Source organism: Ranitomeya imitator, chromosome 2, assembly GCF_032444005.1.
Source record: "Ranitomeya imitator isolate aRanImi1 chromosome 2, aRanImi1.pri, whole genome shotgun sequence".
NCBI lineage: Eukaryota > Metazoa > Chordata > Amphibia > Anura > Dendrobatidae > Ranitomeya > Ranitomeya imitator.
Genome location: NC_091283.1, coordinates 291,080,324 through 291,224,502, shown reverse-complemented (window position 1 = coordinate 291,224,502; position 144,179 = coordinate 291,080,324). Strand labels below are relative to the sequence as shown.

Here is a 144,179-nt window from a genome sequence, read left to right as displayed (position 1 = left end):
CAAGTCCTGGCTGGAAGAAATGATGGCGGTCTCTGCTGGATGAAAGATGAAGGACTTCACCTAGAGACGTCACTGGTGAGTCAGTGTTAACTATACACTGACACTATAAACTGTATACTATATACAGAGCTCCTGTGTATAATGTCACCGGTGATCACTGTATTACCTGTACACAGACACTGCTTACTAATTACAGATCTCCTGTGTATAATGGCACTGATGGTGATAGTATTGTGGGGGGTTTTTTATTATTGATCAGTATTGTAGTATTCAGTCATTGGTGGTAATATGCGGTCTGGTCATGGTGTAGCGGTATTCCTTGTATTTTATATTATTCGATCACTGTGGTGGTAATATGTCATCTGGTCATAGTGCTGTGGTATTTGTTCCTTGTATGTAGTATTATAGGTCATTTTAAAAATTGAAAAATAAATAAAAAATATACCTAAATTGTATTGCATATTTTAACAAATATTTAATAGGTTACAGCAGAGTAGGGCCCGGCCAAAAGTGTCTACCGTGTTATGGTGGCGGCTTAAAAAATCTTTTGCCCAAAACAAAAGCTGCTGGCTATATGTGTGATCTGGTTATGAGAACTGTTAATGTGTGATAGGTGAGAAGTTGACATTTTCCAAGAGAGAGCGGTGGGACTGTGGACAGTTCGAGGGGTGGAGCCTGGAGGCGGGGCTGGGGTGGAGCCTGGGCGGAGTCTCAAGGGGGCCCCGAAAATTTTGCCAGTATGGGGCCCCGAAATTTCTAGTGGCAGCCCTGACTATATGGCACAGCTATGGGGCAATAATGAACGGTGCAGAGCACTATATGGCACAGCTATGGGGCAATAATGAACGGTACAGAGCACTATATGGCACAGCTATGGAGCAATAATGAACAGTGCAAGCACTATATGGCACAGCTATGGGGCAAGAATGAACAGTGCAGAGCACTATATAGCACAGCCATGGGGCAATAATGAACGGTGCAGAGCACTATATGGCACAGCTATGGGGAAATATGAACGGTGCAGAGCACTATATAGCACAGCCATGGGGCAATAATGAACGGTGCAGAGCACTATATGGCACAGCTATAGGGCAATAATGAACGGTGCAGAGCACTATATGGCACAGCTATGGGGCAATAATGAACGGCGCAGAGCACTATATGGCACAGCTATGGGGAAATATGAATGGTGCAGAGCACTATATGGCACAGGTATGGGGCAATAATGAACGGTGCAGAGCACTATATGGCACAGCCATGGGGCAATAATGAACGGCGCAGAGCACTATATGGCACAGCTATGGGGAAATATGAACGGTGCAGAGCACTATATGGCACAGCTATGGGGAAATAATGAACGGTGCAGAGCACTATATAGCACAGCTATGGGGAAATATGAATGGTGCAGAGTACTATATGGGGCACAGCTATGGGGAAATAATGAATGGTGCAGAGCACTATATGGCACAGCTATGGGGAAATATGAATGGTGCAGAGCACTATATGGCACAGGTATGGGGCAATAATGAACGGCGCAGAGCACTATATGGCACAGCCATGGGGCAATAATGAACGGCGCAGAGCACTATATGGCACAGCTATGGGGAAATATGAACGGTGCAGAGCACTATATGGCACAGCTATGGGGCAATAATGAATGGTGCAGAGCACTATATGGCACAGCTATGGGGAAATATGAACGGTGCAGAGCACTATATGGCACAGCTATGGGGAAATAATGAACGGTGCAGAGCACTATATGGCACAGCTATGGGGAAATATGAATGGTGCAGAGTACTATATGGGGCACAGCTATGGGGAAATAATGAATGGTGCAGAGCACTATATGGCACAGCTATGGGGCAATAATGAACGGTGCAGAGCACTATATGGCACAGCTATGGGGAAATATGAACGGTGCAGGGCACTATATGGCACAGCTATGGGGAAATATGAACGGTGCAGAGCACTATATGGCACAGCTATGGGGCAATAATGAACGGTGAAGAGCACTATATGCTACAGCTATGGGGGAATAATGAATGGTGCAGAGCACTATATGGCACAGCTATGGGGCAATAATGAACGGTGCAGAGCACTATATGGCACAGCCATGGGGCAATAATGAACGGCGCAGAGCACTATATGGCACAGCTATGGGGAAATATGAACGGTGCAGAGCACTATATGGCACAGCTATGGGGCAATAATGAACGGCGCAGAGCACTATATGGCACAGCTATGGGGAAATATGAACGGTGCAGAGCACTATATGGCACAGCTATGGGGAAATAATGAACGGTGCAGAGCACTATATAGCACAGCCATGGGACAATAATGAACGGTGCAGAGCACTATATGGCACAGCTATGGGGCAATAATGAACGGTGCAGAGCACTATATGGCACAGCTATGGGGCAATAATGAACGGTGCAGAGCACTGTATGGCACAGCTATGGGGAAATATGAACGGTGCAGAGCACTATATGGCACAGCTATGGGGAAATAATGAACGGTGCAGAGCACTATATGGCACAGCTATGGGACAATAATGAACGGTGCAGAGCACTGTATGGGGCACAGCTATGGGTCAAAAATAAACGGTGCAGAGCACTATATGGCACAGCTATGGGGCAATAATGAACGGTGCAGAGCACTATATGGCACAGCTATGGGGTAATAATGAACGGCGCAGAGCACTATATGGCACAGCTATGGGGCAATAATGAACGGCGCAGAGCACTATATGGCACAGCTATGGGGAAATATGAACGGTGCAGAGCACTATATGGCACAGCTATGGGGAAATAATGAACGGTGCAGAGCACTATATTGCACAGCTATGGGGCAATAATGAACGGTGCAGAGCACTATATGGCACAGCTATGGGGCAATAATGAACGGTGCAGAGCACTATATGGCACAGCTATGGGGCAATGAACGGTGCAGAGCACTATATGGCACAGCTATGGGGAAATAATGAACGGTGCAGAGCACTATATGGCACAGCTATGGGGAAATAATGAACGGTGCAGAGCACTAAATGGCACAGCTATGGGGCAATAATGAACGGTGCAGAGCACTATATGGCACAGCTATGGGGCAATAATGAACGGTGCAGAGCACTATATGGCACAGCTATGGGGCAATAATGAACTGTGCAGAGCACTATATGGCACAGTTATGGGGCAATAATGAACGGTGCAGAGCACTATATGGCACAGCTATGGGGCAATAATGAATGATGCAGAGCACTATATGGCACAGCTATGGGGCAATAATGAAAAGTGCAGAGCACTATATGGCACAGCTATGGGGCAATAATGAACGGTGCAGAGCACTATATGGCACAGCTATGGGGCAAGAATGAACGATGCAGAGCACTATATGGCACAGCTATGGGGCAATAATGAACGGTGCAGAGCACTATATGGCACAGCTATGGGGCAATAATTGATGGTGCAGAGCACTATATGGCACATCTATGGGGCAATAATGAACGGTGCAGAGCACTATATGGCACAGCTATGGGGAAATAATGAACTTTGCAGAGCACTATATGGCACAGCTATGGGTTAATAATGAACAGTGCAGAGCACTATATGGCACAGCTATGGGGCAATAATGAACAGTGCAGATCACTATATGGCACAGCTATGGGGCAATAATGAACAGTGCAGAGCACTATATGGCACAGCTATGGGGCAATAATGAACAGTGCAGAGCACTATATGGCACAGCTATGGGGCAATAATGAACGGTGCAGAGCACTATATGGCACAGCTATGGGGCAATAATGAACAGTGCAGAACACTATATGGCACAGCTATGGGGCAATAATGAACGGTGCAGAGGACTATATGGCACAGCTATGGGGCAATTATGAACGGTGCAGAACACTATATGGCACAGCTATGGGGCAAGAATGAACAGTGCAGAGCACTATATGGCACATCTATGGGGTAATAATTAACAGTGCAGAGCACAATATGGCACAGCTATGGGGCAATAATGAACGGCGCAGAGCACTATATGGCACATCTATGGGGCAATAATTAACAGTGCAGAGCACTATATGGCACAGCTATGGGGCAATAATGAACGGTGCAGAGCACTATATGGCACAGCTATGGGTCAATAATGAACGGTGCAGAGCACTATATGGCACAGCTATGGGACAAAAATGAACGGTGCAGAGCATTGTATATGGGGCACAGCTTTCTATGGCACAGCTATGGGGCAATAATGAACGGCGCAGAGCACTATATGGCACATCTATGGGGCAATAATGAATGGTGCAGAGCACTATATAGCACAGCTATGGGGCAATAATGAACGGTGCAGAGCACTATATGGCACAGCTATGGGTCAATAATGAACGGTGCAGAGCACTATATGGCACAGCTATGGGGCAATAATGAACGGTGCAGAGCATTACATATATAATTTTACTTTTATTGGTATCTATTTTTATTTTTGAAATTCACGCGTAGCTGCTGCATTTCCTACCCTAGGCTTATACTCGAGTCAATAAGTTTTCCCAGTTTTTTGTGGCAAAATTAGGGGGGTCGGCTTATACTCGGGTCGGCTTATACTCGAGTATATATGGTAACTATTTCATGATGAGGACGACATCTTCATCTTCTACTATGGGTCTAGAAACAGATTTGTCCAGAATCCATCACTGACTCCATCACCACCAGCCGTCTATATGAGGGCATGTGCACACATCAGGATTTCTGGCAGAAATTTTCCTGACATTTCTGCCAGAAATCCGCATGCGTTTTTTTCACATGTTTTTGACGCGTTTTTTCCCAAATGCATAGAATAGCGGGAAAAACGCAAAAAAAATGCAAAATTAATGAACATGCTGCTTTTTTTACCGCGATGCATTTTTTTCGCGGTAAAAAACGCATCATGTGCACAAAAATTGCAGAATGCATTCTAAATGATAGGATGCATATGTCTGCTGTTTCATCGCGTATTTATCGCAAAAAACGCAAAAAAACAAGAACGTGTGCACATACCCTGAAGGTTCCCCGTCTTCCCTGCACTGTAATCTTCTATCACTTTAGATCTCAGCTCTGATTCACACACAGAAGTTTGAGGCTTTTAGAAAAGATTTTGTTGTTTGCACAAACACCGTGGACAGAAATGATCTGATCCCAAAGTCTCCATGTACAGTGATTTATGGGGTTTATTTCTGGCCTTAAGCTTTCCTATATTACAGGAAAAACACCAGGAAAAAACCAAACAGATATTAAAATGTTTGTAAAAAAAAAAATGGCTCCAACAATTCTTGTAAAAAGAAAATACACATTTTATTTTTTCATACAATAAACAATTGTTTAAAAAAATTAACTCTTTTGGGCCCCAGAACATTGATGTACACCGCAGGTATGGCGCAGGGGAAGCTGCAACAAGAAACCTGGCAGTTTAACCACTTGCTACAAACATGGCATCGAAGAAGGTTTGAGAGTCCGGCTGATTGCCCTCCTCCCCAAAGTACTGGATAGAATGGGGCAGCCTAGTCTACGATACTTACATGCAGGGCCGTATTTAGAGTTTCTGCTGCCCTAGGCACTTTTAGTGCTGCCTCCCCCATTGGTGAGTATGACATTATCGGCAGTGACTTTGGCAAAAATCGCTGATGTGAAAGTCGCCTTTTGCAGCAGATACGACAGTTTTTCCGCATCTGCCGCGTAATGGATCACTTACGGCAACACTGCGTTCGGCCTCATTCATTCCCTATGGAACTTGCAGACATGTGCGGCACTTGCGGTTTTGCCGCCATCCGGCAAATGCGGTACTTGCAGCAATGCAATAGGAAAAAACACTGCTAGCAGTGTTTTATGTCCAGAAAAAAAGAGAAAAGGAGCCACTATATATATATGCACACCACGGACATATGAAACAACAATAACTCATATAAAGTAACAAGAATTTTATTGGCAAACCACACAAAGAAAATTTAAAACATAATTAAAAACAATGCATATAAACAACTTGGTCCCTCCGTTATTATAAACATATAGTGTTAAAGTATACAATCATATGCCTGCAAAACAATGTAAAGGGAAAAACCTATCCCCTGGCTCATGAGGTCAAAATGGGGACATACCCAAAACCTGGACACAAATACTGACTGCCCTGAGCCACCAAACCGATGGAAAAGTGCATGCAAAAGAGCGGAAAACAGTAGCTAACTGCACAATAACATAGTGACCTACAAGCGATCACTCATAACGGACGCATGGGGGAAAAACCCCAAACAAGAAATAGGCAGTAAGACAGTGCCCAGTACGATTAGCGGGATAAATAACTCATAATAGAGCCAAGAGGTGCAGTATTACCCAGAGGAGTAACAGAGGACAAAATCCCCATGTGCAGGCACACCGGAACCAAGGCAACGCGACCCCACGCGTATCGCCCTCTGAATAGGGCTTCGTCAGGGGAAGATGTGGTGTGGATACCAAGTCCTGTTAATATAGCAACTAATGATACAGACCTGATGAAGATCAGGTGAGCAGGAGCATGGAGTGGACGGCAATAAGCTGTGTTCACCATTGCACATGCGGCATATAGAACAGACGTACCTCCCTGCAGAGCAGAGAGAGAGCCTGGCAATAACAGTGCGCAGGCGCAGTGTGGCAAGAGGCGCCAATGAGCATGGAGCGGGCAATAGTAAAATGCAGTACTTGTTGTGCCTGAGGACATAAAGTCAAAGACAAATGACAAGCTACCGTCATTTGAAGGAGCACAGAAAGACTCAGGATGTGGGCAAGCTTGTGCAGCCTAATCAGGGGTGCATATACAAAATATAAACCCAAAGGGAGAAAGAAAAAAAAAAAAAATAATAATAATAATACACACATAGGGCAAAAGAAGTCAAATGACATGAAAAATGTCTAAATCATAAGGGCAAACCCCCCCACTGATGAAAATATATGGGGGAAAAGGCAAGATAGTGTGAATAGGAAACCGGGAAAAAGGGACAAATTGTCAATCCCTAACCCATGTATACACCAACACATAAAGCCAGATTTATCATTCATAAACATACAAGCCACATTCAGCCCCCGGGGGTACTAAACACATACAGCATATATAATTCACATATACGCATCATAAAAAAATTTTTTTTTTTTTTTTTTTTTATTTTTTTTTTTTTTTTTTTTTTTTTTTATAGAGACCCAAATGCGTGCATATATCAAAATAATTTTATTAAACAGCACAACATCCGGAATATATAACAATCAGGTTTTACTTAATAAAATATTATATAATATATATTTGCACATGACCCGTAATACGGCCTATAAATATGCCTTTCCTTCTTTCTTTCCTCCTTTTTCCTCCTCCTTCTACTATTTCTTCTTTGCACATCCCCTTTTAGAACCTACAAGGTCAAACAGTAGTCAAATAGACGCCCAATGATGAAAACATTCCCAAAATGGGAAGAGATGAATCCCGTGTCCGAGTCCTGCCCCAAAGTAGCATTGTTGAAAGAAAAATATATGCCAAGAAACGTACAAGCAAAATGGTTTAGAGTAGGGCGCCCACTACACCAACTAACCATGATCATCAAGCAAGAGAGAAAAACCCCATGAGCCAGGTGTGGAGGCAGTAATGCGCGATATGCAAGAATAGAACAATACGACAGTAATCTGTCCGGTCAGGAGCACCTGAATAGCCACCACATATAAGAATAAAACAAATATACAGAATACACCATATACGGGCAGGGCCAGCACATCGGTATGTACAAACCACCATAATACCAAAGCCATACAGAGAATGAATACAAATCACGTATATTCATCGTCCAAGTGGTAACGGATATGAAGAGTGAAGAGTGTAACCATGCACCCAGGTGTGCTGAAGAGTTGGTGGAAGGCAACGAATGCGTGATTTTCTTAAAAAGTTTTAATCCCAGATCAACATCGGCATATTCCTCCATAATAGATTCCAAGTAGATTCACCCAGGTAGGTCCTATATAACACCTAGAGAATGGGAAGAAGAGAGAACACAGGCAATTAGCCCAGAAAACCTGTAAACAACAACTCCTCATTGAGACCCGCTGGGGCCACCGACCCCAGATCAAAGATCCATCGGGCCTCGGATCTGAGGAGACGGGGCTTAATAGGACCACCCCTGTTGGAACAGTTGATCCTTTCCAGCCCCACCACTTGTGTATGGGACACACGACCTGAGTGATGGGCCAAAAAATGGGCCGCCACAGGAGTGAGGGTCCTGCCTTTGGCCAGATCAGCTGCGGCCAAGCTGATCGTGGAGAAGTGCTTCTGCACCCTGCGTCGCAACTCCTGCGAAGTCTGACCCACATATACCAGCCGGCAGGGGCAGACTAACGCATAAATAACACAGGTGGTCTTACAGTTTATGTAGGACCGTAATCTGTGCCGACTCCCATCCCGGGGGTTGGTAAAAAAATCCCTCGTCACCCCTACATGGGCACAGACATTACAACTCCCACATGCAAAGGAGCCATTGAGCCTAATCCCCTGGTTTGTCCTGATGGACTGTCTCACGTAATGACTTCTGGTCAGGAGATCCCTAAAATTTGGGGCCCTTCTGGCAGTAAGCAAAGGACGCTCCCCCACTATTTTGGACGTGCTCAGGTCAGTAGTTAGAATCCCCCAGTGTCTCCGTAGAATGGCACCCAGACTATCCCAACTGTTATTAAAGGCCGTAATAAATCTGGGCTTGTTATCACATACCCTAGTCCTTGGTTCCAGAAGAGAGTCCTGCGTATGGGCACTGGCCCGCTGATATGCCCTGGAGATGCTTCCACGGGGATAATGCCGATTCTTGAAACGAGTCGTGAGCTCCCTTGCTTCCCTTTGGAAATCCGAGTCGTCCGTACAATTCCTTCTGACCCGCAGGAATTGGCCCGTTGGGACCCCCATCCTGGTGTGTACTGGGTGGAAGCTCCTATAATCAAGCAGGCTATTTGTAGCTGTAGGCTTCCGGAATAGTTTTGTAACAATTGATCCATTCTCCAGGATGACTTGCAGGTCCAAAAACGTCACTGTCGATGATGACATGGAGTGCGTAAGAAAGATGTTGTGGGTGTTGGTATTCAGGAAGTCAATAAATTGACAACACTCCTCCGTAGACCCTGTCCAAACGAAAAACAAGTCATCAATATATCGTGACCAGTGACACACATTACTCCTGAAGGCCAACGATGTAAAAACCTGCGTGGCCTCCCACCAACCTAAAAACAGGTTAGCCAGGGCCGGGGCACATCTCGCCCCCATGGCCACCCCGGATACCTGTAGATAGTAAACTCTATCAAATAGAAAAAAGTTGTGCCTAAGGATGAAGTCCAAGAGGTCTACAACTAAGGAGTCATGCATTCTGTCTGAATGGCCCAATTGATCCAGAAAATATAAGACTGCCGTAATCCCATCTTGATGACTAATGTTTGAGTAAAGTGACTCTACGTCACACGTCACTAGAAGGGCCCCTGAAGGCAGTGAGAGGCCCCGGCAGATCTTGATAAAGTGGGCTGAATCCTTGACAAATGAAGGCAAGGTTTTAACAAGGGGTTGTAGAAAAAAGTCCACATAGACACATGCCTTCTCGCAAAGGCTACCAATACTGGCCACAATGGGCCTACCTGGGGGCTTGAGGAGGCATTTATGCACTTTTGGTAACATGTAAAAAGTGGCCGTGACCGGGCACTCGACCCACAGAAACTTAAATTCATGATGGTCAATAATGCCCAGATCTCTAGCCTTCTCCAGGAGTTTTCTATATCTAACCGAAAATACCTGAGTGGGGTCAGAGGGCAACTTTTTGTAGAACCTGGTATCTTCCAATTGGCGTGATGCTTCTTCCAGATAGAGGGCATGTGGCCATAAGACCACATTGCCCCCCTTATCCGCCTCCTTGATAAGAAACGTCTTGTTTTGACGCAACCCAGAAAGGGCCCGTTTCTCCTCTTTACTAAGATTATTGGGGACCAAGGCTCGTGATGATAAGGTCATGATATCCTTTTTAACAAGCTCAAAGAACACCCGGACGGCTGGTACCAAGGAAAATGGAGGTGTCACACTGGACCGATTCCTGTGAGGGAAGCGGTTCCTACCTGTGTCGGGTTCATTCTCCTGGAGCAGCTGGATTAAATCTTGCAGTGTCTGTTGATCAGTTTGGTCAGAATTTCCCAATAGATGAGGCCGATTATGTAGTACCCGGAGAACAAGATTTCTACAAAACAGGTATAAATCTTTAATTAAAGTGAACTTATCGGCCGTCTGAGCAGGAGAAAAAGTAAGACCCCTCTGTAAAACAGAGAGCTCAGTCGCCGAAAGCTCATAGTCAGTGAGATTAATAACCTGCAGAGTGTTACCTGATGCCATGATTCCTCCAGAGGCTGTTTCCGAAGCTGTAAGTGCTAATATTTGCGGTGATTCCTGTAGTGTTTCTGCGCCGGTGGCCGACGCCCTCCGAACCTGGTGGTCCTCATAGATACCAGAGCGGCGCCTGCGCCCCCTTCGGGTACGGCGTCTGGCTCGCTCTCTGCTGAAGATAAAAAATCACTTCCAGAGGTATAGCCCATGCCCCTGGGGGTCTCTTGTGTCATGTTCCTCATTTTTTGAACAGGCGGGACCTGCCTCTGGTTACCTTGATGCTTCCATTTGAAGGCCCTAGAGGACTCAAAATCAGTTCTATCTCTAAGAAATTTAGACTTTTTCTTATTCATGATATCCCGATCATATTTATCCAAATTCTCCTTCAGTCTAATTTTAAAGGGTTGCACTTCCTTGATCTCATCAAATTTTGATAGTTTAGTATCCAAATCCCTGATATTAGCCCTTGTAACGGCCAACAATTCCCTATCATGCTCCAACAGCATGTTGATAATAATGTTGGAGCATTTCAGCAGCCCTTGTTCCCAGGTGGTCCGAAAGGTTGAGGAGGGCTCCCATGCAGGATAGATGGAAACCCTTAGACCCCGGGGTACAATATTAGCTTTGACATATTCCTCTAGGCTACGGATATTCCACCATAGCCTTATACCAGTCCTGTGGGCTGTTGTTAACTCTGTAGAGAGTCTTGAAAAGTCCGAGACTGTGGTAATGTCCTCCTTAGTGGAGAAGATATTGGCAGATAGGGCCTGCCAAGCCGCCTCACGGGCCTCCCAATCCATGTTCCGTGCAAAAACACTCCTTAATCAATACACTGAAAAGAGAGAAAAAAAAAAAAAAAAAAAAAAAAAAAAAAAAAAAAGGGGACAAAGAACAAAAAAATAATAATAAATAAATAAATAAATAAATAAAAAAAAAAAAAAATGAAAACATCAAGGACAGAGCCTTATAGGTATGGGCGCATAGCCCCACATGCCTGGAACACCTGCCCACAAATCTCTACCATCTGTAAGGGGATGAAACCTGTATCAAATAACTATACAGGGCCGATGTGAACTACAATATATAATAGTCACACCATATAATAAACCCACAATGAGGCGTGTGCTGCTCAGTAAGAAAACCTTATAATGAGATAAGGCAATGACCAGAGTGAGAAACCAAAAAACACCAAGCGCACAACTAATAAATTGTATAAAATAGGTGTCAGCCGGGGTGCAAAAAGTGGCCAATATACAACCAGAAAAAAAGAGAAAAGGAGCCACTATATATATATGCACACCACGGACATATGAAACAACAATAACTCATATAAAGTAACAAGAATTTTATTGGCAAACCACACAAAGAAAATTTAAAACATAATTAAAAACAATGCATATAAACAACTTGGTCCCTCCGTTATTATAAACATATAGTGTTAAAGTATACAATCATATGCCTGCAAAACAATGTAAAGGGAAAAACCTATCCCCTGGCTCATGAGGTCAAAATGGGGACATACCCAAAACCTGGACACAAATACTGACTGCCCTGAGCCACCAAACCGATGGAAAAGTGCATGCAAAAGAGCGGAAAACAGTAGCTAACTGCACAATAACATAGTGACCTACAAGCGATCACTCATAACGGACGCATGGGGGAAAAACCCCAAACAAGAAATAGGCAGTAAGACAGTGCCCACACCTGGCTCATGGGGTTTTTCTCTCTTGCTTGATGATCATGGTTAGTTGGTGTAGTGGGCGCCCTACTCTAAACCATTTTGCTTGTACGTTTCTTGGCATATATTTTTCTTTCAACAATGCTACTTTGGGGCAGGACTCGGACACGGGATTCATCTCTTCCCATTTTGGGAATGTTTTCATCATTGGGCGTCTATTTGACTACTGTTTGACCTTGTAGGTTCTAAAAGGGGATGTGCAAAGAAGAAATAGTAGAAGGAGGAGGATAAAGGAGGAAAGAAAGAAGGAAAGGCATATTTATAGGCCGTATTACGGGTCATGTGCAAATATATATTATATAATATTTTATTAAGTAAAACCTGATTGTTATATATTCCGGATGTTGTGCTGTTTAATAAAATTATTTTGATATATGCACGCATTTGGGTCTCTATAAAAAAAAAAAAAAAAAAAAAAAAAAATTTTTTTATGATGCGTATATGTGAATTATATATGCTGTATGTGTTTAGTACCCCCGGGGGCTGAATGTGGCTTGTATGTTTATGAATGATAAATCTGGCTTTATGTGTTGGTGTATACATGGGTTAGGGATTGACAATTTGTCCCTTTTTCCCGGTTTCCTATTCACACTATCTTGCCTTTTCCCCCATATATTTTCATCAGTGGGGGGGTTTGCCCTTATGATTTAGACATTTTTCATGTCATTTGACTTCTTTTGCCCTATGTGTGTATTATTATTATTATTTTTTTTTTTTTCTTTCTCCCTTTGGGTTTATATTTTGTATATGCACCCCTGATTAGGCTGCACAAGCTTGCCCACATCCTGAGTCTTTCTGTGCTCCTTCAAATGACGGTAGCTTGTCATTTGTCTTTGACTTTATGTCCTCAGGCACAACAAGTACTGCATTTTACTATTGCCCGCTCCATGCTCATTGGCGCCTCTTGCCACACTGCGCCTGCGCACTGTTATTGCCAGGCTCTCTCTCTGCTCTGCAGGGAGGTACGTCTGTTCTATATGCCGCATGTGCAATGGTGAACACAGCTTATTGCCGTCCACTCCATGCTCCTGCTCACCTGATCTTCATCAGGTCTGTATCATTAGTTGCTATATTAACAGGACTTGGTATCCACACCACATCTTCCCCTGACGAAGCCCTATTCAGAGGGCGATACGCGTGGGGTCGCGTTGCCTTGGTTCCGGTGTGCCTGCACATGGGGATTTTGTCCTCTGTTACTCCTCTGGGTAATACTGCACCTCTTGGCTCTATTATGAGTTATTTATCCCGCTAATCGTACTGGGCACTGTCTTACTGCCTATTTCTTGTTTGGGGTTTTTCCCCCATGCGTCCGTTATGAGTGATCGCTTGTAGGTCACTATGTTATTGTGCAGTTAGCTACTGTTTTCCGCTCTTTTGCATGCACTTTTCCATCGGTTTGGTGGCTCAGGGCAGTCAGTATTTGTGTCCAGGTTTTGGGTATGTCCCCATTTTGACCTCATGAGCCAGGGGATAGGTTTTTCCCTTTACATTGTTTTGCAGGCATATGATTGTATACTTTAACACTATATGTTTATAATAACGGAGGGACCAAGTTGTTTATATGCATTGTTTTTAATTATGTTTTAAATTTTCTTTGTGTGGTTTGCCAATAAAATTCTTGTTACTTTATATGAGTTATTGTTGTTTCATATGTCCGTGGTGTGCATATATATATAGTGGCTCCTTTTCTCTTTTTTTCTGGTTGTATATTGGCCACTTTTTGCACCCCGGCTGACACCTATTTTATACAATTTATTAGTTGTGCGCTTGGTGTTTTTTGGTTTCTCACTCTGGTCATTGCCTTATCTCATTATAAGGTTTTCTTACTGAGCAGCACACGCCTCATTGTGGGTTTATTATATGGTGTGACTATTATATATTGTAGTTCACATCGGCCCTGTATAGTTATTTGATACAGGTTTCATCCCCTTACAGATGGTAGAGATTTGTGGGCAGGTGTTCCAGGCATGTGGGGCTATGCGCCCATACCTATAAGGCTCTGTCCTTGATGTTTTCATTTTTTTTTTTTTTTATTTATTTATTTATTTATTTATTATTATTTTTTTGTTCTTTGTCCCCTTTTTTTTTTTTTTTTTTTTTTTTTTTTTTCTCTCTTTTCAGTGTATTGATTAAGGAGTGTTTTTGCACGGAACATGGATTGGGAGGCCCGTGAGGCGGCTTGGCAGGCCCTATCTGCCAATATCTTCTCCACTAAGGAGGACATTACCACAGTCTCGGACTTTTCAAGACTCTCTACAGAGTTAACAACAGCCCACAGGACTGGTATAAGGCTATGGTGGAATATCCGTAGCCTAGAGGAATATGTCAAAGCTAATATTGTACCCCGGGGTCTAAGGGTTTCCATCTATCCTGCATGGGAGCCCTCCTCAACCTTTCGGACCACCTGGGAACAAGGGCTGCTGAAATGCTCCAACATTATTATCAACATGCTGTTGGAGCATGATAGGGAATTGTTGGCCGTTACAAGGGCTAATATCAGGGATTTGGATACTAAACTATCAAAATTTGATGAGATCAAGGAAGTGCAACCCTTTAAAATTAGACTGAAGGAGAATTTGGATAAATATGATCGGGATATCATGAATAAGAAAAAGTCTAAATTTCTTAGAGATAGAACTGATTTTGAGTCCTCTAGGGCCTTCAAATGGAAGCATCAAGGTAACCAGAGGCAGGTCCCGCCTGTTCAAAAAATGAGGAACATGACACAAGAGACCCCCAGGGGCATGGGCTATACCTCTGGAAGTGATTTTTTATCTTCAGCAGAGAGCGAGCCAGACGCCGTACCCGAAGGGGGCGCAGGCGCCGCTCTGGTATCTATGAGGACCACCAGGTTCGGAGGGCGTCGGCCACCGGCGCAGAAACACTACAGGAATCACCGCAAATATTAGCACTTACAGCTTCGGAAACAGCCTCTGGAGGAATCATGGCATCAGGTAACACTCTGCAGGTTATTAATCTCACTGACTATGAGCTTTCGGCGACTGAGCTCTCTGTTTTACAGAGGGGTCTTACTTTTTCTCCTGCTCAGACGGCCGATAAGTTCACTTTAATTAAAGATTTATACCTGTTTTGTAGAAATCTTGTTCTCCGGGTACTACATAATCGGCCTCATCTATTGGGAAATTCTGACCAAACTGATCAACAGACACTGCAAGATTTAATCCAGCTGCTCCAGGAGAATGAACCCGACACAGGTAGGAACCGCTTCCCTCACAGGAATCGGTCCAGTGTGACACCTCCATTTTCCTTGGTACCAGCCGTCCGGGTGTTCTTTGAGCTTGTTAAAAAGGATATCATGACCTTATCATCACGAGCCTTGGTCCCCAATAATCTTAGTAAAGAGGAGAAACGGGCCCTTTCTGGGTTGCGTCAAAACAAGACGTTTCTTATCAAGGAGGCGGATAAGGGGGGCAATGTGGTCTTATGGCCACATGCCCTCTATCTGGAAGAAGCATCACGCCAATTGGAAGATACCAGGTTCTACAAAAAGTTGCCCTCTGACCCCACTCAGGTATTTTCGGTTAGATATAGAAAACTCCTGGAGAAGGCTAGAGATCTGGGCATTATTGACCATCATGAATTTAAGTTTCTGTGGGTCGAGTGCCCGGTCACGGCCACTTTTTACATGTTACCAAAAGTGCATAAATGCCTCCTCAAGCCCCCAGGTAGGCCCATTGTGGCCAGTATTGGTAGCCTTTGCGAGAAGGCATGTGTCTATGTGGACTTTTTTCTACAACCCCTTGTTAAAACCTTGCCTTCATTTGTCAAGGATTCAGCCCACTTTATCAAGATCTGCCGGGGCCTCTCACTGCCTTCAGGGGCCCTTCTAGTGACGTGTGACGTAGAGTCACTTTACTCAAACATTAGTCATCAAGATGGGATTACGGCAGTCTTATATTTTCTGGATCAATTGGGCCATTCAGACAGAATGCATGACTCCTTAGTTGTAGACCTCTTGGACTTCATCCTTAGGCACAACTTTTTTCTATTTGATAGAGTTTACTATCTACAGGTATCCGGGGTGGCCATGGGGGCGAGATGTGCCCCGGCCCTGGCTAACCTGTTTTTAGGTTGGTGGGAGGCCACGCAGGTTTTTACATCGTTGGCCTTCAGGAGTAATGTGTGTCACTGGTCACGATATATTGATGACTTGTTTTTCGTTTGGACAGGGTCTACGGAGGAGTGTTGTCAATTTATTGACTTCCTGAATACCAACACCCACAACATCTTTCTTACGCACTCCATGTCATCATCGACAGTGACGTTTTTGGACCTGCAAGTCATCCTGGAGAATGGATCAATTGTTACAAAACTATTCCGGAAGCCTACAGCTACAAATAGCCTGCTTGATTATAGGAGCTTCCACCCAGTACACACCAGGATGGGGGTCCCAACGGGCCAATTCCTGCGGGTCAGAAGGAATTGTACGGACGACTCGGATTTCCAAAGGGAAGCAAGGGAGCTCACGACTCGTTTCAAGAATCGGCATTATCCCCGTGGAAGCATCTCCAGGGCATATCAGCGGGCCAGTGCCCATACGCAGGACTCTCTTCTGGAACCAAGGACTAGGGTATGTGATAACAAGCCCAGATTTATTACGGCCTTTAATAACAGTTGGGATAGTCTGGGTGCCATTCTACGGAGACACTGGGGGATTCTAACTACTGACCTGAGCACGTCCAAAATAGTGGGGGAGCGTCCTTTGCTTACTGCCAGAAGGGCCCCAAATTTTAGGGATCTCCTGACCAGAAGTCATTACGTGAGACAGTCCATCAGGACAAACCAGGGGATTAGGCTCAATGGCTCCTTTGCATGTGGGAGTTGTAATGTCTGTGCCCATGTAGGGGTGACGAGGGATTTTTTTACCAACCCCCGGGATGGGAGTCGGCACAGATTACGGTCCTACATAAACTGTAAGACCACCTGTGTTATTTATGCGTTAGTCTGCCCCTGCCGGCTGGTATATGTGGGTCAGACTTCGCAGGAGTTGCGACGCAGGGTGCAGAAGCACTTCTCCACGATCAGCTTGGCCGCAGCTGATCTGGCCAAAGGCAGGACCCTCACTCCTGTGGCGGCCCATTTTTTGGCCCATCACTCAGGTCGTGTGTCCCATACACAAGTGGTGGGGCTGGAAAGGATCAACTGTTCCAACAGGGGTGGTCCTATTAAGCCCCGTCTCCTCAGATCCGAGGCCCGATGGATCTTTGATCTGGGGTCGGTGGCCCCAGCGGGTCTCAATGAGGAGTTGTTGTTTACAGGTTTTCTGGGCTAATTGCCTGTGTTCTCTCTTCTTCCCATTCTCTAGGTGTTATATAGGACCTACCTGGGTGAATCTACTTGGAATCTATTATGGAGGAATATGCCGATGTTGATCTGGGATTAAAACTTTTTAAGAAAATCACGCATTCGTTGCCTTCCACCAACTCTTCAGCACACCTGGGTGCATGGTTACACTCTTCACTCTTCATATCCGTTACCACTTGGACGATGAATATACGTGATTTGTATTCATTCTCTGTATGGCTTTGGTATTATGGTGGTTTGTACATACCGATGTGCTGGCCCTGCCCGTATATGGTGTATTCTGTATATTTGTTTTATTCTTATATGTGGTGGCTATTCAGGTGCTCCTGACCGGACAGATTACTGTCGTATTGTTCTATTCTTGCATATCGCGCATTACTGCCTCCACACCTGGCTCATGGGGTTTTTCTCTCTTGCTTGATGATCATGGTTAGTTGGTGTAGTGGGCGCCCTACTCTAAACCATTTTGCTTGTACGTTTCTTGGCATATATTTTTCTTTCAACAATGCTACTTTGGGGCAGGACTCGGACACGGGATTCATCTCTTCCCATTTTGGGAATGTTTTCATCATTGGGCGTCTATTTGACTACTGTTTGACCTTGTAGGTTCTAAAAGGGGATGTGCAAAGAAGAAATAGTAGAAGGAGGAGGAAAAAGGAGGAAAGAAAGAAGGAAAGGCATATTTATAGGCCGTATTACGGGTCATGTGCAAATATATATTATATAATATTTTATTAAGTAAAACCTGATTGTTATATATTCCGGATGTTGTGCTGTTTAATAAAATTATTTTGATATATGCACGCATTTGGGTCTCTATAAAAAAAAAAAAAAAAAAAAAAAATTTTTTTATGATGCGTATATGTGAATTATATATGCTGTATGTGTTTAGTACCCCCGGGGGCTGAATGTGGCTTGTATGTTTATGAATGATAAATCTGGCTTTATGTGTTGGTGTATACATGGGTTAGGGATTGACAATTTGTCCCTTTTTCCCGGTTTCCTATTCACACTATCTTGCCTTTTCCCCCATATATTTTCATCAGTGGGGGGGTTTGCCCTTATGATTTAGACATTTTTCATGTCATTTGACTTCTTTTGCCCTATGTGTGTATTATTATTATTATTTTTTTTTTTTTCTTTCTCCCTTTGGGTTTATATTTTGTATATGCACCCCTGATTAGGCTGCACAAGCTTGCCCACATCCTGAGTCTTTCTGTGCTCCTTCAAATGACGGTAGCTTGTCATTTGTCTTTGACTTTATGTCCTCAGGCACAACAAGTACTGCATTTTACTATTGCCCGCTCCATGCTCATTGGCGCCTCTTGCCACACTGCGCCTGCGCACTGTTATTGCCAGGCTCTCTCTCTGCTCTGCAGGGAGGTACGTCTGTTCTATATGCCGCATGTGCAATGGTGAACACAGCTTATTGCCGTCCACTCCATGCTCCTGCTCACCTGATCTTCATCAGGTCTGTATCATTAGTTGCTATATTAACAGGACTTGGTATCCACACCACATCTTCCCCTGACGAAGCCCTATTCAGAGGGCGATACGCGTGGGGTCGCGTTGCCTTGGTTCCGGTGTGCCTGCACATGGGGATTTTGTCCTCTGTTACTCCTCTGGGTAATACTGCACCTCTTGGCTCTATTATGAGTTATTTATCCCGCTAATCGTACTGGGCACTGTCTTACTGCCTATTTCTTGTTTGGGGTTTTTCCCCCATGCGTCCGTTATGAGTGATCGCTTGTAGGTCACTATGTTATTGTGCAGTTAGCTACTGTTTTCCGCTCTTTTGCATGCACTTTTCCATCGGTTTGGTGGCTCAGGGCAGTCAGTATTTGTGTCCAGGTTTTGGGTATGTCCCCATTTTGACCTCATGAGCCAGGGGATAGGTTTTTCCCTTTACATTGTTTTGCAGGCATATGATTGTATACTTTAACACTATATGTTTATAATAACGGAGGGACCAAGTTGTTTATATGCATTGTTTTTAATTATGTTTTAAATTTTCTTTGTGTGGTTTGCCAATAAAATTCTTGTTACTTTATATGAGTTATTGTTGTTTCATATGTCCGTGGTGTGCATATATATATAGTGGCTCCTTTTCTCTTTTTTTCTGGTTGTATATTGGCCACTTTTTGCACCCCGGCTGACACCTATTTTATACAATTTATTAGTTGTGCGCTTGGTGTTTTTTGGTTTCTCACAGCAGTGTTTTATGTATCACCGTAAGTGCAAAACCGCAATTGCCGCACATGTTCGCAAGTAGCCATCACTACCTGTCCCTGCACCTTGCTAGCTCATCCCTATCCAACCCTCCCTGACCTATAACTACACTATAAAGCTTCAGAAAAGCAATTTATTAACTGACATATTCCTATGATAATGAGGGCTACGTCGTAGACTGGAACGGGCAGTCTCAGGGTCTCCATTCTCTCTGTGCACACCCTCAGTCGCTGCCTCACTGCTTGTGCACAGACCTCCCTCCACCGGACCCAGTAATCACCGCTCGCAGTGGCATACCGGCAGAGGAGTATCTAGGGTTTCTGGCACCCGGGGAAAGAATTCATTTTGGTGCCCCCCCTCCGCCAAGGACATATGTGATTTGCACACTCAGTCATGTGCCCACGAGCTCCTCTCCCTAATACTCTCAATGTTCAGTGAAAAACTAAGAGAAGCAGAAGAGAAGCTCGATGTCACAAGACCATAAGGGTATGTGTCCACGTTCAGGATTGCATCAGGATTTGGTCAGGATTTTTCATCAGTATTTGTAAGCAAAAACCAGGAGTGGAACAATTAGAGGAAAAGTATAATATAAACATATACTCCATTTTTGCATTTATCACCCACTCCTGGTTTTAACTTACAAATACTGATGAAAAATCCTGACCAAATCCTGATGCAATCCTGAACGTGGACACATACCCAAAATCTGAAAATTGCATATGAGTGACGTGTCCATGTGACGACTATTGGAACCTGCAGAGCTGAATCCTGACATCGCAGCTTCTGAATTCTCACAACGCATGCACTGCACACTTTTAGGATTCTCCCTTGCCGGTGGATGGTCATATCAGCACAAGCATGCGATTTGTATACTTCTGACCACATTCCGACTAGATGTGCCCGGCCTCGCTCAGTTCATTTTCATTGACGGAGGTCAGGCATGTCTAGTCAGCACGTGACCGCATTAATGTAAATCCCCAGCATGAGAGAATCCTGACAGCGTGCAGTGTGCACTGTGAGAATTCAGAAGTCTGCAGTCACAAAGAATGACTGCAGACTCATCACAAGCCTGGACATCCCCTTTAAATCTCCTAACATAAATAAAAACATGAGAGTTAGTCAGTATCACAAATCACATTTACATCCAGGTACCTGATAGATGACGTCACCTCTGGAGTCGTTCTCCTTTTCTTCATCTTGTCCAGATCCCATGATGAGTTTTCTCATCCACAGCCGTCTCTGCAGACTTCCATCTTCGCTGCTCTTTTGCAGAAAGTCTCCACATGACGCCCTTAAAGATACAAGTGTCATTATAATGCTCCCAAATAAAAAATTGCCCCTCACTATATTGTATGCACAAAATATGACCCCCCACATTGTCCCTCTTATGGTACATACTCTTCACACTGACCTCTCCTTTCCATACCGGCCCCCTCTTCACCCTGTCTTCTCACACTGTGTCCCCCCTATAGGGCCCAGTATTTATACTCCATATTTATACTCCATCCTCCCACCCTGTGTGCATGGCTCCCCCATCCTTCTCCCCTGCGTTCATGGCTCCCCCATCCTTCTCCCCTGCGTGCATGGCTCCCCCATCCTTCTCCCCTGCGTGCATGGCTCCCCCATCCTTCTCCCCTGCGTTCATGGCTCCCCCATCCTCCCACCCTGCGTTCATGGCTCCCCCATCCTTCTCCCCTGCGTTCATGGCTCCCCCATCCTTCTCCCCTGCATTCATGGCTCCCCCATCCTTCTCCCCTGCGTTCATGGCTCCCCATCCTTCTCCCCTGCGTTCATGGCTCCCCCATCCTTCTCAGCTGCGTTCATGGCTCCCCCATCCTTCTCCCCTGCATTCATGGATCCCCATCCTTCTCCCCTGCGTTCATGGCTCCCCCATTCTTCTCCCCTGCGTTCATGGCTCCCCCATTCTTCTCCCCTGCGTTCATGGCTCCCCCATCCTTCTCCCCTGCATTCATGGATCCCCATCCTTCTCAGCTGTGTACATGGCTCCCCCATCCTTCTCCCCTGCGTTCATGGCTCCCCCATTCTTCTCCCCTGCGTTCATGGCTCCCCATCCTTCTCCCTGCGTTCATGGCTCCCCCATTCTTCTCCCCTGCGTTCATGGCTCCCCCATTCTTCTCCCCTGCGTTCATGGCTCCCCCATCCTTCTCCCCTGCGTTCATGGCTCCCCCATCCTTCTCCCCTGCGTTCATGGCTCCCCCATCCTTCTCCCCTGCGTTCATGGCTCCCCATCCTTCTCCCTGCGTTCATGGCTCCCCCATTCTTCTCCCCTGCGTTCATGGCTCCCCCATTCTTCTCCCCTGCGTTCATGGCTCCCCCATCCTTCTCCCCTGCGTTCATGGCTCCCCCATCCTTCTCCCCTGCGTTCATGGCTCCCCCATCCTTCTCCCCTGCGTTCATGGCTCCCCATCCTTCTCCCCTGCGTTCATGGCTCCCCCATTCTTCTCCCCTGCGTTCATGGCTCCCCATCCTTCTCCCCTGCGTTCATGGCTCCCCCATTCTTCTCCCCTGCGTTCATGGCTCCCCATTCTTCTCCCATGTGTTCATGGCTCCCCCATTCTTCACCACTGCGTTCATGGCTCCCCCATCCTTCTCCCCTGCGTTCATGGCTCCCCCATCCTTCTTCCCTGCGTTCATGGCTCCCCCATCCTTCTCCCCTGCGTTCATGGCTCCACCATCCTTCTCCCCTGCGTTCATGGCTCCCCCATCCTTCTCCCCTGCGTTCATGGCTCCCCCATCCTTCTCCCCTGCGTTCATGGCTCCCCATCCTTCTCCCCTGCGTGCATGGCTCCCCATCCTTCTCCCCTGCGTGCATGGCTCCCCATCCTTCTCCCCTGCGTGCATGGCTCCCCCATCCTTCTCCCCTGCGTGCATGGCTCCCCATCCTTCTCCCCTGTTTGCATGGCTCCCCATCCTTCTCCCCTGCGTGCATGGCTCCCCATCCTTCTCCCCTGCGTGCATGGCTCCCCCATCCTTCTCCCCTGCGTGCATGGCTCCCCCATCCTTCTCCCCTGCGTGCATGGCTCCCCCATCCTTCTCCCCTGCGTGCATGGCTCCCCCATCCTTCTCCCCTGCGTTCATGGCTCCCCCATCCTCCCACCCTGCGTTCATGGCTCCCCCATCCTTCTCCCCTGCGTTCATGACTCCCCCATCCTTCTCCCCTGCGTTCATGGCTCCCCCATCCTTCTCCCCTGCGTTCATGGCTCCCCATCCTTCTCCACTGCGTTCATGGCTCCCCATCCTTCTCAGCTGCGTTCATGGCTCCCCCATCCTTCTCCCCTGCATTCATGGATCCCCATCCTTCTCCCCTGCGTTCATGGCTCCCCCATTCTTCTCCCCTGCGTTCATGGCTCCCCCATTCTTCTCCCCTGCGTTCATGGCTCCCCCATCCTTCTCCCCTGCATTCATGGATCCCCATCCTTCTCAGCTGTGTACATGGCTCCCCCATCCTTCTCCCCTGCGTTCATGGCTCCCCCATCCTTCTCCCCTGCGTTCATGGCTCCCCATCCTTCTCCCTGCGTTCATGGCTCCCCATCCTTCTCCCTGCGTTCATGGCTCCCCCATCCTTCTCCCCTGCATTCATGGATCCCCATCCTTCTCAGCTGTGTACATGGCTCCCCCATCCTTCTCCCCTGCGTTCATGGCTCCCCATCCTTCTCCCCTGCGTTCATGGCTCCCCCATCCTTCTCCCCTGCGTTCATGGCTCCCCATCCTTCTCCCTGCGTTCATGGCTCCCCCATTCTTCTCCCCTGCGTTCATGGCTCCCCCATTCTTCTCCCCTGCGTTCATGGCTCCCCCATTCTTCTCCCCTGCGTTCATGGCTCCCCCATCCTTCTCCCCTGCGTTCATGGCTCCCCCATCCTTCTCCCCTGCGTTCATGGCTCCCCATCCTTCTCCCTGCGTTCATGGCTCCCCCATTCTTCTCCCCTGCGTTCATGGCTCCCCCATTCTTCTCCCCTGCGTTCATGGCTCCCCCATTCTTCTCCCCTGCGTTCATGGCTCCCCCATCCTTCTCCCCTGCGTTCATGGCTCCCCCATCCTTCTCCCCTGCGTTCATGGCTCCCCATCCTTCTCCCCTGCGTTCATGGCTCCCCATCCTTCTCAGCTGCGTTCATGGCTCCCCCATCCTTCTCCCCTGCGTTCATGGCTCCCCCATTCTTCTCCCCTGCGTTCATGGCTCCCCCATTCTTCTCCCCTGCGTTCATGGCTCCCCCATCCTTCTCCCCTGCATTCATGGATCCCCATCCTTCTCAGCTGTGTACATGGCTCCCCCATCCTTCTCCCCTGCGTTCATGGCTCCCCCATCCTTCTCCCCTACGTTCATGGCTCCCCATCCTTCTCCCTGCGTTCATGGCTCCCCCATTCTTCTCCCCTGCGTTCATGGCTCCCCCATTCTTCTCCCCTGCGTTCATGGCTCCCCCATTCTTCTCCCCTGCGTTCATGGCTCCCCCATCCTTCTCCCCTGCGTTCATGGCTCCCCCATCCTTCTCCCCTGCGTTCATGGCTCCCCATCCTTCTCCCTGCGTTCATGGCTCCCCCATTCTTCTCCCCTGCGTTCATGGCTCCCCCATTCTTCTCCCCTGCGTTCATGGCTCCCCCATTCTTCTCCCCTGCGTTCATGGCTCCCCCATCCTTCTCCCCTGCGTTCATGGCTCCCCCATTCTTCTCCCCTGCGTTCATGGCTCCCCATCCTTCTCCCCTGCATTCATGGATCCCCATCCTTCTCAGCTGTGTACATGGCTCCCCCATCCTTCTCCCCTGCGTTCATGGCTCCCCCATCCTTCTCCCCTGTTTGCATGCTCCCCATCCTTCTCCCCTGCGTGCATGGCTCCCCATCCTTCTCCCCTGCGTGCATGGCTCCCCCATCCTTCTCCCCTGCGTGCATGGCTCCCCCATCCTTCTCCCCTGCGTGCATGGTTCCCCCATCCTTCTCCCCTGCGTTCATGGCTCCCCCATCCTCCCACCCTGCGTTCATGGCTCCCCCATCCTTCTCCCCTGCGTTCATGGCTCCCCCATCCTTCTCCCCTGCGTTCATGGCTCCCCCATCCTTCTCCCCTGCGTTCATGGCTCCCCCATCCTTCTCCCCTGTGTTCATGGCTCCCCATCCTTCTCCCCTGCGTTCATGGCTCCCCATCCTTCTCAGCTGCGTTCATGGCTCCCCCATCCTTCTCCCCTGCGTTCATGGATCCCCATCCTTCTCCCCTGCGTTCATGGCTCCCCCATTCTTCTCCCCTGCGTTCATGGCTCCCCCATCCTTCTCCCCTGCATTCATGGCTCCCCCATTCTTCTCCCCTGCGTTCATGGCTCCCCCATCCTTCTCCCCTGCGTTCATGGCTCCCCCATCCTTCTCCCCTGCGTTCATGGCTCCCCCATCCTTCTCCCCTGCGTTCATGGCTCCCCCATCCTTCTCCCCTGCGTTCATGGCTCCCCATCCTTCTTCCCTGCGTTCATGGCTCCCCCATCCTTCTCCCCTGCGTTCATGGCTCCACCATCCTTCTCCCCTGCGTTCATGGCTCCCCCATCCTTCTCCCCTGCGTTCATGGCTCCCCCATCCTTCTCCCCTGCGTTCATGGCTCCCCATCCTTCTCCCCTGCGTGCATGGCTCCCCATCCTTCTCCCCTGTGTGCATGGCTCCCCATCCTTCTCCCCTGCGTGCATGGCTCCCCCATCCTTCTCCCCTGCGTGCATGGCTCCCCATCCTTCTCCCCTGTTTGCATGGCTCCCCATCATTCTCCCCTGCGTGCATGGCTCCCCATCCTTCTACACTGTGTGCATGGCTCCCCCAATCCTTCTCCCCTGCGTACATGGCTCCCCATCCTTCTCCCCTGTGTGCATGGCTCCCCCATCCTTCTCCCCTGTGTGCATGGCTCCCCATCCTTTTCCCCCTGTGTGCATGGCTCCCCATCCTTCTCCCCTGTGTGCATGGCTCCCCACCTTTTTTCCCTGTCATACTCACCTCTCACCGCGCAGCACAGAACTTCCTGGCATCTCTGCAGCATCTTCCTTCCTGTCTTCAGCGGTCACATGGTAGCGCTAATTAAGGTGAGATGAATATGCGCATATTCATCACCCTTAATGATCGGTACCATGTGACCGCTGATGACAGGACGCGTTGCCGACGCTGAGACGCAGTTGCAGCCACCGCTGGAGGAAGGTGAGTATTATTCTTCAGGGAGGGGGCGGGAAGGAGGGAGGGGGGCGGGAAGGAAGGAGGGAGGGAGGAGGGGGGGCGGGCACTTGACCCCGGAGTTTAAAAAAAAAAAAACCTAGCTCAAGTGCGCCCCCCCGCATCCCGCCGCCCTAGGCACGTGCCCTCAAGTGCCTAGTGGCAAATACGGCCCTGCTTACATGCCTAATAATGGTGTCTGTGATAAAGAAACTTGGCACTCAACTTTTGAAGATATGAGGTAATTTTAATGCAGTCAAAACTGTAGTACAGTATCCTGACCTTCATCAGTGTCTAACATTGGAAAGAAATAATGCACATAAAATACATAATGAAATCATACATCTATATACAGTACAGACCAAAAGTTTGGACACACCTTCTCATTTAAAGATTTTTCTTTATTTTCATGACGATGAAAAGAGGTAGTCACCGGAAATGGTTTTCACTTCACAGGTGTGCCCTGTCAGGATTAATAAGTGGGATTTCTTGCCTTATAAATGGCGTTGGGACAATCAGTTGTGCTGAGCAGAAGTCTGGTGGATACACAGTTGATAGTCCTCTGAATAGAATGTTAGAATTTGTATTATGGCAAGAAAAAAGCAGCCAAGAAAAACGAGTGGCCATTATTACTAAAAAGATGAAGGTCAGTCAGTCCGAAAAATTGTGAAAACTTTGAAAGTGTCCCCAAGTGCACTGGCAAAAACCATCAAGCGCTACAAAAAAAAACTGGCTCACATGAGGACTGCCCCAGGAAAAGAAGACTAAGAGTCACCTCTGCTTCTGAGGTTAAGTTTATCCGAGTCACCAGCCTCAGAAATCGCAGGTTAACAGCAGCTCAGATTAGAGACCAGGTCAATGCCACACAGAGTTCTAGCAGCAGACACATCTCTACGACAACTGTTAAGAGGAGACTTTGTGCAGCAGGCCTTCATGGTAAAATAGCTGCTAGGAAACCCCTGCTAAGGACAGGCAACAAGCAGAAGAGACTTGTTTGGGCTAAAGAACACAAGGAATGGGCATTAGTCCAGTGAAAATCTGTGCTTTGGTCTGATGAGTCCAAATTTGACATTTTTGGTTCCAACCACAGTGTCTTTGTGCGACGCAGAAAAGGTGAATGGATGGACTCTACATGCCTGGTTCCCACCGTGAAGCATGGAGGAGTGTTATGATCTGGTGGCCTAGGAGCAGCATGAGACGTACTCTGGAGAAGGTGGTTGTACCTGTACTGAACGCAGATCCTGAACTCAACAACACAACTAGATGTAGCCGTGGGATGTACCTAACGCTCCCTAGACACCTCGACACAGCCTGAGGACTAAATACCCCTAAAGATAGAAACGGAAAACTATCTTGCCTCAGAGAAAATTCCCAAAGGAAAGACAGCCCCCCACAAATATTGACTGTGAGAGGAGAGGGAAATGACATACACAGACTGAAATCAGAATTTAGCAGGAGGCCATTCTAGCTAAATAGAAAGTATAGTACAGAGAACTATGCGTTCAGTATTAAAACACTAGAAAATATCCACCACAGAAAATACAAAACTCCACATCTGACTAAAGACATGGAGGGTATATCTGCATCTCCAGAGATACCGCTTGGCTGCAAAAAATCCTTTCACAGACAAGCTGGACAAGATAATACATGAAAATGCACAGAACTATAAGGTCCACAGCATGTGGACAGCAGAAACAAAGCCAGGACTTATCTTTGAAGAAAAGCACAGCAAACAGGAGAGACCAGAAAGGGATGTGAATCCTCCAAAAACAATGGACAACTGGCACTGACTAAAGGATCAAGCAGGACTAAATAGCTGAGTATAAATTGCAAAAGTGAACACACCTGATAGATGCTGCGATCCACAGACAGCAGCACTACCACTCATAACCACCAGAGGGAGCCCAAGAGCAGAATTCACAACAGTTATCCCCCCTTGAGGAGGGGTCACTGAACCCTCACCAGAGCCCCCAGGCCGATCAGGATGAGCCAAATGAAAGGCACGAACCAAATCGTCAGCATGAACATCGGAGGCAACAACCCAAGAATTATCCTCCTGGCCATAACCCTTCCATTTGACCAGATACTGAAGCTTCCGCCTCGAAAAACGAGAATCCAAAATCTTCTCAACCACATACTCCAACTTCCCATCAATCAACACCGGAGCCGGAGGATCAACAGAGGGAACAACGGGCACCACATACTTCCGCAACAAAGATCTATGGAAAACATTATGGATGGAAAAAGAGGCTGGAAGGGCCAAACGAAAAGACACTGGATTGATAGTCTCAGCAATCTTATAAGGAACAATAAACCGAGGCTTGAACTTAGGGGAAGAAACCTTCATAGGAACATGACGGGAAGACAACCAGACCAAATCCCCAACCCGAAGCCAGGAACCAACACACCGACGACGGTTAGCAAAACGCTGAGCCTCCTCCTGAGACAACACCAAATTGTCCACCACATGAGCCCAAATCTGCTGCAGCCTGTCAACCACAGAATCCACACCAGGACAATCAGAAGGCTCAACCTGCCCTGAAGAAAAACGAGGATGAAAACCAAAATTACAAAAAAAGGCGAAACCAAGGTAGCAGAACTAGCCCGATTATTAAGGGCAAACTCGGCCAATGGTAAGAAAGCCACCCAATCATCCTGATCAGCAGACACATAGCATCTCAAATAGGTTTCCAAAGTCTGATTAGTTCGCTCAGTTTGGCCATTTGTCTGAGGATGAAATGCGGAAGAAAAAGACAAATCGATGCCCAGCTTAGCACAAAAGGTCCGCCAAAACCTAGAAACAAACTGGGAACCTCTATCAGACACAATATTCTCCGGAATGCCATGCAAACGAACCACATGCTGAAAAAACAACGGAACCAAATCAGAAGAGGAAGGCAATTTAGGCAAAGGTACCAAATGAACCATCTTAGAAAACCGGTCACAAACCACCCAGATAACAGACATCCTCAGGGAAACCGGAAGCTCTGAAATAAAATCCATAGAAATATGCGTCCAAGGTCTCTCAGGGACCGTCAAGGGCAGAAGCAACCCACTAGCGTGGGAACAGCAAGGCTTAGCCCGCGCACAAATCCCACAGGACTGCACAAAAGAACGCACACCCCGTGACAAAGAAGGCCACGAAAAGGACCTACCAACCAAATCTCTGGTACCAAAAATCCCAGGATGGCCAGCCAACACAGAACAATGAACCTCAGAAATCACTTTACTAGTCCATCTATCAGGAACAAACAGTTTCCCCATTGGACAGTGGTCAGGTTTATTAACCTGAAATTCCTGAAGAACCCATCGTAAATCAGGGGAGATGGCAGAAAGAATAACCCCTTCCTTCAAAATGCCGAGCGGCTCAAGAACCCCAGGGGAATCAGGAAAAAAACTCCTAGATAGGGCATCCGCCTTAACATTCTTAGTACAAGGAATGTATGAGACCACAAAATCAAAACGGGAGAAAAACAGGGACCATCGAGCCTGTCTAGGATTCAGCCGTTTGGCAGACTCGAGATAAATCAGATTCTTATGATCGGTCAGGACCACAATACGGTGCTTGGCCCCCTCAAGCCAATGTCGCCACTCCTCAAATGCCCACTTCATAGCCAAGAACTCCCAATTGCCAACATCATAATTGCGTTCCGCAGGCGAAAACTTCCGAGAAAAGAAGGCACACGGTTTCATTAAGGAACCATCAGAATTCCTCTGAGACACAACGGCCCCTGCCCCAATCTCAGACACGTCAACCTCAACCTGAAATGGAAGAGAAACATCCGGCTGACGCAACACAGGGGCAGAAGTAAATCGGCATTTAAGCTCCTGAAAGGCAGAAACAGCCGCGGAGGACCAATTCGTCACATCAGCGCCTTTCTTCTTCAAATCGGTCAGAGGCTTAACCACATTGGAGAAGTTGGCAATGAAACGACGATAAAAATTAGCAAAGCCCAAGAATTTCTGAAGGCTCTTCACAGATGTGGGTTGAATCCAATCATGAATGGCCTGAACCTTAACCAGATCCATTCCTACAGATGAGGGAGAAAAAATGAAGCCCAAAAAAGAAACCTTCTGTACTCCAAAGAGGCACTTCGACCCCTTCACAAATAAAGCATTATCACGGAGGATCTGAAATACCATCCTGTCCTGCTTCACATGAGACTCCCAATCATCGGAAAAAATCAAAATATCATCCAAATATACAACCATGAATTTATCAAGATAACTTCGAAAGATATCATGCATGAAGGACTGGAACACAGATGGGGCATTAGAGAGTCCGAATGGCATCACAAGGTATTCAAAATGGCCTTCGGACGTATTAAATGCAGTTTTCCATTCGTCACCCTGCTTAATACGAATAAGATTATATGCCCCTCGAAGGTCAATCTTAGTAAACCAGCTAGCCCCCTTAATCCTAGCAAACAAATCAGTAAGCAAAGGCAAAGGGTATTGAAATTTGACCGTGATCTTATTCAAGAGGCGATAATCAATACAGGGTCTCAAGGAGCCATCCTTCTTGGCAACAAAAAAACCCCTGCTCCCAATGGTGAAGAAGATGGCCGAATATGCCCCTTCTCCAAAGACTCCTTAATATAGCTCCGCATAGCGGTATGTTCTGGCACAGACAGGTTGAAAAGTCGACCCTTAGGGAACTTACAACCTGGAATCAAGTCAATAGCACAATCACAGTCCCTATGCGGTGGAAGGGAACTGGATTTGGGCTCATTGAATACATCCTGGAAATCTGACAAAAACTCAGGAATTTCAGAAGAGGGGGAAGAGGAAATTGACATCAAAGGAACGTGACCATGAACCCCCTGACAACCCCAACTAGTCACAGACATGGACTTCTAATCCAACACCGGATTATGTAGCTGTAACCATGGAAAACCCAGCACAATATCATCATGCAAATTATGCAACACCAGAAAACAACAATCTTCCTGATGGGCTGGCGCCATGCGCATGGTCAGCTGTGTCCAAAACTGAGGTTTATTTATAGCCAACGGTGTAGCATCAAAGCCCCTTAAAGGAATAGTGTTCTGCAAAGGTTGCAAGGGGAAACCACAACGTCTGGCAAATTCTAAGTCCATTAAGTTCAGAGCGGCGCCTGAATCCACAAATGCCATGACAGAAAATGATGATAATGAGCAGATCAAGGTCACAGATAACAGAAATTTAGGCTGTACAGTACTGATGGTAACAGAACTAGCGATTCTCTTAGTACGCTTAGGGCAATCAGAAATAACATGAGCAGAATCGCCGCAGTAAAAACACAACCTATTCTGACGCCTGAATCCTTGACGTTCAGCTCTAGACAAAATCCTATCACGCTGCATAGGCTCAGGACTCCGCTCAGAGGACAACGCCACAGTGTGCACAACTCTGCGCTCGCGCAAGCGCCGAACAATCTGAATGGCCAGAGACATAGAATCACTCAGACCAGCAGGAGTGGGGAATCCCACCATAACATCTTTAATGGATTCAGAAAGACCCTTTCTGAAAATTGCCGCCAAGGCATCCTCATTCCATTTAGTCAGTACAGACCATTTTCTAAATTTTTGGCAATACGATTCTGCCGCTTCTTGACCCTGACACAGGGCCAACAAGATCTTCTCAGCTTGATCCACAGAATTGGGCTCATCACACAATAACCCCAATGCTTGAAAGAAAGAGTCAACATTAAGCAAAGCAGGATTGCCAGTTTCCAGGGAAAATGCCCAATCCTGTGGGTCACCACGCAGCAGGGATATGATGATCTTAACCTGCTGAATAGGATCACCAGAGGACCGGGGTCTCAATGCAAAAAACAGTTTACAGTTATTTTTGAAATTCAAAAATTTGGATCTGTCACCAAAGAATAAATCAGGAGTGGGAATCTTAGGTTCTAAGGCAGGAGTCTGAACAATATAATCTGAAATACCCTTTACCCTAGCAGCAAGCTGATCCACACGAAAAACTAACTCCTGAACACTCATGTTATTACTAGGTTCCACAGCCACCCAGAGATTAAGAGGGAGGAATAGAAAAAAACAGGCTAAGGAAAAAAAATGGCTCAAAACCTGTCCTCCCTTCTTCTGAGATGCAATTAACTCATTGTTGGCCAGTTGTACTGTTATGATCTGGTGGCCTAGGAGCAGCATGAGACGTACTCTGGAGAAGGTGGTACCTGTACTGAACGCAGACCCTGAACTCAACAACACAACTAGATGTAGCCGTGGGATGTACCTAACGCTCCCTAGACACCTCGACACAGCCTGAGGACTAAATACCCCTAAAAATAGAAACGGAAAACTATCTTGCCTCAGAGAAAATCCCCAAAGGAAAGACAGCCCCCCACAAATATTGACTGTGAGAGGAGAGGGAAATGACATACGCAGACTGAAATCAGAATTTAGCAGAGGAGGCCATTCTAGCTAAATAGAAAGTATAGTACAGAGAACTATGCGTTCAGTATTAAAACACTAGAAAATATCCACCACAGAAAATACAAAACTCCACATCTGACTAAAGACATGGAGGGTATATCTGCATCTCCAGAGATACCGCTTGGCTGCAAAAAATCCTTTCACAGACAAGCTGGACAAGATAATACATGAAAATGCACAGAACTATAAGGTCCACAGCATGTGGACAGCAGAAACAAAGCCAGGACTTTCTTTGTAGAAAAGCACAGCAAACAGGAGAGACCAGAAAGGGATGTGAATCCTCCAAAAACAATGGACAACTGGCACTGACTAAAGGATCAAACAGGACTAAATAGCTGAGTATAAATTGCAAAAGTGAACACACCTGATAGATGCTGCGATCCACAGACAGCAGCACTACCACTCATAACCACCGGAGGGAGCCCAAGAGCAGAATTCACAACAGAGGAGGAGGTGTGATGATGTGGGGGTGCTTTGCTGGTGACACTGTTGGGGATTTATTCAAAATTGAAGGCATACTGAACCAGCATGGCTATTACAGCATCTTGCAGCGGCATGCTATTCCATCCAGTTTGCATTTAGTTGGACCATCATTTATTTTTCAACAGGACAATGACCCCAAACACACCTCCAGGCTGTGTAAGGGCTATTTGACCAAGCAGGAGAGTGATGGGGTGCTACGCCAGATGACCTGGCCTCCACAGTCACCAGACCTGAACCCAATCGAGATGGTTTGGGGTGAGCTGGACCGCAGAGTGAAGGCAAAAGGGCCAACAAGTGCTAAGCATCTCTGGGAACTCCTTCAAGATTGTTGGAAGACCATTTCCGGTGACTACCTCTTGAAGCTCATCAAGAGAATGCCAAGAGTGTGCAAAGCAGTCATCAAAGCAAAAGGTGGCTACTTTGAAGAACCCAGAATATAAGACATATTTTCAGTTGTTTCACTCTTTTTTGTTAAGTATATAATTCCACATGTGTTAATTCATAGTTTTGATGCCTTCAGTGTGAATTTACAATTTTCATAGTCATAAAAATACAGAAAAATCTTTAAATGAGAAGGTGTGTCCAAACGTTGTCTGTACTGTACATATCTGGCAAAAATTAAGAGACCACTGCAAAATGTTCAGTTTGTCTGATTTTTCTCTTTATAGGTATATTTTTGAGTAAAATGTAAGTTGCTCTTTTATTCTATAAACTACTGACAACATGTCTCCAAATTTCCAAGCAATACATTTTGTATTTATTTTCCGAAAATGAGAAATGGTCAAAATAACAAAAAAAAATGCATTGCTTGCAGACCTCAAATATGATGCTAAGAAAACAAGTTCATAATCATTTAGAAACAACAATTGTAATGTTTTAACTCAGGAAGAGTTCAGAAATCAATATTTTGTGGAATAACCATGATTTTTAATCACAGCTTTCATGCGTCTTGGCATGCTTTCCACCAGTCTTTCACACTCCTTTTGGGTGACCTTATGCCACTCCTGTTACAAAAATGTAAGCAACTCTTCTTTGTTTGATAGCTTGTGACTATCCATCTTCCCCTCGATTACATTCCAGAGGTTTTCAATGGGGCTCAGGTTTGGAGATTGAGCTGGCCATGACAGGGTCTTGATGTGGTGCTCCTTCATCCACACATTAATTGACCTAACTGTGTGGCATGGCACATTGTCCTGCTGGAAAAAAACAGTCCAGAGTTGGGAGAACATTGCCTGAGCAGGAGCAATCAACTGTTTTTCCAGGATAACCTTGGATGCGGTTTGATTAATACGTGCTTCGCAAAGATTAACCTGCCCAATTCCAGCCTTGCTGAAGCATCCCCAGATCATCACCGATCCTCCACCAAATTTCACAGTGGGTGCAAGACATTATGGCTTGTACGCCTCTCCAGGTCTCTGTCTAACCATTAGACGACCAGGTGTTGGGCAAAACTGAAAATTAGACTCATCAGAGAAGATTGTATACAAACAAAATCCAAAAAAGTAAAATCAAGATAATTTTTATTTTACTAATAAATATAAGGCACCAAAATAACTTAAAACATGGTCAAATCATACACAGAGTTTTTAGCAAGACAAAGATTCAGGTGCAGCAGAAGACATGCAGACAAACAGCACAACCAGGCAAGATTATTTAAGAAGATATACCTCTTCTAGTAAAGTGACAGTGCTTCAAGGATATCCAGAGTTAAACAGTGATGATGGGGTAGCCATGTCAAAATATAGTGTGACAGGCATCACAACTATGGGTAAGAATTATTGAACTTATGTGAGCTTTAGTGGATGCCATGTGATAATATGATCGGCTTTACATTTTTACTATATGCTAAACTGACCACACTGTATTATGACATGGCTACCCCTATCACTATTTAACTCTGGATATACTTGAAGCACTGTCACTTTACTAGAAATGGTATATCTTTTTAAATGATCTTCCTTGGTTGTGCTGTTTGTCTGCATGTGTTCTGCTGCACCTGAATTTTTGTCTTGCTAAAAACTCTGTTTATGATTTGACCATGTTTTATGTTATTTTGATGCCTTATTTTTATTAGTAAAAATAAAATTATCTTTATTTTACATCTTTTTTTTGGATTTTGGTACTCTAATTTCTTGTTTGTATACAATACTGTTGGGAGTAGTTCCATGGCTATTGCGTGTGGTGGTTGGGTTACTCAGGCCTGAGGCCACCCCTATGAATATGTATGGTGTCCTAAAACGTTTGTCATCAGAGAAGATTACCTTACTCCAGACCTATATGGTCCAATCCTTATGGTCTTTGGCAAACTTCAGCCTGGCTCTCCTTTGCTTCTCATTGATGAAAGGCTTTTTTCTAGCTTTACATGAATTGAGGCCTGCCTCCAGGAGCCTGTTATGAACTGTTCTTGCTGTGCACTTCACCCCAGCTGCCATTTGCCATTCCTTTTGTAGGTCACTCGATGTCATCTTGTGGTTGCTGAGTGACATTTGAATAAGATGACAGTCATCCCAGTCAGTGTAGAGTCGTTTTCGCCCTCTGCCGGTCTGTAGCTTTGTTGTCCCCAATGTCTGCTGCTTGACCTTGTTGTAATGGACTTCCATCTTAGAAATTTTAAGGATGGATGCAACATGACGTTTACTGTATCCCTCTGCTTGTAAAGCCAGAATTGAGCCCTTCTATTCCTCACTCAAGACTTTTCTTTTCAACTCCTTTGGCATGGTTAAAAGTTATTTTTTCATTCCTATTACTTTTGGGATATTACTAGCACTTGTTTTGCCATCCAGCTTGTCCTATTGCAAGAGGATTGTGAACTCCACAGCAGTGTTTTTTTAGTGTTTTTTGTTTTTATACTTTCCGTCGTTAAATAAGATTTGGTTCAGGTGATCACCTAATCAGAAGCGCATTAATATATATATATATATATATATATATATATATATATATATATATATATATATTATAAATATATAAAAAATAAAGATTATTATTATTATTATTAAGTAGAATGAGATGTACTCTGGTTGGAATTCAACTGACACTGGAATGGAATGGCTGTCAGGCATGTAGAGAAGCTGATTTTTATAAAATTGTACAGTGGTCTCTTAATTTTTGCCAGAGCTGTATATAAAACATAGTGTATGTATGCATGTATATCAAGCCACGCCCACTGCATGTAGCCCCACCCATATATGTAAAATATTTAATCTAATTATTACAAATGAACCATAATTCTGCAGCTTTTTCATAACACAATCATCAATGCAGAAAATCCTAATACAACCAACAAGATGCTAAAACCATGATAAGGAGGCAACCAAAGCAGCAACATCCAAATACCATCAAAGGGTAAGACAGGTTCTGAAGAGCCAGCTCAATATTAAGAATAAAATATGCGCTATCAATACATGCGCCCTGCCAGTTATAAGATACCCTACTGGCATAGGTCGCACCAGTAGTATATAACATAGCCCACATAGCATATAACAGAGCCCACGTAGCATATAGCACAGCCACGTAGCATATAACACAGCCACTAAGCATATAACACAGCCACATAGTATATTGCATAGTATATAGCACAGCCAAGTAGTATGTAACACAGCCACATAGTATATAGTACAGCCCACGTAGCATATAACACAGCCATGTAGCATTTAACACAGCCCACGTAGCATTTAACACAGCCCACATAGCATTTAACACAGCCCACATAGCATTTAACACAGCCCACGTAGCATTTAACACCGCCCACGTAGCATTTAACACCGCCCACGTAGCATTTAACACCGCCCACATAGCATTTAACACAGCCCACGTAGCATTTAACACAGCCCACGTTGCATTTAACACAGCCCCCGTAACATTTAACACAGCCCACGTAGCATTTAACACAGCCCACGTAGCGTAGGGCTGCATAGGCAGCATCAATAGTAAAAAGTGAAGCGGTGTTTAAATCCCACCCCAATATCGCTGTTGTCTGTCTCATCAGTGAGTGCCCATTCTGAAATATCTGGTCCATCTATGACTACTAGGTCAGGAATATCCCTGAGGAGGCAGAAAGATCACAACTTTCACCCATATAGACGGCATGAGTACCGTTCACCCGAATATCAAAGACGTGAAAATAAAGTAATACACTTAGTCAATATAGATTTACAGATATGGATTTGGCACTCCTTGAAAAGGGTCCATCCTTTGCACCAGCTGTGCCATTTGATGCCTTTACGGCTGTAAAAGATCTACAGATGTTTGCACGCTCAATGATTTTTTAAAAATATTTCTTTGACGGTAAAATTGTTGAATTATTTCCTACAGAGGAAGAACAGAGCGCTACGCGCTCTGGAGGAATTGGCCATCGAACATAATACCTCTGAGGGAGGTAAGGTGCAACTAACTATTCGCCCTAAGTCCAAGAAGTTCCCTCCCCTGTCTTCATGTCCAAATGTGGAACTGTTTGTCCAAATTGTGACTAAGGAATTCCTTAAGATTCCACGCTATATCCATCATGACAGTTTGTCCAAAAAAAGAAAGGGAGCATCTGCGCGCCCTTCAGGAGTTATCTGATGTGGAATTCAAACCGGCGGACAAGGGGGGTAATATTGTAATGTGGCTTTCCCTTCCGAGCCCTGCGTCGGAAGTTGTTTGCCCCAACATATGAGGTATCTGTGTACTCAAGAGACATTGCCCAACAAATTTTTGGATCCATTTTATCCTGTTGCCCAACTGAAAATGAAACAATTGAGGCTAAAAGAACTTTTTTGTGAAAAAAAAGTACTTTTTCATATTTACGGATCAATTTATGAAGCACCTGAGGGTTTATAGTGCTCACTATGCATCTAGATAAGTTCCTTGGGGAGTCTAGTTTCCAAAATGGGGTCACTTGTGGGGGAGCTCCAATCTTTAGGCACACAGGGGCTTTCCAAGCGTAAATATTGGAGCCAACGTTTCATTCAAAAAGTCAAAAGGCGCTCCTTCCCTTCCGAGCCCTGTCGTGCGCCCAAACAATGGTTCACCCCACATATGGGGTATCGGCGTACTCAGGACAAATTGGACCACAACTTTCGGGGCCATTTTTCCTTTTACCCTTGGTAAAATTTAAAAAAAAATTGTTGCTAAAAGATCATTTTTGTGACTAGAAATTTAAATGTTAATTTTTTTCTTCCATGTTGCTTCTGCTGCTGTGAAGTACCTGAAGGGTTAATAAACTTCTTGAATGTGGTTTTGAGCACCTTGAGGGATGCAGTTTTTAGAATGGTGTCACTTTTGGGTATTTTCCGCCATATAGACTTCTCAAACTGACTTCAAATGTGAGGTGTTCCCTAAAAAAAATGGTTTTGTAAATTTTGCTGTAAAAATGAGAAATCGCTGGTCAAATTTTAACCCTTATAACTTCCTAGCAAAAAAAAAATTTTGTTTCCAAAATTGTGCTAATGTAAAGTAGAAATGTGGATAATGTTATTTATTCACTATTTTGTGTCACATAAATCTCTGGTTTAACAGAATAAAAATTCTAAATTTGAAAATAGGGAAATGTTCTAAATTTTTGCCAAATTTCCGTTTTTTTTTCACAAATAAACGCAAAAATTATCGACCTAAATTTACCACTAACATGAAGCCCAATATGTCCCGAAAAAAATTCTCAGAATTGCTACAATCCATTGAAGCGTTCCTGAGTTATTACCTCATAATGGGACACTGGTCAGAATTGCAAAAAATGGCCTGGTCATTAAGGTCAAAATAGGCTTGGTCATGAAGGGGTTAAATACTCGAGTACCTCTAGGTTTGAACATGAAGAAGGAAATTATGTTGCATTATTGATTGTTTATAGACAATATTATTTGCATATGTTATGCACATTCATAATAGTTTGTTTTTGTTGTTTTTTTGGGGGGGGGGATTTAATTTTTTTTTCTTTGTGCACTTTCTATTGCATGTCATGTTATTCAAGTGTTAATTTCATTCTGTGGAGCAATCATTTCACTCTGTTCCCCACCTGTTTGGGGCGTATTTTAACTTGTGGCAAGACTGCTCATTGTAAAACTGAGGACTAAGAGCACTACACGTGTTCGAAACGCGTCCAGTTATTCAAGACATTCCTTCCCCGGTATGCACTGGTTTGTCAAGCAGCTTACTTTTTATATTTGTCCAAATAAAGACTTTTGATTTCATTTCCTGAGCTGGATACCTTCATTTTCATGCACAAGTACCTGGCGTCAAGCAGAGACGTTTCCGTGCTCGGATCAAAATTCTCATAGGCTGTGAGAATACCATCACAAGAGTGAGCTGAATTATTTCCTTTTTCTGTTCAGTTTTCTGCTTTTTCGTGCTCCCCTTATCAAAAAGTGACTTTAAAATATGCAGCCGTTCATTGAATAAGCTGCTTTCTTTGTCATACACAAAGAGGATATTTTGCCTTATGACTTTCAATTTGGGAAGGATGTCGCTGTCTTGTTTTTAAAATATCACTTTTAAATTTTTGTTTGCTCCAGCACATTGTTTTTCTTGACTTCATTTGCACGGAGACATTAATTGATCCTTCCAGAAGAGAACGTGCTGCACAGGTGCTATAGGAGTGCTGCCTTATTACAGGGTCTGCCTATAGGGGTGCTACGTTATTACAGGGTCTGCCTATAGGGGTGCTGCCTTGTTACAGGGTCTGCCTATAGGGGTGATGCCTTATTACTGGGTCTGCCTATAGGGGTGCTGCCTTATTACAGGTTCTGCCTATAGGGGTGCTGCCTTATTACATGGTCTGACTATGCGGACTGCCTTATTACAGGGTCTGCTTATAGGGGTGCTGCCTTATTACAGGGTCTAACTATGGGGACTGCCTTATTACAGGGTCTGATTATGGGGGTGCTGCCTTATTACAGGGTCTGCCTTTAGGGGTGCTGCATTAATACAGGGTCTGCCTATAGGGGTGCTGCATTATTACAGGGCCTGCCTATAAGGGTGCTGCATTATTACAGGGTCTGCCTATAGGGGTGCTGTCAGTATTCCGGGTTTTCCAAGTCACATTGTGAATGATCTTGCCCTTTCTTAAGATGCAGTTTGCTGTTTTTGTCTGCCCTACTTCCTGTTCGTTTGTTTAAAACCCGTCTCAGGTGTCAGCCTCCTTGCTGGAGTATTCTGCTTCCATTTCCCCTTCAGCTCAGCTGCTTGTTCTACTGTGCTTCTTCTCGTGGCTCTGGACATTCTCTGTCTATGTAAGCTACACTCTCAGTTACTGTATCTTTAGTCTGTTGATTTAGAACTTAACCCTTGGTTCACTCCTCCTGGTAAGAACTCTGTTTTTGAACTGTTTTTGAACTATGTTGCTGGACTGTGTTTTTGCTACTTAATCCTTCATTTACTCCCCCCGGTGGGAGCTACTGGAATCTACACAAGTATAATACTTTAATGTGAACTTGTTCTGGACTTACCCGTGTTTATACCACAACTGAGATCAACTTGAGAACTTGTTTCTGGACTTACCTGTGTTCATGCCACACCTGGGATTTACCTGAGGACTTGTTCTGGACTTCCCTGTTTACTACATACCTGGATTTGACTCTTTCTGCACCGACAGTGTTTTGGATCTGCACCACGTCACCTGTCACACTCACCTTGCCGAGGACTCTGCCCTAAGAACTCTGCCGATTTGCTGTATGTGGTTAAGGGACTTGTTTCACTGCGGGTTATCAGTATATTGTTTTGGGTGTTATTGCTGTGGTAAAAGTACACTATTTGCACTAAAGAAATCGGTCTCTGTCTGTTCATTGCCCCACGCTACCAGAACCCTCGAGTTCCTATAATAGTATTACAGGTGCTGCCTTATTACAGGGTCTGACTATAGGGGTGCTGCCTTATTACAGGGTTGCCTATAAGGGTGCTGCATTATTACAGGGTCTGACTATAGGGGTGCTGCATTATTCCAGGGTCTGCCTATAGGGGTGCTGCATTATTCCAGGGTCTGCCTATAGGGGTGCTGCATTATTCCAGAGTCTGCCTATAGGGGTGCTTCATTATTAGAGGCTCAGTATTCGGGTATCAGGAGCAGCAATAGGGACACACACGGCAGCAGCGGCTCAGTATTGGGATATCAGATGGAGTAATAGGGCCACATATGGCAGCAGAGGCTCAGTATTGGGGTATCAGGGGCAGTAATAGGGACACATATGGCAGCAGCGGCTCAGTATTGGGGCATCAGGGGCAGTAATAGGGACACATACGGCAGAAGCTCAGTATTGGGGTATCAAGTGCAGTAATAGGGACACATATGGCAGCAGAGGCTCAGTATTGGGGTATCAGGTGCAGTAATAGGGTCACATACAGCAGCAGCGGCTCAGTATTGGGGCATCAGGGGCAGTAATAGGGACACATACAGCAGCAGCAGCGGCTCAGTATTGGGGTATCAGGTGCAGCAATAGGGACACACACGGCAGCAGCGGCTCAGTATTGGGATATCAGGTGGAGTAATAGGGTCACATGGAAGCAAAGGCTCAGTATTAGGGTATCAGGGGCAGTAATAGGGACACATACGGCAGCAGCGGCTCAGTATTGGGGCATCAGGGGCAGTAATAGGGACACATACGGCAGCAGCTCAATATTGGGGTAACAGGTGCAGTAATAGGATCACATACAGCAGCAGCGGCTCAGTATTGGGGTATCAGGTGCAGCAATAGGGACACAAATGGCAGTAGAAGCTCAGTATTGGGGTATCAGGTGGAGTAATATTGTCACATATGGCAGCAGCGGCTCAGTATTGGGGTATCAGGTGCAGTAATAGGGACACATACGGCAGCCGCTGCTCAGTATTGGGGTATCAGGTGCAGTAATAGGGACACATACGGCAGCAGCGGCTCAGTATTGGGGTATCAGGTGCAGTAATAGGGACACATACGGCAGCAGCGGCTCAGTATTGGGGTATCGGGTGCAGTAATAGGGACACATATGGCAGCAGCGGCTCAGTATTGGGTATCAGGGACACTAATAGGGACACATATGGCAGCAGCGGCTCAGTATTGGGAAATCAGGTGCAGTAATAGGGACACATACAGCAGCAGCGGCTCAGTATTGGGGTATCAGGGGCAGTAATAGGGACACATATGGCAGCAGCGGCTCAGTATTGGGATATCAGGTGCAGTAATAGGGACACATACGGCAGCAGCGGCTCAGTATTGGGGTATCAGGTGCAGTAATAAGGACACATATGGCAGCAGGGGCTCAGTATTGGGATATCAGGTGCAGTAATAGGGACACATACGGCAGCAGCGGCTCAGTATTGGGATATCAGGTGCAGTAATAGGGACACATATGGCAGCAGCGGCTCAGTATTGGGTATCAGGGGCACTAATAGGGACTGATATTGCAGCAGCGGCTCAGTATTGAGGTATCAGGTGCAGAAATAGAGACACATACGGCAGCAGCGGCTCAGTATTGGGTATCAGGTGCAGTAATAGGGACACATGGCAGCAGCGGCTCAGTATTGGGTATCAGGGGCAGTAATAGGGACACATACGGCAGCAGCGGCTCAGTATTGGGGTATCAGGTGCAGTAATAGGGACACATATGGCAGCAGCGGCTCAGTATTGGGATATCAGGTGCAGTAATAGGGATACATACGGCAGCAGCGGATCAGTATTGGGGTATCAGGTGCAGTAATAAGGACACATATGGCAGCAGCGGCTCAGTATTGGGATATCAGGTGCAGTAATAGGGACACATACGGCAGCAGCGGCTCAGTATTGGGATATCAGGTGCAGTAATAGGGACACATATGGCAGCAGCGGCTCAGTATTGGGTATCAGGGGCACTAATAGGGACAGATATGGCAGCAGCGGCTCAGTATTGAGGTATCAGGTGCAGAAATAGAGACACATACGGCAGCAGCGGCTCAGTATTGGGTATCAGGTGCAGTAATAGGGACACATGGCAGCAGCGGCTCAGTATTGGGTATCAGGGGCAGTAATAGGGACACATACGGCAGCAGCGGCTCAGTATTGGGGTATCAGGTGCAGTAATAGGGACACATATGGCAGCAGCGGCTCAGTATTGGGGTATCAGGTGCAGTAATAGGGATACATACGGCAGCAGCGGCTCAGTATTGGGGTATCAGGTGCAGTAATAGGGACATATATGGCAGCAGCGGCTCAGTATTGGGGTATCAGGTGCAGTAATAGGGACACATATGGCAGCAGCGGTTCAGTATTGGGGTATCAGGTGTAGTTATAGGGACACATACGGCAGCAGCGGATCAGTATTGGGGTATCAGGTGCAGTAATAGGGACACATACGGCAGCAGCAGCTCAGTATTGGGATATCAGCAGGATGAGGAGTTTGTGCAGGTTGGGAATAGATGGTGATGGGGCTGGACATATGAGCATTCAAATGTGTAATTGTTGTAATCTCTGCAACCGAGTCCTGGCTGGAGAAGTCATGTTGGTTTGGGCCAGATGGAAAAGATGAATGATTTCATAAGAATGAACATCAGCTGTAAGTCACTATCTGTTCCTGTACTGTAATCTCCTATATGTTCTACAGCACTGGTATCTAACACTACATGGTCACCATATGGTGGTAGTGTTGGTCTTTGCTTACCAATTTAATTTTGGTTACAGCAGGATCTGCTGAGGTTCCCCTATACCCATGATTAAAGTGTGCCACCATAGTAGTAATCAAGGGTTCGGGGCTCTCTCAGATAGTTTGCTCTACTGAGCTGAACCTCTAGCTACATTCTGAGCACATGACAAGATGGAGGCGCACAAAACAGAAAGGGGGCGCAGGATGGGAGCAGCACATGACAGGATGGGGGCACAGGATGGGAGCAGCACACGACAAAATTGGGCACAGGACGGGGGCAGCACATGACAGGTTGGGGGTGCAGAATTGGAGTAGCACATACCAGGAAGGGGGCAGCACATACCATAATGGGGGCGCAGGTTGGGGGCAGTACATACCAGAATGGTATCCACAAGAAGATCGAGACAACCGCAGCTGCAATCAGGAACATTGAAGCACAACTCACCTCGGCAGGGACAACGGAGGAACTCAACGCACTCAAGACGCAGATTCAAACTCGAGTGGATCAACATAAAAGAGACACAGAGAACCGGAAGAGAAGTAAGTTCGCAAGAGATACCGCCGACTACGAACAGAACCGTGTCTACCCGTGGCAGTGCAACTCCACTACCAGGCTTCCGACAACCACCCAACACCCCCCCCCCCGCACACAAAGATCCTCAACAGACTTTTCTACCTTGGGATCCGGCGTAGAACAGGAAGCACCAACTTCCAGTCAGGCTGCTATTTTAGGACCAACAAGACGTTTCCTACGAAGAAGACGAGATGGGGGCGGAAACAGAGACAACCAGGACAGGATGAGAATCACGCGCTCCATGGTACGGAGTCACTGGTGGTAAATATTTCCTCCAGATCCCTAGGGATTGCTGAACTTAATGTATTACAAAAAGGTCTCTCCTTCTATCCTTCATATAAGTGTCAAACATTCCAATTAGAGATGGACTTACAACGTTTTTTTCGACTCCTTAGATTGAAAGTCCATTTTTCTTTAGTTCCACCACCACCCCCCTGCAGTAACACACCCCCCAAGCCCCTGTCCATTGCCCCATTGGGGCTACGTAATAAAAGTAAATTTTGCCCCCCACAAGGGTCACATGCGGTAGAGACATTTATAGATTCCGTAAAGAAATCATTCTCAGACATACGGGATGACATTGGGAAGGGAAGACTTCACTTTCCACAGAATTTATCCATTACTGAAAATCAGGCCCTTAGGACCCTTTGGGAAGATGGCAATTTAGTCATTAAACCAGCCGATAAGGGGGGAGCACTGGTAGTCATGGATAAAACATATCTATCAGAAATCACTCGACAACTACAGGACGAGTCCTCTATACCAGACTAGCCAGGGACCCCACCAATGACATTCGAACCAAAATAGAAGCCATCCTCAAAAAGAATTGTGATCTTGGGATTCTGGACCACAAAACAATCAAGTTCCTAACCAAAAATAATCCGGTTATTCTGGTTCTATACATGCTTCCCAAGATTCACAAGAATCTCCAGAACCCGCCAGGGAGGCCCATTGTGGCCTCTACTGAATCCACCTATCTCCATATTTCTAGAGAGAATCATCACACTCATTATCCAATCAACGCCATCATTTCTCCTAGACAGAGGGGCATTCCTGAAAAAAAATTCGGACAATAGGCACCGTACCACCACATACCATCCTAGTTACGATGGACGTCATAGATCTTTATACCTCAATCCCCCATGTGGAAGGTATTAATTCAATCCATCATCTCATAACATCAGTAGGCATGGATACCAGTCAAATTCACCTTTGTGTGGACCTTCTTTCTTTGGTCCTATTTAATAACTATTTTTTTGTTTCAGGACCAGTTCTTTCTCCAGACCCGTGGGACCGCTATGGGTTCCAACGTAGCGCCCCCCTATACAAACGCCTATATGGCCCATTTTGAAGAATCAGCTATTTACAAACATCCCCTATACGTGGCCAATGTCCTATATTGGACACGCTATATAGATGATGTTTTTTGCCTATGGGGGGCACTTTGGAATCCCTAGAAACCTTCACATTCCTCAGTGGTGCGTGGCCTGGCATCAAGTTCACCATCACTCATAATACTGAATCAGTTAGCTTTCTTGACACGGTTGTCCAAAAGGACACAGATGGACATCTGATGACTGACCTACACATAAAACCTACTGACCGTAACAGTATCGTGCATTATAACAGTTTCCATCCCCCAGCGATCAAATGGGCTATACCCAGATACCAATATCAGCGGGCTCACCGTATTGTCTCAAACAGAGAGACACGTGAAGTACGACTACAAGACATGACAGCTAAATTCCACCGTCGGGGCTACCCTAATAAAGTCCTAAATGAACAAATACACCCCTCCCCTCGGACCCAAAAGAAGAACCAAGGTGGACGTATCTCATTTGTGCATGTCTACCATCCTATCACACCCATCCTCCATAGAAGTATTAGAAAACATTGGCCGTTACTCTCCACAGCATACCCCAACATGCCAGAGTTTCAACTCCCGTTCCTTCCATGCTTCAAGAGGCCGCGCAATCTTAGGGACAACTTGGTGAAAGCAGATATTGGCTCTGCCCATCCAAAGAAATCCAGATTTCTATCATCACCAAAAATGGGCACATTCCCCTGCCTACATTGCGCTCAGTGCGGCAACGTGCAAAAGGGCAACATTTTTTACCACCCCCATACAGGCAAAAGCTTTCAAATTAAGGAATATTACACCTGTGAGTCATCTTTTGTTATTTACTTGATCAAGTGTCCATGTGGTTTGCTGTACATTGGGGAAACCACCCAGACTGCGAGAGATAGGATTTGCAAACATTAGTCCACTATTCGCTGTGGCGTCCCCTTGCTACCCCTCCCCCATCATTTCACAACACATGGCCACACTATCTCACAGCTTAGATTCCAAATTATAGACTCAGTTCCCCCACAAAGACGGGGGGGGACAGGATCACGCTCCTAAAAAAACGAGAGGCATACTGGATCCATACCCTACAGACTCTACACCCTAAGGGGTTAAATAGGGACTATGACTTGCCTTCATCTAAATATGATATGTGATTTTGTGCAATGTTTTATTAGTTATCTAACTATGTCTCTTTCATCTCTCTAGAGCCGGCTCAATTGACACCCGGATTGAAATCTTTTTGAGCACTCACTATCCACGGCTCATCACAATCCACCTGCTTGTATGTTACCGCTGTTTTCCCTCTTCTCCCCTCCCTCTCTGAGACTCTGACACTAACCGTCCTTCACATCTCCTATATTGAGGTGAGAGGTCAGCGCTGCCTTCCACACATTCGCCCAAGGTGGAACGCAAACAATACGCTGTGAAACGCACTACCAGTGCGAGGATATCTCTCCCACACAGCTCTATATCTTACACGCCCACTTCCGGTTTGGCGATTCCCACCCACTTCCGGTTGGCGCACATAACACACGCAGCTGCCGGCCACTAGCCAGACAAAGCGGTGGACACCGCGTCCTACGGCCACACAGCAAGGGTAAGATATTCCTCACCCCCACCCTCCCTTCCCTTCTCACTATCATGGACGGACGCATATATCTTACCGCATCTCCTCCATTCTAAGAGGCCGCTTCTCTGCATACACTCCCTGCATGGAGTAAGCGTATGTTATTAACCCTATATGATTTTTCACAACCAAGTTCCCTCTCCTTATGCACATTTTACTCTGCATTACAGATATGCCACAATAACTGCCTAATACTATAGGCCTCCCATATATATCACCCACAAAACGGTATGTGACCCTATCTACACTGTCTCATCACCCTTCTATTTTCTATTATCAATGCTGTGCCAGGATCATTTGGTTCTTCTATTTATTGTTGTATTTCTGATGTTGTACCACAATGTTACGCCATTTATTTGCGATATGCTTACCAACTAGTCCACCCTGTATATACTTTATTTATTTATTTTTGTATATAATATTTTGTTCACAGTAACTGATGAAGGTCAAACTTTGTGACTGAAACGTTTTTGTTGCTGTAAAATAAAACTACTTGCAAACAAGTTGAGTGCCAGGTTTTGTTATATACTACTAAGGTGTTGGAACCTACCTGGGCAACACATCCTAAGGTTGTGCACACCTTACCCACTACATACCAGAATGGGGGCGCAGAATGGGAGCAGCACGACAGGATGGGGGCGCAGGATGGGAGCAGCACATGACAGAATGGGGGCGCAGAATGGGAGCAGCACATGACATGATGGGGCACAGGATGGGAGCAGCTCATGATAGAATGGGGGCTCAGGATGGGGGCAGCACATTACAGAATGGGGCACAGGATTGGGGCAGCACATACCAGAATGGGGGCACAGGATGGGAGCAGCACATGACAGGATAGGGGTGCAGAATTAGAGCAACACATACCAGGATGGGGGCAGCACATACCATAATGGGGGCGCAGGATGGGGGCAGCACATACCAGAATGGGACGCAGGATGGGAGAAGCACATGACAGAATTGGGGTGCAGGATGGGAGCAGCACATGACAGAATGGGGGCGCAGAATGGGAGCAGCACATGACAGGATGGGGGCGCAGGATGGGAGCAGCGCATACCAGAATGGGACGCAGGATGGGAGAAGCACATGACAGAATGGGGGCACAGAATGGGAGCAGCACATGACAGAATGGGGGCACAGGATGGGAGCAGCGCATGACAGAATGGGGTGCAAAATGGGAGCAGCACATGACAGGATGGGATGCAGGATGAGAGCACCACATGACAGGATGGGGACGCAGGATGAGAGCACCACATGACAGGATGGGGACACAGGATGGGAGCACCACATGACAGGATTGGGGCGTAGGATGGGAGCACATTACAGGATTGGGGCGTAGGATGGGAGCACATGACTGGATAAGGGCACAGGAAGAAAGTAGCACATAGCAAGATGGAGGCACACAAAGCAAGGTGAGGTCACAGGGTGGGGGCTGCATGACAGGAAGGGGGCACAGGATGGGAGCACCACATGACAGGATTAAGGCCCAGGATGGAAGCAGCACATACCAGAATGGAGACCATATACCAATATAAATGTAGAACGGGTTCAATAGCTAACTCATTTATAAGTGCACAATATCTATTGACCTTATAAATTGATTTCAAGTGATATATCACGAGACTGAAGTTGGCTTCTTATTCGTCAGTTTCCTATTCAGCAATTTTTTCCTTTCTGTTTTTTATAGGTTTAACAACAAAAAATAAGTAGCACAATAATAACATACAATGCAGTGATGTGCTCTAATGTGAATACACTTAAAATCAGCTACAAAAATTATAAAATAGGCACAAAAATGGGCATCAAAGTGAGCACCGAAGGGCGTTAATGAAAGGGTTAAATGACTTTGGGCCACTGATCTCACACTTAGAATACATAGATGGTGATGCCCCACATCAAAACCAGGTATCTCAAGCCAGCCTGTCCCAAATGCGTTCTGGACATCAGAACTGGCATCAAAGTTGGCAGGCACTCGATTTTGGCAATTTGAATAAGTAACTGGTGTTTTTAAGGGGTTAAATAATTTAGGCTACTGATCTCACACTAATAATTCATAGATAGTGATGCCCTTCATCAAACCCAGGTCCAGTTAGCCTGGCCCAAATGGGTTCTTGGCATCAGAATTGGCATCAAAGTTGGCAAACAGCCCATTTTCACAGATTTGAATAAGTAACTGATGTTTTTAAGGGGTTAAATGACTTTGGGCCACTGATCTCACACTAAGAATACATAGTGATGGCCTGAATCAAACCAAGGTCTCTCCAGCCTGGCCCAAATGGGTCCTGGGCATCAGACCTGGCATCAAAGTGGGCAGATAGTCGATTTTTGCCAATTGAATAAGTAACTGGTGTTTTTAAGGGGTTTAATGACTTTGGGCCACGGATCTCACACTAAGAATACATAGTGATGGCCCGAATCAAATCCAGGTCTCTCCAGCCTGGCCCAAATGGGTTCTGGGCATTAGAACGAACTGGCATCAAAGTGGGCAAACAGCCAATGTTCACATATTTGAATAAGTAACTGATGTTTTTCAGGGGTTAAATGACTTTTGTCCATTGATCTCACACTATGAATACACAGATAGTGATGCCCTGCAACAAACCTAGGTCCCTCCAGTTTCTCTCTCTCAATCGCTTTATACAGAGGCATGTAACCTATATTTGGATTTAACAAGTATCCCTCATTCAGTATTTATATAAATGGTAAAAATGGAGACAAGATCAAGTAGCATTACTTGATTATGTAAACTATTTGCATAGTTTTTCCCTTTCTGCTTTAGAAATCAACAAACTGGCTCCATAATACAATGCATAATTAGCATATTAAGCAAACATCAGTAGTCATTAAGGATAAGCGCACAACAAAAGTCAATATTACAGGCTTAAACAAAAGTGTTTTCTTAACCAACCAGAAATCAATACTTAAATTTGAAAGCCAACATACAGATAATATTCTATTATTCTTCGTTTGCTAAATATAGTCGTCTGGTTAATTAAGATACAATGATGTATATCTTCACAATGCCAAAAGTAAAAAAAAATGTTTATAAAAATATAAAAAAAGTAAAAAAAACTATAGAAGTTCAAATTACACCCTTTCACCCCATTCAAAATAAAACAATAAAAAATATCAAACATACGTATTTGGTATCCCTGAGTTCAGAATCGCTCGTTGTATCAGTATGAAAAAGAATTAACCTGATTGCTAAACTGCGTAAATGAGAAAAAAAAAAGTAAAAACGCCAGAATTAAGTTCTTAGGTCACCACAACATTGCATTGAAATGCAATAATGGGCGATCCAAAGATCGTATCTGCATCAAAATTGTGATCATTAAAAATGTCAGCTCGGCACACAAAGAGTAAGCCCTCACCCAACCCGAGGTCATGAAAAATGGAGATGCGACGGGTATCGGAAAATGGTGTAATTCTTTTACACTTTACCTAACAAAGATGACTTTTTTTACAGATTTGGTTTATCCTACAAAACTCCCATATAATAATCTCACCTTGAATTTATTCTATTAAACTCCCATATAATATTCCATCCTTGAACGCACGCCGCGCGCATCATGTTTTTATACAATTTGTCAATAACATATATAGTTTCTCACTGTCTGAGTTATTTTTGATGGTCAACAAAATACAATTTTCTTATAATTCCTTTCTCAAACTCTAGGTATGATAATTAGTGATGAGGGAGTGTACTCGTTGCTCAGGTTTTCCCGGGCACGCTCGGGTGGTCTCCAAGTATTTATGACTGCTCAGAGATTTAGTGTTCATCACGGCAGCTGAATGATTTACAGCTACTATCCAGCTTGATTACATGAGGGGATTCCCTAGCAACCAGGCAACCCCCACATGTACTCTGGCTAGTAACTGTAAATCATTCAGCTGGGGCGATGAAAAAACGGATTACTTACCAGTAATACTCTTTTATAGAGCCATGACAGCACCCACTTGAGAGAGGGGATCCGCCCCTAGGAACAGGAAACCCTATGGAGAGATAAAAGGGGTGGTCCCCCTCGCTCCCACAGTTGGGTTACAGAGATTGTGAGGAACCGCCCACCAGTTTTAGTAGGCAATCCAATATTATTATTTATCTTTTAGCAAACTTAAGTATGGCTAACTACAAGAACCAGTCACCCTTATCAGTGCTCTTATGAGAAAATAACTATTAGGGAGGGAAGTGAAGGGGTGCTGTCGTGGCTATATAAAAGAGTCTTAGCGGTAAGTAATCCATTTTTTTCTCTTCGCCACGACAGCACCCACTTGAGACTTTCAGAGATAGTCATGTGGGGGGGGGGGATCACCATGTTAAGAACTGATCTACCGAAAGATAAGTCAGATGAGGAAAATAAGTCCAATCTATAGTGACTATAAAAGGTAGTAGGAGAAGACCAAGTTGCGGCCTTACATATCAGTTCTATTGGGACTTTTGCTCTCTCAGCCTAGGAAGAAGACATCGTCCGGGTAGAATGTGCCTTTACGGTTTCAGGTGGATTCTCCCCTTTTGATGAATAAGCCAGGCAAATTGCTTCCTGAATCCACTGGGATAACGTGCTCTTCGTGACACCAGAACCTTTCTTATGGCCCTGGAAGGAAATAAAAGAGAGCCCTGCTCTTCCTCCAGGGGCTAGTCCTATCTAGGTAAGCTGTTATAGCCCTTCTTACATCTAGCGTATGGTATTTTTCCTCTTCCTGATTTGTGGGGTTAGTATAGAAGGAAGGAAGATTTCTTGAGATCTATGGAATTTGGAACCTACTTTAGGTAAGTAAGAAGTGTCTGTTTTTAGGATAATTCTATCCTGGAATATTGACAGAAAGGGAGGATCTATTGACAATGCCTGGATGTCACTTACTCTTCTCACTGATACTAGGGCAACGAGAAGAGCTGTTTTAAGTGAGACAAATTTTATGGAGGCTGAGTGTAGTGGCTCGAATGGTCCCCTGTTAGGGCCTCTAGAACTAGACTAAGATCCCACGGTGGTATGTGGGGAATTTGGACTGGTTCTGACCTTTGGCATACTGAAATAAATCAGTCTATCCACCTGTCTCCGGCAATATTGTGACTATACAAGGTTCCTAGAGCAGAAACCTTGTAAGGTTCTCGGTCTCTGTTATATCTGCTGTGATTTTCTGTTATTGTAACCTGGTTTTTCCGTCAGCCATTTTGCTTTGTCCTGCTGCAGCTACTTTGCCCTGAGTCAGTATGGAGTTTCTAGCTTCTGTGTTTCCACCCTGTTCTCAGCCTCTTGCCTTTTTAAGCAGCCTCAGCTGTTCAATCAGTGCTTCTGAATCATGTCTGCAGTCAGCCTGTTACCTGCTCCTGGAAGCCTTGGACTCTCCATCTACTACTGAGGATCTCTGGGACACTTGTGGACACTGGAACTCTGCAGCATGCTAAAATCTACATTTGCAAGGGAAGTAAAGGTACCGTCACACATAGCGACGCTGCAGCGATACCGACAACGATCTGGATCGCTGCAGCGTCGCTGTTTGGTCGCTGGAGAGCTGTCACACAGACAGCTCTCCAGCGACCAACGATCCCGAGGTCCTCGGTAACCAGGGTAAACATCGGGTAACTAAGCGCAGGGCCGCGCTTAGTAACCCGATGTTTACCCTGGTTACCATCCTAAAAAGTAAAAAAACAAACGCTACATACTTACCTACAGCCGTCCGTCCTCGGCGCTCTGCTTCTCTGGTCTGGCTGTGAGCGCCGGGCAGCCAGAAAGCAGAGCGGTGACGTCACCGCTCTGCATTCCGGCTGACCGACGCTCACAGCCAGAGCAGGAGGAGTGCAGAGCACAGCGCTGGAGGACAGACGGCTGTAGGTAAGTATGTAGTGTTTGTTTTTTTACTTTTAGGATGGTAACCAGGGTAAACATCGGGTTACTAAGCGCGGCCCTGCGCTTAGTTACCCGATGTTTACCCTGGTTACCAGCGAAGACATCGCTTAATCGGTGTCACACACGCCGATTCAGCGATGTCTACGGGGAGTCCAGCGACGAAATAAAGTTCTGGCCTTTCTTCCCCGACCAGCGATATCACAGCAGGGGCCTGATCGCTGCTGCCTGTCACACTGGACGATATCGCTAGCGAGGACACTGCAACGTCACAGATCGCTAGCGATATCGTCTAGTGTGACAGTACCTTTACAGAGAGAGACTTGGAACCAGTTTGTGCGTTATGTTGAACTTAATGTTTACTCTGACCTGCCGTGTCTCCTGCCTGTCTACCTGCAATTGTGTGAAGCCTTTTTCCCTGTGACATACTTGTATGCAGTAATACAAGCAAGTTATAACTGAACCTCTGTCTCCTGTGTCTTCCTCGCACCCAAGCACAATACTCTTAAAAGACTATGTACAATACATTACAAACCTGTACCTTCAAAGTACTGACTGATAGGCCTAAGTCACGCCCTTTCTGGAGAAATTCTAAGATAGTGGAAATGGGAATTTCTTTTGACAGAGCTGCTGGGAAGAAGGTAAGAAATTTTTTCCATACTCTTACATATATAGTTGTTGTAGTTCTTTTTCTACTTAATAAAAGGGTATCAATCAATTTTCCTGAAAAGCCTCTTCGCTTTAGTAGCTGCCTTTCAAATTCCAGGCTGTCAACCGTAGGCCCTTCACATGAGGGTGGTCCTGAATCTCTGGCAGAATCCATGGATCCGAGATTGACATGGTTCTGAGGCAGGAAAACCATGGTCTCTGGGGCCAAAATAGTGCTATTAAGATTATGTTTGCTCTGTCCTCCCTAATCTTCGCGATTACGGTTGGAAGGAGTATTAATGAAGAAAATGCATATGCTTGCCAGAATGTCCATGGAACTTAGAGGGCATCGAGGATATTGAGGTTGTCGGACAGGAATAATGAAGCGAACTTTTTGACTTGTATGTTGTTTCTTGTTGCAAAAAGGTCTATTTCGGGAGTGCCCCATTTCTTGGTTATCATTGTGAAGATATGATGACTGATTACCCACTCTCCTTGGTGGGGTGTGTGACAGCTGAGAAAATCTGCCTTTGAATTGTCCACTCCTCTGACATGCAGTGCTGACAAAGATAGATGTATCTCGGCTATAGATAGGATGTCGTCTGTTATAGACATGAGAGCTCTTGATCTCATTCCTCGATGGTTCATGTATGCAACAGATGTCATGTTGTCTGATAGTATTCTTGTGTGAGTTCCGTGTAACTGCGGAAGGAATTTACATATGGCATGATAGACCGCTTTTAGTTCCCTTCCATTAGATGAATCGTTTGACTCACTAATAGACCATTGCCCTTGAACTATCTGTTCTCCTAGATGTGCTCCCCAACCACTAGGACTGGCATCAGTAAAAATTGTTTTTGAAGGTTTAACTACCCAAAGAACCCCTCCTACAAGGTGATTCGGCTCTAACCACTAGGTCAGGGACTCTATTACATTTAATGGAAGGTATAGGCGGCTACCTAAATGACTTTGTAATTTCTCTTCTTCCTGTAATATTGTATACTGCAACCGTCTAGTATTTAATTGAGCCCATGGGACCGCCGGAATGCATGATGTAAAGGAACCCAGAAGGGACATACCTTCTCTGAGGGAGATTGCAGGGTTATTAATTACTGATTGTACTTTGTTTTTTATTGTTAACTGTTTGGATTCTGCAAGGAAACACCTCTGACTTTCAGAGTCTTAAGGTACCGTCACATTAAGCGACGCTGCAGCGATATAGACAACGATGCCGATCGCTGCAGTGTCGCTATGTGGTCGCTGGAGAGCTGTCACACAGACAGCTCTCCAGCAACCAACGATGCCGAAGTCCCCGGATAACGAGGATAAACATCGGGTTACTAAGCGCAGGGCCGCGCTTAGTAACCCAATGTTTACCCTGGTTACCATTGTAAATGTAAAAAAAAACACATACTCACATTCCGGTGCCTGTCACGTCCCCGGCGTCCGCTTCCCTGCACTCCTCCTGCATCCTGTGTAAGGCCGGCTGTAAAGCAGAGCGGTGACGTCACCGCTGTGCTCTGCTTTGCGGCCGGCCGGCGCTGACACAGGATGCAGGAGGAGTGCAGGGAAGCGGACACCGGGGGACGCGACAGACACCGGAATGTAAATATGTAGTGGGTTTTTTTTACATTTACAATGGTAACCAGGGTAGTTATCGGGTTACTAAGCGCGGCCCTGCGCTTAGTAACCCGATGTTTACCCTGGTTACAAGTGAAGACATCGCTGGATCAGCGTCACACACGCCGATTCAGCGATGTCAGCGGGTGATCCAGCGATGAAATAAAGTGCTGGCCTTCTAGCTCCAACCAGCGATCTCACAGCAGGATCCTGATCGCTGCTGCGTGTCAAACACAACGATATCGCTATCCAGGACGCTGCAACGTTACGGATCGCTACCGTTATCGTTCTAAAGTCGCTCAGTGTGAAGGTACCTTAAGATAAGACCCAAGAATGTTTGACGGGTTGCTGGAGACAACCTGGATTTTTCCCAATTAATCAACCATCCCATTTCCTGTAGGGATGAAATCGTATTAAACAGGCGCTGCTGACATTGTGAAGGGGAATTTCCCACCACCTAAAGGTCATCTAAGTATGGAACTATGAGAGTATCTTTTAATCTTAAGTATGACATTACTTCTGACATTAATTTGGTAAAGACTCTGGGAGCTATTGACAGTCCAAAGGGCATTGCTGTATATTGGAAATGACATATCTGTCCCTTCATCATGATCGCCACACGCAGATACTGCCGATGTTCGACATAAATTGGTAAATGGTAATACGCATCTTTTAAGTCGAGGAGTGCCATGAAGCACCCAGGAAACAGAAGTTTTACAGTGGATCTGATAGACTCCATCCTGAAGGTTTGGTTTTCTAAAAAGATATTCAATTTCTTAAGATTTATTATAGTTCCATATGACCCATCTGGCTTTGGAACCAAGAATAAAGGGGAATAAAATCCCTTTCCTCTCTGATGAAACAGGACTTCTACTAATACTCTTTTGGATAGGAGATTTATTATTTCCTGCTCCAAAAAACTGTTGTTGAGATTGAGACTTTAAAGAAGTCAACAGGAATGAGTCCGGAGGGACTCGGGCAAATTTTAATTTTAGGCCTGAAGTTATGAGGTTAATTGCCCAAGAGTTGGAGGTTACTATACACCGTTGTGTGGAGAAAAAAGACAATCTACCACCTACTGGTAGATCTGTTCTAACGTGGTTTGTCTTCCATTTTAAATGGGCGTTTTCCAAAAAAAAAACCTTTTTGTTTGGTATCTCCATTGGCCCAGCGGTCCTGGTTTCTAAAATCCTTTCTCTTATTAAAAACGGGCTTCCGGAATGCTCTCCTATAAGATGGAAAATAATTATTAAGGAACCCCTTTTTCCTCTCACCCGCTTTGGTCAGGATTTCATCTAGTTTTGGACCAAACAGGTACTCACCCTGGCATGGAAGACCACAGAGCTTTGATTGTTTGGGCGTCTCCTTTTCAACGCTTTAGCCAAAGCGCTCGGTGTGCCGCGTTGGTTAGGCCTGCTGATTTGGCTGCTAACCAAATAGAGTCAGAGATGAATCCGCCAGGAATGCTGTAGCGCCTCTGATTAGGGGTAAAGAAGAGATTAGCTTATCTCTGGAGAGGCCGCCTTTTAGATCTTCTTCTAGGTTGTTTAGCCAGACTAACATGGACCTTGCTGTACATGTAGCTGATATAGCCGGTTTAAATGCCCCTGTACATGATTCCCATGCCCTCTTTAATGGTCGGCTTTGCGATCCAGCAGGTCTTGTAGGAAACCAGAATCCTCTACTGGAAGTAAGGATTTTCTGGACGTGGACGCTACCGCCGCGTCTACTTTTGGGGCTTTAGCCCAAGTAGACATGTCCTCGTCATTAAAGGGATAACGCCTCTTCGATGATGAAGGGAACCCTTTTTGCCCTAGGCTCTACCATTTTTTTTTACTAAATTTTTGATTGCTGCTATTAATGGAAAGGTTGGTCTTTTCCTTTCTGATAATCCTGCGAACATTATATCTTGTGGTGTTTGGGGTCTTTGGTATCCTTAATACCCATAGTGTCACAGACATATTTAACAAGATTATCAATGCTTTCTGTTGGAAAGCACGTGTCTTGTTCACCTTCCGAGGAAATACATTCCTGAGAAATATCCGTATCTCTATCTTCATTACCAGTACAGTCATGGACAAAAATTTTGAGAATGAGACAAATATTAATTTTTCCAAAGTCTACTGCTTCATTTTTTCTAATGGCAATTTACATATACTCCTGAATGTCAGAGTGATCAGCTTAACAGCAATTACTGTACTTGCAAAGTCAATATTTGCCCAGAAAATGAACTTTAACCCCCAAAACACATTTCAACATCATTGCAGTCCTGCCTTAAAAGGAGCAGCTAAGGCTGGGTTCCCATTGCGTTATGGGACCGCGTTAAACGGACAGCGTTGCACGGCGAAATTAACGCCGTGCAAAGCGGCCGTTAACGCGCCCATTCACGCTAATGGGAACGCGCTTCACTAGCGCGTGCCATGTTCGGCACGCGCTAGCGACGCGCCGGTGATTCCTGGCGCGCCGCGGACGCTGCGTCCGAGGCGCGCCCGCGGTCCGTTCCCCGCTCTCGCAGATCGGGGTTCTGCGAGAGCGGGGACATTACCGCGACCCCGACCGCAGCCCCATAGAAAACATTGCGTTAGCGCAATCCGCTAGCGCTAAACGGATTGCACTAACGCAATGTGACCCTAGCCTAACATCGTTTTAGTGATTGATCCATTAACACAGGTGTGGGTGTTGATGAGGACAGGGCTGGCGATCAATCAGTCATGATTAAGTAAGAATTACATCACTGGACACTTTAAAAGGAGGCTGGTGCTTGGTATCATTGTTTCTCTTCAGTTAACCATGGTTATCTCTAAAGAAACACGTGCAGTCATCATTGCACTGCACAAAAATGGCCTAACAGGGAAGAGTATCGCAGCTACAAAGATTGCACCTCAGTCAACAATCTATCGCATCATCAAGAACTTCAAGGAGAGAGCTTCCATTGTTGTCAAAAAGGCTCCAGGGCGCCCAAGAAAGACCAGCAAGCGCCAGGACCGTATCTTAAAACTGTTTCAGCTGCGGGATCCAACTACCAGCAGTGCCGAGCTTGCTCAGGAATGGCAGCAGGCTGGTGTGAGTGCTTCTGCACGCACTGTGAGGCGGAGACTCTTTGAGCAAGGCCTGGTTTCAAGGAGGGCAGCAAAGAAGCCACTTCTCTCCAGAAAAAAACATCAGGGACCGACTGATATACTGCAAAAGGTACAGGGAGTGGACTGCTGAGGACTGGGGCAAAGTCATTTTCTCTGATGAATCCCCTTTTCGATTGTTTGGGACATCTGGAAAACAGCTTATTCGGAGAAGAAGAGGTGAGCGCTACCACCAGCCTTGTCTCATGCCAACTGTAAAGCATCCTGAAACCATTCATGTGTGGGGTTGCTTCTCAGCCAAGGGAATTGGCTCACTCACAGTCTTGCCTAAAAACACAGCCATGAATAAACAATGGTACCAGAATGTCCTCCAAGAGCAACTTCTCCCAACCGTCCAAGAGCAGTTTGGCGCCCAACAATGCCTTTTCCAGCATGATGGAGCACCTTGCCATAAAGCAAAGGTGATAACTAAATGGCTCATGGAACAAAACATAGAGATTTTGGGTCCATGGCCTGGAAACTCCCCAGATCTTAATCCCATTGAGAACTTGTGGTCAATCATCAAGAGACGGGTGGACAAACAAAAACCAACAAATTCTGGCAAAATGCAAGCATTGATTATGCAAGAATGGACTGCTATCAGTCAGGATTTGGTCCAGAAGTTGATTGAGAGCATGACAGGGAGAATTGCAGAGGTCTTGAAGAAGAAGGGTCAACACTGCAAATATTGACTTGCTGCATTAACTCATTCTAACTGTCAATATAACCTATTGGTACTCATAATATGATTGCAATTATATTTCTGTATGTGATATAAACATCAAACACTAATAAAAACCAGAGGGCAGCAGATCATGTGAAAATATAATTTTGGTGTCATTCTCAAAAATTTTGGCCATGACTGTAGAACAGTCCGATTTTGGTTAATTATATTTCCTGCTTTTACCTTCAGGAATACTCTCTGAACTACGTAAGGCCCACAATTTGTCCCTGATCATTTGTCTGATGTCATCTGATCTTACTGAGGATTCTTCAAGTAATGTGGTTTCAATACAAGTGTAACACATTCTCTTTGTATTACTATCCGGGAGGGGCTGGGTACATAAAGCACATTGTGTTTTGATTTTTCGGTTCTTTTTGCCTAGGGTGCATAGAATAAAAGAGGGAGCAACAATCAGCTTAATAGGGTGGGATACACACTCACCCCAGTGAAGCTATCGGTCAAGGTACCGGCTGGAGAGGAGATTAGAGGCACAGGCTGAGAGGTGGATCGGTCGGATCTTTTCTCCTTAGTGCTTCATGTGGAGGATCTGCTGTTTGGATAGTCCGCTGCTTGTACAGCTGCGAGGTCCATTTCCTGTGTCTTCTAATGAAGGCAACGCTGAGTCCTGACGTGATGCCATGCTTTGAAACACACATCGGGCCCCACACTCGCGCGTACACCCACCGAAAGCGGCATCGCGCTTACTTGAGTGCGTTTAGCTCTCCGCAGATCAGCTGAAGCGTCCTAATCCGTGAGCCAGGCGACTCCCCGATCCTGGCCTCACGGTGCCTGCCAGCAGAGGGGGGAGCTGAACCAGGACCCCCGACGCTGCTTCCAGCACTGGAGCCCCTGCCGTCCTCTAAGGTAAACCGCGCAAGTGGCGTCCAGGCCAGGTATCCTCTTCTCCACGAGTTCCCTTAGGAACAGGAAACCAACTGTGGGAGCGAGGGGGACCACCCCTTTTATCTCTCCATAGGGTTTCCTGTTCCTAGGGGCGGATCCCCTCTCTCAAGTGGGTGCTGTCGTGGCGAAGAGAAAAACTAAATCTCCAAACACTCAGTAATACTCGGAGATCACACGAGCATGCTAGGGATAACACAAGCAACGAGTACACTCGCTCATCACTAATGATAAGGACTAATGATGAGCAAGTGTACTCATTGCTTGGGTTTTCCTGAGCATACTCAGGTGACCTCCAAATATTTATGACTGCTCAGATTTAGTTTTCATTGCAGCAGCTGAATGGTTTACAGCTACTAGCCAGGCTGAGTACATGTGGGATTCCCTAGCAACCAGGCAACCCCCACATGTACTCAGCCTGGCTAGTAGCTGTAACCCAATCAGCCGCTGCAATGAAAATTAAATCTCCGAGCAGTCATAAATTCTCTGAGGTCACCCGAGCAACGAGTACACTCGCTCATAATTAATAATGACTTCTCTCTGTGTGGGATTTTTGATGTTTAAAAAGGTTGTCCATTACTTGGACAACCTCTCATTCCTAATGAAATAAAAACACTTATACAAACCTCCCACACCGGCACCATTTCAGCAGTGTGGGTACTTGCATTCTTGGGTCTCAAGAGGTTTTTACATCATGTGAGCCCTGTGCCCAAACAGCGCTACATCACTGTCCCCACCTTCAGACAACTCGAGCATCATGAGGCAGTCAGAGACCAGTCTCTGCCCTGGCTTCCTGCTGATGTTCAATACGTCCGAAGGAAGGAACAGTGAAGCTGCCACTGATTGGGCGCAGAGCTCGTGTGATGTGACAAACTCACATAAGCCCCGGAACAGTGAGTCTCAACACCGCTGAAGTGTAGCCGGCATGCCAGCAGAGTATGAGTGTTTTTATTTTAATGAGGCCAAACATGAGGAATGAGTTCACTGAGAAAAAAAATAATATATGTATATAATTATCCCTTGATTAGAGGATTCACTGACAAAAGGATAAAACTAAACTTTATTAATTTCATATGTAAAACTATACCCATAATTCACCCCCTGAAGGTTAGTCAGAAGGTGACCAATAGAAAAAAACATTTACCCCACATCTCAGTATATAAGTTGAGGTGACATATACACACTCACTCTCCAAGCTTTCCGCCTCTGCGCTTTCAAAACTAGCCACATATTGGCAGATCACAGACTTCAAACTATATACTTCGTAAGTTTATAAGCCACTCTAGTGTCGGGAATAGATAGTATGTGAAAATACAGTATATACCGCTCAGGGAACACAACTTCCAGAGATAATTTCCTTATTCATACTAAATAATAGCACAAATCTCCCAGACATTATGGTTGCACATATCCCTGGTCTTTATAATGATATTGCACTCATTGCTTGACAGACCGCAGCATGGCCATTACTTAGAAGCTGCTAATGATCTTTGGAGCAGATAAGTTTCCCTGAGTGGTACATATTGGGCCATCTGAAAACTGAGTTCAGTGTAGGACAATTTGCCTGCACTACTAATAGACAGCTGTTATAATACCAAGCAAATAAAAGAAACAATAATTATATTGCATTTTCACATACTTTCTATTCCTGACTGACTGCCACTGGAGTGGCTTATAAACTTACAAAGTATATAGTTTGATGTCTGGGATCTGCCGATATATGGCTAGTTTTCTGACTGTTTTGGATAACATAATACACGATTTTAGGTGTATTTGCCCCTTCTTGTCTGGCCTGAATATAGGTCAATATTAAATAAAGTCTCCCGATGAGTCGTCTCTGGTGAGGACGATGAAACCTATAGAAGTGAGAGGCTTTGAGAGTGTGTATACCTCACCTCACCCTATATACTGAAATGTGGGGTACATGTTTTTTCTATTAGTCACCTTCTGACTTACCTTCAAGGGGTGAATTAAGGGTATAGTTTTACATTTGGAATTAATAAAGTTTAGTTTTATCCTTTTGTCAGCAAACATGAGTAATGACATGAGACAACCCCTTTAAGATCCAATTTTGGTTAAAACTATTCCAACATTATGAACATAAAAATGGCTTCTCCCCTATGTGACATCTCTGATATTTATTAACAGTTGATTTCCAAGTAAAATATTTCCCACATTAAGAAAATCAAAAAGGCATCTCCTCTGTGTGACTGCTCTGACGTCTAATAAGATGCTCTTTCTGATTAAAGCATTTCCCACATTCTGAACAGGAAAAAGGCTTCTCCCCTGTGTGAGCTCTCTGGTGGTAATCAAGATGCGCTCTCGTGTTAAAACATTTCCCACATTCTGAACAGGAAAAAGGTCTGTCCCCTGTGTGAGTTCTCTGGTGGGTATCAAGATGCGCTTTCGTGTTAAAACATTTCCCACATTCTGAACAGGAAAAAGGCTTCTCCCCTGTGTGAGTTCTCTGGTGGGTATCAAGATGCGCTTTCGTGTTAAAACATTTCCCACATTCTGAACAGGAAAAAGGCTTCTCCCCTGTGTGAATGCTCTGCTGTCTAACAAGAAGCGCTTTTTGGTTAAAACATTTCTCACATTCTGAACAGGAAAAAGGCTTCTCCCTTGTGTGAGTTCTCTGGTGACTAACAAGAAGCTCTTTCCGGTTATAGCATTTCCTACATTCTGAACAGGAAAAAGGCTTCTCCCCTGTGTGTTATCTGGTGGTAATCATGATGCGTTTTCGTGTTAAAACATTTCCCACATTCTGAACATGAAAAAGGTCTGTCCCCTGTGTGAGTTCTCTGGTGTCTAACAAGAACCTCTTTCCGGTTTTAACATTTCCCACATTCTAAGCAGGAAAAAGGCTTCTCCTCCATGTGACTGCTCTGATGTCCAGTAAGATGCGCTTTCGTGTTAAAACATTTCCCACATTCTGAACAGGAAAAAGGTTCTCCCCTGTGTGGGTTCTCTGGTGTCTAACAAGAACCTCTTTCCGGTTTTAACATTTCCCACATTCTGAGCAGGAAAAAGGCTTCTCCTCCATGTGACTGCTCTGATGTCCAGTAAGATGCTCTTTCCGATTAAAACATTTCCCACATGCTGAACAAGAAAAAGGCTTCTCCCCTGTGTGGGTTCTCTGGTGCTTAACCAAAGCTGATTTCTTGCTAAAACATTTGCCACATTCTGAACAGGAAAAAGGCTTCTCCCCTGTGTGGGTTCTGTGGTGCATTACCAAAGCCGATTTCTGCTTAAAACATTTTCCACATTCTGAACAGGAAAAAGGCTTCTCCCCTGTGTGGGTTCTCTGGTGCTTAACCAAATCTGATTTCCATTTAAAACATTTCCCACATTCTGAACAGGAAAAAGGCTTCTCCTCTGTGTGAGTTCTCTGGTGCCTAACCAAATCTGATTTCCAGCAAAAATATTTCCCACATTCTGAACAGGAAAAAGGCTTCTCCCCTGTGTGGGTTCTCTGGTGTCTAACAAGAACCTCTTTCCGGTTAAAACATTTCCCACATTCTGAACAGGAAAAAGGCTTCTCCCCTGTGTGAGTTCTCTGGTGGTAATCAAGATGCGCTTTCGTGTTAAAACATTTCCCACATTCTGAACATGAAAAAGGTCTGTCCCCTGTGTGAGTTCTCTGGTGTCTTACAAGAACCTCTTTCCGGTTAAAACATTTCCCACATTCTGAACAGGAAAAAGGCTTCTCCCCTGTGTGAGTTCTCTGGTGGTTTTTAAGATGCCCTTTCGTCTTAAAATATTTCCCACATTCTGAACATGAAAATGACTTCTTTGCTTTAGGAGCAGTTTGTTTTTTAATGCCTCTTTTGTGACTTTGATTTTCCTTAGTAGTCGGTAATGAATCAGAAGACATGATCTGTTTCAAAAGATCAGCTGACAGATTTTTGCTGTGAATGGATGATTTTATAACTGGAGTAATAGCATTCACTTCAGTTGTATCTTGTAGGATCTCAAGATCATCATATTTAAAAATTGAAGAGGTCAGCTGTCCTTCTGATCTCCTGGTACAGTCATCTGCCAAGATAAAAAAACAATTATTTTTTTAATAAAATATCCTTGAGTTTTATATTTTTGAACATTTCTAATTAAACTGTCCATAAAAACGGCAAGCTATGTAAAAAAAACTTTAATTATTTACCAAGACAATGACAGTTCACAGTCTAATAGAAAACCTTATTAGATGAACCAGTAGTGTGTGGTGTTCAACTGTTTGTTCATTCTGCCTCCCAAATATAGAGTAAAAAGAAACCAATCAATGTTATGTAGGCGAAAATAATACTAATTCTCATCTCCCAAAAAACAAGTCCAAGCAGGTTCATGATCTGTCAATGGAAAACATTAGGCTATGTGCACACATTGCGGATTTTGATGAGGATCTGCAGTTTTTGGTCGCACGGAATTGCATCAAATCCACAGTGTAGTGCACAAGCAATATTAGTCAATGTGAAATTGACATTTGTAGTGCACATGCTGTGGAAAAAATGCACGGAATTGCAGTTTTTTTCCCACAGCATGTCAATTCTTTTCCAGCGTTTTTGAACCCATTGACTTCCATTGTGTCAGGCCAATCAGCAGCAATATCGCAGGTTTAAAAAAGATCTGCGGATGTGCTGCGGATGTTCCTGTGAGAAACACTGCAGATGGGGAGGGGGACGAGTGTGGGCGGAGACTGTGTACGGAGAAGATGTGCGTGTCTGTGTGTATCTGTGTGTGTATGGCTGTGTGAGTGTGGCTTTGCGTGGGCAGGCATCTTCCGATCGGACTGCTAGTCTCATCCGGCTATGCCTGCTACAGTGACAGGAAGCTGGATAATGGGACAGTAGTACTACCATCATCTGGCTACTGTGTTCAAGTCTAAAAAAAAAAAAAAAATCATACACATATAGTATATACTGATTATACACCTAGTCTCCGAAGCCTTCGATCACCTGTAAAAAAAAACAGTATACTCCCTGATACGATGTAATCCATGTAATAATGAACATCCAACGACGATCTCACGTGGAGAGCTGTCATATCGGCAGATGCGACCGCTCTCCAGGGGCTCAGGTCATACAGTGAGAGGAGGTAATCCTCTGCACTGTATCCCTCCGCCGTGAGTTCAGTATAGTTCATACTGTCACTTGCGGCACCGCTGCGTGGGAAAATTCTCTCATCACAGCGTTGCTGTAAAGTGAGAGCCTGAACTCAGGTAACCTCTTCAGTGCTGCACTGCAGGAGCCATTGTCTCCTGTCAGTGTGTCACTGGAGGCCTATAGTGCGGTCACATCTGCTGATGTGAACCCTCTAAAGGGGAGATCGTCGTGGGACAGTCGTTATTAAATGGACTGCATCGGACCAGGGAGTATTTGTGTTGGTTTATTATTTTTTCTTTTTTTGCAGGAGATCGAGGGCATCACATGGATTGGCAGAACAATAAAGATGGCAAAACTGTGTAGTGTTTTATTTCATTAAAATACTTTTTTCTGGCTGTGTCTTTGTTTATTTAACCCTTTAACAACTATAGCATTAGTAATGGATAGGTATCTTATTGACGCCTCTCTATTACTAAGCCGGCTTGATGTCACCTTACAATTCAAAGGTGGTATCAACCCCCAACTACTACCCCATATGCCACCGCTACAGGGGAGTGGGAAGAGAGGCTAAGTGCCGGAATAGGCGCATCTTATAGACAATACCTATAACCCCTTTCTAGGCTACGAATATCAGCCCGCAGCTGTCTGCATAGCCATTTCTGGCTATTAATTATAGGGGGAACCCCACTGTTTTTTTTGGGGGGCCCCTATTTTAACAGCCAGTAAAAACTAAATAAACAGCTTAAAGGGTGATATTCATAACCTGGTAAGATCCATGGGTATTAACCCCTTCCCAGGCTATAAACATCGGCCCCTAGTCGCTGGCTTTCCCATTATGGTGCAGAAAATTGCGCGGGAGCCCACGTCTTTTTTTTTTTTTTTTTTTTTTAATAAATTAAACAGATATTGCGTTTAAGGCCGGGGTCACACTTGTGAGAAACTCACACGAGTCTCTCGCATGAATACTCGGCACTGCCGCCGGCACTCGGGACCGGAGTGTATGGCTGCATGTATTTCTATGCAGCTTACCACGCCAGTCCCGAGTGCCGGCGGCAGTGCCGGCGATTAAGGTCCGAGACTCTTGCGAGTTTCTCGCAAGTGGGACCCCGGCCTAACGCAGATTTTGTGTGTGTCTTTATTTCACTTTTCTATGTACTGTATTTTCTGGTGTATAAGACTACTTTTTAACTCTTGAAAATCTTCTCAAAAGTCGGGTATCGTCCTATACGCCGGGTGTCGTCTTATAGGGCAGGTGCGGAGTAATCTGCAGTCGCCGCATATTGTGGGGGGAGCGACCCCAATGACAATGAGAGGGGGCACCTCACCGGGAAGGTGTAAGTGAAGCAGAGGCAGAGAAGGAGATAATAGGATACAAGGGTGAGACAGATTAGTGAAAGAGGAGTGTTTTTCTAGGCACAGTACTGCTGTCTCTCTCTTATTTGCATAACCCTGGCATCTCAGACGCTGACAGTTTGCTTCACTTACACCTTCCTGGTGAGGCGCTCCCTCACCTCGTCATCGGGACCACTCCCCCCACTATATACTTCGACCGCAGATTGCTCCGCACCCACCCTATAAGACGACACCCGGCATATAAGACAACCCCCGACTTTTGAGAAGATTTTACATTTTAACTGGAAAAGTTGGGGGTCGTCTTATACGCCCAGTCGTCTTATACGCCGGAAAATACTATTTTATTATGTTTATTCCTAAACATCGGGCTTGGTATTATCTATCTATAGATCTATTATCCATCTATCAATATATGTATCTATCTCTCTATCTATCGCTTTCTGTGTATGTAAACATTATTGTTCAGTGGAGTATGTAAATGAAGAGGTTGGACAAGAAATTACATCACAATTCTTTTTTTTTCTATATTTGGCTTTCAAAAACGCATACAAGTCCGAATAAAAAAAAACATGAAAATAAGCATCAAATCCGTGCGGATTTTTACCTGTGCTTTCTGCCAAGAGATGCAGAATCTGGGCAGAAAATTTCGCAGGCAATTCTGCAACGTATGCACATACCTGTAGTGGATCAATGGCTGTTGAGAAGCAACAGGGTTTCTATAAACCAATCCAGCAAAATGTCACCGGCGATGGCAGCGCCTGTGCAGTATCATCTATAAGTAAGAGATAGATGCTACTGGACAGGAGCCTCCAGTGTCATTTTGCTGGATGTTATTTTTTTTCTAAGCCTCATAATAGCCACAATATTATAGGCAAAATCAACAATAATATCAACACTATTATATGCATTATGTAAAATAGGGGGCAGGTCACTGAGGTTCAGTGACCTGTCATAAGCCAATACAGATGAATATGTAATCAGAGTACAGCATAAAGCCCCTGCCCACAGCCCCAGCTCCGCCCACAGCCCCAGCCACACCCACAGCCCCACCTCAGAGCACGAGAATCTCATTAACTGAAAACTACAAATAAAGATTAAACAACAACCACAAGACGGATTTAATCACCAGGTATCAATGTGATCAGTATAACGGCGCTGACCTGACACTGTCTGTAGGTTACTGTGCACAATCCTGCTGACAGGTTCACTTTAAATTTAGATCTTCGGCAGTTGGAAGAGGCGATGGAGAGCTTTTTTAAGACTATCAGTTACACACTCACATAAGTGAGGTAGGCCGATCCCACCACAATCAAACTATCATACAGAATGACAGGTAAAAATAACACAAAGAATAAAAAAGTATGGGCTCGAGCAAGGTCAACACATCTTCTGCAGGTGTGAATAAATGTATATTACAGCCATCAGCCGTGCACAGCTTAGAGATATATCATGGCGCAGGTATAATGATTTTCCTGTAGTTTATCACAATCCTGTTTGAAGTTAGAAGGTTTTAAAAGAAATTTAAAAGTCAGGATAAAGGGAAACTCTTATTATTGTACAGAAATTCACTCTTGGCCTCACTGCAAATTTAATGTTGTCGATCATAAGAGCAAAGTTTGCACAGGAAGACTGGACCTGGTCTTGTAGGGACCATATGAGCATATTCAGCAGCACAGAAGGGGGAGAAGGAAGATTCATCCAATAAGATATCAGGGATCTAGGAGGCCAACAGCATCATTACCCTCCGCTTTCTCTTACAGGCCCATCATAATATATTTCTTCAAGTGATTTTCTAACTTGTCAGCACATTCTACGTACGCTGTCTTGACTTTGTTGTTTACAGATCTGGGCAGGTAAGGTCAGTGTCTTCTAATCCCAGGGGGTAGGTGGATCATCCAGGTGGTAAGTTCTATAGAAAATGGCTTTCAATACCCAAAGTCATTTGAACAGTTTTGGGTGGAGGAGAATGTTGTGGTCGGGGGGCCAAATGGTGATCGCACGATTGTGATACTGCCGGACTACACCACTGATAAAGCAGCCACAGCCGGTGGCGGAGAAGAATCTGTGACTTCTCTGTATTTAGTGGTTACTACTCACCTGGGTAGTCATATGTAGGAATCTCCTCTTTACACCGCTCATCACCCCTCACATATGTCTCTGTAGTATTAATACGGGTCAGATCTTCACCCTGAAATAAATATAGCAAAAGTCACAGACAGATGGAGAAGTAACATCTATGATCAGCTCTAATCCTGCCATCTCCACCGTTCTCATTACACAAGTATAAAACATATAATACTGGGGGATAAAACAAGACTGAACAGAAGACCTTCACAGCCGTCTACACTTCATAGGGGAGATCTCATGACACCTTCTCTCCATCTACCTGATGATCCTGAGGAACACTGGGATCTTCTTGGTTACAGTCCTGTGGAAGAAGAGGATGGGGACATCTCTCTGGTGTTGTCCTCTTACTGGATAGATCTGGAGGAAACACATACAGGGACTGAATTCATTCTTTACATTCAGATAATTATAGGCCGTGTGTATTTAGTCCTATTACCTGGTGATGTGAGGGGCTGGGGAACCTCCATCATGACGTCCTTGTACAGATCTTTGTGTCCTTCTAAATACTCCCACTCCTCCATGGAGAAATAGACGGCGACATTCTGACACCTTATAGGAACCTGACACATACAATGATACCGTCATGCCCCCGATCCCTTCATAGCGTTACTGTATAATGTCCCAGCATTCCCAGCAGTGTCACCTCTCCAGTCAGCAGCTCAATCATCTTGTAGGTGAGTTCCAGGATGTTCTCATGGATCAAGGGGTGAGGTGGGGGCCCCATGATTGGGCTCAGGGGTCTTCCCCATCCCTCAGACACAGGGTCCTGACAGCGCTCACTAGAGGTCTTCTTCACCACTGTATAGTCCTGGTTATGGAGAGACACATTAATAAACCTCATAAGAAGAGAAAAGTATGAAGGCACTCACCAGTCTTCCAAAAAGATTCCTTTATTAACACCAGATAAAATTCATGGCCGGGGGAGTGCGAGCCGAAGCTTGTGTGAGCAGAGGGGGACGACGGCCGTTTCACGCTGTGCCTGCGCTTCTACGGGTCACTCTGTGTTCTGATCAGACAGCGGAAATAGTGTACCAACCTAGACACCTCCCACCGCAAAACCCTCCCACAGATCAAGAAATACACAAATTAAAAAGCACATTTAAAAACATCAAAAATTGCTTCTAAAGATCTAAGATCGATCTATTAACTGTGATCACAATAATACCATAACTCCATAACTCAACCAATAATACAGGTTCATAATCCCCCTGACTCAAGCGTGTTTTACCTCTATAGAAAAATGGACAAATCCACACGATCATTAAAGCCGAGCGGGCCCTACGCATCACTGCGCATGATCCACCTGGCCTCACGTCTCAGAAGCAAGTTGTTCCAATCTCCTCCTTGAGCAGGTAAAGTAACCCTTTCTATTCCCGCAAAAGTGAGGCATTGTGCATTACCACTATGTTTCTCTCTCATGTGCGTAATCAGGTGTGGAACTCCTTTACCTGTCACCACTGACCGGCAATGTTCGCGGAAACGTATGAATAATGGTCGGATAGTCTTCCCAATATAATACAGTCTACATGGGCAAAATATAACATACACTGTATGGTCCGATCTACAAGTAATAAAATCATTAACCATATGTTCTACAGCTCCCATGTGCAAGATGCGATCGGTCATATGCTGATGACAATATGAACAGTGTCCGCATTTGAAATTGCCTCTGGGGGTGACTGAACTAAGCCAATTACTACCCTGGCTAACGATTCGATTCCTCACTATTTTATCCCTCAGTCTTACACTCCTTTTGTTGGCTATCAGCGGACCTCTCGCTACTATTTCTGACAACTCTTTGTCGCGTTCTAACAAATGCCAGTTCTTCTTTATGGCCAATCTTATTTGTTGGTCCATATTGCTGTATTTAAAACAAAAAGTGAAACGTTTCTCAACCTGTTGTTTTCGACTAATTACCCGCTTGTTTGTTGCTCTATTCTTCCTCTCATTGCTCACTCTGTCCAAGGTTGTGGTTAGTAGATCTTTAGGGTATCCTCTCTGTTCTAATCTGACCATCATCTCTTCGGATTGACGCAGGAAACTTTCTTCCGTATTATTCATCCTACTTACCCTAACAAACTGGCTATATGGAAGGGCTCTTTTAGTGTGCATCGGGTGGAAACTATCGTAGCGCATCATGGTGTTAGCTGCTACCGGTTTCCGATAAAGCGACGTACAGATCTTCCCTTCTTTTGCCTCTATCAGGACATCCAGAAATTCTAGTTTCTGACCTCCGAACACGGAGGTAAAGGCCATGTTCATGTCATTGATCTGATTCAATCCTGTCACAAAATCCTGAAATATATCCTCTGTGCCATCCCAGATCACTACTATGTCATCTATATATCTTTGATAGAATTTAATGTGCTTAAGAAAGACATTATCACTCGAATATATGTATTTTTCCTCAAATACACCTAAAAACAAATTAGCGAAGGTGCATGCTACCGGAGTCCCCATCGCAGTCCCAACTTCTTGTACGTACCAATTATCCAAAAAGGTGAACGCATTATGGGTGAGAATAAAATTTAACCCCTCACACACGAATTCCACAAATTCCCGACTTTTATTGGTAGTGTTCAAAACTAATTCAATCATATCCACTCCTATTTTCTGAGGTATTCTGGTATACAAACTCTCTACATTGATTGATGCTAGAGAAAAGGATCCTGCCAGTCAAAACCTTCTATACTGTTAAGAAAAGAATTAGTATCTTTTAAATAGGATACCAATAAAAGTCGGGAATTTGTGGAATTCGTGTGTGAGGGGTTAAATTTTATTCTCAACCATAATGCGTTCACCTTTTTGGATAATTGGTACGTACAAGAAGTTGGGACTGCGATGGGGACTCCGGTAGCATGCACCTTCGCTAATTTGTTTTTAGGTGTATTTGAGGAAAAATACATATATTCGAGTGATAATGTCTTTCTTAAGCACATTAAATTCTATCAAAATATATAGATGACAAAATAGTGATCTGGGATGGCACAGAGGATATATTTCAGGATTTTGTGACAGGATTGAATCAGATCAATGACATGAACATGGCCTTTACCTCCGTGTTCGGAGGTCAGAAACTAGAATTTCTGGATGTCCTGATAGAGGCAAAAGAAGGGAAGATCTGTACGTCGCTTTATCGGAAACCGGTAGCAGCTAACACCATGATGCGCTACGATAGTTTCCACCCGATGCACACTAAAAGAGCCCTTCCATATAGCCAGTTTGTTAGGGTAAGTAGGATGAATAATACGGAAGAAAGTTTCCTGCGTCAATCCGAAGAGATGAAGGTCAGATTAGAACAGAGAGGATACCCTAAAGATCTACTAACCACAACCTTGGACAGAGTGAGCAATGAGAGGAAGAATAGAGCAACAAACAAGCGGGTAATTAGTCGAAAACAACAGGTTGAGAAACGTTTCACTTTTTGTTTTAAATACAGCAATATGGACCAACAAATAAGATTGGCCATAAAGAAGAACTGGCATTTGTTAGAACGCGACAAAGTTGTCAGAAATAGTAGCGAGAGGTCCGCTGATAGCCAACAAAAGGAGTGTAAGACTGAGGGATAAAATAGTGAGGAATCGAATCGTTAGCCAGGGTAGTAATTGGCTTAGTTCAGTCACCCCCAGAGGCAATTTCAAATGCGGACACTGTTCATATTGTCATCAGCGTATGACCGATCGCATCTTGCACATGGGAGCTGTAGAACATATGGTTAATGATTTTATTACTTGTAGATCGGACCATACAGTGTATGTTATATTTTGCCCATGTAGACTGTATTATATTGGGAAGACTATCCGACCATTATTCATACGTTTCCGCGAACATTGCCGGTCAGTGGTGACAGGTAAAGGAGTTCCACGCCTGATTACGCACATGAGAGAGAAACATAGTGGTAATGCACAATGCCTCACTTTTGCGGGAATAGAAAGGGTTACTTTACCTGCTCAAGGAGGAGATTGGAACAACTTGCTTCTGAGACGTGAGGCCAGGTGGATCATGCGCAGTGATGCGCAGGGCCCGCTCGGCTTTAATGATCGTGTGGATATGTCCATTTTTCTATAGAGGTAAAACACGCTTGAGTCAGGGGGATTATGAACCTGTATTATTGATTGAGTTATGGTATTATTGTGATCACAGTTAATAGATCGATCTTAGATCTTTAGAAGCAATTTTTGATGTTTTTAAATGTGCTTTTTAATTTGTGTATTTCTTGATCTGTGGGAGGGTTTTGGGGTGGGAGGTGTCTAGGTTGGTACACTATTTCCGCTGTCTGATCCGAACACAGAGTGACCCGTAGAAGCGCAGGCACAGCGCGAAACGGCCGTCGTCCCCCTCTGCTCACACGAGCTTCGGCTCGCACTCCCCCGGCCATGAATTTTATCTGGTGTTAATAAAGGAATCTTTTTGGAAGACTGGTGAGTGCCTTCATACTTTCCTCTTCTTATGAAGTTGTTGTCAATGGACTATTTTTCCTGAAGAGCACCCGAAGTCCCACATAATTACGGATCATTGGAGAGTAACATCCAGTAATAGATTGCGCTGTTGTCACCTGAAGTTGGTCCAGAGAGACCCGAGTAGTGGGGACAGTGCCGCTCATTTTTTCTTTCTGTTGGACATTAATAAACCTCACTACAGACATTTCCAGAGTCCTCACCTCTCCAGTTCTGTCCATCTGTTATTCCCATAGATAAGAATGATGTAATTTGACGTCATCATAATCTCTCACCTCTCCAGTAAGCCGGAAGAGAATCTCTAGGGTGAGGTGTAATATTCTCTCCGCCATCTTGTCTCTGTCTATATCTATCCTTGATGGGTAAATCAGGAAAATTGTCTTCTATAGAAGATTTTCACTGAGAGGATCCGATATTGTAGAGACCTGAATGAGAAGAAGATGAGCCGATGTAACATCATAACAATCCTGTGTAATAATACAATTACTGGAGATAATAAGGGAAACATATGCGGAGATTTATTATTTTACAGTATTTAGTTTTCTTCTTTACATCTACTAATAAAACCTATATATTTAGGCCACAGACAACAAGCATTTTCTCCCTCGGAGTCGGCAGCTGAATACGTTCCTCATAGACTCATCTTCCATAACGCTAATTCTCGTCTCATTTACCGACCCTGGAATCGGCATTAGCAATACTGCAGGAGATATTCATAAGGCCTCTTTCACACTTCCGTCTTTTAGCTCCTGTCAAAATCTGTCGATTTTTGAAAAAACAGGATCCAGCAAATTTTTCTGCTGGATCTTGTTTTTCTCATAGACTTGTATTAGCGACGGATTGTGAAGGATGGCCATCTGTTTCATTCGTCGGAATATTGCTGTCCGTCGGGCGGGGACAACGCACAGAGGAACCTTTCTTTGTACGTTGGAAAATCACTCAGCGACGGATCCTGCGCTGTCCGTCGTTGGCTATATTGAAAGCCTATGGACGTAGGATCCGTCGCCGACTGTCAAAAGCAGGAACCCAGCGACAGATGCCATCTTTTGAAATTGAGCATGCGTGGAAGAATTTCCAGTCAGGGAAATTCTCTCTCACTCGCACTCTGTCTTTTTTCTATTGATACTGCTTATGCAGCATCAATAGTAACAAGATATGCTAAAAATAATTTAAAAAAAAAAATCGCAATATTCTTACCTTCCGGCGTCCCCCGCAGAGTTACCGATGTGAGACCGCGACGTCATCAGAGGTCATTGCATGCAAAGCATTACTGGGAACGCCAGCTGCTAGGAGCATCGCGAGCATCAGTAACCCTGCGCGGGACGCCGGAAGGTAAGAATATCGTGATTTTTTTTTAATTTTTATTTTAACCTGAGTTGTGTTGTGTATGGAAAACCGCTGCAAAGATGCATACACAACAGGTGCACATAGCCTCGAGGGGTCCGTCAGAAAAATGGGCCCAGTTCACCCATTTTTAACATTCTGCACAGGATCCGTCATTTCAACATTTTGACGGATCCTGTGCAGATTGTAAAAACGGAAGTGTGAAAGACGCCTTACACGTGACAGGAGAAATAACTACTTCATGATGAGGACGACATCTTCATCTTCTACTACGGCTCTAGAGACAGATTTGTCCAGAGTCCGTCACTGACTCCATCACCACCGGCCGTCTATATGAAGGTTTCCCGTCTTCCCCGCACTGTAATCTTCTATCATGTTAGATCTCAGGTCTGATTCACACACAGAAGTTTGAGGCTTTTATAAGAGATTGTTGGTAAGAAGAAAACAGGAGATATATGAGGCCAATGTCTCCATGTACTGGGTTTATTTTTCTCTGGATATGATGGGTTTTCTTTGGTTCTTTCCCCCATTAGAAGGGACACCTGTGGATATTGGGGTCTTTACCTGCTACAGTCCTGGTGGGATTTACTCGGTAAAGTGACCATTGGACAAATATCACCATCAATTACCATCAGACTGAAGGAACATCGCTCCTCTATTCGGCTCTATGGATCCAGGATGAAATCCACTGCGGCCCCTGCAAGAAAAGGAGAAAGAGCAGAAGTTGGGTGAGACCACAATGGCCTGAGATTTCTACGGCTGCTCTGTGCACACAGGACCTGTGATGAGGTCACAGGAGGGGAGGAGTCAGGGTCACATGATCAGGGGCCTCAGTGTATGCAGGACTCTGCTGTGCTGGTTGTCATGGTGCTGGATGAGGGGAAGTTTATGTGTGGGGTCAGGAGGGGTTTACAGTGTGGATGTAGCAGAGCCGTGTGTGTACGAGGTGTACGGAGCGGAGCCGTGTGTGTACGAGCTGTACAGAGCGGAGCCGTGTGTGTACAGAGCGGAGCCATGTGTGTACGAGGTGTATAGAGCGGAGCCGTGTGTGTACGAGGTGTACGGAGCAGAGCCGCGTGTGTACGAGCTGTATGGAGCGGAGCCGTGTGTGTACAGAGCGGAGCCATGTGTGTACGAGGTGTATAGAGCGGAGCCAAGTGAGTACGAGGTATCTGGAGCGGAGCTATGTGAGTACAAGGTGTACGGAGCGGAGCTATGTGAGTACGAGGTGTACGGAGCGGAGCCGTGGGTACGAGGTGTACAGAGCAGAGCCGTGTGTGTGCGAGGTCTAGGGTTGAGCGAAACGGATTGGTAAAAGTCGGGTTTCATGAAACCCGATCCGATCCCAGTGTGGGATCGGCCATGCGGTACGCTACCTTCACGCCAAAGTCGCGTTTCATATGACGCGTTCAGCGCCATTTCTCAGCCAATGAAGGTGGACGCAGAGTGTGGGCAGCGTGATGACATAGCTCTCAGTCCCCACCATCTTAGAGAAGGGCATGGCAGTGATTGGCTTGCTGTCTGCGGCGTCACAGGGGCTATAAAGAGGCGTTCCCGCCGACCGCCATCTTACTGCTGCTGATCTGAGCATAGGGAGAGGTTGCTGCCGCTTCGTCAGAAGCAGGGATAGCGCTAGGCAGGGAATATAAACCCCCAAACCGCTTGTGCTGTAGCGATTTCCACTGTCCAACACCACCTTTTCCTTGCAGGGACAGTGGAGGCTAGATTTCTGTGCATCAGCTCTGTAGCTTGTTAGGCTGCCTTATAAGGCTCCCTGATAGCTGCATTGCTGTTTGTACGCCGCTGTGCAAACCAACTGCTTTTTTCAAAGCACAAATCCTGTTGTTCCTTCCTTTCTGCGCAGCTATCTTGTTTGTTTGTCCACACTTTTGTGTGCAGCAGTCCTTTTTATTGCTGCCTGCCATACTTTTCTGAGATTACTGCAGGGAGATAGTAATTGTAGTACAGTCCCATATACGGTATATATATATATATATATATATATATATATATATATATATATATATATGTATATCTTCAAGCCACTTTCTGCCCCTGAAACTGTGTAGTGTGAAACAGTGGGCCTGTATTTTTTTGCACTATCCCACACCTAAAATGGGAGATTTGTATTGCCAATCAGTGCATCTGTGCCAGTCCAGTCTGTTGTATCTGTCAGTCATTTTGTGCCACAGAAACAATACTGTAAAACAGAGGGCGAGATTTATTCACTAGTCTTCCATATAAAAACAAAAAGGGGAGATTAATATTGGCAAATCTGTGCCAGTCCAGTCTGTGGTATCTCTCATTTTCTGCCACAGAAACAATACTGTAAAACAGTGGGCCAGTTTTATTCACTAGTCTCCCATCAAAAAAAAAAGAAGGGGAGATTAATATTGGCAAATCTGTGCCTCTGTGCCAGTCCAGTCTGTGGTATCTGTCTGTCATTTTGTGCCACTGAAACAATACTGTAAAACAGTGGGCCAGATTTATTCACTAGTCTCCCATCAAGAAAAAAAAGAAGGGGAGATTAATATTGGCAAATCTGTGCCAGTCCAGTCTGTGGTATCGATCTGTCATTTTGTGCCACTGAAACAATACTGTAAAACAGTGGCCCAGATTTATTCACTAGTCTCCCATAAAAAAAAGAACGGGAGATTAATATTGGCAAATCTGTGCCAGTCCAGTCTGTGGTATCGGTCTGTCATTTTGTGCCACTGAAACAATACTGTAAAACAGTGGGCCAGAATTATTCACTAGTCTCCCATCAAAAAAAAAAAAAAAAGGGGGGATTTTTATTTCCATTTCCAGTGTGTGCATCTGCGTCAGTCCTGTTATTGGCATATCTGTCAGCCACTGTCTGCCACTGAAACGGTGTACTGTAATCCAGTGGGCCTGATTTTCCCTGCAGTCTCACACCTATAAAGGGAGATTAAAATTCACAACAATTTTGCGTCCACCTTGTAACTGGTTTTACAGTACCAAATACCATTTGTTAGTTTGATTACATATTTCCAAGAATGAGGAAGTCTGGTGGAAGAGGTCGTGGCCGTGGGCGGTCATTGCCAGCTGGTAATGATGGTAGTGGTGGTGGAGCATCAGATGGTCGTGGGAAAAGCAATATAGAACCTAAGTCTCGAGTTCTTCAGCCACCGTCACCGTCTGGCTACACTAGGCTTAGAACGCTCCCTTTTCTGGGAGTAGGAAAACTGCTTTTAAAGCCGGAGCAGCAGGAACAAGTTTTGGCTTTCCTTGCTGACTCTGCCTCTAGCTCTTTTGCCTCCTCTTCGGAAAGTGCAAAATGTAAAAGCAGCGCGCCGTCAGTGGATGTTCCCGGTCAGGGACAAGTCGCTTCCTTGCGTTCTTCACGCAGAACAACAGAGAAGGATGCGTCACAACGGGTTACTCCATGGAGCTCTTTACACATACCGTTCCTGGGTTAGAAAGGGAAATTGCTAACAGGCCATGCCCATTACAAGATGAATCGGACATGGAGTGCACAGATGCACAGCCACAGCCAGATTATTATGCTGTTCCTTTGACTCAGATCACAACATTGCCCTCGCAGTGTACTGATCCAGAATCTGACCCAGATGAGACTATGGAGCCCCGTCATGTACGCTATAGCACCGTCTTACATGGTGACACAGAGGAAGGTGCACAGGACATAGAAGAGGAGGTCATAGATGACCCAGTTGTTGACCCCGATTGGCAGCCATTGGGGGAACAGGGTGCAGCCGGCAGTAGCTCTGAAGCGGAAGAGGAGCCGCAGCAGGCATCAACATCGCAACCGGTTCCATCTGGCAGGCCCGTATCTGGCCAAAACGTGTGGCAAAACCAAAACCAGTTGTAGGACAGCGTGGCCATCCGGTTAAAGTAGCTCAGTGTGCAATGCCTAAAAAGGTATCCGATAGTAGGAAGAGTGCAGTCTGGCATTTTTTTAACCAACATCCAAATGATCAGTGCAAAGTCATCTGTAAGAAATGCTCAAGGACCTTCAGCAGAGGTCAGAATGTTAAAAATCTAAATACAAGTTGCATGCGTAGACATTTAACCACCATGCACTTGCAAGCCTGGACTCGTTAGAGATGATGCCCTACCGGTTAGTTGAAAGCAAAGCTTTCAAAGCCCTGATGGACTTCGCTGTACCACGCTACGAGCTACCCAGTCGACACTTCTTTTTGAGAAAATCCATCCCAGCCCTCCACCAGCATGTAAAAGACCGCATTGTCCATGCACTCAGGCAATCTGTGAGTAGAAAGGTGCACCTGACAACAGATGCATGGACCAGTAGGCATGGCCACGGGCGTTACGTGTCCATCACGGCACACTGGGTTAATGTGGTGGATGCAGGGTCCACAGGGGACAGCAATATTAGGACAGTTCTGCCTAGCCCACGGTCTAGGAAACAGTTGGCTGTAGGCTTTCGCCACCCCTCCTCCTCCTCCTCATCCTCCAGCAGAAGCGAGAGCTCGTCCACAGACCGCAGTCGCACGACCACTCCATCCGCAGCTGCCACTGTTGCACACGAGGTGTCCCATTATGGAACAGCTAGTGGCAAGCGTCAGCAGGCTGTATTGGCAATGAAGTGTTTGGGCGACAACAGACACACCGCGGAAGTTCTGTCCGAGTTCTTGCAGCAAGAAACTCAGTCATGGCTGGGCAGTGTAAATCATGAGGCAGGCAAGGTAGTGAGTGATAACGGAAGGAATTTTATGGCTGCCATAGCCCTTTCACAACTGAAACACATTCCTTGCCTGGCTCACCTTAAACCTGGTGGTGCAGGGCTTCCTGAAAAGTTTTCCGGGGTTACCCGACCTGCTCCTGAAGGTGCGCAGACTTTGCACGCATATCCGCCATTCGCCCGTACACTCCAGCCGTATGCAGAACCATCAGCGGTCTTTGAACCTTCCCCAGCATCGCCTAATCATCGACATTGCAACAAGGTGGAACTCCACACTGCACATGCAGAGACTGTGCGAACAGAGGCGTGCTGTTATGTATTTGTGGGAGGATACACATACACGGGCAGGCAGTTGGATGGCAGACATGGAGTTGTCAGGTGTGCAGTGGTCGAAGGTACAAGACCTGTGTCAAGTCCTTCAGTGTTTTGAGGAATGCACACGGCTGGTTAGTGCAGACAACGCCATAAGCATGAGCATCCCCCTAATGCGTCTGCTGATGCAAAGTTTGATGCACATAAAGGAGCAGGCGTCTGCAGCCGAGGAAGAGGAAAGCCTTAATGACAGTCAGCCATTGTCTGGTCAGGGCAATCTACAGGACGAGGTAGCAGGCGAAGAGGAGGAGGATGATGGGGATGAGTATTTTTTGAATGAGGAAGCTTCTCCGGGGCCAATAGAAACTGGTGGCGTTGCAAGGCCGGGTTCAGGTTTTTTGAGGAAGACAAGTGACGTAGATTTGCCTGAAACTGCCCCTCAACCCAGCACAACCGCAGATTTGACAACTGGAAATTTGGCCCACATGGCGGATTATGCCTTACGTATCCTCAAAAGGGACCCCCGCATTATTAAAATGATGACCGATGACGATTACTGGTTGGCCTGCCTCCTTGATCCTCGCTATAAAGGCAAATTGCAAAATATCATGCCACATGAGAACCTCAAACAAATATTAGCAACCAAACAAGCAACTCTGGTAGACTGTTTGATTCAGGCATTCCCAGCACACAGCGCCGGTGATGGTTCTCACACGAGCTGCAGGGGGCAACAGGGCAGAGGTGTTAGAGGTGCACAAATCAGAAGTGGCCTTGGACAGAGGGGTTTTCTGACCAGGTTGCGGAGTGATTTCGCAATGACCGCAGATAGGACAGGTACTGCAGCATCAATTCAAAGTGACAGGAGACAACATTTGTCCAGTATGGTTACTATTTTTTATCCCTTATCGATGTTCTCCCTCAACCGTCATTCCCATTTGATTACTGGGCATCCAAAATAGACACCTGGCCTGAATTGGCAGAATATGCATTGCAGGAGCTTGCTTGCCCAGCAGCTAGTGTGCTATCAGAAAGAGTATTCAGTGCTGCTGGTTCAATATTGACCGAAAAAAGAACTCGTCTGGCTACCCAAAATGTTGATGATCTAACCTTCATTAAAATGAACCACTCATGGATTTCGAATTATTTTGCACCACCTTTCCCGGCTTACACCTAGCTTTCCTATAAAAAGGTCTTGCTTGTGGACTGGTCTTACTGACTGTTCCAATCTCTTAATCTGCAGCAGCTGTTTGTCCAGCATACATGTTTACACCTCCCTAAATGCGCTAACTCCCCCCCACGGGGCCGTGGTCTCGCCACTTGGCGCAAGCACCCGTGAGAGTGACGTTTGTCTGAAGAGGTGGGTGTGCCCGCTTTTGGCCGACGGCACTGCCACTGAGTCCCCCATAGTACAATAAAGAGTCTCTGGCGGTGGTGACGCGCAACCAACGTCAGACACACCGTTGTAACATGAAGGGCCCTGGGCCTGTACCGCCGGCCACAAGAGAGTTCTACCCCCAGCTCAAACAGTGCTCTACCACTTGCAAAATTATCTCTCACAGCTCCACCAATGTTAGTCTATGCGCTGACATCCTTCAATGCCTGGCATTGACAATACCAATTTGTTGACATGTATGATGCTAGTTAAAATAGTCAGGGTCAGTGTCCTATATTGACATCAGTAAATACTTAGCGGCGCCAAATTACTATGTCTGAAACTCAGCAGAGGAACCTACCCCTTTACCTAAGTATGCCACCCTTTTTTTTTTTTTTGTTTAGTTGTTTTGAGAGACATTAACATCTATTTATTTTTGGGGAGTACTAACTGTGTCAGACACTCCTTCCAATCGTCCTCCGCTGAACAAACCAATGCTGCCTGTGTACCCCTGCAAGATAATTCGAACTGCATTGAACCTAATTTTTTTTATTTTAGGACTACTAAGTCTGTCTGCGGTCCCTCCTTCCAATAGTCCTCCGCTGACCACACCAATGCTGCCTGTGTACCCCTGGAACCTATTTAAAAGTGCATAGAGCCTACTTTCTTTATTGTAGGCCTACTAAGTCTGTCTGCGGTCCATTCTTCCATTTGTCCTCCGCTGAGCACACCAATGCCAACCGTGTACCCATGTACCTTTTTTTTCAACCTGCAGTGAGCCAACTTTGTGGTGTAAGGCCTACTAGCAGTGTCTGTCTGCGCCACAATACAGCTTTTCTCCTCTAAAGAAAAAAAAAAAAAAGGCTGGTTTTCAGCCTGTCAGAATTATAAAACTGCATTGGGGCCACAAGTTTCGTTGTGGTCTACAAACTGATTCTTCCGCTCCAAGGTGTTCTCCAGGTTGCCTTTCCTGAGCTTCAATCTTCAGGCTCTCGTTAAATAGTTTTTTACTCGAACAACTGCAGTGGGGCTACTAGTTGGGTTGGGGCCTACTAACGGTGTATGCTGCTCCAAGGTGTTCTCCAGGTTGCCTTTCCTGAGCTTCAATCTTCAGGCTCTCGTTAAATAGTTTTTTAATCGAACAACTGCAGTGGAGCTACTAGTTGGGTTGGGGAGCTACTAGTTGGGTTGGGGCCTACTAACGGTGTATGCCGCTCCAAGGTGTTCTCCTGGTTGCCTTTCCTGAGCTTCAATCTTCAGGCTCTCGTTAAATAGTTTTGGAATTGGACAACTGCAGTGGGGCTACTAGTTGGGGTGGGGCCTACTAACGGTGTATGCTGCTCCAAGGTGTTCTCCAGGTTGCCTTTCCTGAGCTTCAATCTTCAGGCTCTCTTTAAATAGTTTTTTAATCGGACAACTGCAGTGGGGCTACTAGTTTGGTTGGGGCCTAACGGTGTATGCTGCTCCAAGGTGTTCTCCAGATTGCCTTTCCTGAGCTTCAATCTTCAGGCTCTCGTTAAATAGTTTTTTAATTGGACAACTGCAGTGGGGCTACTAGTTGGGGTGGGGCCTAATACCAGTGTATGCCGCTCCAAGGTGTTCTCCAGGTTGCCTTTCCTGAGCTTCAATCTTCAGGCTCTTGTTAAATAGTTTTTTAATCGAACAACTGCAGTGGGGCTACTAGTTGGGTTGGGGCCTACTAACGGTGTATGCCGCTCCAAGGTGTTCTCCAGGTTGCCTTTCCTGAGCTTCAATCTTCAGGCTCTTGTTAAATAGTTTTTTAATCGAACAACTGCAGTGAGGCTACAAGTTTGGTTGGGGCCTACTAACGGTGTTTGCCGCTCCAAGGTGTTCTCCAGGTTGCCTTTCCTGAGCTTCAATCTTCAGGCTCTCGTTAAATAGTTTTTTAATCGAACAACTGCAGTGGGGCTACTAGTTGGGTTGGGGCCTACTACAAGTGTCTGCCGCTCCAAGGTGTTCTCCTGGTTGCCTTCCCTGAGCTTCAATCTTCAGGCTCTTGTTAAATAGTTGTTGAAACAACACTGCATTAGGCCTACAAGTTGGGTCTGGGTTCTACAAACGGTGTCTTCCGCTCCAAGGTGCTCTCCAGGTTGCCTTTCCCTAGCTTCTATCTTCAGGCTCTCGTTAAATTGTTTTTAATATAACACTGCATTTGGCCTACTTGTTTTGTTGGCCCTACCAACGGTGTTTGCCGCTCCTTGATGTTCTCCTACACTGAAAAAACCAGTGCCACCTGTTTACTACTGTTACCAATTTTGATCTGCATTTAGCCTACTTACTGATTTGGGCCTACTCACTGTGTCAGCCTCTCATAACAGTTGTACTCCACTGAACAAAGCAATGCCCCCTGGTTAGTCCTCTTACTAAATTTTGAACTGCATTTAGCCCACTTTATTCTTTGGGCCTATATCTTTGTTTCCTCCTCATCCTGCCCATTGTCCAGCCAGTGATAGATGAGTCTGCTGGTACATTGACCCAGAACGCTACATTCCCCGTGCACGCTACACAGCAAGAATGTGACCCTGCTGAAAGTCAGGTTCCCCTTCCCGCATACCATAACACCTTACACGGACAAAGAGGAAGGTGCAGATGAAAGTGCAGGTTCCTTCATCAGGTGGGGGGGGAATACTCGTTGGTGACGTCACTGGCACAGGGCCCCTCATAGTACGCAAAAAGAGTCGCTGCCGGTGGGAGGCGCCCCCGCCATGCAAACACACCGCCGTACTTTGAGGGGCCCTGTGCCAGTGCCAACGAGTGGGCCCCCCCTGCTTGCTCAGGATCACAGCACTTGCAAAGTTTAAATACTTACCTTTCCCTGCTCCACTGCCCTGAGGTGGTCCAGATTACCTGGGCCCACTAAATACTTGAACCAGCCCTACCCCCCCACAACTTTAGCCAAATGACCCCCAATTTCCAATGCCTAACTATTATTATAAGGTAAATTAAGATTGACAAGCTTCAGTAACAAGAATGGATGTTTTTGCCATTAAAATGGGCACTGTAGGTGTTTTCCTGGCCTCCACTCACTGCCGACTATGCTTCCCCATTGACTTGCATTGGGTTTCGTGTTTCGGTCGATCCCCGACTTTTCGCGATAATCGGCCGATTCCACTCGACCCTAAAAAACTAAAAGTCGCTCAACCCTAGTGAGGACGATGAAACCCATAGAAGTGAGAGGCTTTGAGAGTGAGTGTGTATACCTCACCTCACCCTATATACTGAAATGTGGGGTACATGTTTTTTCTATTAGTCACCTTCAGGGGGTGAATTATGGGTATAGTTATACATTTGGAATTAATAAAGTTTAGTTTTATCCTTTTGTCAGCAAACATGAGGAATGACATGAGAGAACCCCTTTATCGAATTTTGGTTAAAACTATTCCAACATTATGAACATAAAAATGGCTTCTCCCCTACGTGACATCTCTGATGTTTATTAACAGTTGATTTCCAAGTAAAATATTTCCCACATTAAGAAAATCAAAAAGGCTTCTCCTCTGTGTGACTGCTCTGATGTCTAATAAGATGCTCTTTCCGATTAAAGCATTTCCCACATTGTGAACAGGAAAAAGGCTTAACCCCTGTGTGAGTTCTCTGGTGGTAATCAAGATGCGCTTTCGTGTTAAAACATTTCCCACATTCTGAACATGAAAAAGGTCTGTCCCCTGTGTGAGTTCTCTGGTGTCTATCAAGAACCTCTTTTCGGTTATAACATTTCCCACATTCTGAACAGGAAAAAGCCTTCTCCCCTGTGTGTGTTCTCTGGTGTCTAACAAGAAACTCTTTCCGGTTATAACATTTCCTACATTCTGAACAGGAAAAAGGCTTCTCCCCTGTGTGAGTTCTCTGGTGGTAATCAAGATGCGCTTTCGTGTTAAAACACTTCCCACATTCTGAACATGAAAAAGGTCTGTCCCCTGTGTGAGTCCTCTGATGTGCAGTAAGATGCTCTTTCCGATTAAAACATTTCCCACATTCTGAACAGGAAAAAGGCTTCTCCTCTGTGTGACTGCTCTGATGTCTAATAAGATGCTCTTTCCGATTAAAACATTTCCCACATGCTGAACAGGAAAAAGGCTTCTCCCCTGTGTGGGTTCTCTGGTGCTTAACCAAAACTGATTTCTCGCTAAAACATTTGCCACATTCTGAACATGAAAAAGGTTTCACCCCCGTGTGGGTTCTGTGGTGAATAACCAAAGCCGATTTCAGTTTAAAACATTTTCCACATTCTGAACAGGAAAAAGGCATCTCCCCTGTGTGGGTTCTCTGGTGCTTAACCAAATCTGATTTCCATTTAAAACATTTCCCACATTCTGAACATGAATAAGGCTTCTCCCCTGTGTGAGTTCTCTGGTGCTTAACCAAATCTGATTTCCAGCTAAAATATTTCCCACATTCTGAACAGGAAAAAGGCTTCTCCCCTGTGTGGGTTCTCTGGTGGGTATTAAGATACGCTTTCGTGTTAAAACATTTCCCACATTCTGAACAGGAATAAGGCTTAACCCCTGTGTGAGTTCTCTGGTGGGTATCAAGATACGCTTTCGTGTTAAAACATTTCCCACATTCTGAACATGAAAAAGGTCTGTCCACTGTGTGAGTTCTCTGGTGTCTATCAAGAACCACTTTCCGGTTAAAACATTTCCCACATTTGGAACATGAAAAAGGTCTGTCTCCTGTGTGAGTTCTCTGATGTCCAGTAAGATGCTCTTTCTGATTAAAACATTTCCCACATTCTGAACAGGAAAAAGGCTTCTCCCCTGTGTGAGTTCTCTGGTGGTTATCAAGGTTCGCTTTCATGTTAAAATATTTCCCACATTCTGAACATGAAAATGACTTCTTTGCTTTAGGAGCAGTTTGTTTTTTAATGCCTCTTTTGTGACTTTCATTTTCCTTAGTAGTTGGTAATGAATCAGAAGACATGATCTGTTTCAAAGGATCAGCTGACAGATCTTTGCTGTGAATGAATGATTTTATAACTGGAGTAATAGCATTCACTTCAGTTGTATCTTGTAGGATCTCAAGATCATCATATTTAAAAATTGAAGAGGTCAGCTGTCCTTCTGATCTCCTGGTACAGTCATCTGCAAAGATAAAAAAACAATTATTTTTTTAATAAAATATCCTTGAGTTTTATATTTTTGAACATTTCTAATTAAACTATCCATAAAAATGGCAAGCTATGTAAAAACTTTATTTACCAAGACAATGACAGTTCACAGTCTAATAGAAAACCTTATTAGATGAACCAGTAGTGTGTGGTGTTCAACTGTTTGTTCATTCTGCCTCACAAATATAGAGTAAAAAGAAACCAATCAATGTTATGTAGGCGAAAATAATACCAATTCTCATCTCCCAAAAAACAAGTCCAAACAGGTCCATGATCTGTCAATGGAAAAACATTAGGCTATGTGCACACATAGTGGATTTTGATGCGGATCTGCAGAGTTTTTGGACGTGCGGAATTGCATCAAATCCACAGTGTAGTGCACAAGCAATATTAGTCAATCTGAAATTGACATTTGTAGTGCACATGCAGTGGAAAAATGCGCGGGATTGCAGTTATTTTCCCACAGCATGTCAATTCTTTTTGCGGATATCTAGCGTTTCTGAACCCATTGACTTCCATTGTGTCAGGCCAATCCGCAGCAATATCGCAGGTTTAAAAAAGATCTGTGGATGTGCTGCAGATGTGCCTGTGAGAAACACTGCAGATGGGGAGGGGGAAGAGTGTGGGCGGAGACTGTGTATGGAGAAGATGTGCGTGTCTGTGTGTGTATGTGTGTATCTGTGTGTGTATGGCTGTGTGTGTGTGTGTGTGTGTGTGTGTGTGTATCTGTGTGTGTGTGGCTTTGTGTGGGCGGGCATCTTCCGATCAGACTACTAGTCCCATCCAGCTATAGGAAGCTGGATAATGGGACAGATAATGGGACAGTAGTAGTACCATCATCTTGCTACTGTGTTCAAGTCTAAAAAAAAAAAAATTATTTTATACACATATCATACATACTGACCATACACCTAGTCTCCAAAGCCTTTGATCACCTGTAAAAAAAAATAAAAATAAAAAAACAAGTATACTTGCTGATCCGATGTAATCCATGTAATAATGAGCGTCCAACGACGATCTCCCGTGGAGAGCTGTCATATCGGCAGATGCGACCTCTCTCCAGGGGCTCCGGTGATACAGTGAGAGGAGGTAATCCTATGCACTGTATCCCTCCGCCGTGAGTTCAGTATAGTTCATACTGGCACTTGCGGCACCGCTGCGTGGGAAAATTCTCACGCAGCGTTGCCGTAAAGTGAGAGCCTGAACTCAGGTAACCTCTTCAGTGTTGCACTGCAGGAGCCACTGGAGGCCTATAGTGCTGTCACATCTGCTCATGTGAACCCTCTATAGGGGAGATCGTCGTGGGACAGTCGTTATTAAATGGACTGCGTCGGACCAGGGAGTATTTGTGTTGGTTTATTATTTTTTCTTTTTTTGCAGGAGATCGAGGGCGTCGCATGGATTGGCAGAACAATAAAGATGGCAAAACTGTGTAGTGTTTTATTTCATTAAAATACTTTTTTCTGGCTGTGTCTTTGTTTATTTAACCCATTAACAACTACAGCATTAGTAATGGATAGGTATCTTATTGACGCCTCTCCCATTACTAAGCCGGCTTGATGTCACCTTACAATTCAAAGGTGGTATCAACCCCCATCTACTGCCCCATATGCCACCGCTACATGGGAGTGGGAAGAGAGGCTAAATGCCGGAATAGGCTCTGAGCTGGTGTTTGTAGCCGGGGAGGGGTCAATACCCATGACCACTTCCTAGGCTACGAATATCAGCCCGCAGCTGTCTGCATAGCCACTTCTGGCTATTAATTATAGGGGGACCCCACATAGTTTTTTTTTTTTTTTGGGGGGGGGCCCTATTTTAATAGCCAGTAAAAACTAAATATACAGCTACAGGGGTGATATTCATAACCTGGGAAGATCCATGGGTATTAACCCCTTCCCAGGCTATAAACATCGGCCCCTAGTCGCTGGCTTTCCCTCTGTGGTGCAGAAAATTGCGCGGGAGCACACACCATTTTTTAAAAATAAATTAAACAGATATTGCGTTTAAGGCCGGGGTCACACTTGTGAGAAACTCGCATGAGTCTCTCGCATGAATACTCGGCACTGCCACTCGGGACCGGAGTGTACGGCTGCATGTATTTCTGTGCAGCTTACCACTCCAGTCCCGAGTGTCGGCGGCAGTCCTGGGTAATAAGGTCCGAGACTCTTGCGAGTTTCTCGCAAATGGGACTCCGGCCTAACGCAGATTTTGTGTGTGTCTTTATTTCACTTTTTTATGTACTATTTTATTATGTTTATTCCTAAACATCGGGCTTGGTATTATCTATCTATAGATCTATCTATTATCCATCTATCAATTTATGTATCTATCTATCTCGTTCTTTCTGTGTGTGTAAACATTATTGTTCAGTGGAGTATGTAAATGAAGAGGTTGGACAAGAAATGACTTCACAATTCTTTTTTTTTCTATATTTGGCTTTCAAAAACGCATACAAATCCGAATAAAAAATAAGCATCAAATCCATGCGGATTTTTACCTGTGCTTTCTGCCAAGAGATGCAGAATCTGCGCAGAAAATTTCACAGGCAATTCTGCAATGCATGCACCTACCTGTAGCGGCTCAAAGGCTATTGAGAAGCAACAGGGTTTCTATAAACCAATCCAGCAAAATGTCACCAGCGATGGCAGCGCCTGTGCAGTATCATCTATAAGTAAGAGATAGATGTTACTGGACAGGAGCCTCCGGTGTCATTTTGCTGGATGGTTTTTTTTTAAGCCTCATAATAGCCACATTATAGGCAAAATCAACAATAATATCAACACTATTATACGCATTATGTAAAATAGGGGGCAGGTCACTGAGGGATCAGTGACCTGTCATAAGCCAATACAGATGAATATGTAATCAGAGTACAACATAAAGCCCCGCACACAGCCCCAGCCCCAGCTCCGCCCACAGCCCCAGCCACACCCACAGCCAGAGAATCTCATTAACTGAAAACTACAAATAAAGATTAAACAACAACCACAAGACGAATTTCATGACCACGTATCAATGTGATCAGTATAACGGCGCTGACCTGACACTGTCTGTAGGTTACTGTGCACAATCCAGCTGACAGGTTCACTTTAAATTTAGATCTTCGGCATTTGGAAGAGGCGATGGAGAGCTTTTTAAGACTATCAGTTACACACTCACATAAGTGAGGTAGGCCGATCCCACCACAATCAAACTATCATACAGAATGAACAGGTAAAAAAACCACAAAGAATAAAAAAGTATGTTACATCCCCAACAAAGTATGTACGAGGGGAGAACTCCAACACTAAACCAAAGTTGCACTCATTTATGGTGGACCATTGGAGCTACTATGAGTCCTGACCAGAAGAGTAGAGAAAATATTAGTGCTCCCATTTCAGGAGAGATTGTGCAGTAAGGTAAACTCCTTAGGATCGAACACATAATGTCATTTAGGACGTGGAGTGAATCCATGAAACCAGTGCTCGAGCAAGGTCAACACATCTCCTGCAGGTGTGAATAAATGTATATTACAGCCATCAGCCGTGCACAGCTTAGAGATATATCATGGCACAGGTGTAATAGTTTTCCTGTAGTTTATCACAATCCTGTTTGAAGTTAGAAGGTTTTAAAAGAAATTTAAAAGTCAGGATAAAGGGAAACTCTGCTGTTATTGTACAGAAATTCACACTTGGCCCTCACTGCACATTTAATGTTGTAAATCATAAAAGCAAAGTTTGTACAGGAAGACTGGACCTGGTCTTGTAGGGACCATATGAGCACATTCAGCAGCACAGAAGGGGGAGAAGGTAGATTCATCCAATTAGATACCAGGGATCTAGGAAGCCAACAGCATCATTACCCTCTGCTTTCTCTTACAGACCCATCATAATATAATTCTTCAAGTGATTTTCTAACTTGTCAGCACATTCTACGGGTGCTGTCTTGACTTTGTTGTTTACAGATCTGGGCAGGTAAGGTCAGTGTTTTCTAATCCCAGGGGGTAGATGGATCATCCAGGTGGTAAGTTCTATAGAAAATGGCTTTCAATACCCAAAGTCATTTGAACAGTTTTTGGTGGAGGAGAATGTTGTGGTCGGGAGGCCAAATGGTGATCGCACGATTGTGATACGGCCGGACTACACCACTGATAAAGCAGCCACAGCCGGTGGTGGACAAGAATCTGTTACTTGTCTGCATTTAGTGATTACTACTCACCTGGGTAGTCATATGTAGTAATCTCCTCTTTACACCGCTCATCACTCCTCACATATGTCTCTGTAGTATTAATATGGGTCAGATCTTCACCCTGAAATAAATATTGCAAAAGTAACAGACAGATGGAGAAGTCACATCTATGATCAGCTCTAATCCTGCCATCTCCACCGTTCTCATTACACAAGTATAAAACATATAATACTGGGGGATAAAACAAGACTGAGCACAAGACCTGCACAGCCGTCTACACATCATAGGGGAGATCTCCTGACACCTTCTCTCCATCTACCTGATGATCCTGAGGAACATTGGGATCTTCTTGTTTACAGTCCTGTGGAAGAAGAGGATGGGGACATCTCTCTGGTGTTGTCCTCTTACTGGATAGATCTGAAGGAAACACATACAGGGACTGAATTCATTCTTTACATACAGATAATAATAGGCCGTGTGTATTTAGTCCTGTCTATTACCTGGTGATGTGAGGGGCTGGGGAACCTCCATCATGACGTCCTTATACAGATCTTTGTGTCCTTCTAAATACTCCCACTCCTCCATGGAGAAATAGACAGCGACATCCTGACACCTTATAGGAACCTGACACATACAATGATACAATCATCCCCTGATCCCTTCATAGCGTTACTGTATAATGTCCCAGCAGTGTCACCTCTCCAGTCAGCAACTCAATCATCTCGCAGATGTGTTCTAGGATCTTCTGGTCATTGATGTCCTCATGTATCAGGGGGTGAGGTGGAGGCCCTGTGATTGGGCTCAGGGGTCTTCCACATCCCTCAGACACAGGGTCCTGACAGCGTTCACTAGTGGTCTTCTTCACTACTGTGTAATCCTGGTTATGGAGAGACACATTAATAAATCTCACTACTGACATTTCCAGAGTCCTCACCTCCCCAGTTCTGTCCATCTGTTATTCCCATAGATAAGAATGATGTAATGTGACGTCATCAGAATCTCTCACCTCTCCAGTAAGCCGGAAGAGGATCTCTAGGGTGAGGTGTAATATCCTCTCCGCCATCTTGTCTCTGTCCATATCCATCTTCGATGGGTAAATCAGGAAAATTCTCTTATATAGAAGATCTTCACTGAGAGGATCCGATATTGTAGAGACCTGAATGAGAAGAAGATGAGCCGATGTAACATCATAAAAATCTTGTGTAATAATACAATTACTGGAGATAATAAGGGAAACATATGAGATTTATTATTTTACAGTATTTACATCTACTAATAAAACCTATATATTTAGGCCACAGACAACAAGCAGTTTCTTCCTCGGAGTCGGCAGCTGAATACGTTCCTCATAGACTCATCTTCCATAACGCTAATTCTTGTCTCATTTACAGACACTGGAATCAGCATTAGCAATACTGCAGGAGATATTCATTACACGTGACAGGAGAAATAACTACTTCATGATGAGGACGACATCTTCATCTTCTACTACGGCTCTAGAAACATATTTGTCCAGAGTCGGTCACTGACTCCATCACCCCCGGCCGTCTATATGAAGGTTTCCCATCTTCCCCGCACTGTAATCTTCTATCACGTTAGATCTCAGGTCTGATTCACACACAGAAGTTTGAGGCTTTTAGAAAATATATATTTTTTCCCCACAAACACCGCGGACAGAAATTATCTGATCCCAACGTCTCCATGTACAGTGATTTATGGGGTTTATTTCGGTCATTAGACTTTCCTATATTACAAGAAAAACACCAGAAAATAAACACATATTAAAATGTTTCTAAAGAAAATTGGCTCCAACAATTCTGCTTTTTCCATGTATTTTTCTTTTTACAAGAAGACACATTTTATTTTTTCACACAATAAACAATTGTTTAAAAAAAATTAAGTCTTTCGGGCACCAGAACATAGATGTTCACTGCAGGGATGGTACAGAGTGGCTGCAACAAAAACCCTGGCAGTTTAACCACTTACTGCTGCCAAATGCAAACATGGCATCTAAGGTGTGAGAGTCCGGCTGAATGCCCCTCTGCCCCCAAGTACTGGATAGTATGGGGCGGCCTAGTTACTACAATACTTGCATGCCTAATAATGGTGTCTGGGCTGCAATGTACGAAGGTCTATTAGGCCGGGCCAGAGGCAGCGTCCAATAAGTTACCTTTTAACCCCCCCATACACCTTAGAGCAAAGTTACATGAAAGCACTGATTTAGGGGGTTTGGCCGACCATATAATGTATTTGGGGGCCTCCCAACAGATGATGCTGGGGCAGAGAAGGATCTGGCATGCTGAATTTCAGAGGATAATCCGTTTGTTCTTCCTGTAGATAATCCTCCGCTAGAGGAGTCTGGGGGCGACTCTCTCATACAGACCACAGGAAAGCTGGAATATTTGTGTGTATGGAGGAGTTGGGAGAGATGGCCGTCTGCCAAATGACCGTTCAGCCAACACTTATCTCATGTGTATGGGGCCGTTAGTATTACACTGACAGGCAGTGATGATACACGGCACTACAGTAGTACAGTGCACCACCGGAGCCATCAGAGGCTTGGATGTTGTATGATCGCACTAATCTGTGGTGTTTAAAAAAGTTTAAAAAAAGGTTTAATGTGAAAAAAAATCACAGTTTTACCAATAAGAAATATCCCTAACTATAGGGAAAACAGAATCACTGCACAATGTTAGTTAAGTCACGTCCATAACAATTTTATTATACTCTATTATCCTATACACTGTGGCGTAGCTAGAAATCACAGGTCTGACAGCAATAGCTGGAATTGGGCCCACAATCTCAACAGGAAAAAAATATAAAATACTAAATATATTTATCCACAGTCCAGAAATATTGCAATCGCACAGCCGTTATACGTTAGACCCTTTATGCTTCAGGGGTATAAGCACACCGTATAAGCCTTTAGTCTCAATAGAAAAAAAGTTATCGCTATGTAAGCTCCACCTGGGTGCTGCTCCACAGAGAAAAACAGTTTGCATAAATGTATCCAAAACAAGAAAAAGTAACAGCGCACTCACCAGTGTTGAGCAAAAAGCGATTTATTCACATGAAGTCATGCAATGCATAATGGTAATGTTGATGATTATGGCTTACAGCTAATGAAAACTAAAAGTCATTATCTCAGTAAATTAGAATAATTAACAAAAAACACCAGCAAAGATTTCCTAAGCATTTAAAAACGTCCCTTAGTCTGTTACAGTAGGCTCCACAATCATGGGGAAGACTGCTGACTTGACAGTTATCCATTGACACACTCCACAAGTAGGGTAAGCCACAAAAGGTCATTGCTAAAGAAGCTATAATTTAGCGTATAGACGTGTGCACAGCCTGTTTTGGAGGTGCCAAGGTAGGTTCCAAAACCTTAATGACATGCAAAAAAGACCTGGCACTCAACTCATATGCAAGCGGTTTATTTCTCAAGTAACAAAACGTTTCGGTTACACAATACGACCTTCATCAGTTACTGTAAATATAAAATAACCAAACTCAATATAAAGAAAGAAAAAATAAAGTATATACAGGACTCCATTATTGGCAAAAAAAAAAGAGACAACGAGGCATAATATTTAACCCCTTAATCCCATATGACGTACTATCCCGTCCAGGTGACCTGGGACTTAATTCCCATGGACGGGATAGTACGTCATATGCGATCGGCCGCGCTCACGGGGGGAGCGCGGCCGATCGCAGCCGGGTGTCAGCTGCCTATCGCAGCTGACATCCGGCACTATGTGCCAGGAGCGGTCACGGACCGCTCCCGGCACATTAACCCCCGGCACACCGCGATCAAAGATGATCGCGGTGTGCCGGCGGTGCAGGGAAGCATCGCGCAGGGAGGGGGCTCCCTGCGGGCTTCCCTGAGACGATCGGTACACGGTGATGTGCTCACCGTGTACCGAGCGTCTTCTCCCTGCAGTCCCCGGATCCAAAATGGCCGCCGGGCTGCATCCGGGTCCTGCAGGGAGCACTTCCGGGTCAGGATCAGGCTGCAGCTGCAGCTCTAATCCTGCCCGGCTGTATGTCAGATCACCGATCTAACAGAGTGCTGTGCACACTGTCAGATCGGTGATCTGTGATGTCCCCCCCTGGGACAAAGTGAAAAAGTAAAAAAAAAAATTTCCACACTTGTAAAAAAAAAATAAAAAAAAAATTCCTAAATAAAGCAGAAAAAAAAAAATATTATTCCCATAAATACATTTCTTTACATAAAAAAAAAACAAAAAAAACAATAAAAGTACACATATTTAGTATCGCCGCGTCCGTAACGACCCGACCTATAAAACTGGCCCACTAGTTAACCCCTTCAGTGAACACCGTAAGAAAAAAAAAAAAAAACGAGCCAAAAAACAACGCTTTATTATCATAACGCTGAACAAAAAGTGGAATAACACGCGATCAAAAAGACGGATATAAATAACCATGGTACCTCTGAAAACGTCATCTTGTCCCGCAAAAAACGAGCCGCCATATAGCATCATAACCAAAAAAATAAAAAAGTTATAGTCCTGAGAATAAAGCGATGCCAAAATAATTATTTTTTCTATAAAATAGCTTTTATCGTATAAAAGCGCCAAAACATAAAAAAAATGATATAAATGAGGTATCGCTGTAATCGTACTGACCCGAAGAATAAAACTGCTTCATCAATTTTACCAAACGCGGAACGGTATAAACGCCTCCCCCAAAAGAAATTCATGAATAGCTGGTTTTTGGTCATTCTGCCTCACAAAAAATCGGAATAAAAAGCGATCAAAAACTGTCACATGTCCGAAAATGTAACCGATAAAAACGTCAACTCGTCCCGCAAAAAACAAGACCTCACATGACTCTGTGGACCAAAATATGGAAAAATTATAGGTCTCAAAATGTGGAGACGCAAAAACTTTTTTGCTATAAAAAGCGTCTTTTAGTGTGTGACGGCTGCCAATCATAAAAATCCGATATAAAAAACTCGCTATAAAAGTAAATCAAACCCCCCTTCATCACCCCCTTAGTTAGGCTAGGTTCACATTGCGTTAATGGGTTAACGCTAACGGACAGCGTTGCACGGCGAAAATGTCACAATTAACGCCGTGCAACGGGTCCGTTAGCACAACCATTGACAGCAATGTGATTTTCGGGTGTAGCGCATCGCTAGAGCGTGCCATTTTCGGCTCGCGCTAGCAAGGTGCCGTTCTTTTGTGGCGCGCCTCAGACGCTGCTTGCAGTGTCCGCGGCGCGCCCGAGGTCCGATCCCCGATCTTCCAGAGCGGGGACGTTAACGCGACCACTAAACACGACACCTAAAAAGACATTGCGTTAGCGCAATCCGCTAGTGCTAAACGGATTTCCCTAATGCAATGTGAACCTAGCCTTAGGGAAAAATAATAAAATTAAAAAAAATGTATTTATTTCCATTTTCCCATTAGGGTTAGGGCTAGGGTTAGGGTTAGGGTTTGTATTACATTTACGGTTGGGATTAGGGTTGGGATTAGAATTAGGGGTGTGTCAGGGTTAGGTGTGTGGTTAGGGTTACAGTTGGGATTAGGGTTAGGGGTGCGTTTGGATTAGGGTTTCAGTTATAATTGGGGGTTTCCACTGTTTAGACACATCAGGGGCTCTCCAAACGCGACATGGCGTCCGATCTCAATTCCAGCCAATTCTGCATTGAAAAAGTAAAACAGTGCTCCTTCACTTCCGAGCTCTCCCGTGCGCCCAAACAGGGGTTTACCCCAACATATGGGGTATCATCGTACTCGAGACAAATTGGACAACAACTTTTTGGGTCCAAGTTCTCTTGTTATCCTTGGGAAAATAAAAATTTGGGGGGCTAAAAATCATTTTTGTGGGAAAAAAAAGGATTTTTTATTTTCACGGCTCTGCGTTGTAAACTGTAGTGAAACACTTGGGGGTTCAAAGTTTTCACAACACATCTAGATAAGTTCCATGGGAGGTCTAGTTTCAATATGGGGTCACTTGTGGGTGGTTTCTACTGTTTGGGTACATCAGGGGCTCTGCAAATGCAACGTGACGCCTGCAGACCAATCCATCTAAGTCTGCATTCCAAATGGCGCTCCTTCCCTTCCGAGCTCTGCCATGCGCCCAAACAGTGGTTCCCCCCCACATACGGGGTATCAGCGTACTCAGGACAAATTGAACAACAACTTTTGGGGTCCAATTTATTCTGTTACCCTTGTAAAAATACAAAGCTGGGGGCTAAAAAATCATTTTTGTGAAAAAAAAAAAGAATTTTTATTTTCACGGCTCTGCGTTATAAACTGTAGTGAAACACTTAGGGGTTCAAAGTTCTCACAACACATCTAGATAAGTTCCATGGGAGGTCTAGTTTCTAATATGGGGTCACTTGTGGGGGGTTTGTACTGTTTGGGTACATCAGGGGCTCTGCAAATGCAACGTGACTCCTGCAGACCAATCCATCTAAGTCTGCATTCCAAATGGCGCTCCTTCCCTTCCGAGCTCTGCCATGCGCCCAAACAGTGGTTCCCCCCCACATATGGGGTATCAGCGTACTCAGGACAAATTGGACAACAACTTTTGGGGTCCAATTTATTATGTTACCCTTGTGAAAATACAAAACTGGGGGCTAAAAAATAATTTTTGCGAAAAAAAAAAAAAATTATTTTAACGGCTCTGCGTTATAAACTGTAGTGAAACATTTGGGGGTTCAAAGCTCTCAAAACACATCTAGATAAGTTCCTTATGGGGTCTAGTTTCCAAAATGGTGTCACTTGTGGGGGGTTTTAATGTTTAGGCACATCAGGGGCTCTCCAAACCAACATGGCGTCCCAACTTAATTCCAGTCAATTTTGCATTGAAAAGTCAAATGGCGCTCCTTCCCTTCCGAGCTCTGCTATGCACCCAAAAAGTGGTTTACCCCCACATATGGGGTATCGTCGCACTCAGGACAAATTGCACAACAACTTTTGTGGTCTAATTTCTTCTCTTACCCTTGGGAAAATAAAAAATTGGGGGCGAAAAGATCATTTTTGTGAAAAAATAAGATTTTTTATTTTTACGGCTCTGCATTATAAACTTCTGTGAAGCACTTGTTGGGTCAAAGTGCTCACCACACATCTAGATAAGTTCCTTAAGGGGTCTACTTTTCAAAATGGTGTCACTTGTGAGGGGTTCCAATGTTTAGGCACATCAGGGGCTCTCCAAACGCAACATGGCGTCCCATCTCAATTCCAGTCAATTTTGCATTGAAAAGTCAAATGGCGCTCCTTCCCTTCCGAGCTCTGCCATACGCCCAAACAATGGTTTACACCCATATATGGGGTATCAGCGTACTCAGGACAAATTGGCCAACAATTTTTGAGGTCCAATTTCTTCTCTTACTCTTGGGAAAATAAAAAATTGGGGGCGAAAAGATCATTTTTGTGAAAAAATATGATTTTTTATTTTTACGGCTCTGCATTATAAACTTCTGTGAAGCAATTGGTGGGTCAAAGTGGTCACCACACATCTAGATAAGTTCCTTAGGGTGTCTACTTTCCAAAATGGTGTCACTTGTGGGGGGGTTTCAATGTTTAGGCACATCAGTGGCTCTCCAAACGCAACATGGTGTCCCATCTCAATTCCTGTCAATTTTGCATTTAAAAGTCAAATGGCACTCCTTCCCTTCCGAGCTCTGCCATGCGCCCAAACAGTGGTTTACTCCCACATATGGGCTATCAGCGTACTCAGTACAGATTGTACAACAATGTTTGGCATCCATTTTATCCTGTTACCCTTGGTAAAATAAAACAAATTGGAGCTGAAATAAATTTTGTGTGAAAAAAAGTTAAATATTCATTCTTATTTAAACATTCCAAAAATTCCTGTGAAACCCCTGAAGGGTTAATAAACTTCTTGAATGTGGTTTTGAGCACCTTGAGGGGTGCAGTTTTTAGAATGGTGTCACACTTGGGTATTTTCTATCATATAGACCCCTCAAAATGACATCAAATGAGATGTGGTCCCTAAAAAAAAATGGTGTTGTAAAAATGAGAAATTGCTGGTCAACTTTTAACCCTTATAACTTCCTAACAAAAAAAAATTTTGGTTCCAAAATTGTGCTGATGTAAAGTAGACATGTGGGAAATGTTACTTATTAAGTATTTTGCGTGAGATATCTCTGTGATTTAAGGGCATAAAAATTTAAAGTTGGAAAATTGCGAAACTTTCTAAATTTTCGCCAAATTTCCGTTTTTTTCACAAATAAACGCAAGTTATATCGAATAAATGTTACTACTAAAATGAAGTACAATATGTCACGAGAAAACAATGTCAGAATCGCCAAGATCCGTTGAAGCGTTCCAGAGTTATAACCTCATAAAGGGACAGTGGTCAGAATTGTAAAAATTGGCCCGGTCATTAACGTGCAAACCACCCTCGGGGCTTAAGGGGTTAAAAAAAAAATGTATTAAATATGGGAATCAGAAGAAAAACGATCTTGGCACAATATTGGTAGAAAACAGAATGAGAAAGTGTTAGAGGGGTCACATACCGTTATGTAGATAGTAATAAAGAAAATATGCCAGACTGGGCAAGCGGTGAGATATTTCTGTGAATATAAGAAATGTGTCCTATAAGTAAGAAGCCAGATGGCGAGGTTCTGTTTTTATGAGTTTACATACCCTTAGTTAAGAGGAAAGGGTTCATCTTTAGATAACTGGTATGGCAGCCTGTATAGGTGAAAATACATTGGTGGTTCAGTGCATGTGCCGAGTGGTGACTCGGAGTGCGGTGGGTTCTTACCTGCTGGGTGGTGCTGCAGACGCGGTGTCCACCGCTTGTCTGGCGTCCCATGTGAAACCGCTCATATTTGAGCGCTGAGAGGTGGCAGGAAGGGGGCAGGTCGCGCCAACCTGAAATGGGCGGGTCCCGGCGCGGTACTGAGGTACATGGGAGATGTCATAGAGACGGTGGTGCGTTCCACAGGGTAACGCTTGCGTTCCACCAATATAAACACTATGTGGCTGCTGTGTACCATGTCTAGGGATGAAAGCGCTATACTAAATACAAAACTGGGACATATTATGTGCGGAACATGGTGTGTCTTAATCGGTAGGACCCCTATAGATGGAAAGAAAGACAAAAGGTGGTACAATTGGTACTAGTACTATGTTGCTTGATGCGTGCACTGGAATTACATGATAATCGGTGTTATACACTACATGGGCAGTGTTATATACCGTATATACTCGAGTATAAGCCGACCCGAGTATAAGCCGACCCCCCTAATTTTGCCACAAAAAACTGGGAAAACGTATTGACTCGAGTATAAGCCTAGGGTGGAAATGCAGCATTTACCGGTGAATTTCAAAAATAAAAATAGATCATTCTTGCCCCATAGCTGTGCCATATAGTGCTCTGCACCGTTCATATTTCCCCATAGCTGTGCCATATAGTGCTCTGCACTGTTCATATTTCCCCATAGCTGTGCCATATAGTGCTCTGCACAGTTCATATTGCCCCATAGCTCTGCCATATAGTGCTCTGCACCGTTCATATTGCCCCATAGCTGTGCCATATAGTGCACTGCACCGTTCATATTTCCCCATAACTGTGCCATATAGTGCTCTGCACCGTTCATATTTCCCCATAGCTGTGCCATATAGTGCTCTGCACCTTTCATATTGCCCCATAGCTGCCATATAGTGCTCTGCACCGTTCATGTTTCCCCATAGCTGTGCCATATAGTGCTCTGCACCGTTCATATTGCCCCATAGCTGTGCCACATAGTGCTCTGCACCGTTCATATTGCCCCATAGCTGTGCCATATAGTGCTCTGCACCGTTCATATTTCCCCATAGCTGTGCCATATAGTGCTCTGCTCCGTTCATTATTGCCCCATAGCTGTGCCATATAGTGCTCTGCACCGTTCATTATTGCCCCATAGCTGTGCCATATAGTGCTCTGCACCGTTCATTATTGTCCCATAGCTGTGCCATATAGTGCTCTGCACCGTTCATATTTCCCCATAGCTGTGCCATATAGTGCTCTGCACCGTTCATTATTGCCCCATAGCTGTGCCATATAGTGCTCTGCACCATTCATATTTCCCCATAGCTCTGCCATATAGTGCTCTGCACCGTTCATTATTGCTCCATAGCTCTGCCATATAGTGCTCTGCACCGTTCATATTTCCCCATAGCTGCCGCATAGTGCTCTGCACCGTTCATATTTCCCCATAGTTGTGCCCCATATAGTGCTCTGCACCGTTCATATTTCCCCCATAGATGCTCCACATATAAAGCTGTGCCATTGCTGCTGCTGCTGCAATAAAAAAAGAAAAAATGCCATACTCACCTCTTGCTTGCAGCTCCCAGTGTCCGGTCCCAGCGTCTCTCCGCTCTGACTTATCAGGCAGAGGGCGGCGCGCACACTATATGCGTCATCGCGCCCTCTGACCTGCACAGTCAGTGCAGATAGACGCCGGGAAGATGGAGCGGCGCCCGGCGGCTGGAACGGGGACAGGTAAATATGCAATACTTACCTGCTCCCGGCGTCCGGCTCCTTCCCCCGTACAGCTGGTCTCCGGGTGCCGCAGCCTCTTCCTCTATCAGCGGTCACCGGCACCGCTGATTAGAGAAATGAATAGGCGGCTCCACCCCTATGGGAGGTGGAGCCGCTTATTCATTTCTCTAATGAGCGGTCCCACGTGACCGCTGAAGAGGGGAAGAACTGCAGCACCGAAGACCGTGGGACAGGCGGGGAGCGCCAGGATCGCTGGAAGCAGGTAAGTATGCCTCAGCGCCCTCTCCCCCTCACCCGCCGACCCTGCCACCCACCTTGACTCGAGTATAAGCCGAGAGGGGCACTTTCAGCCCAAAAATTTGGGCTGAAAATCTCGGCTTATACTCGAGTATATACGGTACTACGTGGGCAGTGTTATACGAGGGGCGATCCAAAAGTAATGATAATCGGTTATTTCTATTGCACACAGAAATTAAAATAAAATGTTTTCTTCTCTCTTAGGTACCCACTAGTCCAGGAAAAAAAAATCACTTAAATAGGCCACGATTCCCGGGAGCTACATTCACTTGAATATGAACTGCCGAGGAGTGAACATCAAAATGGGAAAAAACAAGCTCAGAGCTGTCATCAAATACCTCTGCTTGAAAAAAATGACTACCAAAGACATACACAGCGACTTGGTGGAAACATTGGGGGACTCTTCTCCTCCATATTCCACAGTTGCACGCTGGGCCAAGGAATTTAAGCTGGGAAGAACATCGACGGAAGATGAACATCACGAAGGACGCCCATCCACGTCCCTCAATGAAGAAAACGTGAAAAAAGTTGAAGAAGTTGTATTGGCAGATCGAAGAGTGACTATCAGGCATGTAGCTGAGGTCCCAGGGATCTCATATGGCAGTATTCAAAGAATCCTTGCAAAAGAATTGCATATGAGAAAGGTCTCCGCGCGTTGGGTGCCAAAAATGTTAACCGACGAGCAAAAGAAGAAACGAGTTGACATTTCAATAGCAAATCTCGAAAAGTTCCAAGCAGACAAGGAAAATTTTTTGTCACGTTTTTTGACCATGGACAAGACCTGGATCCACCACTTTGATCCCAAAACTAAACAACAATCGATGACGTGGAAACGAGCCGACGAACCAATGCCGAAGAAATTCAAAGTGTCAAGCTCAGCAGGGAAGGTTATGGCGTCCGTTTTTTGGGACGATGAAGGAATTATTATGGTGGACTATTTGGAGAAGGGAGCCACTATTACGGGCTCCTACTACGCAGAACAAATAAGAAGATTGCGGGAGGCTATCAAGGAGAAAAGGCGCGGCAAACTGCGGGCTGGAGTGCTGTTTCACCAAGATAACGCGCCGGCTCACAAAGCTGCAGTTGCCATGGCTACCATTCAAGAAGCGGGCTTTGAACTGGTGGAACACCCCCCCTATTGGCCAGATCAAGCCCCCAGTGACTTCTTTCTCTTTCCTCGACTCAAGGAACACCTCCGGGGCAAGAAATTTGATGACAATAGCGACGTGATAACCGCTGTTGGGGATTTTTTTGAGGGTCAAGATCAAGAATTTTTTTCTAAGGGAATTCTAAGTTTAGAAAAGAGATGGACTAAATGTATAGACTTGTTAGGAGACCATGTAAAAAAATAAAAAATTTTTTTGACTATATTCATTGTGTTTAGTATTGATTATCATTACTTTTGGATCGCCCCTCGTATACTGCGTGGGCAGTGTTATATACTACGTGGGCAGTGTTATATATTACGTGGGCAGTGTTATATACTACGTGGGCAGTGTTATATACTACGTGGGCAGTGTTATATACTACGTGGGCTGTGTTATATACTATGAGGACTGTGTTATATACTACGTGCCTGTGTTATATACTACGTGGGCTGTGTTATATACTACGTGGGCTGTTATATATTACGTGGAGTGTGCTATATATATATTACGTGGAGTGTGCTATATATTACGCGTCTGTGCTATATACTACGAGGGCAATGTTATATACTAAGTGGCTGCTATATACTACGTGGCTATGCTATATACTACGTGGCTGTCTGTGCTACATGGGCTATGTTATACACTGCGTGGGCTATGCTGTATACTAAGTGGCTGTGCTATATACTACGCTGCTCCTATATACTACATGGCTGTGTTATATACTACGTGGCTGTGCTATATACTACAGGGCTGCTATATACTATGTGGCTGTGCTATATACTACGTGGGCTGTTATATAATTCATGGCTGTGCTATATACTTCATGGCTGTGTTATATACTACGTGGCTGTGCTATATACTACAAGGCTGCTATATACTACGTGGCTGTCTGTTACGTGGGCTGTGCTATATACTATGTGGCTGCTATATACATACATATTCTAGAATACCCGATGCGTTAGAATCGGGCCACCATCTAGTAAATATGTAATAAAATAAAACATACTAGGATAATATATAATAAAGGCATTTTTTATTGTATTTGACAAACGGTAGCACTGATGCAACGTGCCCATACTTGGAAAGAAGATACAACAAGAATTTAAAAATAATTTTAAAAAATACATGTGTATTGTCGTACAAATAATGGCGGCAGGGTGAAAAAAAAGCAAATGCAAAGATAAAGTGTAATATCACATAAAATATTCTATAATCTTCAGATAAAAGGGAGGTACGGTGTGCACAAAAATCAATACTAGGAAATATATATTGTAATATATATATACACGTGCAATAAACTCCCATCAATATTAACTAAGTATACTCAAAAAAGTGCATGGTGCAATATAGAATGCATATATAAATTAAATAGAAAAAGATATAAAAATATATATATATAATTACAATATAGTCAAAAAAGTGCAAAGAACCAAAGTGTGGGTGATATAGCATACATATATATATATATATATATATATATATATATATATACACACACACACACATCTCCCATGCATATATTAAATACGCACACCAAAGTTGTGTATAAAATCTAAAGATGGTACAGTATATACCTTTAAGGCCCTCTTCTCCAAGTACAGCGCACCCCGACGCGCGTTTCGGATAAATCCGTCACGGGAAGGATTTATCCAAAAAGCGGGTCGGGGTGCACTTTTTTGACTATATTGTCATTATATTTTGATCTTTTTTCCACTTAATTTATATATAATTCTATATTGCACCATGCACTTTTTTGAGTACGCTTAGTTGATATTGATGGCAGTTTATTGCACATGTATAAATTATACAGGGCAGGGCAGCACGGTGGCGCAGTGGTTAGCACTGCAGCCTTGCAGCGCTGGGGTCCTGGGTTCTAATCCCTCCTTGGACAACATCTGCAAAGAGTTTGTATGTTCTCTCCGTGTTTGCGTGGGTTTCCTCCGGGCACTCCGGTTTCCTCCCACATTCCAAAGACATACTGATAGGGATTCTAGATTGTGAGCCCCATCGGGGACAGTGATGATAATGTGTGCAAAACTGTAAAGCGCTGCGGAATATGTTAGCGCTATATAAAAATAAAGATTATTATTATTATAATATATATTTTCTAGTATTGATTTTTGTGCACACCGTACCTCCCTTTTATCTGATGGTTATAGAATAGTTTTTGTGATACTATACTTTATCTTTGCATTTGCTTTTTGTTCACCCTGCTGCCATTATTTGTACATGAATACACATGAATTTTTTTAAAATTATTTTTAAATTATTGTTGTATTTGCTTTCCACGGGCACGTAGCATCAGTGCTACCGTTTACCAAATAATATATAATAAAGGCATTTTTTATTGTATCATCCTAGTATGTTTTGTTTTATTATATATTTATATCATTTTTAATATTTATTCGTTATCCTATTTTGGTTTTTTTTTCTGTTCTTTTTAGTGTTCCGAATGGTCTGCCATTCAATTTTTTTTAGCATTTTAGCAGTCACATTTTCCTTTTTTTTCACCCTATAGATAATATAAGTTTTAGATATTTTATATTTACCTTTATTATTGTCTGGCTGGGAAATAAGGCTGCTATTTCAATTTTTAAGAAAGAAAAGAATGGCAGGTGAAAGCTCAGGTGACGAACGGCTGGCTGATCAAACACAACGTTTTCGTGTGGAAGGCCAATTTTAGATCAGATTTTGACAAGCCTCACTGAAAGATTTTCAGAAAATAAACAGTTGATAATTGATACTCAATTTTTGCAGCCAAAATTTTTTGAAAATATTCGAAATGACCCCAACCTACTCAAGGAAGGCAAACTAACAAGAATCTCAGAGTTATCAAAAGTTAATGAAGAAGCTCTTATTAGTGAGCTCAGAAGTTTTGCAAACCTCTTTCCTAAGTTGATGGTACACTTGGATGAACCAGAAAAAGCAACTGCAGCTACAGAAGAATATGGAGGAGATGGAGATGAATGGGGTGTACCTACAGACGTTGTCAAAATGAAATGCAAATCATGTAAAAATTTCTTCCTCTGCTGTCACCGATTACTCATGAAGTACAATCTCTACAGCTGCCTACGAGACTCTGTCTGTGACATATGTGTACTTACTAACTCCATCTTTCTCACAAGTTGCATGTGAAAGAGCATGCAGCAAGCTTAAACTCATGAAGACAAGACTGTGGGTTACAATGGGACAAGACCTGCTTGAAGCCTTTATGATCATGTCCGTGGAGCGAGATCTCTTGGAACCAGTTCAATTTCAAGATGTGCTGAAAATTATTCGTGAAAGTTCACCTCTGATGAGATCTTTTCTAACTGTATGAAAATTCTCGGTGTTTAAAGCACCACTCTAGCAATTTGTTTTTCTTCAGTGCTGGAGTGGTGCTCTAAATGTAAGTCTCCTGCTCCCTGCTTTACACTCACCCTCCGCCATCATCATCTATTTCCAGTGTTGCTCCCATTGGGCTCCGTTGTGACCTTCCAGCAGATCCAGAGTTTCATGGAGTGTATCGGAGGTCAATAGTGATGAGCGAATATACTCGTTACTTGAGATTTCTCGAGCATGCTCGGGGGTCCTCCGAGTATTTTTTAGTGCTCGGAGATTTAGTTTTTCTTGCCGCAGCTGAATGATTTACATCTGTTAGCCAGCATAAGTACATGTGGGGATGCCCTAGCAACAAGGCAATTTGTTAATTGAGCTCTTGTGTTATCGATGGTGATACAATATGTAAGATTGTGCTCACTAACGCATTGGGGAATACTCAATTCGCACAGGATTCAAGCACATGGGCACGTTTTTCACTTAAACACAGTCTATACGGTTTATTATGGCATCATAAACCGGGTTATGCACAGTTCATTACACTTCATGGAACACCATAGGCACCAACCGGTGACATTAAGTTCGCAGCTTTATCGTAGACACTTCATATTTCGGCTTTATCTCATGGACACTAAACATGCTGGACCTCTCACTTCATCCAGTTACCATGGGTGTCCGTACGCCTAACAGTTCACCAATGTCCCTAGTCATATAGCTCACATGACATTGTGTCGCGGTCTCTAAACACGCTGAACCTCGCTTCATTCAGTTACCGTGGGAGATCACACAGTTCATAGACTATCACAAACACCAACAGTCAATGGTACCTTATGGGAGCTCCTGCTCCACCTGCTGACTTCTCGTCAGTCCTCTCTAATGGGGAAACTGCCTTACAGGGTTCACCAACTTGCCTGGCCGGCACACATCAGTCAGTCCAGAGCCACCGAAGGACGGTAGCTTCCCCAACACAGACCATCCAGGTCCACATTCTTTCAGGTGCTCCAGGAAGACTCCACTCACAGGAGCTTCCAACACAGACTGTCCAGGACCATAGTCTTACTGTGCGCTATTCAGGACGTCCATCACACTGGCATGTGCTCTTCAGGATTCCTACTCCCAGGAGATCCAACACAGGTTGTGCTCTTCAGGAAGCATACTCCCAGGACTTCCAACACAGGTTACTCAGTGCGCTATTCAGGACGTTCAGCCCACATGGGACCATCCAACACACAGGCATGTGACCTGTCCAGGTGCTATTCAGGACATCTGTCCAACACCCCAGGCCACCAGGTCCAAAGCCCCACCACGTGCTCTTCAGGGAGACGACACTCCCAACACAAAGGCTCTCCAGGACCTTCCAGCTTGACCATTCAGGTCCATACTCAGCGAATATGTGACCCATACCCTGGTCACATTATGAAGCTGTAACCACTCCCACAGGTGGGAGAGTGTGTGTGTGGCTAGTTTGACCCACCCATCTCTCATAACTAGCCTAGTAAGTCTCCCTTACAACTATACAAACACTTGAGGGACTACAGGTCCCAGAACAACAACATTACATCAGACTTACCATGCAGACTCCCTCTGCGACACATATCGGCCACTTACAATTCTGTCAGTCACCGTTTCACCACCATTATAACAACAGATACGCCTCCATGCATATCCCGAGGAGCACACACAGCGCCCCCTAGCTGTCACAGGGGTCACTGCATCACATACCCCACCTCTGTTCAAACTTGTGGGGTTGAACACCTGTCATACACCCGGGGTCTCGAGACAGGTCACGCACGTTACCTTGCCCTACCAGCCGAGAGAACCGTCTCAGTCAGTTTTGAGCATCACACATTATCACACCCTTGTTAGGTTTTGTAACGGGGTCTACTGTGCTGTAGTACCTCTTTCAGCACCCCCCATGTTTCAGGAGGTCCATTCTGCTTTTGCTGGATTCTGAATGAAGGACGCTGGCTAGGATTTCTTGATTACATGGGAGCATATAAAAGCTGACTGCTACGCCAGGTATTTCCAGTCTAAAAGAACACACTTTATTTACAGCACACAGAATATATAACACAGGGACACAGGGCAGGCCAATAGAAAAAACAGGCCAGACATACATTACAATAGCCGCAGGGGGCCAGAGCCTGCTGGTATTTACTGGGGAAATTACAAAGGTGGGGGAGGACAGAAGGGGGATATCTTGTCCTCTCTGCCCAGGGATGCAGCCTGTGGACTGATGCATTTCACATGGAACCTATTATACATAATATATATATAGCATAACATATTCTTGGTGCTGGGGGGTTTTGTAACACGGCTCCCCTTTTCAGCGACGCGATCGGCATACACAGTCTGATCCTTAACGGATCGGTTTGGGGATGACCGAAGTTTATGGGGTTGGTACAAGTTCCGTTTGTCGACTTAGTCCATCGGCATTACCGTTTTGTTTGCCGGGTCTGTAGTGGATGGTGAAGTCCAGAGGTTGTATGGCTAAACTCCACCGCAGTAATCTGGCGTTGTCTCCGGAGACCCGATTAAGCCAGACTAGGGGATTATGGTCCGTTAAGAGGGAAAACTGTCGTCCATACAAATATGGTTGTAACTTTTTGAGTGCTCATACTATTGCCAGGCACTCCTTCTCGATGGCCGCATAGCTCACTTCACGGGGCAGTAGTTTCCGACTCAGGTAAGCTACCGGGTGTTCTTGGCCGTCCGGCCCAAACATAGAAGCGTCTGTGTGAACAAGGAACCGTTTAGTTGGATGGGGTGCGGCCAATACAGGGGTATTGGTGAGGGCGTCCTTTAGCTGGCGGAAGGCCACTCTGGGGTCCAGGTTACCTGGCGGGGTTGGTTCTTACGGGTCAGATCAGTGAGGGGCTTGGCCACGCTGCTGTAATTGGGAACGAATTTCCTGCAATACCCCGCTGTCCCTAGAAACGCCATGACCTGTGTTTTAGTGCGTGGGGTGGGCCATTTGGCTATGGCCTCAATCTTGGCTGTTTCTGGTCTCTGTTTCCCACTTCCCACCCAATGCCCTAAATACTGAACCTCTGCTTTGCCCACGTGACACTTGTTTGGGTTCAGGGTGATTCCGGCCTTGTGGATCCTGTCTAATACTGTCTCTAGGTGATTTAGATGCTCTTCCCATGTCGCACTGTAGATGGCGATGTCATCCAGGTAGGCACACGCATAGTCCTGGAGACCATCCAGAAGCCGGTCAGCCAGCCTCTGGAAGGTCGCCGGGGCAGTGTTCATCCCGAATGGCATAACTCGAAACTGGAATAAGCCAAACGGGGTGACAAATGCCGACTTGGGAATAGCATCAGGACTAAGGGGAATCTGCCAGTAGCCTTTGCATAGATCGATGGTGGTCAAATACTTTGCCCCCGCCAGCCGGTCTAACAACTCATCCACACGCGGCATGGGATACGCATCTGTCGCTGTTTTCTCATTGAGCTTACGATAGTCTACACAAAACCGTGTAGTCCCATCCTTCTTGGGCACTAACAATACGGGGGATGCCCAGGGACTATCTGACTCTTCAATGACCCCTAAACGCAACATCTCTTGTATCTCTTGTCGCATCCCTTCTCGTACAGACTCAGGGACGCAGAAGGGGGGTTGTCGCAGGGGGTCTGATCCTGGGTCTCAACCTTGTGTTGTGCCAGGTGAGTGTACCCGGGTTTCCCCGAAAACATCCTCTGTCGCTGCCTCAACAACTCCTCCGCCTGCTTTCTCTCCCGGGGACCTAAGTCTTCACCCCAGTGTACCTGGTCCTATGTTTTAGACTGAGTCCTCTCCCCTAAGACATCAGGCAAGGGAAGTCCGGCTAAATCCTCTGCTTCAGGTGCACAGATGGCCACGACCTTTTCAGGGCGATCCCGATAGGGCTTTAGCATATTCACGTGGAATTTGCGGATAACCCTGGGGTCGTCACAATCGGCGACATTATAGGTGGTGTCGGCTATTTTCCCCACTACCTGGTAGGGCCCCTGCCAAGCAGCTTGGAACTTGTTCTACCTAGTGGGCTCTAACACCAGGACCTTCTGCCCTATTTCCAAGGTGCGCTCTCTGGCCCTCCGATCGTACCATACGTGCTGGCGCCGATGGGCCGCCTGCATGTTCCCACGTACAGCCTGGGTCAGCTCCTGTAGACGGTCCCGGAATTCCAGCACATAGGGTACAATAGGAACCCCTTCTATGATGCCCTCCCCTTTCCAGTGTTCTAGCACTAAGTCTAGGGGACCCCTTACCCGTCTCCCGTATACCAGTTCGAATGGGGAGAACCCGTGGATTCTTGTGGCACCTCTCGATAGGCATACAGGAGGTGAGGCAAGAATTTCTCCCAGTCCCTGTAGGTCCTGTTAAAAGTCCCAATGAGTTGTTTTAAAGTCCTGTTAAAGCGTTCACACAACCCATTGGTTTGCGGGTGGTACGGGGCGCTTCTAATGGACTTTACGCTGCACAGCTTCCACAGTTGGTTGGTCACCTCTGCTGTAAACTGGGTACCCTGGTCTGAGATAATCTCCCGGGGAAATCCAACCCGTGAGAAAACCTGGAGCAGGGCCGCCGCCACCGTCTCTGCCAGTATGTTAGGTAACGCACCTGCCTCTGGATACCGTGTGGCATAATCTACCACTGTCAATATATACCTTTTCCCTGACGGACTGGGTTTGGCTAACGGCCCTATCAGATCGACCGCTACTTGGCTAAATGGTTCCTCCACAATGGGGAGGGGGCATAATTTGGCCTTGCATCGATCTCCCCTCTTGCCAATGCACTGGCAACTGTCGCAGGTCTGGCAGTATTGACGAATATCATAGGTTACCCCCGGCCAAAAGAAGTTTTGTCAGACGATGCCTGGTGCGACTGACGCCGAAGTGCCCAGCAAAGGGTATGTCATGAGAGATTCGCAGTAACTCCTGCCTATACTTCTTGGGAACTACCAGCTGTCGTTTTATAGTGGGGCTCGTCCCTGTGTGGTGCTGCTCTGTGATCCGGTAGAGGAGTCCCTGCTTCCATATAAACTGTTCCCCTTCCAGTACCCCTCTCCCCTCCTGTGCCTTCTCACGATATCCCTCCAATGAAGGATCCTCAAGTAACTCCCTCTTAAATTCATCTGGGGAGGCCCAAGAAATGTGTCTGGCTATGGGAATACGTGTAGGGCTGGGATGTCTTACCTGGGCCTCCTTTGAGTGTGATTCCGCCTCCGCAGCTCGAGCTTGTCTCCGGGTGGGCACAGGATATGTCTCAGCCAGAGGGGCAACCGAGAAGGCAGACAACATGGGCCCCAAGTCATTTCCCAGCAAAACATCTGCAGGCAAATCCTCCATCAAGCCAACCTCAACAAGGCCCTCCCCAACTCCCCAGTTCAGGTGAATCCTGGCAGTGGGCATTCGATGTATGGCTCCCCCTGCTACACGGACTGCCACTGTCCGGTCCGTCTTCTCTTGGTCCCGGACGAGATGAGGCTTCACAAGGGTCAAAGGTGCTCCGGAATCTCTTAGTCCCTGCATGCGTTTCCCATTAACCCACACGACCTGTCGATGCTGTTGTCGATTAGCTGCCCGGACTGCCTGCACGGGGTCTACTTCATGCAGGACTTCCTCCATGTCATCCACCCCTTGGTTAGTTGTAGCCCCCAATGCCGGGTCAGCTTCGCCTTGGTAGCAGTGTACAGCGGCCCGGCGGAAGGTAGCTGTTCCCGCCTTTGGCCACTGGGTATGCTGAGTCCGGTTGGGACATTGTCTTTGCAGGTGGCCCAGCTGACGGCAGGTGTGGCATCGCGCCCCAGGGTAACTGTGGTAGGCCGGGTTTCTAGCTGGTCCCCCTACAATCTTTGGTGGTTTGGGGCCCTCCAGGTCCATGGGCGGACACCTAGTGACCATCTTTGATCCTGACAACTGAGGCCTCCTGGCGTCATGATGTTCATCGGCCAGACGAGCGGCTTCCTCAAGAGTCATTGGCCGCCTGTCCCGAAGCCATTCCTGTGTCTCGGGATTTAGTCCATTAAAAAATCGTTCTAACAAGAAGAGCTGGAGGACGTCCTCCTTAGTGGTTGCTTGGCTCCCTTGTACCCACTGTAGCAGTGACCGCCGTAATTTACAGGCCCATTCAGCGTGGGTATCGGTTACTCGTTTTATAAGTCCGCGGAACTTTTGGCTGTATGCCTCTGGTGTCAGCGCATACCGGGCCAAGATCACTTCTTTGATCTGCTCATAGTCCATACAGTCCTCATCAGGTACTGTGCAATAGGCGTCCGCTGCCCGGCCTGTCAGCTTGCTGGCCAGAATTTGAACCCGTTCCTCTGGCTTCACTTGATGAAGGGCACACTGCCGCTCAAAGTCCTGCAGAAAGCCATCAATGTCTTCCTCTGCCTCCCCCAACTGTCGGAAGGCATTATACTGGATCTTTTTGTGGCTTACTGTTGAAAGTACCTGGTCGGGGGCCAGAGCTCCCCTTGCTCGCTGACTCTCCTCTCTCCGCTCTGCCATCTCCATCTTGGCTAGCTCTATCCTGGTCCGCTCGGCCATCTCTTCCTTCAGATCAGTACGCACATCAGCTATCACCTCTTGTATGATCTCTACTGCAGGGTTTGGGCCATAGAACGCCAGTCTGTTCTTTACCTCCCTCTGGAATTCAGTCTCCTCCACGTTCACATTGGGGGGCGCTGCACTGTCGTGTTCCATGATGGCTGCTATCAAATCCGCTTTTGTTTTGTTGCTGGCGATTAACCCTCGGGCTTCCACCAGATCATTTAGTGTAGTCCTCTTTAACTTCTGGTAGTTGTCTTCCATTCATTCCTTTCCTCCTATAGAAGGGGTATCACATCCCGCTGTCTGCCACCAGTGTAACGGGGTCTACTGTGCTGTAGTACCTCTTTCAGCACCCCCCATGTTTCAGGAGGTCCATTCTGCTTTTGCTGGATTCTGAATGAAGGACGCTGGCTAGGATTTCTTGATTACATGGGAGCATATAAAAGCTGACTGCTACGCCAGGTATTTCCAGTCTAAAAGAACACACTTTATTTACAGCACACAGAATATATAAAACAGAGACACAGGGCAGGCCAATAGAAAAAACAGGCCAGACATACATTACAATAGCCGCAGGGGGCCGGAGCCTGCTGGTATTTACTGGGGAAATTACAAAGGTGGGGGAGGACAGAAGAGGGATATCTTGTCCTCTCTGCCCAGGGATGCAGCCTGTGGACTGATGCATTTCACATGGAACCTATTATACATAATATATATATAGCATAACATATTCTTGGTGCTGGGGGGTTCTGTAACAGGTTTACCCCGCCCCATGAGGTTAACATGTAGGCCATGAGCTTTGGCCCTCAAGTCACAGTCTGTCTGTGTCACCAAACCTTTAGTCACCACACTTTCCAAGTGCGCCCCATTACCCGGCCTTTCTCTCCATGGCCGCCACCCACGGTTAATGCAGTCATGAGTCCACCATCCAGTCGAGCCTAGCGACTGATCTGAGTCTGACCCTTCATTTCTACATCTACTACTGTACATGTCCCTTAGCTTTGTACTGGGAGTAGAACTGCCACTTTTAGATATTCGACCTCCTGGTCTCTCTGAACGTCAGCCACTCCATTATTTGGAGGGTCCCTTTTGTTCCCTTTTCCTTGGGAAGAAGGCGGTCGCCACTTTATGTTCTGCAGCTGTTTATTGACCTGCTGTCGGTACAGTCTTAGCTGCTCTACTTCTTTCAGGTATGCCACACGACACCCCAGGAGCATCCGGATATTCCCTAGACTCTCCATGGACCCGACAACAAGGAATGGAACATCCCATCTTCACCCACCTGGGCCTTGTCATCAGCCGGAATCCTCAGTCTCTTCACACTGGATATAATCACCATCTCCTGCATCACTTTCCCAAATCTTCCAATGACCTTCCCCACCAGATTTCTGGGTACATGCACGAGGTCTTCCACCAAAACCAGCCGACTTTGAGTTTTCCTGGCTTGCTCCAAACGTTGAGTGGCTTCCTTATTTCTCACCAGGATCATCTATTTCATGCGGAGGCACTGTAGGTGCATATACCTCAGGACAGCCACCCGCTTCACTGTGACTTCCTTAGTCGACAGTATCACCAACTGTTTCTCGAGTGCTCAACCTCAGCTGTGGATGTTACCGCAGTTGCTGTTCAGGCTGCTAGCGTGGCTGCAGCAAACTTGTCCACGGCCACCCTGTTCCGACTATATCTCGCCTCCCGCTGCCAGAAAAATTTTCTGGTAATAGTAAATCTTGTAGGGGTTTCGTGAGCCAGTGCTCTATACATCTCGTGCTCCTGGCCGCACGTTTTCCCACAGAGCGGGCAAAGGTGGGATTTATTGTGTCTCTCCTGTTGGACAGGGCGTTGGAGTGGGCTACGCCGCTGTGGGAGCGTGGTGATCATGTGGTGCAGAGTGCTCCGCTGTTCCTGAGCACTCTGAAACAGGTCTTTTTAGGGCCTCAAGTCACCCATGATACAGCGCTCCAACTGTTGGCATTGACTCAGGGCTCGTCCTTGGTCAGCCATTTTGCCGTCCACTTCCGTACCCTAGCATCTGAGCTGGAGTGGTCGGATAAAGCCCTTATCCCTATATTTTGGAGGGGGCTGGCTGACCATGTGAAGGACGCTCTGGCCTCAAGGGAGATTCCTGCCACACTGGAGGAGTTAATAGCTGTGTCTACCCATATTGACCTACGTTTTCACGAGCGGAGGTTAGAGTGGGCCCAGTGTAGGCAGAGGTTTCGGCTGGCTCCCACCTTCGCCAAACCTTTGGAATCTCCAGTCCAGGCTCCTGAGTCACATGAGGCCATGGAAGTGTCCCGAGCGGGATCTAAGTCCCAGACCGCTCCTGCACACAAGGTCTGCCATGTTTGCCAGCAGTCAGGACATCTTGCCACCAGATGTTCACAGCGGTCGAGGAAACGTCAGCGTCTAGTGGTAGTAGGTGGAGGCACACTAGACACGGCGACGTTTGCCTCCAAATTGTCCTTTATGGGGACAATTACAATAGGCTCATTCACTCACTCGGTAGAGCTCTGCGTGGATTCTGGGGCGGAGGGCAATTTTATGTCTTCAGCCTTCGCCCGTCAAGCAATTCCTCTGGTAATGCTAGCTCAACCAGTAACTGTACGAGTGGTGAATGGGTCGACACTGCCCTCACAGATAACACACCAGACCATCCCTTTCACTCTGTCCATGTCGCCATCTCATCAGGAGATAATATCTCTGCTCGTCAATCCTGAGGGAATTGACGAGATCCTGTTAGGGATGCCTTGGCTACAGTATCACTCATATCGAGTGGTCCACAGGCAGAATTTTAGGATGGGGTGAATCTTGTGGGGGTAGATGTCAGAGGGAAAGCATTCAGGTTGTTACAACTGAGGTACCCACAGATTTATCCTCTCTCCCCAAGCAATATTGGCCCTATGCAGACGTGTTCTCCAAAAGGGCTGCGGAAACCCTTCCGCCTCACCGCCCCTATGACTGTCCTATTGACCTCTTGCCTGGTGCTGAGTCTCCCCAGGGTCGGGTCTATCCATTGTCTCTCTCGGAGACGGAGGCAATGTTACAGTATATCCAAGAGAATCTGGCAAGAGGATTCATTAGGAAGTCAGTGTCACCTGCAGGGGCTGGGTTCTTCTTCGTACAGAAGAACAGTGGAGAACTGCGTCCATGCATAGACTACAGGGGTCTTAACGCCATCACCGTTAAGAATAAGTACCCACTACCCCTGATATCTGAGCTTTTTGATAGGCTACGGGGAGCAAGGGTTTTTACTAAATTAGATCTGTGGGGTGCTTACAACCTGATTCGCATCCGTGAGGGGGACGAATGGAAGACGGCTTTTAACACCAGGGATGGGCACTATGAATATCTGGTGATGCCCTTCGGGGTCTGTAATGCCCCAGGCGTTTTCCAAGACTTTGTAAATGACATCTTCCGGGATATGCTTACCACCTCGGTCGTAGTTTATCTGGATGATATTCTCATCTACTCTCCAGATATAGACTCCCACCGGAGAGATGTTTGCAAGGTCTTCGACCTCTTATGGGCTAACTCCCTCTATGCTAAGTTGGAGAAGTGTGTATTTGAGCAGGAGTCCTTGCCTTTCCTTGGCTATATCATCTCAGCCCAGGGATTGGCTATGGATCCTCCCAAGCTACAGGCTGTGATGGACTGGCAGGAACCCCATTCTCTCAAAGCGGAGCAGCGCCTTATGGGGTTCATTAATTACTATCGCCAGTTCATTCCCCACTTCTCAACTTTGGTAGCTCCCTTTGTTGCCCTCACAAAGAAGGGGGCAAATCCCAAGTTGTGGTCGGAGGAGGTCTCCAAAGCCTTTCTCTTGATTAAGTCACACTTCGCTAGCGCTCCAATCCTGCATCCATTTATTATGGAGGTGGATTCCTCATCCGTTGGTGCTGGAGCAGTCCTCTTTCAAAAGGATGCTCAAGGTCGGAAGTATCCTTGCTTCTTCTTCTCGAACACCTTTTCACCAGCAGAATGGAATTATTCCATCGGGGACAGGGAGTTGCTAGCTATGAAGTTGGCTTTCTCAGAGTGGAGACATCTTCTGGAGGGAACTCTCTTTCCCTTCCAGGTGTTCACAGACCACAAGAACTTGGTATGTTTACAGACAGCCCAGCGGCTAAATTCTCATCAGGCTAGTTTGTGCCGACGCTCTCTCTCGCTCTGTAGTGTCATCAGAGGAGGAGGAAGAGGAGCCTCGGCTTATTGTCCCTCCAGAGAGCCTGAGAACTGTGGCTCAGATTTCGCTAGAGTCTGTGCCCCCAGGCAGGACTTTCGTTCCATCTAATTTGCGACCGGAGGTTCTCTCTTGGGCTCACTCGTCCAGGGTGGGTGGACATTTTGGGACCAAGAGGACATCTGAGCTCTTGGCGAGGACGTACTGGTGGCCGCATATGGCCCGTGACATCGGGGACTATATTCGGGCGTGTGTCTCCTGCGCCAAGAATCGGTCTCCTCGGCAACGGCCTGCTGGGCAACTCTACTCCCTGTGGTGGCAGACAGGCCCTGGGAGATGGTCGGGATGGACTTCGTGGTAGGCTTAACCAAGTCTCCAAGCTGTACAGTTATCTGGGTAGTCACCGACCATTTTTCTAAGATGGTGCACTTGGTTCCGCTTCCACGGTTACCTTCTGCACGGGCTTTAGCGGCGTTGTTCGTCAAACATGTTTTCCGTCTACATGGCATGCCTGACAAAATTGTCAGTGACCGAGGTCCTCAGTTTGCATCTCGGTTCTGGAGAGAACTCTGTTGTTTACTGAGCATTGAGCTGAATCTCTCTTCTGCTTATCATCCCGAGACGAATGGGTTGGTAGAGAGGGCCAACCAGACTCTGGTCACATACTTACAACATTTTGTCTCCGCCAGGCAGGATGACTGGGCATCTTTGCTACCTTGGGTGGAATTTGCTTTGAACAACGCCGTAGCCGACTCTACCGGGCAGACTCCTTTTCTCCTTAATTACGGCCAGCATCCGCATGTTCCTGTGCCCATGCCCGTGTCCTCCACCGATTCTAGGGTGGCAGACTGGGCGATGGAGGCAAGTGACATTTGGGACCGCACACAGGATGTCATCCCGGCCTCCAAGGAGAGAATGAGGGTTTCTGCTGATGCACACCGGCGCCCTGCTCCGACCTTTGCTCCTGGTGACTTAGTGTGGCTCTCCGCCCGTAACATCAGGCTGCGAGTTGAGCCCACTAAATTTACGCCTCGCTACATAGGCTCTTTCAAGGTTCTGGAACAGGTCAAACCTGTGGTCTACCGTTTGGCTATTCCTCCGCACCTTGGTATCACCGACCCCTTTCACGTTTCTCTCTTAAAGCCCGTCTATATGTCCTGGTTTTCCGAGTCATCTGCCGGGACATCGGGTTCATCAACGGATGAGTTTAAGGTGAATGCTATCGTGGGGTGCAAGGTGGTATGTGGCAAGAAATATTATCTGGTGGACTGGAAGGGCCACGGCCCAGAGGACAGAACCTGGGAACCTGTGGAACACATTCGGGCTCCGCTCCTCATTGCAGCCTTTGAGCGTAGCGAGGCCCAAGGAGGGGGGGGACCAAGGAGGGAGGGGGTAATGTTAGGAGTTGAGTCCCCGCCGCTGCACAGGGGGAATCTCGAGCCGTGTCTGCTGTGGTCTCCCATTCTGCTTCAGCCGCAGTGGAGCCTGCTCAGCGGAGATGTCGGTCCCATCGTCTCACTCAGCCTGATGCTGTGCAAAGGGTTTCTGCTGCCTTTCCAGGCTCTGCTGTTGTAGCCTGCACTGGTCAGCGGCGAGCAGGGTTTTCTGGGACTAAGTCCAGCTTTGCACACACTGAGCATGCCCAAGGTAAGACCTCTCATTGGAGGTCAGGGGTCACATGTTCAGATACTGCAGCTAAAGCTATTGGTCCTTCTAGGAAGGTCCTGTAGGTGCTCAGGCTCTGTAGCAGCCTCTCATTGGTCCTTTTAGGAAGGTCCTGTACGTGCTGCAGCTATATAAGGTTTGCATGGCCGCACGGCCATGCGCTAGTATCACCTCATGTCATGAGCTTGTTAATTGTGGTTGCGCCTGTATGTGTGTGTTCAGGGACCCGGCTGAAATAAGCCCCTAGAATACATCCATTGAGGAGCATTGCATGAGTGTTTGCATGCTTTTCTGGGTGCGTGACCATACAGTTAGCTGTGTTCCCCTCTGACGCTAACAGGGCACAGCATCTTATTTCTTGCGACTCTGTGGAGTTAACAGAGTTCGCTTATACCGCCATATAGCGCCGCCATTTGCCAGCAGCAGGTTCCTCTCCTGCACAGTGGACCCTGGGTTGCAAATGCACCTATTTATACATATATATATATATATACAGTATATACTTGGTGCGTTCCGCAAACCCTAACACCATCCTTATCTATCAGACCACTACCAGTCATATTGTGGCACACTTCAGCTGACGTCAGGTCAGTAAGTTGCATCTTTACCTCTGGTCACCAATATGTCTGACCAGTCAGTTTTCGGAGGTGCGAACACTTTTAAGTATGCAATCCCACCAGCCGAGAGCCCTCCATTCTCCTGCTGTAGAGAAGCTCCCCTCTCCCACAGGTCTGTGAACAGCCCCGAGTCCCAGCCAAGTATCACCGAACAGGGTAAGTTTGAGACTATGGCGACATCATGTATTGCACTGTCCCTTGCCATCTCTGGCCACTGGATAGTCCTTAGTGTGCCCATGGATGCAGGTTACACTGACCATTCTATCGGGTATTTTGGTATTTCAAAACTCTCGAGTGCAACCCTCACTAGGGTCACTTGGCTTCTATAATTGACCAGTCCGCACATCTCCATCTCATGCACCTGCAGGGCACACCTCCGTAAACTCTCGCCGGGTGGATAGCTCACACAGCAGACTGGACACACGTAACTTACATGCCCCGGGCAACAGTTAGTCTGCGGCACCCCTTCAGGACACTCTGCCCATTTTTGGGAAACAACAATTCCCCGGGACTCCACCCCCTTTTCGGCCTCTATCGCTGTTTGGGTTACCGTCCCCTTTTGGGACTCCATCCCTGATTGGGGTACACCGCCCACTTTTTGGGACATCACCCCTTCACTGGGGTACACCCCGTGGACTCCCCCACGGTAGACTCAGGCCCCAGTTCGCACAGTACAAAGAAAAAAAAATGTCTCTGGGCTTGCACTGGCCCTATAAGAGTCTTTACGACCTGGAGCACAATGTCTTTTTTTTTCCTCTCAACATCTCACCAGTTCCTGCTGGTACTGCCACAGCTCCTGCTGCAGACACAAACCGTCGCACCTCCAGGTGCTGTTCACAAGCCGCTGCCACTGCAGCTCCAGCTACGGCTGCTGCGGAACCTCTTGCTGCACCAGCAGCTACACTTTATAATACTCTGTACGGCTCCACCGCAGACTTCGTGGACCCGCCGATCCACAGCAAGACGCTTGTCACTTTCGTGGACCTGCCGATCCACAGCAAGACGCTTGTCACCTTCGTGGCTCCGCCGAGCCACAACAATTAACTCCACACGTGTTTCCTGGACCGTTGCCCGCAGTCAAACACCATATGTAAGATTGCTCTCACTAACGCATTGGGGAATACTCGCTTGGCACAGGATTCAAGCACACGGGCACGTTTTTACTTAAACACAGTCTATACGGTTTATTATTGCATCATAAATCGGGTTATGCACAGTTCATTACACTTCATGGACAAAATGGGCACCAACCGGTGACATTAAGTTGCAGCTTTATCTTAGACACTTCATATTTCGGCTTTATCTCACGGACACTAAACATGCTGGACCTCTCACTTCCTCTAGTTACCATGGGTGTCCATACGCCGAACAGTTCACCAATGTCCCTAGTCATATAGCGCACATGACATTGGGTCGCGGTCTCTAAACACGCTGAACCTCGCTTCGTTCAGTTACCGTGGGAGACCACACAGTTCATAGCATATCACAAGCACCAACAGTCAATGGTACCCTATGGGAGCTCCTGCTCCACCTGCTGACTCCTAGTCAGTCCTCTCTCCTGGGGAAACTGCCTTACAGAGTTCACCAACTCACCTGGCAGGCACACATCAGTCAGTCCAGAGCCACCAAAGGACGGTAGCTTCCCCAACACAGACCATCTAGGTCCACAGTCTCAGGTGCTCCAGAAAGACTCCACTCACTGGAGCTTCCAACACAGACTGTCCAGGACCATAGTCTTACTGTGCGCTATTCAGGACGTCCATCACACTGGCATGTGCTCTTCAGGATTCCTACTCCCAGGAGATCCAACACAGGTTGTGCTCTTCAGGAAGACTACTCCCAGGACTTCCAACACAGGTTACTCAGTGCGCTATTCAGGACGTTAATCCCACATGGGACCGTCCAACACACAGGCATGTGACCTGTCCAGGTGCTATTCAGAAAATCTGTCCAACACCCCAGGCCACCAGGTCCAAAGCCCCACCACGTGCTCTTCAGGGAGATGACACTCCCAACACAAAGGCGCTCAAGGACCTTACAGCTAAGACCATTCAGGTCCACACTCAGCGAACATGTGACCCCCACCCTGGTCACATTATGAAGCTCTAACCACTCCCACAGGTGGGAGAGAGTGTGTGTGGCCAGTTTGTCCCGCCTATCTTTCATAACTAGCCTAGTAAGTCTCCCTTACAACTATACAAACACTTGAGGGACTATAGGTCCCAGAACAACAACATTACATCAGACTTACCACGCAGACTCCCTCTGCGGCACATATCGGCCACTTACAATTCTGTCAGTCACTGTTTCACCACCATAACAACAGATACGCCTCCATGCATATCCCAAAGAGCACACACAGCGCCCCCTAGCAGCCACAGGGGCCACTGCATCACAAATAACAAAGCATTTTTTCTATTGATAAGTACTTATTGTTCCTCAACCATTTTTATGAAATGGGTTGTGAGAAGGTGTACCTCTGTGGCACATGTGCTATACTCAAGTGCTACTACAGGAGACCCAAGCCTTAAGATGGGCCCTGGCCCACGTCACAGTGGGCCACTGCATTATGCTTGCCCCCAGGCTTAAATTTGCCAGCCAGCCCCTGATGTTCCATAACAGTGGAAACCCCCACATGTGACACCATTTTGGAAACTAGACCCCTTTGGGACCTTATCCAGATGTGTATTGAGCACCTTGAACCCCCAGGTGCTTCACATACGTTTATAACATTAAGTTGTAAAAATTAAAAAAATCACACTTTTCCCACAATAAATCTTTTTTAGCTACAAATTTTGTATTTTCACAAGGGCAAAAGGAGAAAATGGACACAAAAGTTTGCTTTGCAATTTCTCCTGAGTTCACCCATACCCCATATGTGGTCGAAAACTACTTTTGATTCACAGTGCAAAGCTCAGAAGGGAAGTAGCGATATATTATAGAGCAGATGTACCCCCTATAAGGGACCCCATTTTGGAAATTATAACCCCTTGGGAATTTATCTACAGATGTAGTGTCTATTTTGACTCCAAAGGTGTTTTCCAGAAACAGGCAGCAGTGGATGTTGCAGAGTGAAAATTGCAAACAGCTATTGTAGTGACCAGTACGCTGTAGTGACCATTACACTGTAGGGACCAGTACATTATGCCCAGCTCATGCTTCTGGAGACACGCACCTGTAAATTAGGCGGGATGTCATTACTACAGAAATGCCAAACATGTGGGTGCTAATCGTTGTTTAGGCACAGTGGGGCTCAGAAGGGAGGGGGCATTTGGTTTGGGAGCGGAAAATTTGCTGAATTTCTTTTGGCGGGTCAGGAGCCATCTTGCTTTTCCAGAGCCTTTGTACTACCAGTAACGTGGAAGCCCCCTATATTTCCATTAACAGATGACAGATCTGAGTGGGGACTTGCTTTTTTTTGTGGATTGAGTGACCTGATCTGACACTTAGCACTGCTGAGTATCAGATCAGCGATCTGTCAGGCAGTGAAGGAGGCTTCTCAGGTCCTGCTTTAAGCAAGTGCTGACAAGTTATCTCCCTGCAGGACCCGGAAGGACCCCGTGGCCATCTTGGTGCTGGGGGTCTCCATGGAGACCCTCAGGACAATGCGATCACATCGCATTGTTCTGAGGAAAGCACACAGGGAGCCCCCTCCCCGTGCGATGCTTCTCTATGCTGCTGTGACTACTGACGGAGGCATCAAAGGGGTTAAACATCCTTTTCCGGTGATAGCACCGATCATGGGCATTACTGTTGGGTATCAGCTTATCAGCTGTCACATACAGCTGACACCCACACGTGATCACCGCAGCCCTCACTGTGAGGCCACCGTAATCGCGGCGCTGTACTAGTACTGCTCCGGGCACAATCGCACCTCCTGCCGAGCAGTACTAGTACGGCACATGTCATGAAGGGGTTGGTTTTGGGAATGTTTATCTTGCAAAAAGAAGGTTAAGAGGAGACTTAATAATTGTCTACACATATTTGAATGGATGTTACAGTGTAGAGGGATCATCCTTATTCTCATTTGCACATGGAAACACGAGAAGCAATGGAATATAACTGAAACTATGATTCTAAGTATAAAACATATAATACTGGTGGATAAAACAAGACTGGACACCAGACCTGCACAGCCGTCTACTCATCATAGGGGAGATCTCATGACTCCTTCTCTGCATCTACCTGATGATCCTGAGGAACATTGGTATCTTCTTGTTTACAGTCCTGTGGAAGAAGAGGATGGGGACATCTCTCTGGTGTTGTCCTCTTAATGGATAGATCTGGAGGAAACACATACAGGGACTGACTTCATTCTTTATATACAGATAATTATAGGCCGTGTGTATTTAGTCCTGTCTATTACCTGGTGATGTGAGGGACTGAGGAACCTCCATCACAACGTTCTTGTACATATCTTTGTGTCCTTCTAAAAACTCCCACTCCTCCATGGAGAAATAGACAGCGACATCCTGACACCTTATAGGAACCTGACACATACAATGATACCGTTATCCCCCGATCCCTTCATAACGTTACAGTATAATGTCCCAGCATTCCCAGCAGTGTCACCTCTCTAGTCAGCAACTCTATCATCTTGTAGGTGAGTTCTAGGATCTTCTGGTCATTGATGTCCTCATGTATCAGGGGGTGAGGTGGAGGCCCCGTGATTGGGCTCAGGGGTCTTTCCCATCCCTCAGACACAGGGTCCTGACAGCGCTCACTAGAGGTCTTCTTCACTACTGTGTAATCCTGGTTATGGAGAGACACATTAATAAATCTCACTACAGACATCTCCAATGTCCTCACCTCCCCTGTTCTGTCGTATGATGTAATGCGATTTCCTCAGAATCTCTCACCTCTCCAGTAAGCCGGAAGAGGATCTCTAGGGTGAGGTGTAACATCTTCTCCGCCATCTTGTCTCTGTCCATATCAATCCTTGATGGGCAAATTAGGAAAATTCTCTTACACAGAAGATCTTCACAGAGAGGCTCCGATATTGTGGCGACCTGAATGAGAAGATGAGCCGATGTAACATCATAAAATCCTGTGTAATAATACAATTACTGGAGATAATAAGGGAAGCATATGAGGATATTTATTATTTTACAGTATTTAGTTTTCTTCTTTACATCTACTATTAAAACCTACTGTATATACTCGAGTATAAGCCAAGATTTTCAGCCCATTTTTTTAGGCTGAAAGTGCCCCTCTCGGCTTATACTCGAGTCATTGTCCCAGGGAGGTCGGCGGGGGAGGGGGAGTGTCGGGTGTCACATACTCACCTGCTCCTGGCGTGGTCTCTGCATCTCCGATGGTCTCCGAGCGCTGACAGCTTCTTTCAACATGAAAAAGCAGAAGACACATTTTATTATTTTTTAATAAGTGAAACATTTTTTTTTTTACAAATTAACTCTTTTGGACACCAGAACATAGATGCACACCGCAGGGACCGCTGTAACAAAAATACTGACAGTTTAACCACTTGATGCTCTGAAAAACAAACATGACATCTAAGCACAGGATGCATTTTAGCACTGGGCAGCCCGCCATATGGCGTCATTAATAGGCTGTAGCCAGACGCTTTGTATTCCTTGTGTGAACACGCCACATACGGAGTATTTTATCTTAGTGCATTGGTGTACCACATGGCCAAACCCTTATTGAAGGCTGGCTGTTTCATTAGGTATTGCACCTGTGCATTTGCTATTTTGTTTGGGTCCGCTGCACCCTGCTTGTGCATTTGTATTGAGGCCTATTTAGACAGGTAAGCATCTTTGCCTGTTTTTGGTGTTTTTTCTTGAATGTGTCCTTTTTTGGTGTTTTTCATGTTAGAGTAGGACTGGCAATACGTAAGGACCCTTGGCGTGGGTTGCCAGCTTCCATATTATGGCCGTAATATCTACTAATACCTTACATATATTTATATGTTTTTTTGCACGTATATTTTTTGCAGGGTGCAGCTGGGCCCAAATTGTTCTGTACACTGTGGCCTCTGTTCACACAGGGTGCATTGTAGCACTGGGCAGCCCGCCATATGGCGTCATTAATAGGCTGTAGCCAGACGCTTTGTATTCCTTGTGTGAACACGCCACATACGGAGTATTTTATCTTAGTGCATTGGTGTACCACATGACCAAACCCTTATTGAAGGCTGGCTGTTTCATTAGGTATTGCACCTGTGCATTTGCTATTTTGTTTGGGTCCGCTGCACCCTGCTTGTGCATTTGTATTGAGGCCTATTTAGACAGGTAAGCATCTTTGCCTGTTTTTGGTGTTTTTTCTTGAATGACATCTAAGAAGGTGTGAGAGTTCGGCTGAATGCCCCCCGCCTCCAAGTACTCGATAGTATGGGGCGGCCTAGTTACTACGATACTTACATGCCCAATAATGGTGTCTGGGCTGCAATGTATGAAGGTCTATTAGGCCGGGCCAGAGGCAGCGTCCAATATGTTACCTTCTAACCCCTGTAGAGGATTGTACTCACTCGGCTGCGGTTGAGGTCGGCACAGACAGTGGCATTATTGCAATGTCCAGGCAAGTTTATTTAAACTTCATAAACCGCTCAGGATAGCAAAATAAAAGAACAGCCTTTTCCGGCACAAAGTGAAAACATAAAGTAAAACGTCCATACAGCACACAACGGGTCCGCCCGCTCAGGATAGTGTCCGATTCTTTATCACAGACCAACACACAGGAGATCCACACATCTCCAGCTCCAGAATGAGAGACTCGGCCTCCATTTTATCTGCCAAATCACACCCCTGAGGTTGGGATATGTGATCAGTCATTCCCACCCATCCAGGAAAAGGCCTAATAACTCTTTCAGCACTATATGTGCTGGTGCATGTTTCCGAGCTCACATCACCGCAGCTACTAGCCATGATTATACATATTTCCCCTCAAGGACTCATTCAGGGGCCATCTTAAATCCCCTCCCCTGCCCAAAGCCGGGGAACTTGGCACCTTTTGCCAACAGACAGTGGTCTCTCGACAAAACGTCAGCATTGCCATGCAGTTTCCTTCCTAATAAGCAGTACGTTAGATAACCAACACCCAGGGGTGAACCTAGCCTCCCTGCTGCCTGAGGCGAACGGAAAAATGCCCCCCCCCACACACACACACACACACACACACACACACACACACACACACAGTCCTTGCTGGAGGGGGGGCGGGCACTTGACCCCGGAGTTTTATAAAAAAAAACAAAAAACCTAGCAGCGCAAGTCCAGTTACCGTATATACTTTGGTATAAGCCGACCCGAGTATAAGCCGACCCCCCTAATTTTGCCACAAAAAACTGGGAAAACTTAATGACTTGAGTAGAAGCCTAGGGAGGAAAATGCAGCAGCTACCAGTAAATTTCAAAAGTAAAAATAGGTACCAATAAAAGTAAAATTAATTGAGACATCAGTAGGTTAAGTGTTTTTGAATATCCATATTGAATCAGGAGCCTCATATAATGCTCCATAAAGTTTGATGGGCCCCATTAGATGCTCCATATTAAAATATGCCCCATATAATCCTGCATAAAGGTTAATAATAGCCCCATAAGATGCTCCATACAGACACTGCCCCATATAATGCTGCACAAGTGTTATGGCCCCATAAGATGCTCCGTACAGTCACTGCCCCATATAATGCTGCACAAGTGTTATGGCCCCATAAGATGCTCCATACAGTCACTGCCCCATATAATGCTGCACAAGTGTTATGGCCCCAGAAGATGCTCCGTACAGTCACTGCCCCATATAGTGCTGCTCAAGTGTTATGGCCCCATAAGATGTTCTGCACAGCCATTTGCCCCTTATAGTGCTGCACAAGTGTTATGGCCCCATAAGATGATCCATACAGCCACTTGCCCCTTATAGTGCTGCACAAGTGTTATGGCCCCATAAGATGCTCCGTACAGTCACTTGCCCCATATAATGCTGCACAAGTGTTATGGCCCCAGAAGATGCTCCGTACAGTCACTGCCCCATATAATGCTGCACAAGTGTTATAGCCCCAGAAGATGCTCCGTACAGTCACTGCCCCATATAGTGCTGCACAAGTGTTATGGCCCCATAAGATGCTCCGTACAGCCACTTGCCCCATATAATGCTGCACAAGTGTTATGGCCCCATAAGATGCTCCGTACAGTCACTTGCCCCATATAGTGCTGCACAAGTGTTATGGCCCCATAAGATGCTCCGTACAGTCACTTGCCCCATATAGTGCTGCACAAGTGTTATGGCCCCATAAGATGCTCCGTACAGCCACTTGCCCCATATAATGCTGCACAAGTGTTATGGCCCCATAAGATGTTCCGTACAGCCACTTGCCCCATATAGTGCTGCACAAGTGTTATGGCCCCATAAGATGCTCCGTACAGCCACTTGCCCCATATGCTTTTGCTGCGATAAAAAAAAAAAAAAAAAAAAATCACATACTCACCTCTCTCCGCTCAGGACCCCTGGCACTTTCAATATTTACCTGCTCCTCGTGCAGCTCCGTCTTCGGCACTGCCGTTCAGCAGAGGGCGCGCACTGACTACGTCACCACACCCTCTGACCTGAGCGTCACTGCCAGAGGACGCTGAAGATCGAGCCGCACTGGAACGAGGAGTAGGTAAATATCGCGCAGCGCTGCGCTTCCCTCCCCATATACTCACCTGCTCCTGGCGCTGCGTCCCTGCTTCTTCCATCGATGCATCTTCTTCCTGTATTGAGCGGTCACAGTTACCGCTCATTACAGAAATGAATATGCGGCTCCACCTCTATGGGAGGTGGAGCCGCATATTCATTTCTGTAACGAGCGGTACCATGTGACCGCTCAGTGCAGGAAGAATCTGCAGCGCTGGAAGAAGCAGGGACGTCCAGGGACCGCGCCTGGAGTAGGTGAGTTTAATTACTTCCCACCCCCCCCTCCCCTGCCGACCCCCGGGTATCACTCGAGTATAAGCCGAGAGGGGGACTTTCAGCCCCCCAAAAAATGGGCTGAAAATCTCGGCTTATACTCGAGTATATACGGGTACTACAGAATCTGCCGCCCCCTCTCTTCTGCCGCCTGAGCCAAAGAGCTCAAATCGTCTAATGGTAGCAGCGTCACTGCCAACGCCCACTTTTCTTCGGGTTTATGGAAAACCCCGCCTTCCATAGAGCATCAAATATCACCTGAGCCTTGCTCAGATAGCTTCCCCAATCCTAGCTGAAGATCACAATGTCGGTAGGCCGCTGCATACCTCTTGTGAGGAGCTAGGATCTGATGGCTCTCTGGAATGTGGCTGGAGCACCTTGTAACCCAAATGGCATCCTAGTGTATTTTAAGCATCCATCTAGCATTGAAAAGGCAGTCTTCTCTTTGACGTCTTGGGATATGGCGATTTGCCAATGCCCTTTTGTGGGGTCAAGTGTAGTAATGTACCGAGTTGGCCCTAGCCTCTCATTTAATTCATCGACATAGGGCATCGGGTATGCATCAAACTTAGAAACTTCGTTCAACTTCCTATAGTTATTGCAAAACCGCCATTCGCCATCTGGTTTCAACACTAAGAATATTGGTGCAACAATTATAGTGGTACACTTAGGAATCTCTTGGCTTGAGACAAGGCAGCAGAACCAGAGTATAGTGTAAAGTCTGTATTATACAAATAAACACAGGTGCAAGGTGTGAGCAAGTAAAAAACACAGCAAACAAAGGTGAAACCAGGAGAAGATCCTTTGCAGCTCTGCTGCAAGCAGAGTTAGTGTTTATATGCACAAACATGGGTGCAGCAAGTGCACATAAGTTCAAGAGAATGGCAAGCAAGGTCCTTCTTAAGGTACCTTCACACTAAACAACTTCACAACGATATCGCTAGCGATCCGTGACGTTGCAGCGTCCTGGCTAGCGATATCATTGTGTTTGACACGCAGCAGCGATGTGGATCCTGCTGTGATGTCGTTGGTAGCTGCAGAAAGTCCAGAACTTTATTTCGTCGCTGGACCTCCTGCAGACATCGCTGAATCGGCGTGTGTGACACCGATTCAGCGATGTCTTCACTGGTAACCAGGGTAAACATCGGGTTACTAAGTGCAGGGCCGCGCCTAGTAACCCGATGTTTACCCTGGTTACCAGCGTAAAAGTAAAAAAAACAAACACTACATACTTACCTTCAGCTGTCTGTCCCCGGCGCTGTGCTTCTCTGCACTCCTCCTGCATCCTGTGTCAGCGTCGGCCAGCCGAAAAGCACAGCGGTGACGTCACCGCTCTGCTTTCCGGTCGCTGTGCTCACAGTCAGTGCAGGAAAGCACAGCGCCGAGGACAGACAGCGGTAGGTAAGTATGTAGTGTTTGTTTTTTTTACTTTTACGATGGTAACCATGGTAAACATCGGGTTATTAAGCGCGGCCCTGCGCTTAGTAACCCGATGTTTACCCTGGTTACCGGCATCGTTGGTCGCTGGAGAGCTGTGACAGCTCTCCAACGACCAGACAGCGACGCTGCAGCGATCGACATCGTTGTCGGTATCGCTGCAGCGTCGCTTAGTGTGAAGGTACCTTTAGGAGTTCTTTTGCAGCTCAGCTGCGGGCAAGTCTTATGGGCGTAGCACTCTCTGGAGTAAGCAGATCATAAAGCACAGTTCATACCAGGGCTGGCAGTACTAGAAAAGTGTCCGGAAGCAGTTCAGAGCTACGAGTCCAGAAACAGTCAAATAAACAAGCAACAGATGCCAAACAAGATTAGCTGTAGCAGGCTAAGCTTACATGTCCCAGTAGGCATGAAAAGAATGCAGGAGAACCTCAGAGATGAAAAGGTTTGCTGAGGAGGCGGAGCCGGAGTTTCTGAAGAGGGGAAGTCTCTTGCAGCACAAGCCAGGGATTCAGGCAGAATACACAAGCAAGGAGTAGGAGGCAAGCCAGGCTTATAAAGACAAGGAAGTCTGATTACATGAGCAGATTAGAGGCAGCAGACGCCATCTTGGAAAATGGCAATAAAGCACCACAGATGAGCAAGAAATCCAGAGTCCTTACAAGTGGACTGGACCAGCCGCTCTTGGATTCCTCAAAGACTCCCAGGCTCAGCATTTGCTTCACCTCTTTTGAGATCACCTCTCGACGGCCTTTATGAATCCGATATTGTTTCAAGTTAACCCGGATATTAGGCTGTATCAGAACCTCATCCTCCATGACCTTCGTACAACCTGGCAGCACAGAGAATAGTTCCCTGTTCCACTGTAGCAACTCTCGGCACTGTTGCTTTTGGGCATGTGACAGCTTCTCTGCCACCTTAACTTCCTCCACATCCGCTTCAGGCCTGGCCACCCAACACAGAGCTTCCATGGGCTCCCTTTCTCGCCATGGCTTAATCAGGTTGACATGGCATACCTGGTAGGGCTCTCTTCCCTGGTTGGTGGACTTTACAGTTGACAACTCCAACCTTTTCAACTATTTTGTAGGGGTCCTGCCACTTGGCCAGGAATTTGCTCTCCACCATAGGTAACAGCACTAGTACTCAATCCCCATAGTTGAAGGGTCTCACCCTCGCCGACCTATTTTGGACTGGACTATTGTGCTTTAAGGAGGTGTTCTATCATGAGGGGCATCACCTTGGCAATCCTCTCTTGGTGTAGACTCTGCCTCCCATGTCTCTTTTGCTGCACCGAGGAGCCCACGGGGGTGTGGCCATACAAGAGTTCAAAAGGGGAGAACACAGTAGAGGCCTGTGGTCCTTCTCTGATGGAGAATAGAAGGTACAGTAGTAGACAGTCCCAGTTGCGGCCATCCTTCTCTATTACCTTCTTCAACATGGCCTTCAAGGTTTTATTGAACCTTTCTACCAAGCCATCTGTTTGTGGATGGTAGAGTGAGGTCCAGAGTTGTGTGACTTGCAGGGTTTTGCACAACTCCTTCATCACCTTTGACGGGGTCCCTTGGTCGTACAGAATCTCTTTAGGCAACCCCGTTCTAGAGAAGACATGGACCAACTCTCGGGTGATACACTTGGTAGAGAGCATACGTAGTGGAATGGCCTCCAGGCAATGCGTAGCATAGTCCAGTACCACCAAGATATACTGATGTCCTCTGGCGGGCTTGACCAGGGGTCCCACTAGATCCATGGCTATGCGTTCAAATGGCATCTCAATAATGGGCAATGACACTAAGGGTCTATGAAAGTGGGCCACTGGGAAAGTCAACTGACAGGTGGGACAGGACCTACAGAAATTCACAATATCATGGTGACAACCGGGCCAGTAGAACCTCTTGAGGATCTATTCCTGGATTTTTTCTACACCCAGGTGACCACCTAACACGTGTATGGACCATGTCTAACACTCTGCATCTGTACAGCCCTGGCACCAGTAACTGCTCAATTACCTCCCCTCTCATCATCTCCCCATTCATGGCAAAGTATGGGTATCCGGTGTCAGCCACCAACTCTTAAAGGGAACCTGTCACCCCGTTTTTTGAGATTGAGCTATAAATACTGTTAAATAGGGCCTGCGCTGTGTGTTCCTATAGTGTATGTAGTGTACCCCGATTCCCCACCTATGCTGAGATATAACTTACCAAAGTCGCCGTTTTCGCCTGTCAATCAGGCTGGTCAGGTCGGGAGGGCGTGGTGACATCGCTGGTTCTTCCTCAGCTTTACGTTGGTGGCGTAGTGGCGTAATGGTGAACAAGCAGCGCGCGATCTGCGCTGTAATCCCTTGCATCGGTGGGGGCCGCCATCTTCCTGGGGCCGCGCGTGCGCAGATCGAGTGCTCTGCTGCACGGGGCTTCAGGAAAATGGCCGCGGGATGCCGCGCGTGCGCATTAGAGATCGCGGCGGCCATTTTCCCAAAGCCGAGTTTGCATCTCGGCTTTGGGAAAATGGCCGCCGCGATCTCTAATGCGCACGCGCGGCATGCCGCGGCCATTTTCCTGAAGCCCCGTGCAGCAGAGCACTCGATCTGCGCACGCGCGGCCCCAGGAAGATGGCCGCCCCCACCGATGCAAGGGATTACAGCGCAGATCGCGCGCTGCTTGTTCACCATTACCCCACCAACGTAAAGCTGAGGAAGAACCAGCGATGTCACCACGCCCTCCCGACCTGACCAGCCTGATTGACAGGCGAAAACGGCGACTTTGGTAAGTTATATCTCAGCATAGGTGGGGAATCGGGGTACACTACATACACTATAGGAACACACAGCGCAGGCCCTATTTAACAGTATTTATAGCTCAATCTCAAAAAACGGGGTGACAGGTTCCCTTTAAGCAAGACCATTAAGTGCCGTCACATTATCAAATGCCCTTCTAGAGTTAAATCCCTGAGTTGGGCAGTTCCAAAGTTTCCCTCGGACACCTCCAGCTCAGGAATGTTAGCCTCTGGGATGCTTGCCTCATCCTCATCACCAACAAACACACAAAACGGAAACCTGTCAGCTGTAGACTGCAATGAGGTTCTTTAGGAGCAACCTGGCTGTTGTCCAGACAATCAGATGTCCTCCCTTTCCCCCACAAGTCCCAAAATAATGCAAAGTCCTGACCTATTATAATAGGGTGCAATAGGTCCTTGACTACGCCCACCTCATAGGACAAAGTTTGTGTTTATGACCACTTGGGACACAGGGTAGTCCTTAGTGTCACCATGGATACATTGGATGCCCACCTTCTTTTCAGGAATCAGCCGACGGGGAATTGTGGCCCTCACTAAGGTTACCAAATTCCCTGAGTTCAACGGACCAGTCATTTTTACCACGTTTATGGTCACATGGCATGCCTGCGGTGCCTCACCTGGTTGAGTGACAGCACTACAGGCAGGATATGCAAAATATGAGCAGGGCCATCCTATGCTGCAGTCCCTTGGCTTGGTGGTCATGGGGCAATGGGTGGCTATGTGAGCTGGAGTATGACACATCCAACAAAATATATTATTGGATGGGCCTTTGACAATAACTAGGATGTCTCATGGGCTCTTGGATGCCCCCCACATACTACTCTAACTTTCTTCTTTTGAGTGTCAGACCCCCTTTGGGAAGCCTAGTATTGGGATGCTTGCACCCCTTGTTTCCCCAAGGAACTCTTAACCACCTGGTATCTCTACACCAGACTCGCTAGGTCATCGGTATTACGGGGATCTTCCTGGGCCACCCAGGATAGCAGCGACCTTGGTAGGGAGTGTATTAACCTGACAACCTTCTCCACCATCAGTGCTGACGAAGGAGGATTCAGGTTGCAACCATTTTTGGACCAGGTATAGAGATCAAAGATTTGGGACCGGGGAGGTTTATCAATGCGATAGACCCAATGATGCTCCCATTGCGCTGTGACTGTCAGAGTCACTCCTAAGTGTGCCAAGATCTTAGCTTTTAAATTGTACTCTTTTTGTCCTACAACACTAAGTCATAATAAACCTTCTGTGGTTCCCCTGTTAAATATGGCGCCAGGACCTCAACCCAATGCTCCGGAGGCAATGTCTCCCAATCCACTACCCTTTCAATCCCCGTCAGGAACACTTCGATGTCATCACCCGGGATCATCTTTTGCAATGCTCTTCTTACCTTTTTCCTCACGTGAGAGTCATCACCTGGATTTGGGGTTGGTACGGTTGCCCTGCCATGGATTGCCTCAGCTAAGAGTTCCATTTGTTGACTGTGGTACTGCTGCATCTGCTCCTGCTGTTGTTGATGCTGCCATATATGTTGCGGCTGAAGATTAGCCTGCACCAGTTGCTTTATTAACTCCTCCATGTTGGCTTTTGCTCCTGCAGTTGCTTTCACTCAGGACATGTGGTATCTGTGCGGCAGTCAATCTGCCCCTTGGGATTCATGCCTGTGCTTCTAGCACCAATTGTAAAGGTTAGTACTCACTCGACTGCGTTTGAGGTAGGCACATCAAGCGTTATTGCTGTGTGAGCAGGTTTCAGGATGCAGAGCAAGAGTTAACACTATTGGTTTACTGAATGGGGATATACTCCAGGCAGTGAGAGGAGGAGTTAACAGCGGTATAACAAAGGGGAGGATACAAAAAGAAGGCAAGGAAACGATGACGGTATGGAGGGGTTAAAGCAACAGTTATTTAGGGTTAACTTATCAGTTCAACGGCTTCCTGACTGAAGAGTCCACGATACAAATGGTGGCGCTAACGCTGTCAGCACGTGATGAATCCGTTGTGGTCCTGGAGGCAGCGATGATCCGGGTCCTGATGGCGATGTTCGGTCCGTGATGTTCGCGGCGAGGTCTGGGGTCCTGAGCCAGCTGTGGCAAGCAAGGCAAAGTTTCTGCAACAGTCTGAGCCAAAAGGGCTCGATGAGGATATGCTGGGAGAAACAAGCACAGTGTACGGTTAGTCTCCCGGCCCTCCACTTGCAGTGAGCGTTCAACACCAACCAGCCCGATGCATACGACGCCCTGAGTGACGGGAGTGAACGGGCCCAAAGCACCAGTACTGTCACTGTCTCTGTGCGCTGTCGCTGGGGAGCACAGGCATGGGTCTGCAGTGCACCCAGGCTCAGGCGACGGAGCCTCGGCACCCTGTGCTGCTCTCCCTGTCTTCCCGCCAAGTTTGACCGCTTCCGCGTGCGCTCTCTGCTACTTAGCTTAGCCATGCCCCCTGCAGTACAGTGCAAAGGTCGGTCCCGATCTATACGTCTTCTTCCGGACAATAAAGGAGACAGCCCCGACAGTTGTGTGGCCATTATACAGTATTGAGCACCACGCACCCGTGGTATCAGGACTCGGCGGTCCTTAAAGGTATATGCCCCTTTTTTCCTTTTTTTTGTTTGGCACTATGCAATCTTATACATGGGTGTATTGTACATTTATCATGACACTAGAACACTTTAATTCTTACATCTGTGCAAGGATTTCGATATTATATATGAATTACACACTTTCCCTAATAGTTACATGTATGGTATTGCTCTGATCCATAATTGGAAATGGTCTTATACTTGGAAATACTACTTTTTATTGTGTACCTTGTCACATCTATTGGTGTTAGCCACATTATTCTCTTTTCCACACTTATATACCGTATTTTCCTGCGTATAAGAAGACTTTTTAACCACTGAAAATCATCTCAAAAGTCGGGGGTAATCTTATACGCCAGGTATGGCGTGTGCAGGGTGCGGTCCTGTATGGTTCCCAGGATCTGGAGGAGAGGAGACTCTCCTTCAGGCCCTGGGATCCATATTCATGTAAAAAAAAGAATAAAAATAAAAAATATGGGATATACTTACCCTCCGACGGCCTGCGGCTCTCGATCACGCAACCGAGACGTCATCGAAGGTCCTTCGCTCAATGCATCCTTAGGAACGGAGGCCGCCGCTTGCACCGCTGAGAGCCACGGGCCATCGGAGGGTAAGCATATCCCATATTTTTTATTTTTATTCTTTTTTACATGAATATGGACCCCAGGACCTGAAGGAGAGTCTCCTCTCCTCCAGACCCTGGGAACCATCCGCACCGCACACGCCGTATAAGATGACTGGGCGTATAAGATGACCCCCGTCTTATACGGCGAGTATATCCCAAACTCCATATTTTATATGGAAAAGTTGGGGGTCGTCTTATACGCCCAGTCGTCTTATACACCAGAAAATACGGTAATTGCTTTTGTCCATCACTTTAATTATGGTAGTAATACCTTTATCCGCCATTTCAATGTTTTAATAATAATATACTGATCATGTATTAAAATATCTATATATACGATATACTTTGCATCTTGATACACGCACATGCTTTTCTTGTACCATTTTTTGCCATTACTTAATAAACATATATAATAATTTTTATATTTTCTGTCTGGACATCTTTGGTTTTCCATGCTGGTTTTTGGCTTTTCTTCTATACTTTATGGAGAGAATGGCGGTACTGTGAGAAGATTATACTGTGTGTGGTGGCATGGTGATAATGTGAGATTATACTGTGTGGTGGGATGGTGGTAATGTGAGATTATACTGTGTGTGGTGAGATGTTGGTAATGTGAGATTATACTGTGTGTGGTGGGATGGTGGTAATGTGAGAAGATTATACTGTGTATGGAGGGAACTTCGGTACTGTGAGAAGATTATACTATGTGTGGGGGTACGGCGGAACTGTGGAAATATATTTAGTGGGAGAGAAGCCAATACTGTAGAAACTTTATACTGTATGAGGGGCATCATATATACAGCATAAGGGGTGTAAAAAGGTGTGTCATAAGAAGAACGAATCCTCAGGGCTGTGCGGCATTTGCACAAAAAGACTGGCATCTGCCATCTAGACGGGACCCTGCGGAATCAATGAAAAGAGGGAACGTTTCAGGAAGAAAAAGTCTAGAAGGTACACCAGGTCAGGTGACCTGGATGATGCAATTTCCTGTTATTATAAAGGCCATAGCCCCAAAGCCAGAACAGATTTGGCGCCAAGCAAAACAATGGGGTCCAGGGAAGAATGTGATGTACCAGGCCATGGTAAAGTGTCCGAGGCAGCTGGTTGTCGCAGAACCCAGGTGGCCCCAGACGATTCCCAGAGTCCAGACTATGCCAGCCAAGGCCTGAGAACCACACCTGCGCTGGTCTAGACCCGGAGTCCAGAATATGCCTGCCAAGACCTAAGAACATGAATTGCAGCGGTCAAGACCCAGAGATCAGACTCTGCCAGGGAAGAACAGAGTCCCAGCTCTTATTTCTGCTGGAACAAGAGACATCTGCTTTTGCTCAAGCACTGAAGATCTGAAAGGAGACTCCGCTCAGTAGTATACGCCTGCAGTGAAGAGCAGGAGGCGCAAGTGAGCAGGGCCATTGCTTCCAACACTGAAGTCAGTATAGGTGTTGGCCTAGGGCAGTGGTGGGGAATCTCAGGCCCCAGGGCCATTTACGGCCCTCGATGACCTTTTATCAGGCCCCCGAGCAGATTCTCAGGGACCGCATTCTTGGAAAATGAGCTGTATTTTGATTGCCACAAGCTCATTAATTTCTTCTTGCTCTGTTAGCACACACACGTAGTATTCACTACTGAACACCGAAGGGCATGCAATGAAAGATTACGTCCTGAAACCAGTGCCAGAGTCAGGATGTACTTTGTGGGCGGAGTTTATACGGTCCCTGAAAGATGGTATAAATATCCAAATGGCCCTTTGCAGAAAAAAGATTCCCGACCATTGGCCTAGGGTAATACAAGAGACAAGGAGAAAGCTGGTGGAAGTGAAGGTGGCCCAGAGAGCCCTGATAGGCCATAAGTCCTCCAAACAAAGTCTAACAAGAAAAGGTGGAGACCCCGCTATGGCCTGTGTTCGCAGAGTAGAGTTTTCTTGACTATATGTGTCAGGAAAATCACCCTTGTCAGTAGTTAAAGTAACATTTGGTTAGAGGCTGCTATTACAGTGACATACCTCCCAACCGTCCCAGATCCAGCTGGACTGTCCCGATTTTGACAGTCAGCCCCGCGAGAACGGGCGGGACATTAGTTGTCCCGCACTGGTTGGGAGGTGTGTATATCACCCGGTCAGCTCCCTGAGTCCCTGCACCCGCAGAGCAGCACACCACATATTGGCTGCTCTGTGCGCATAGGACCTGTGATGAGGTCACACGATGGGAGCCGTCAGGGGGGCACATGATCGGGAGGACCTTTGTGTACAGGACTCCGCTGGTTGTCATGCCGCCGGACGAGGGTAAGCGTAAGTGTGAGGTCAGGAAGGGTTTACAGTGTGGATGTAGCAGAGCCGTGTGTGTACGAGGTGTATGGATCGGAGCAGCGTGTGAAAGGTGTATGGGGCAGAGTCGTGTGTGTGTGTAAGACGTGTACGGAGCGGAGCCATGTGTGTAAGAGGTGTGTGGATCAGAGCAGAGTGTGAAAGGTGTACGGAGCAGAGCCACATGAGTACGAGGTGTGTGGAGCAGAGCCATGTGTGTGCAAGGTATACAAAGCGGAGCAGCGTGTGCAATGTGTATGGAGCGGAGCCGTGTATGTACGAGGTGTATGGAGTGGTGCCGTGTGTGTATGAGGTGTACGGAGCGGAGCCGTGTGTGCAAGGTATACGGAGCGGAGCAACGTGTGCAATGTGTATGGAGCGGAGCCGTGTGTGTACGATGTGTATGGAGCGGAGCCGTGTGTGTACGAGGTGTACGGAGTGGAGCCGCATGTGCAAGGTGTATGGAGCGCAGTTGTGTGTGTACCGGGCGTACGGAGTGGAGCCGTGTGCGTACGAGATGTACGGAGCAGAGACATGTGTACGAGGTGTATGGGGAGGAGCAGTGTGTTTGAGGTGTATGGAGCGGAGCCGTGTGTACGAGGTGTACGGAGCAGAGCCGCATGTGCAAGGTGTATGGAGCGGAGTCATGTATGTATGAGGTGTATGGAGCGGAGTCGCATGTGTACAAAGCGGAGCCGCATGTGCAAGGTGTATGGAGCGGAGTCGCATGTGTACGAGGTGTACGGAGCGGACGCTGGCTGTGTCGGATCGGAGCAGATATTGCTCCTAGCTCTGACACTGACTGGCACAGGAGACACGGAGAGGTCTTTATCAGTGGCGTATCACAGCTGCAGCGACGTGAGCAGTCAGCGGCGCAGCTGAATGACACCATTCAGCGCCGTGGGAGTGGAAGCTGCCGTCTGCTGCGAGGGTGCGCTGTGAAAGTTGTGTGTGTGTAGTGATGGAGAAGGCAATGATGGGGGTGGAGTAACCATGAGTGGCCATTATACTGTACCCAGCATTGTGTGGGGCCATTATACTGTATGGAGCATCGTGTGGGGCCATTATACTGTATGGAGCATAATGTGGCCATTATGGAGCATTATGTGTGGCCATTATACAGTATGGGGCACTGTGTGGCCACTATACAGTATGGAGCATCATGCGGAGCCATTATACAGTAAGGAGCATCATGTGTGGCCATTATACATTATGGAGCATCATGTGTGGCATTTATACAGTACGAAGCATCACGTGGGGCTATTATACATTATGGAGCATAATGTGGCCATTATACAGTATGGAGCATCACATGTGGCAATTAGACAGTATGGAGCATCATGTGTAGCCATTATACAGTATGGAGCATCATGTGGCCATTATACAGTATGGAGCATCATGTGTGGCCATTATACAGTATGGAGCACTGTGTGACCATTATACAGTATGCAGCATCATGTGGGCCCATTATACTGTATGGAGCATAACGTGGGGCCAGTACACTGTACGCAGCATCATTTGGGGCCATTATACAGCATGGAGCATCATGTGTGGCCATTATACAGTATGGAGCATCATGTGGGCCCATTATACTGTATGGAGAATCATGTGAGGCCAGTACACTGTACGCAGCATCATTTGGGACCATTATACAGTATGGAGCGTCATGTGTGGCCATTATACAGTATGGAGCATCATGTGTGGCCATTATACAGTATGGAGCATCACGTGGGGCCAGTACACTGTACACAGCATCATTTGGGGCCATTATACAGTTTGGAGCGTCATGTGTGGCCATTATACAGTATGGAGCATCATGTGTGGCCATTATACTGTATGGAGCACTATGTGGCCATTATACAGTATTTAGCATCATGTGTGGCCATTATAAAGTATAGAGCATAATGTGTGGCCATTATACAGTATGGAGTATCATGTGCAGCCATTATACAGTATGGAGCATCATGTGTGGCCATTATAAAGTATAGAGCATAATGTGTGGCCATTAAACAGTATGGAGTATCATGTGCAGCCATTATAAAGTATAGAGCATAATGTGTGGCCATTATATAGCATTGAGCATAATGTGTAGCCATTATACAGTATGGAGCATCATGTGTGGCCATTATACAGTATGGAGCATCACGTGGGGCCAGTACACTGTACGCAGCATCATTTGGGGCCATTATACAGTTTGGAGCATCATGTGTGGCCATTATACAGTCTGGAGCATCGCTTGGGGCCAATACACTGTACGCAGCATCATGTGTGGCCATTATACAGTGTGGAGCACTGTGTGGCCATATTTTTTTGTTTATAATTATTGTTTATGAAACATTGTGATCAGAACTGCTAAATGGGTGTGGTTGGGGCGTGACTAGTTGTGAAATGGGTGTGGTCAGAGGTGTGGCTAACATTTGCCGTGGGGCGCTGCGCGTGCCGCTAACTTTGTCTCTCTTTCCCTTCCTCGAAAGTTGGGAGGTATGGCAGTGAGAGTGAGGCCGAGAATTCATTGTGTATCTGATATTGTATAGTTCACCTCATAATCATAATATTCACTGTTGCCATAGTGATCACAATTCCCATTATCAGGAAATAAATAATTATATTGGTTACTTCCAGTTTGTGTGTTGTATCCGGTCATCTGCTTACAGGGGCATTATGGGGGCATTATACTGTGTAGGGGGCATCATATATACTGCATAAGGGGCATAATGGGGGCAAAGAAAGGGGCCTTGTACTGTGAGAACCATATGTTTCCTCCCTTCCTGTCTTCTATAGTTGGGTCATATGTATCTATTACAGAAAACAGAACAAAAACGCAATAATTCTTATAACGTGGCAACAAAAACCTCAAGAGTCTCAGTGCTGAAGGGGTTAATGTCCACGCACTCAGTAATGGGAAATCTCCAGCACCTACCTCCACCCGCAGAGCCGCACTCCACATATATGGCTCTGGCTGCTCTGTGCATACAGGACCTGCGATGAGATCACGGAGGGGGAGGAGTCAGGGGGTCACATGATCAGGGGAGTGCATGATATCCACCAGTGAAGATGCTACATGGAAACTTCTCCTCAGTCAGTGACATTTCCGCCATTATTTCCCCTCACTATTGGCACAATTACCCCGCGCCGCCTTTTCTACACAGTGTTATGTGTGGAATGTAACGTGTGATTTCTCTGGAGACAAATAGACCCCACACATGAGGGAATTATCACCAGTTACCGGACGTCTACTATATGGCGGCATATGATTGTGCTATCGACTCCATATAAGGAGCTAAAATGCCGAAATCTCATTATTTAACCTCTTCCAGTGTCCGGCTAAGCCTCATATCCGGCCATCCACCTCTCCAGTCACCGTGGGGTTTTTTGTTAATAGGATGGAGGGCTGCGTCCATGCTTGGATTTTAGAGAGATTAGTAAAATCATGGTGCCCAATCCCTATCCTTTACCCCTGATACCTGACCTGTTTAACCAATTATCTGGAGATAAATGATTTTACAAACTCAACGTGAGAGAGGCATATAACCTTATACGTATCGCCATGGTGACGGATGGAAGACCACCTTCAATACACCTGAGGGGCAGATTGAAAATTTGGTGATGCCATTCGGATTAAGCAATGCTCCGACAGTCTGTGAACATTTCATAAATTATATGATTTTTTCACTGGTTGGTAGATTTGTAGTACTTTACCTGGATGATATATTGAGTTACTCACGTACTCTGGAGGAGCATCATGAGCATGTCAGACAGCTGGAGTGGGAAATACATTACCCAGCAATCCTCCTTTGACATTTGGAAGAACTCCATTGAAAAATGTCCTAGCACCAAGAAAGATAAAAAAGAAGAAAGATTCGCTAAAAGTGACGTCTTCCAAATAAAATCATTACATGCGATCTTAGTGATGAGGGAACGGGCTCGCCACTACTCGTTACTTGCCCGAGAATCACTGTGCTCGGTGTACTCGGCGAGCACCGAGCATTTCCGGGATTATTCAGCAGGAGCTCGGGTCTCCACCCTGAAATTTTGGCGCTCTCCAATCAACATGCAGTGATTGTCTGCCATGCACTGTAATGCCGCAGCCATCTTGGTTGTGGTATTACAGTGATTGGCTGGACACACAGCGTCATCAGGTCTATAATAGACCTGCCGCCGCCCTGATCATCACAGTCACGTCCGGAATCAGACAGTGTAGGGAGAGCTGCTGCTGAGATAGGGACAGATTTGTGCTGTTATTAGATACTCTGGGTATACCATCCTAGAACCCACAAATCCAGCTAAACCAACAGTCCTAAGGACTAAATACAGGGTATATAGATTGCAGTGCTAGGGAAGCAGGGAGTGTACAGTATGTGCGTATATACACATCAGTACAAGGCCTGCAGGCACTGTATGTGGGTATATAGATATCATTGCATGCATCAAAAGGCTCCATTACTGCCTGCTGCTGACTATTACATATATACCTAGTTCCAGGTATCAGCGGCTAGGATGATATTTTTTTTGCACCTCAATCCTGATAATTTTATTCCAAAACAATCCAGAGACCTTTTTTTGTTTTTTTAATATTTCACATGTGTTCGGTAATCCTAATATGCAGTGGGCGTTTTAGCGAACACATGCAAAATATTAAAAAACAATTTATGGGACATCCCTTGTCCAAACATTTCTGTGAACACCATAACAGCACAGTGTAAGACATGACAATAATGGGCAATGAGATTATTCACCCATAATGGAGAAAGGGGACGTTGTAAAACAAATGGATCTATCAATTGGACACTCTGAGACCGAAGGGGTAAAACAGTGAAATGGAGCTCTTTGGATTTTATTAACTTCTCAATTATCTAATTGTCAGCAAGGATATATATAGCCAGACTTTAGCAGCAGTCTGAGGAAGAAGACCGGCGTCTCATAAACGCAATATTAGGGATGGCGGCACACACCAAATAATATTAAGGAAGATATAAGGTGCGTTCGCAGCCCGGGGGCCACCGTGCAGAGATGACACCTGCTGCTCTGTAATGGCAGACAGTATATGGCGGTATAATGTGAATACACAGGTTAGTTTCACCCGGTATGTAAGGAGGCGAACCCTCTTGCGTCACAGGGCGGCAATACCGCAGAGTGAACGCTAATGTTTGGTCACAGAAATCTACCCCAAGGACACAGGGTTAGAGCCCCACTAGACCCACTAGTGTTCGGTGCCGCAACTGCTGTGCCAGAGAGAAAACTGAACTTAAAGATTTACTGCATAAAGTGTGTACAGAGCTGCTCTGGGGGACGCCACTAACCACCCTAAACTTCGGCAGGAAAGTGCACCAATTGTGCATGGCGCTGCTCTGACGGATGCTGCAATGGACGCAGTACTCTCGTGCCTAGTGCTGGATGGCACAATCTGGCACTAGTTAGCTCCAGTCACCCACACTCAGTCAGGAACACTAGGGAAGGGGTTCAATTAGGAGCTTTCATCAGATTGCACACAGTCATCCACACATACACGATTTTAGATTTATACTAGCGCATGGCCGAGCGGCCATGCAAACTTTTTATAGTTGCGTCCTTCCGGGACCTTCCCGGTGGTCCAATTAGGGCCACTTCTGGAACTGAACATGTGACCCCTGACCTTCAATGAGAGGTTGTCCCACAAGTCTTCTCAGTTGACCAAAAGCAGGACTTAGACCCTGGAGCGTCTTCTCACCGCTAATTACTGCTTGTTACAATAGCTGAACCTGGGAGGGCAGCAGTAACCAGACGCTCAGCATCAGCTTGAGCAGGCTACTCTGCGGCTGGAGAAGACAGGGAGTTCGCAGATGGCATGGTTTGAGATTCCTCCTGTGCAGCAGAGGGAACTCGACGCTTAACATGCGTAGGATACTAGGATTGCTTGGTCCACTTGCTGCTCCATAAAGAAGATCAGTCGTGTGATTCTCAACAATGTCATGCAAGTCCTTACTGTCCTGACGTTACCATACTACACAGAAGACGCGCCTGTATTATAGGATAAGAGGCAGACACAACCCATATACAGAAGTCCCCAGAGAAACCACCATGCAAGAAATAGATATAAAATGCCTTTATTATATATAGCTGGCAATTAAAGTAACAAATTGTGCGCACAACGGAACAAGAAAGAATTAACAATTAATTAAAATAAATATAAAAGTTCTATAGAAAAATATATATATGGTAGAAAGTAGCCAAAGCAGAAAAATATGCGGCACTCACCCCAATCTGGCAGTGAAAATCGTGAATTTTATTGGAGAAACTGAAAGAAAAGCGTCCGTCAGGACATCAGGTACACAGGAGGGTGCGGTGTTGGAGTGTGGACGACGGCCGTTTCGCACACACAGGTGCATCGACGGGTCCAGCTGAACCCGTCGAAGCACCTGTGTGTGCGAAACGGCCGTCGTCCACACTCCAACACCGCACCCTCCTGTGTACCTGATGTCCTGACGGACGCTTTTCTTTCAGTTTCCCCAATAAAATTAACGATTTTCACTGCCAGATTGGGGTGAGTGCCGCATATTTTTCTGCTTTGGCTACTTTGGACTATTTGTTCTTTCTTATTATGCTGAGCACCGCAGCCCGCAAGCATTCGTGAATACCTGGTTTTCATTTGTCCGCCATCGGTCCTGTCTGTTCAGATTTCGTATTCGCTCTAGTGCCGTCCTTTCCATTCTTGTTTATTATATATATGGTAGAGACTGACCCAATTTGTGCATATACATATATACACCTGTAGAAATGGTGTTTCCCTATTGGCGTGTGTATATATTTGAACTGATTAATGAAAAAAAAGGGGAGGAGGGTTTTTTAATTTGTGAAATAAATAACCATATGTGAAAGGATATTTAAATATGCTCGTGGTGGGCTATATATAAAAATTGTAATTGATAATGCTAATAACCTCCATCTACCTTGACCCCCTGACGAAGGACTAAGATCCAAAACGCGCGTCGGGGTGCGTTACTACGGGATGTGGCTGACCCTGATACCAAGGTAGATTGCGTGTATTTTTTTCCCCCTTTCTTTTTTTACACTGTGCACCTTGAGTTGATGTGTGGTTTGTGTGCGGCTCCTGTGTACCTACTGCAGGTAGCACACTGAACCTTGCATTTTATTGCTCTATATGCGGACACACGGATATTCTGTGCCAATTGATACATTGTCCAACATATAGGAAATTTTTGGCTTCTGCCACGTTGCACTTTAATTTTTCCAGTTGCACTGATCACTATTTGCACTTTAGAACTATATGGAGGTTATTAGCATTATCAATTACAATTTTTATATATAGCCCACCACGAGCATATTTAAATATCCTTTCACATATGGTTATTTATCTACTATATAAAGCTGAATGTGTGTGTGTGTATGTGTGTATGTCCGGGATTGGCATCTGCACCGTCGCAGCTACAGCCACAAAATTTTGCACAGTCACACGTCTGGACCCCGAGAGCGTCATAGGCTATGTTATGAGGCGAAATTTTAACCCCGTGCATTCCAATTCACCAAACAATTTTGCCCCTATCTAC

At 45.9% G+C, this 144,179-nt stretch overlaps 1 pseudogene; it reads right to left on the bottom strand.

The window, feature by feature from the left end:
• Positions 1-61,856: 61,856 nt before the first annotated feature.
• On the bottom strand, positions 61,857-123,489 carry LOC138666428 (zinc finger protein 850-like; annotated as a pseudogene).
• Positions 123,490-144,179: the final 20,690 nt, after the last annotated feature.